Raw genomic sequence first — 108,853 nt, forward strand, 5'->3', positions numbered from 1 at the left:
ATGCATTTCAGTGCAAAATCGGGTGACATCGCATCGCATCGGATGCCATCGTATGGCATCCGATGCGATCGCATACGATTTTTGAGCAAAAATGCTCAAAAATCGGTAAAAATCGTATCGCATCGTATGCCATCGTATGCCAAATTCATGATTTGCATTGGAATCAATGTTATTTTGACAATGTGTGATCCAATGGCGATTTGCTGTGATTTGGTCTCCAAAGTTGAGTTTGCAATATCCATATGATTTGTCCCTTATGCTGCTTTCACACTGCAAAACCTGCTTAGACCAGGTATTTAAAACATTTTTTTAAACAGGTCAGAGCAAGTTTAACCCCATTCACATCTCATGTAAAAACCTGGTCTAAAGCAGGTTTGCGGTGTGAAAGCAGCATCAGTGACACGGCCCGCACCTCCTCCCTCCCCTCTGCCTCCTCCCTCCTCTCCTCTCAGGCAGTGAACCCGGCTCGCTCTCCGGATGGGGATCTGACACTCGCTGGCTGTGGGAGTTAAATGGGGGGAGGGATACTACCCCGCTCATACCCCCTCATCCCCCGGCACCTGAGGTAGGGGCAGGGTACACTGAGCATTAGCTGGTCCCCTCTGAGCCAGCGCCGTGCATATTTAATGAGCCAGCCGCTCACATATGCGCATATGTAATGAGTGGCCGGTTCATTAAATATGCACGGCGCTGGCGACCAATAGTGCTCACTGCTGCCTGGGTACCTTTCAGACCCGTTCAGACAGCAAAAAAAACGGGTAGGACCCTGCTTTTTTACCATTTTAAAATATCAGTTATTTTAAAACGGTAAATTCACTCTGGACCTTTCAGACTGCACATATTACCGTTTTGAAAGGTTAAAAAAATGGCAATATACCGGTTAATATGTGCGGTCTGAAAGGGGCATTAGTAAATCTCCGACTTGTATCCAATTTTTCTTAATGTGTCATAGCAAAAGGGAATCAAAACAGTGTGCAATATAGATCACAAAAAAAGTTTCATTTTTATTTATTTTCAGCTATTTAACCTTCTTCCATTAGGATGGTATGAAAAAATAAGCTTTGATTTTGTTTCTTGAGGGTTGCATGGGAAAGTAGCATTGAAAATCAGACTTTTCCTTCTGTCACTAGGGGGCAATATCTCCAAGAACTGTGAGGAACATAAAGTGATACATACTATACAGATTATTTATTTATTTATTTACAGTTTTGTATATACAGTAGAACAGTAGATTCTGTTGCGCTTCACAATTGTAGAACATGTTATCATTTTATATTTAGATACTATACTCCATAGCACTTTACAATCACATTACTTGACAATTGTAAAGAGCAATGGAATCTGCTGTGCTACTGTATCTTAGAAACTGTAATTTAATTTTACTAGCATTTTGCCATTTTTTTTTTTAAGGGGAAATCATTAACATGGAAAAATCAGCCTAGTTTTTCAAATGATTTGCGCTTTAAACAAAATGGAAAACCTCTCCCAAAATCTCTCACTTTCTGATTCTCACACCCTATTACATTTGGCCCATAATATGCTAAAGAGGTCAAGCTAGATTTTGGTATACTGTTAAGGCCCCCATACACTATAACGATTTTGCATGATTTCATTCGATTACGACTTTTCAGGACGATATATCATTTGTAAAGTGGCAAATGGTATGTGTTTTCCAATCGATCCAATGCACGGTCCCATGAATGTTGGATAGAAGCCCCTAGATCGCTCATACTGCACTTACTGATTTATCGGGATTGCATGGAATTGGATTGAAAATGGAGTACTTTTTGTGCATGCGATATATCGCAGAAAGTTTGACTGGCATTTCCAGTCCCTCTAGAACCCTAATCCAACCCATCAGCTATATCTTATGGTACAATTGTATACCATAAGATGTATCTCATGATATTTATCGGTACTGCCCGCGGATTGCAATCACATTTATGCAAATAGCATGCAATTTGCATATTATTTGCATACTATTTGAATATGGTGCAATTTAGCACACCCCCACTATCCACATCAGCCCGAAGTGTGGCGAGTGCAGCGAGGGGACGCATTACGGGGCTCGCTGTGCTCGCCAGGCTTCGGGCTCGTTTTCCACATCCCCTGGCGGGGCTCGCTGCACGCGCCACGCTTTGGGCTCGGTGGCTCGCTGTGCCACACTTTATAACAACTCCGACGTGGATAGTGGGGGTTTGAACAGGTCGGCGGACACGTACCGCTGCACTCGCCACGCTTCGGGCTAACGTGGATAGTGGTGGTGTGCTAAATGGTATTTATGCAAATCGCATGCAAATTGTATGCAAATTGCATTTGCATACGCTGCATTCTGCAGGCAGTGCACTACACAAGTACTGAATTATCTTGGCTAAATCAATCGCATGAGATATATCTTATGCAGAAATGACACCATAGTACAAAATCGGATGGAATTACTCCGGGGAAGGTCCAGGGGGAGTTCAAGGGAAATCCCATGCGACTTCAGGGTCAGACATATTGATGTGGTGTATGGGGCCCTTTAGTTCACTAATTGAAAAACAAGTTATTTCTTTAAATATATCAACCTTTAAAATTAAAATTTTCATTGTTCTGTTTTATTAGTATTTATAAAATATTAACACTTTATAATTCAGGAAGTTATAATAAAATAAATGAACATACAGTACACTGACACAGAGGTTGTCTGACTATACAAGTGTACAGTTATACAGGTTGAGTATCCCTTATCCAAAATGCTCGGGACCAGGAGAATTTTGGATAACGGATTATTCCGTATTTTGGAATATTTTAATATTTCAATGATGTATCTTGAGGTATCTTGCATTTATGTTGTACTGTTGTACATATACATCAAACACATGAAATAAACACAAATACATTTTATTTGTGCATAAAACAAGGTTTCAAAACATGAAACAAAGTTTGTGTACTATCTCAGGCACTGAATTTAAATGCCGAGCAATCATTGTCTTGCACATATCAGTTACATATCATGTCCTCAGTAGTGCCAGTTACAGATGTCCCCAGTAGTACCAGTTACATATCATTCCCTCAGTGGTGCTGTTACAGATGTCCCCAGTAAGTTTTTAGCCACAAAAAAAAATTTTGTTCACTTTCTGGAATGTATGGTTTTTGGAATAATTTGGATAACGGATATTCGGATACGGGATACTCAACCTTTACCATTGTGTCTGCCTATCTATCTTACAGTATATTTAGGTAGGCACAATATCTTAAATAGCTGATAATATACCCTATCATTTAAAGAAGGCCATTAGAAGTCACTGTTACTTTCTGGTGTCACGGTACTCTACGTAACAATCTAGTACAAATGACACTGAAAAGTAAATAAGTGTGGTATTTATCAAAGCTTGTATAGATATAAAGGGGGAAATTTACTAAAGGAAATTTGTAAAAAAAAATAGGTGTATTTGTATCCAGAAATACACTTATTTTTGACATTTACTATCCCGAAAATACGGCAATTCGTATTCGTATTGATAGCACATCAATACAACTACGAATTGCCGTATTTTCGGGATAGTAAATGTCAAAAATAAGTGTATTTCTGGATACAAATACACCTATTTTTTTACAAATTTCCTTTAGTAAATTCCCCCCAAAGTAACAACCAATCAGCCCCCATTTTTTATCAGTCTGTAAAATGTAAGGCAGAAGCTGATTTGTTGGAACTGTATCTCTCAATTTTATATCTCTTGGAAAATGAAATGTACATTTTTATGCTGGGTACACACCAGGATGATTTTCCCTCAATCCCGTCAATCCTGATACAATACCGACCGATTGTATGTAGATTGTATGTACTTTTGAGCTTTTTTGGCATATCTTTGATCCGATTCCGCCGCTCGTTTGGTCGCGTCGTGGGTCCTACGTGCTGCAGGTAGGATCCGTCAATACCAGCCCGACCGACCATCGCGAGCCGATCGTGAGTGTTTTTTGCTGCCGTCGGTCAGGGCAACCGTTGTGCGACTCAGCCTATTTGAGTGGCATTTCCTAAACACCCCCCCCCCCCCCCCCGGCGCCATGTTTTACCACATTGCAAACCGCGCTGGCGCAGCAGTTGGACTCTCCTTCTTGGCTCATCTCCCAGAACAACAATCTGGTATGTTTGTTCTCCCAATGCTCTCCTATGCATGCCCACTGATGCCACCAATGTATATAGTCTGTTATTAGAGCACTAGTTTGTTCCATCACCCGGGCACCTGACCATGTCAACGTGTGCTAGGGTAGGCCCCATTCACCTGTGTGTGTGTGTGTGTGTGTGTGTATATATATATATATATATATATATATATATATATATATATATATAAAACCATTGCTGCACTGTGTGCTGGTCCATTCACTTGTCTATGTTTGTTCTCCCAATGCTCTCCTATGCATGCCCACTGATGCCACCAATGTATATAGTCTGTTATTAGAGCACTAGTTTGTTCCATCACCCGGGCACCTGACCATGTCAACGTGTGCTAGGGTAGGCCCCATTCACCTGTGTGTGTGTGTGTGTGTGTGTGTGTGTGTATATATATATATATATATATATATATATATATATATATATATATATATATATATATATATAAAACCATTGCTGCACTGTGTGCTGGTCCATTCACTTGTCTATGTATATATATAACCATTGCTGATTTTTATGCGCTGTGTGCTAGGCCCCAATCACCTGTCTGTGTGTATATATATAACCATTACCCACCATTGCTGATTTTTATGCGCTGTGTGCTAGGCCCCAATCACCTGTCTATGTATATATATAACCATTGCCCACCATTGCTGATTTTTATGCGCTGTGTGCTAGGCCCCATTCAGCTGTCTGTGTGAATAGCAAAGTGCGCAATAAAATGTATAGTGTTTTTCATAAAAGTTTATTAACATTTTAAATACTTTAAACATATGAACTAGGTGAATTGATAACTATAATTATAAAACTATAACTATAAAACAAACTATATTAAACATGGATATAAATTTAACAACAAATATTTTTAACTTTTTACAGTCACCATGTCTACTGCGAAAGAGCAGGAATTTGTGGAAGGTTTTATTGAGCAGTATCGTTCCCACGAATGCCTGTGGAGAACAAAGTCCAAGGAGTATTCAAACAAAATTAAAAGAAACCATGCCCTGTAGGATTTGGCTCACTTCAGCCTCCCATTCCACCCGGCGGCCAATGCAGAATGGTATGGAAACGTATTCAAAATCTCAGGACAGTTTTCCTGAAGGAACACAAAAAAATGGAGGCTTCCAAGAAGTCTGGTGCTGGAGTCGACCAGGTGTACCAAACCTCCCTCTGGTACTGTGACATTCACCCTCAGCCAGGAGTCGATGAGGACAGGAGTAGTCCTGATGGTGGAACATGAGAACCCAGAAGTGACGGCGAATGACGATGAGAATTTGCAGTCTGTGTTGGTAAGTACATACACGTCAAGTTTGTTGCCTATCTAATCGATTCCTCCTGCCAATTCACAGCGCCCTCTCCATTAAAGTAGGCTATGTACTGTTTCCTCACCTGTTTGGCTCATGCACTCCCCGTAAAGTGTTGTGTTGGGGTTTGCAAGGAGGATATCCGCACTACCTCCTCTGGCAGATCTGGGTCTTCTTGGAGAGCTGTGTCTGTAGCCCTTTGCTGTGTGGCTTTTCTGCGTAGTAAATTGTGCAGGACACAGCACACTGTGACAACCCAGTCAATTTTGTCCACCCTCAGGTTGATGCCAGCGTGGAATATGCGAAACCGGCTAGCCAGGATTACAAAAGCATTTTCCACAACACACCGTGCCCTGGATAGCCTGTAGTTAAAAATTTTTTTTTGATGGTTAAGGCCCCTTTGTGCATATGGCTTCATTAAGTGCTCGTCAGGCCAAATGCCTCATCCACCACAAACACAAAAGTAAGCCCCTCTTTAGTTTCCTGTACAGATGGCAAGTGAAGGGTGTTGGCCGTGAGTCTTTCATAAAACTTTGTGTCCTTGAAAGTGCCACCATCCAATGCATAGCCATTCCTTCCTACATCCAGGAAGATGAACTTGTAGTTTGCATTAACCACAGCCATTAGTACAATACTAAGGGATGCAGTTACCATCCCGGCGGTCGGGATCCCGGCGTTCAGAATCCCGACGCGGGAATCCCGACACTTTCTCCCTCCGTGGGTGTCCACGACACCCCTGGAGGGAGAATAAATTAGTGTGCCGAGCGTAGCGAGGCACCGGGCCCGCTGCGTGGCGAGCTCAGCGAGCCCGCAAGGGGGGGCGATCCACGTTCCCCCATTGTCGGCATTTCGTCTGTCGGGATTCCGGCGTCGGGATTCTGAACGCCGGGATCCCGACCGCCGGGATTCAATACTGAATCCAATACTGAATCCAATACTAAAATAGCCCTTGTAATTAAAGTAGTAGGAACCACTATTGATAGGCTGGGCTATGCGGACATGTTTCCCATCAATGGCTCCTCCACAATTTGGGAAGTTCCATCGCTGTTCAAACTCCTCTGCGATGACTTTCCATTCATTCACGCTGGTAGGGAACTGAAATTAAAAGTAAATACAATTGATTAGTAACTGTGTTTGTTAATTTTTTACAGCTTGGCGACAACCAACCTCCAACTCCGGACTTGTCTCATCTGTCTGATAATCCATGCCCATCGAGTGAAGCTGCTACTCTGGCACCCACTCCGCCACCCACTCCGGAACCCACTCCACCACTCCACCGTGCTAAAAAAATGCGTGGCAAGGGGAAAAAAGGAGAAGCAGCAGAGGAAGAATTTCTGGTGCGGGCACAGCGGGTCCTACAAAGGAAGCCTGACAAACATGACAACTATTTCACTTACGTAGCAGAGTGTGTACGCCACATGGCTCCTGACCAGCAACTCAAATTTGAGAAATTATACATGGAGCTGGTGTATCAGGGCAGTTTAGGTTGTCTGTGAAGTGACACCAAATTAGTTGGGATTTCTATTTCACAAGAAACACCGGAGCCTACTCCCCTAGCCACCGTACCAGGCTCTTCCAGCACACAATTTCCTCCAACAACCACCCAATCAACCCCCACACAGCTGCCTCAAACAGCCACCTATATTCTTCTGTACTGGCGGATGATCCGGAGTCTCCTGTTTTTGATGATCTGTAAACTATAGTCTATTTTGCCATTTAAAAATAGTATGGTGTACTGTGCGACAGACATGGTCTCAGCAGCAGATATGTGAAGGCCACTGCTCACATGGTGCATGGCGCACATCAATGGGGCCGGGCCCATTGCATCTGCGCCATGTGTGCCACAGCCTTTACATATCTGCGGCAGACAACCTCTGCCAAACAGTAGCCCATACTTATTGGGAAAGTTAAAACTGTGTGATAATGAAATTTTTATATATAGTAGTGTGATTTTTCAAAGATATCTTTTATACGGTATTATAATATATTTGCGTTAACACAATAATTATATATTTTTCTATATATTTACAAATGTTTTATATATTAAAGGCCTAAAAACCTGTTTCTGTCCTAGGCCTAAATTATCAATAAAACAATTTTGTTTGCACAATAAAGTGTTCGGTGTATTTTTCCTCCTTACCTTGCAATACTGGTACTGCTGCACCTTCACAATGGCTTTGCAGGTCTCCGGGATGATGAGGCCCAAAGCTTGCGGGGAGATGAGGGATCCAAACTTCAGGTCAGCAAGAGACCGTCCTGTTGCCAGAAACCTCCAGCCGTTCCTCAGCAAGGATAGCCATGCGATACTTAGTATCCTGCTTCTCGATGTGGGGAGTCACCAGACGCAGCAATTCCTGGAAGGTGGCATCATCCATCCGCAAAAAGTTACGGTAGTCATCCGGGTTTTTTCCCTGATATCCCTGAGCAGTGGCATGTGAGACAGAGTCTGACGCTTCAGTAGCCACTGCTTTGTCCAGCATGATCTTCCTCTTCTGCGCTGGGCCCTCTGACGCCTGAGCTTCAGCACAGCATAATAGAGCAGATAATCTTGCTGGTGACGACCCATCACTGCGTTCTCCATAGTAGACAGTGTCAGAGCAGGGTTAAAAGACACTTTGTAATGGCAGGCAAAACAAAGTAATGTAAAATAGCTATGTGCAGCGTTCAGCAGGTATACACCAAGCCTCACTAGTCACAAAGCAGAAATACACTGGTTTAAAATGGCTGCTGCTATCCCCTCAGCTAGTCCAGCCCCTTTATTTAAATTTCAAAGGCCAATCTGACGACGGTCACATGGGGTTCTTGTAAAAAAACAAAAACCAGTGATCCGACCGTCTTTGTGACCATCACGGTCACATCGGGATCGGATAAAGATGGTTCCGCTAAAAAACACACTTTTTGCAAATCGTTTGCCGGGGACTGCCCAGGAGCTCCCGGGAAGTCCAAGGGAAATCGTTCCATCGGTCGTGGACGATCGTGGTCGTTCTGGTGTGTAACCCACATTAGAACTAAATTTTAGTTGCTGTGAAGAATAATTACTGGGTAGAATAACAGTTCAGCCAGCAGGAACATCTAATTAACAATCAGAACTGTGGGTCAGTGAGGTAGTTTATGTGGGCAGCCATTCACGTCATGCACCTGTTAAATATAACAGCTTGTGTTTTACGTGCATACATCACCTCAGCACTTCCTGTGTGTACGCAGACTCCTTTGGGGGCTTAGTCATCCATGCTGCCCACTCCTCTCAGTGCTCCTTTATTTATTGTCACTAAAAGACAGTATGCATCTTTTATTTTTCAGAGTAATAAATGGCTTGGGATTTGTCATTTAAACTTATACGGTTTTCCCTTAGGACTTCTCGTACACAACTGTTCATTTCCGCATCATTCGGTTTCTGTCTTAAACCTTTATGTCAATGTTTTTCAACCTCGGTCCTCAAGTACTGTGTCTCTTAAGGTGGCCACACACGGTGTGCACCGTCCATTTTGGACTAGATCGTTTTATGTTCAAAATGCATGCAGTGTGCTAAAGCAGCGTTTATTTTTAACTAGGGCCCTCATTCTGGTTGGCTCGCAAAGCAGCTGTAGTTTGCTGCTTTGGGAGCCATGTAACGCTGCCCGACGGCCGTGCAAATGCTACTCGCCCAATTTACCCGCAGCACTGCAAATGGATGTTTGCATAAACATCCATTTGCAGGCTTGCGTGCGGGCACGAAACCATTTGATGGTAGCCGATGATCAAATGATTTTTGTAGTGCTTGCTTATCTAAGTCACTCTCTGCTGACTAAGACTTGCAGCGTCCTGCTCCGAGAACAGGGTGGGCAGCTGACATCCGGTGACGTCAGCCGCCCACCCCCGGAAGGCAGGTGGCTGCCCCTGTTCGCATGGGGATGCCCAGCGTTTTCCTGGGTGCAGCTAGCATTTTTATGGGTACGCCTGCGAACGCCCCCCACCCCCCCTCACCCTGGTGTGAGTGTCTCGTGACTATGCAAGTCTTCGAGGGCGCCAGCAGTGAAGACTCGCATAATGCGCATATTTGCTTATACACATGTGCAGATCTTCACCATCAAACTTCCCGTACGAGCATATGAGGGAGCTCGCAAACCAAAATCAGAGCCTAGATGTAATGTGATCTAGTCCTAAAAAGTACATGCAGCACTTACTTTTTGTGCTATGTAATGGGATGTGCGCGGGAGCACGCATTGAAAGACCAAATCGCTTTGTGTGTGGGCACCTTTACTGTTCAGGTTTTCCAAGTCACGCAGCCGGTTCACTGTGTATCACCAACTGTTACATTTTAAAAATCCTCAAGTGTCCCGGAAAATGGTAACTGTTTGGGGCACTTGATGACCGGAGTTGGGAACCACTGTTTTAGGTTGTTACCCCCTTCATGCAAATCATTGTACACCGTTCCACCAAATGCGTTAATCTCCCTATGGCCGGGATATATCAATATTCGTGGGTGTTACTTATTATCCGTTTTGCGGGACTTTCCGCTTTATGTATTATTTTTATCTGGGCTGCGTATACTGTGCCCTCCTCTGATATTTTTACGTTTTTTTTTTGTGTTTGTCAGTTCTCCCTCGGAGGGAGGAGGAATGCAGGACTGCTGCTGGGTGCCTGAGCGGGTAGTGAGGCGGCATGCTGCGAGAGGTAGGGAGTGTGGGACCTGCGCCGGGTGACAGACAGGGGTCGGAGCAATCTCCTGCCGGCTGGAGGGAGGAGTGCAGGAGATTGCTCTGATCAGTGGCGTAACTATAGCTCCGCAGCCCCCGCGGTGGCGGGGGGCGCAGAGAAATTGGGGGCGCCGCCGGGGGGCTGCGGGGCTGTAGTTACCCGCGGTCTGCGTTTCGCCCGGCTCTCTGCCGGGACCTGCCTGACCGTCACGGTCCCGGCCGGCTGATGCTGCAATGAAAACTGACAATTAGAAAATGGCTGCCCCCATACTGCAGACAGTTTTCTGTCTGCAGTATGGGGGCAGCCATTTTCTAAGAGTCAGTTTTCATTGTAGCAGCAGGAGCCGGCCGGGACCGTGATGGTCAGGCAGGTCCCGGCAGAGAGCCGGGCGAGACGCAGACCGTGGGTGCAGGTACGGGTAAGAAGGGGGGGGCAGGTTAGGTGTGTGGGGGGGTGCCGAAAAAACGTGCGGCGGGGGGGGGGCACAAAATAGTTAGTTACACCCTTGGCTCTGATCCCTGTCTGTCACCCGGCGCCGGTCCCACACTCCCTACCTCTTGCAGCATGCTGCCTCACTACTCGCTCAGGCTCCCGGCAGCAGAGGTCTTGCATCCTGACCTCCTGCTCCTGGTCAGACACCCACATATCAAAGTAGCTGTCCCTTGGCTCAGGCACCCGGGGGATGTGTTTCCCCCCACACACACCCAACTTACACCCAGGTCCCGTCTCCTCTCCAGACCAACACCGCCAGTCAAACTTGGCGAAACAACAAAGGGCATCAGGAATTTTAATACATTTCACAGGACGTCAGCTTACATTCAGACCAAGTATACTTCGCTGCGGGACCACTGCAAGACTTTAAAAATGTGGAAATTAAAAACATGAAACAATATTGATACACCAGGAAGAAGGACAAAAGCGCAGCGGTAAGCGTTGTTACATCCCGGCCTATATGTTTTTATTTATTTATATGATGAAGGTAACTTTGTGGATTGCTATCTCACTCAGGGTTAGATTTATTAAGCTCGGTGAAGTGATAAACTATTATCACCGGCCAATCAGCTCCTACCTGTCATTTTTCAAACCAAGCCTGTAACTTCACAGGTAGGAGCTGATTGGCCGGTGATAAAAACCAGACAGTTTATCACTTCACCAAGCTTAATAAATCTACCCCTGAGTTGCCAGCAGTTTCAGGTGTATGTTTGTCATTTCTGATAGCAATCCATTTGGCAGAACAACCTATATAGGAAGGTACCTGTCAATCAGCAGGCAGGCTAACATGCAGCTGGCTAGTGGAGGACCTATAGTAACGAACCAGCCTTGGGCTATAGCCGACACACCGAGGATACTGATTTATCTGGATTTACCACCAAGTGCTGGTGCTTTGGGCTAAACTGAAGGTCTTTGTGACTTTATTAAGCTTCATTGTTTCTTGATAACCTCATAGATATCCAAAAGCCAGATGTTGAGTTTTATGCCTAATGCATTATGTGCATTATATCTATTATTCCAGTTTTTCTGCAAATGGTGTACCTGGTAGTAGGTTACTGCTATTGTTGTGCACTTGTTTATGTTTTTCTATTATTCTTCTTCTTGTCGCACATGTATGAGGAACTTTGCCGGATAATTAACTGCCATTAACTCTTGTATGGTCTGAAATATTCCTCATGTCCCCAAAGTAACAAGGGAAATAGCAGAATAAGCCAGTTATTTTATATATGTTTGTGTTCCCTGTAACTGTTTGGTAAAAGCATTATACATCACATAAACTGACTTCTACAGCCTTTAGCTTGCACATACACGTTCTAAAATCACTTATTTGTGAACATCTTCCTTGCAACATTTATTAGACTCTAGTGTACGCTTCTAGCAATAATACTACTTGTTTAGGTTCACGGCGGCACTTCCCAGCAGATTGTATGTAAATCATATGCAAATTGCATGCATTATTTGCATATAGTTTGCATATTATTTGCATATGATTCGATTTGCAATGCCATTTAACACACCCCCACTATCCACGTCAGCCCAAAGCGTGGCGAGCGCAGTGTGCCCCGCGAGGGGATGCGGTACGCATACCATACTTGCCTACCCTCCCGCATTTTGCGGGAGGCTCCCGACTTTTGCATCTGCCTCCCGCTGCCCCGCAATCCCCCTCCTTCCTCCCGGTTTTTTATTATCCTCCATTAAATTTTGGACTGCGCATGCGCGCATACTGAATTGGCGGGGGGCGGGGCCTGTACGGGAAGTCACAGTACAGTGGTCTGCGCACAACCCCGCGGTGACCGAGCTGCTGTGTGCGCAGACCGGCACTTTGTGCATTGGGAGAAGCTGAGAAGGAGAGCCAGCTGCCGGGGCTTCACTGAGGCTGGCCCCGCCCACCACACTGAGGCTCCGTGTGTCAGATTCAGCCCTGCTCTCACAGCTCCTCTGCATGTGCTGTGCAGTGTGCTGACTTCCTGCAAATCCTGGCCTGAAATGAAGAACACAGCCAGGTGAGTGCTGCTGTGGGTACTGAGGGAATGGGATCTGTGTAGGGGGCTGTGTATAATTTACTAATTGCTGTGTGTATTGGGTGTGATATGGGGGGGGGGGGGGGGGGCTGTGTGTAACTACTATGTTGTGTGTGTGAATGTACTAAATGCAATATGGGGGGGTTGTATAATTTACTGTTGTGTGCTGTGTATTATAATGTACTATGGTGTTGTGTAATATGTGGGGCAGACTTGCATTCCCTCCTGCTTTTAGCCAAAGTCCCCCCCCCCCCCCCCCCCTTGCAAGTTTAGAACAAACAGGGATGAGGCTTGAAAGAATGGCTGGTAGTCCTGTGGGAAGAACACAGCACGTGGCCTCGCACCAAGCAGTGTGTCACCCCACCCCAAGTAGTGTGTTGATCACCATGCTTACAGACAGCCCTCTCTTGCTCACATCCCCCTCCCCCATCCACAGCATCCCTGACCCCCCTCCCTCACACGTATCCCTCTTCTGCTCACTCTCCTCACATCCCCCCATCCATGGCACCCCTGACCCCCTCCCAACCCCACACATGTGCCCCTCTCCTGCTCACTTTCTCCTAACATCCCCCCATCCATGGCATCCCTGACCACCTCCCCACCCATGTACCCCTCTCCTGCTCACTCTCCTCACATCCCCCCATCCATGGCACCCCTGACCACCTCCCTATCCATGTACCCCTCTCCTGCTCACTCTCCTCACATCCCCCCATCCATGGCACCCCTGACCACCTCCCAACCCCACACATGTACCCCTCTCCTGCTCACTCTCCTCACATCCCCCCATCCATGGCACACCTGACCACCTCCCTACCCATGTACCCCTCTCCTGCTCACTCTCCTCACATCCCCCCATCCATGGCACCCCTGACCCCCTCCCAACCCCACACATGTGCCCCTCTCCTGCTCACTTTCTCCTAACATCCCCCCATCCATGGCACCCCTGACCACCTCCCCACCCATGTACCCCTCTCCTGCTCACTCTCCTCACATCCCCCCATCCATGGCACCCCTGACCACCTCCCTACCCATGTACCCCTCTCCTGCTCACTCTCCTCACATCCCCACATCCATGGCACCCCTGACCCCCTCCCAACCCCACACATGTGCCCCTCTCCTGCTCAATTTCTCCTAACATCCCCCCATCCATGGCACCCCTGACCACCTCCCCACCCATGTACCCCTCTCCTGCTCACTCTCCTCACATCCCCCCATCCATGGCACCCCTGACCACCTCCCAACCCCACACATGTGCCCCTCTCCTGCTCACTCTCCTCACATCCCCCCATCCATGGCACACCTGACCACCTCCCTACCCATGTACCCCTCTCCTGCTCACTCTCCTCACATCCCCCCATCCATGGCACACCTGACCACCTCCCTACCCATGTACCCCTCTCCTGCTCACTCTCCTCACATCCCCCCATCCATGGCACACCTGACCACCTCCCTACCCATGTACCCCTCTCCTGCTCACTTTCTCCTCACATCCCCCCATCCATGGCACACCTGACCACCTCCCTACCCATGTACCCCTCTCCTGCTCACTCTCCACACATCCCCCCATCCATGGCACACCTGACCACCTCCCTACCCATGTACCCCTCTCCTGCTCACTTTCTCCTCACATCCCCCCATCCATGGCACCCCTGACCACCTCCCAACCCCACACATGTACCCCTCTCCTGCTCACTCTCCTCACATCCCCCTTTTCCAAAGGCACTGAGGTTAGAGCCTGTGGTTGGAGTATTGTAGATGTACATTCTTCATTGCTGTCTCCTCTCCCAGGGCATGAATCCAGCATGAGCGAGACCTGGCTGCTGACATCTGACATCGGCCGGACCCCCACAGTCACCTCCATGCTACCTGGTTAGTGCTCTCTTCTGCAGCTGCTTTCCGATACCTCTCTCTCCCTGACACCCTCTCTCCCCCCCCTTCTCTATCTTCCCACTATCACTGACACCTTCTGTCTTTCTCACCCCCTTCTCTCTCCCCCTCTCTCAGTGCTTCTCTCTATTGATGACACCCTCTCTCTATATATATTGTACCCTTTCTCTCTTTCCCCTCTCTATCCCGGACACCATCCCTTTCTTACTGCCTCTCTCTATCCCCAACACCATCTCTCTCACCCCCTTTCTCTTTCCTCTCTCTCTCTCTCTCTCTCTCTCTCTGGGCCAGATGCAATAAGCTTCGAAAGTGATAAAATGGAGAGTAATAATCAGCCAGCCAATCAGCTCCTACCTACCATGTCACAGGCTGTGTTTGAAAAATGTCAGGCAGGAGCTGATTGGTTGGTTGTTTATCACTCTCCATTTTATCACTTTTGAAGCTTAGTGCATCTGGTCCTCTATCCCTAGCATCTTTTTTTATCTTCCCTCTCTCTATCCCTGACACCCTCTCTCAGTCCTTTCTGTCTTTTCTCTCTCGCCTCCTACTCTCATCCCTTTTTCATCCCCTCTCTATCCCTATATCCCTTCTCACTCTCACCCCCCTCTCTCTATCCCTGAGACCCTCTCTCTAGTCCCTTTCTCTCTCTCAATTCCCCCATTTCTCTATCCATGACACCCTCTCTTTCTCACCCCTTCTCTCTTACCCCTCTATATGTTACACCTTCTCTCTCACCCACTCTCTATCTATGACACCTCTCACTCCTCTCTCCATCCCTGACATTATCCCACCCCCTTTCTTTCCTCACAGCCCCTCTCTCTATCCATGACATCATCTGTCACCCTCTTTTTCTCATGCCCTCTCTCTCTGGCACCCTTTATTTCCCCATTTCTCACTACCCTCTCTCTCTCAGACCCTGTCTGTGACACACTCTCTTTCACCCCATCTATCTCTCATCTCCTGCAACTCTCTCTATCCTGGGCACTCTCTCTCACCCTATCCCTATCCTTGACACTTTCTCCCTCTTTCTGTCATTCTCTCACTTTTCCTTACATCAACTTTCTGTCTCTATCTCTCACACACCCTGACACTCTCATTCTCCTCCTGACATTTCCTCAATTTACCTGCCCCCTGCCCCCCCCCCTGACATTCTCTCACACACATAAACTTTCTCTCTTTCACTGCTCTCTCTTTGTCCCTCTCTCTCATTCTAAAGGGGTGGGACCTGCAGAGGAAACCCAGTCACTGACAGATGTGCTAGCACACTGCGGGACAGCTGTATTAAGCTTCAAAGAATTATAAAAAAACAATGAGATAAAGGCCCTTATTCTGGTTCGTGCGGTAACGGCCGCATGCGGCCGTTCCGCCGATGTTTTCGGTCTGCGCATGTGCAGAGGCTACTCTGCGCATGTGCAGCCGAATTCGCCGTACACGTATTTTGTCCGCCGCAAAGGGGGTGGATAGGGGCGTGAGGGGCTACGAAGCCTCATTTGCATATGCATACGCCCCGCGTTTCATGGGCGTTCCCATGCAAACGCGGGGCGTACGCATGCTAATGAGGCTATGACGCGTGGGTACAGGGCGGGCATCTGACATCGCCGGATGTCAGCTGCCCGCCCCCATACAAGATTTCACACGGACAAGTGTCCGTGTGGTCTTGTGTAGCGGGACCTGGTGGAGCGTGCGGCCCTGCATTCGATGTTCGGCGACCATCGAATGCAGGGGCTGCTCCCACCATGGAGGAGGCGTATCCCCGTACACATTCATGCGGATCGCCACATGTCCGCGTACGGACGGCCGTGGCGATCCGTATGGAAGGCGGGGATTCGCCTGGTGCGGTCAGAGCCGCATATGCGGCTCCGGCCGCACCGATCAGAATAAGGGCCAAAGTACCAGCCAATCAGATCACTGTCATTTTTCAACTATAAGCATGTAAGCCTGTAGCAGAGCAGTTAGGAGCTGATTGGCTGGTACTTTATCACTTTTCATTTTATCACTTTTTGAAGGTTAGTACATCTGGCCCTGAATGTCATGGAGAGGCTGTTTGTTGGCAGTGGTGGCCTCAAACCCCCCAAGGTGCCCTATTTAAAAAAGAAAATTAAGAACTTTAAAATATATATACTTTAAAGTTGTAGTTCCCACCAGCGCCGGATTCAAGTATGTGAAATGTATAATATGTCACATATACTCTATGTGTATAATGATGTATGTGTCAGTATTATGCTCTGCTGTGTAATGTCAGTACTGTATGTAGCCCTCCTGTGTTATGTCAATGTGTAGCCCTGCTATGTGATGTCATGCTGTGTAATGTAGCTGTGATGTCAGGGAGTAGCCCTTCTGTGTAATGTAGCTGAGAGATCAGTGTGCAGCCAGCACTGTGCTTTGTACTTTAATTTTTACCTGCCACTGCAGGACACCCCCCCCCCCCCGAGTGACAGTAGACACGCCCATATGTGGAGATAGACACACCCCTTAGGTAGATTGTGATACACCCCCTCAAGAGTGCTCCGCGCGATGCCTTTACGGTGCAATCTATAATCTCCCTGAAACTACTTTTCAAAAGTAGGCAAGTATGACGCATACTCCAGACCTGTTCATACCCCCACTATCCACATCGGCATGGAGTTGATTTTATAAAGTGTAGCCAGCGCAGCGAGCCACCGAGCCCGAAGCGTGGTGAGCTCAGCGAGCCCCACGAGGGTCCGCTTAAAACAAGCCCGAAGCGTGGCGAGGGGCCGCGGAATACACGTCAAGTAATCCATGACTGCTCGCCACGCTTCGGGCTCGTTTTCTGCGTTCGCACTACATGCTACGGGCTCGGTGGCTCGCTGCGCTCGCCACACTTTATAAAATCAACTCTGCGCCGACATGGATAGTGGGGGTATAAACAGATCGGGAGGACACTTACTGCATCCCCTTGCCACGCTTCGGGCTGACGTGGATAGTGGGGGAGTGAATCGTATGCTAATCACATGCAAATCGCGTGCGATATTTGCGTACGATTTGCATGCAATTTGCATACGATGTGATTTGCTGGGAAGTGCCGCCGTGAAACTAAACAAGTACCAATTTTTTTATATCTATATAGCAATGAAGAAATTTAGATGAATGAAAGTGCTGAAGATCCCATCTGTCTTGTATCCTCAATATATATGCTTTCTGTGAAAGGGTTAACGTAACATGCAGACCTTGCTGCCTTTAAGTTTACACAGTTTGGATACGTGACAAGGAAAGAAATACACATTATTTACAAGCCCACACAATGTACTCTAATTGAAGCCTCTCACTCACTGCCCTCCTCCTCCTATTCTTTTCTGACTTGTGGATGTTTGGGGGTCCCACAGGGATGGAAGGCCGTGGGTGGGGAGAGAATTTCAGAATTGGCAGCAAGAGCATCTTTTGGTCCGTGGGAGGAAGGAAGTGCGTCAGGGGAGAGTGTGGGCACAGGGACACGTAGATGCTATAAGATGAAATGCAGCGGTCTGAAAATAGCCTGTGTGTGTGGAGAAGAAAGGGGAGTGATATGGAACCAAGACAAAAATAATGTGGGCGTTGGTAGAGAACTCTCAGGTGCCTTCATATGAGGCGTTCGGTTGTATCACAAAGGAAGCACTTCTGTCTGTGCGGCTGCAGAAGAAACACAGCTTTCCTTCCTTGTTTTTGTAATCATAGGACCTATTTCTATGCAGTTTGTACAAATGTATATATTTGTAACTATGTGTTATATACTTTTATAGGACCTTGAGCAATGGTCCATTATGCCTATTAATTTATGAATATCTAATTCCCACCCCCACCTGATCCTGATTGGTTTTTCAGGAAGATGATTAGGTTTATGCTCAGAATCATAGAAACAGTCAGCTCAGTGCTTTATGCTTTGACTTTTTGAAGTGTTACAATTACTATAAACTGTTACTGGTAAATGTATTAAGCTCTGCGTTGGGTAAGGTTTTAACAGAATTCCCGGGTGAGTTTCCCCATATTTTCCAAACACAGAGGTTTACTAAAGACAAACATGGGTGAAAAATCATAAACCAAAATGAAAAACACACGTGAGAATTTAATCACAAACAGATACACTATCAGCCAAACTTGCAAGTATGTGCTTTCAACTAATGCTGCTTTCCCACTGCCAAGCCGTTTTAAGAACCGGTATTTTTAAACGGTATTTAAAACGGTATTAGCTTTCACATTGCAGTAGATTACCGTTTTAAATACCGTTTAAGTACCATTCACATTGCAGTAATACCGTTAAAACCCCTCGTGTCCCCTGGTACCTGTCCTGTCCCCCCTCCCCCCCCCCGTACCTGCCAGCTGGTACCCTTGCCCCCCCCCTACCCTGGTACCCACTCCCCCCCTGCCCTGGTACCTGGTACCCCCTCCCCCCCTGCCCTGGTAGCTTGCTTCCCCCCCCCCTGGTACCTTGCAGCTGGTACCTTACATCCGGGCAGCATGGTAGGCAGGGTAGGCAGTGGGCATAGTGGGCAGGTCCCAGACTGATTGCTGAAAGCATCATGCAGGAGGAGGCTGGTGCACTGGGGATCCGGGCAGCGCGTCAGTGCTCAGGAGGAGGACGCGGAGGAAGGCCCATTAGGAGATTGTCCTTTAATCGGCATGGGACCCTGCCGCGAATGGGAAATAGCAGAACCGTTCATTAAATATGCGCATATTTAATTAGCGGCTCATTAGATATGTGCATATCTAATGAGCCGCTAATTAAATATGTACATATTTAACGAACAGCTCCGCTATTTCACATTCGCGGCAGGGACCCCCGCCGATGAAATGACAATCTCCGAATGGACCTTCCTCCGCGTCCTCCTCCTGAGCACTGACGCGCTGCCCGGATCCCCAGTGCCCCCGCTGTCTGTGCACCAGCCTCCTCCTGCATGATGCTTTCAGCAATCAGTCTGGGACCTGCCGACTATGCCCGCTGCCTACCCAGCCTACGCGTCCTCCTGACCTTTTCATATCCTCACTATCCACGTCGGCTTGGAGTCAATCTTATATAGTCAAAGTGTGGTGAGTGCAGCGCGGATTACCTTACATACTGGTGCCCAGTGGTGCCAGTAATATATACATTGCTGGCACGTGCCAGCAATCTATATATTACTGGCTTAAGAATCTCATTGGTGCCCAGTGGTGTCAGTAATATATACATTGCTGGCACATGCCAGCAATGTATATATTACTGGTTTAAGAATCTCATTGGTGCCCAGTGGTTCCATTAATATATAAATTGCTGGCACATGCCAGCAATGTATATATTACTGGTTTAAGAATCTCATTGGTGCCCAGTGGTTCCATTAATATATAAATTGCTGGCACATGCCAGCAATGTATATATTACTGGCTTAAATAGGAAAACATTGGTGGACAGTGGTGCTACGTGTGGAGCGAGGGGATGCGGATTACCTTACATACTGGCTTATGAATATCATTAGTGCCCAGTGGTGCCAGCAATATATACATTGCTGGCATGTGCCAGCAATGTATATATTACTGGTTTAAGAATCTCATTGGTGCCCAGTGGTGCCATTAATATATAAATTGCTAATGATGGCACATGCCAGCAATGTATATTTTACTGGCTTAAAAAAGAAAACATTCGTGGACAGTGGTGCTCCGTGTGGAGCAGGACGGAGGGAGGCGGAGGGAGCAGGATGTAGGGGGGTGGGGCATCAGCGTATCAGTGTGGCCAGGCGGCAGAGCTGGGACCCAGGAGGACAAGTGCGGTGGACGGTGGGGGAGCAGGACTCTGCAGCATCCAGCAGCAGCAGTCTGCAGGGTGAGTATGACAGGGGAGGGGGTGGGGGGGCAGCGGGCGGTCCGCCGGGCCGAAAGTGGTTCATCTTTCAGCCCGGCAGGCGTACACACACGGCGATGAAAAACCATCCATCATCACCACATCTGCTGGTAAAACCAGCAGATGAACCATTTTCCTAGCGATGATGCGGGAGCGTGCATCATCAAAAAATGGCAATATACCGTTTTAAAGCTGCAGCGTGAAAGGGGTATAACATGTGCAGAGAGATTTAGATTTGGGTGAATTATTTTGTTTCTGTGCAGGGAAAATACTGACTGCATTATTTTTACACTGCAATATAGATCTCACTTTGAAGTAAAACCCCACCCAAATCTAATTCTCTCTGCACAATTTACATCTGCCCCACCTGCAGTGCACATGGTTTTGTCCATTTGGGAAGGAATTTGCCTTTGGAAGTGAATAGAATAACCCCCTAAACAATTTGAAATAAATGTTATGACTATCATTTTAAAAATGCAAAAAAGAGAAATGAACTTTGAGTGCCCCTGCGCACCCCCTGAGGTTTTTCTTCCTGGTGTTTCCCAAACACCAAATGGTTGAATGCAGGAAGTGAAAAATTGGAAGAAGACCTTTTAGCGCACTGGGTGTCACTTTAGAAAAATATTTTTATTCCATAACATCAAAAAAACATTAAAAAACATTAGACAGGCAAAAAGTTAAAAGGGGAATGATAGCACAATCCTCCTTACCCAGATGGCGAGGTGGAGCCAGGGATGGTATAACAGGGTGTTTCTGTAAAACAGAGGACTCACCCTGTAGGCTCCACAGGCTTCTGGGTTAGGATCAGTCCTCCTTGGTAGGTAGCAATCCTGGGCCAACGCGTTTTGAGTCCTGGATACTCTTTATCAAGGCTGCTGGATTGCTGCCCGATTCCTTTATTTATAGCTAGCAAAAGGCGGGAAAGAGTGGAGGGCGGGGAGCGTGTGTCACTCTCCCGCCCCGGAAGTGAAGGTCCGGCATCTTTCTATGTTCCCCGCAAGTCTTTAGTATCCACTTCCGGTTCCGATACCGGAAGTGAGCGTCATCGACGGCGTCTGATCGGAGTTTGTCGCCGGAAGGGGGAATGGACGGTGCTTCCGGTGCCTAGTGCCAAGTCCATCGTCTGCCGTCATCTTGAAGGAGGAATGGCCGTAGTTCCGGACATCTCCAATATGATTCTAAAGGTATTGAAGTTAAAGTGGCCATCTTAAGTGTGGTATTCGGGAACCTTTTCTATTTGGCTTCTTTAGTAATGTGCCTCAAATAAACGGGAAATAGAAGAGGTTAGGGACATCATGTATTTCAAAACATCGTATACAAACATCATGAAAAAATGGTAAAAAAGGAGGTAAAAGAGAGATGAAGGGCCAGATGTATCAAACTTCAAAAGTGATAAAACATAGAGTGATAAACAGCCAGCCAATCAGCTTCTACCTCCCATGTCACAGACTGTGTTTGAGAAATGTCAGGCAGGAGCTGATTGGCTGGCTGTTTATCACTCTCTTTTTTATCACTTTTGAAGCTTGATACATCTGGCTCATAAAGAGATAAGAAATATCTGAGATAAAAAATATATTTGAGATAAAAAAATATTTGTTTCATAAAAGGACAATCACAGAAACCATTTAAGTTCAAAGTCCTTGTTGAGACCATGTGGGACTAGGGTCTTCAATTTAAAAATCCACTCTACTTCTTTCTTTGCTAACATGGTCTCAACGTCTCTGTGTTTCCAAGTTGTCTTTAGGTTTTCTATTGCCATAAAATCACGAATAAAATTACTGGAACAATTGTGTGTGGTGCTAAAGTGCTCTGCTAGGGAGTGGGTTTGTGCACCATTTTTTATGTTACGCAGATGTTCTATCATTCTTGTTTTTAGGGCTCTGCTGGTCCGTCCAGTGTAGATCATGCCACACGTACACTCGATTAGGTAGATGACATTAGGTGTGTGGCAAGTTATAAACTGTGAGATCTTGTATTTCTTGTTGTTTACTTCAAATGATTCTTGATTCTCTTTTAGATGTTTTGGACTTGACTGCTTTGCACATCCCACAGGTACCGCATCTGTGGAAACCTTGTGTTCGGATACGTGATGTTTCCATACCTGGAAGGGCACTTTTGACCAATTTCTTTTTTAAGTTGTCAATCCTACGATAAATAAACTTGGGTTGGGTAGGAAGAATGTTCACCAAGATAGGATCCTTTCTTAGGAGGGACCAATGTTTTTTAAAAATGGCTTCCATTTTCCTTTGATGAGGACCAAATTGAGTAATAAAAGCAAGATCGGTTGTACCAGTTTTCCCTTTTTTGGGCTTTCCTTCGATTAAGATCTTCCTATCGATGGTGGCAACCTCTTCTGTGGCGGTATCGATTTGATTAGACTCATAACCGCGAGCTCTGAAGTTGGTTGCCATTTCTGTCAATTGATCCTCACATCTTCTTCCATGCAGTTTCTCTTTACACGTAAAAATTGACTTTTTGGTACACTGTTTAACCACCTTGGGAGGTGCTGACTCTCCTTGTGAATATAGGAATTTGTATCTGTATATTTTTTGAAGGTTTTTTGTCTGTATTTCATTGTTTTTGATGTAAATGGTCAAGTCTAAAAAGTGAATTTCTTGTTGACTTCTCATGAAGGTAAATTGGATATTTAGTGAATTTGTATTAAGATAATTACAGAAATCGTCGAGTTCCTCCTCCGGTCCCCTCCAAAAGAAGAGGACATCATCTATGTAACGGTGCAAGGATACCAGGTATGCCCCCCCAGCCATGATTAGCCCAGATGGTATCCTCCTCCCACTTTGCTAGGAAGAGGTTGGCATAGCTGGGGGCAAACCTGGTACCCATGGCCGTCCCCACCAGTTGTAAGTAATAATCTCCATTAAAGTAGAAATAGTTGTTCTTTAAAATAAAGGCCATTCCTTCCATTATAAAGTTTTTCTTCAAATCTGCTATAGAGGACTTGTCAAGAAACCACCTATTCGCTTCTAATCCTTCCTCATGTCGGATAATGGTGTACAGGGAAGTAACATCTGCGGACACCATGTACATGTTTTCACACCATACCACTTCCTTGATTTTTCCCAAAGTGTCTGTAGTGTCCTTTAGGTGAGATTTGGTGTTCTTCACTAAAGGTTGGAGGTGATGGTCGATATATTGTGACAGGTTGCTTGTTAGGCTATTTGTTCCTGCCACTATAGGGCGTCCAGGAGGATTAGTTGAATCCTTGTGCACCTTTGGTATTGCGTATATGGTGGGTACTGTAGGATATGTGGAATGGAGAAAAGCTTTCTCATCCTTAGTTATCACTCCTTTCCCAATGTTTTCATCGAGCCATTTCTCATAGGCATTATTAATTCTTGAGGTAGGATCATTTTTGAGTTTTTTATAGGTTACGCTTTCCAATTGGCTCACTATTTCTTTTTCATACCAGTCTCTGTTCATAATGACGACACTTCCTCCTTTATCAGAAGGTTTAATGACGATGGTTTTGTCGTTTTGTAGTTCTTTTAAAGCCGACCGTTCTTTACGTGTGAGGTTCCACTTGCTTATATACTTACTCCTATTAAGGGTTTCCAAGTCGTCAAGGACCAATCTTGTGAAGCTTTCCACATAGGGTCCCTTAAGATGTGCTGGGAAGAATTTTGATTTTCCTCTAAAGTTAGTAGACTCTTGGGCAGATTGTTCCTCTTTGTCATTGAAGAACTTTTTTAAGGTCAGCTTCCTCACATATTTTTGTACATCGACAAAGGATTGAAAGTGGTCCATCTGGCCTGTGGGCGCAAATTTTAACCCTCTCTGTAGTACTGATACCTCTTCCTTGGTCAGGACTCTTGAGCTGAGATTGAAAACATGACATGGTTGTTCTGGAATGGGGTCATCAGCGCCTTCCTCTCCAGATGGTTTGGGTTTCTTGGATTTCCTCCTTCTTTTTTTAATAGTAAATTTCTTTACACCCGCCCTGGTTCCCCTTTTTGTCTTTTTTGGTTTTGTTATCAGTAGGGTCTCCTCTGGGGGCCTCTCTCCCCTAAAAAAGAGTGGCGTCTTTGATATGGAGCAGAGGTATCTTCTCTTAGCTGTTCATGATGATCCCTTCTGTGTCTCTCTCTCTCTCTCACAGGTTCGTTTCTCTGGAATCTTGGTCTCATGTGTCAAAACCGATTTTTCCCCCAGCATATAATTTCCATAATTAAGATTTTAACCATGCCCATAACATTAATATAGTCTGAGATAAATATTATTTTATTTCATAAGTCAGGAAAATATTGCATATAAATTTACATAGTCTAGCTCATATGCCATGTTTGGTCTTAAACTGATTGGAATCATATTAGCTATCAGATGACAGTTATTAGAACTCCATATCATGTTGCACTCCCATTTTACACAAGTTATAAGTTTACATTAGAGTAATCATTTAAGTCAAGCAGAAGAGGTGTGGCCATTGTTAGAATCTCTGAACCATTCAGAGGATACAGTAAACAAGGGGCGTGTCTGCAGGCTGTTGGTAGAATGTAACTGAATGGTCCTTAGAAAGACAAAAGGATCCACCCCTCCCCCTAGAGAGATTTCTTGGAAAGTAAAGGAAATAGTTAGAGTTAGTTGCTATTGGAATTTTGACCAGATAAGATGCAATGCAGCACTCCTGGAGAGATGGACAAGATGGATACATGGCGTTAAGTATATACATGTAAAGCTGATTGAATTGTGTACTAGGACCCACGGTTATGGAAAATGGATTATGTTAGAAAGTTTAGGAGCAGTTAACTTCCAATCTTTGTTATCTACTGATATTACATGTGCTCAGGCCCAGATTATGGTTACATACAGTTACACAAAGAAAGCTTGTGTCTGTGTTTAAGATTGACCTGTGTGAATAATGTTTAGCTAGGACCATTGAGATAAGGCATTGTAATACTATATCATACATAGATTTGATGGTTAAAATGTGCTGTGTTATAGCCTGTTATTATGAATCGTGAGTGAAGTATATGTTGATCAGCAAGATCTTGGTGTGATGTGCTGACCCTGGATAAATGGAGTTTTACTGTGTTGGAAGTGTGATGTTTTGACCTGTTAAAGAAAGGATGTGTTTTGCTTGTTAGATTGAGATACTATCCTGTATCATACAAGAAGATTAGGCCATAAACTGAGGCCTATATGCCTATTGCCATGTGCTTGGCCAAAGGCTTAATCATGGATGGTAATTGTGGTTCACAGGGGCTGCATGCAGCAGCAGTTGGTAGATATGTTGATCGAAGTGTGTATTTGTAGCTGTTATGATTTGTTAGCGAGGACATGCTTAAATTGGTAGATATAACCTTGTCCGTTTACATGTGGACAAGTTGAGGCCTAGGTATGCTGTTCCCATGTGGCTAGGCTACAGGCCTAGTCCCTAGATCTTTTGTATGCAAGGAGTGTAAATGGATCCCTTTTGTTACTATGTGTCTGGGTATTTAAACTAGCCAATGTGTGTCCTATTTTGGTTGTGGAAAAGCTTTATAGTATATTGTCTGGCTAGAGTATCTAGATAATCTGATGTAAAAGGTCTGTAAGAAACATGTGCTGTGAGTGTAGTTCACTATTGTCTGGATGGATTCTTTGTACCCACATGTGTGTGGGCCTACAAGGGACGCAGGTAGTTGAAAACCTGTGTTAGGCTATGCGTGAGTATGAATGGATTCCAGCATTTGTGTTTAATCAATTGTGTGTTTAGGGCCTAGAATGGATTAGCTTTGAACTGTTTCCACCTAAGTGTGTGAAAGCTTTGTGTAATACCCAGTGAGAATATCTAGATAAACTGGCGGATAAAACCTATATGAATGTAGTAATGTATTTTGCATGTGTTCACTTTTATCGTATATATATGAGCACTGTTTGGATGGCGAGTATACTGCCATGTGATGGGATTTTGGTATAGCAAGGCCTTGGATTGTATAGTGCCATTTAGGTGCTCTATTCAGAGCAAATACATTGTAGCTTAATAATATTCAAATTGTGTATGCTGTAGGTTTAGTGTGTTTGCTGAATGTGCAAGTTATATTCCGGATTGTGAGTATTGCAAGATGCTGTTTAGTGGTAATTTTGGAGTTATGGTGTGGATAGATGAGTGAATGTACAGACATTTTATGTTTGGTTGCCATGCGGCATCTTGAGGCCCAGTGTGTTGTGGTTTTCTTTGTGTAACATGAGGCTGAATACAAAAATGGACTACAACATGTGGTCATTATTGTCTACCCTAAAATGGCCGATCCCATGCGGCTTTCTCTAGTGTGATCTGGCCACAAGATGGCCGACAATCAGGTTCATTCATGCTGCTGTATAGCCACGCCTCCAGCACTGTACACACATACACACATACACACATATAACACTGAGGTTAACTGTATTTAAGGATGCTGGTGTAATAAACGTATTAATTGTAATATCTGTATTATTATATTGTACAATCAGTGATACAGTTTCATCCGCTTGCATTCATAAATAATATTCATTGATTATATTTCTGGACATTCGCTTATTGATCACGTGCGACATGAATAAATTAAGTATACTTTGCATATATAAATAAATGGATTTTCATACATGGATGTTCTGTCATCATGACGTCAGGTTCTGTCTGATACAACCAATCTTGCTTTTATTACTCAATTTGGTCCTCATCAAAGGAAAATTTAAGCCATTTTTAAAAAACATTGGTCCCTCCTAAGAAAGGATCCTATCTTGGTGAACATTCTTCCTACCCAACCCAAGTTTATTTATCGTAGGTCTGGCAACTTAAAAAAGAAATTGGTCAAAAGTGCCCTTCCAGGTATGGAAACATCACGTATCCGAACACAAGGTTTCCACAGATGCGGTACCTGTGGGATGTGCAAAGCAGTCAAGTCCAAAACATCTAAAAGAGAATCATTTGAAGTAAACAACAAGAAATACAAGATCTCACAGTTTATAACTTGCCACACACCTAATGTCATCTATCTAATCGAGTGTACGTGTGGCATGATCTACATTGGACGGACCAGCAGAGCCCTAAAAACAAGAATGATGGAACATCTGCGTAACATAAAAAGTCTCACAGACTGCATCTGACTTCACTTTAGGCAGAGACAGTGGTGGATTTTACCTGGGGCTGCAGCCCTGCTGGTGGCTGGTGAGTGGCATGCAGCGGGGTCTGGCAGCGCAGGGTTGGGTCAGATAGCGCTGGCTGGCAGGGGGTCCCTGCAGCTTATGTGATAAAAGCAGCAGGGTCCATGCAGTGGATGGGAACTGCTAGTTCCCATCCGCCGCAGGGACCCCGACGCTGACTTCACATACGCCACAAGGATCCCCTTCCCACCACCGCTACCTGACCCTGTGCTGCCAGACCCCACTGCATGCCACCTACCAGTGGGCTGCAGGAAGTCCCTGCAGGATATGTGAGATCACCGGTGGGGTTTCCATCTGCCGCAGGGACCCCGCCGCTGACTTCACATATACCGCAGGGATCCCCTGCCTGCTAGCGCTACACGGACCCTGCTGCCCGGATCCCTTCCCTGCGCTGCCCAGGTAGGGGGGGAGAAGGATATCTCCACCGAGGAGGGGGGGGATGCCTCCATTGGGGAGGGGAGGATGCCTCCATTGGGGGGTGGGGGGGGGGAAATGCCTCCATGTGGGGGGGGGGGGGGGGGCTGTGGGAGAGGATGCCTCTGTGGGGGCCCTGGACAGACCTTTTTGTCCAGGGCCCCCACAGACCTTAATCCGGGCCCTAGGGGGAGGGGGGTCTTGAAATGCACATCAAATTTGCACACGTATCATGAGGTGCTATCATGCTGGGTCTGGTAGTTGTACATTAAAAGGACATACACTGCACACTCCACGATATTACGCTCTGCTGTCTAATATTGAGCAATAATGAATGTTCTTGGTATATTTATTGGCCAAGAAATACTAGACTCCCAACCATCCTCTAGGTGACCTGGTGGGTCCAGAATACTAAGTTTGAACCAGGGTGTGGCACCCAAAAAAAGGCCGGCAAAAGCCAGTCATCTTAATTAAATCATGTTAATTAGATACTATTAAATATATTGCTATGTATTAGCAACCTTGATCAACCATGTTGTAATGCTTTTTAGTGTCAATAATCCAAATTATTAGGCATTATTTTACATCTCTAAATAAAACCAATTTTATACTGCTTATTTTTCCAATTACATGTGAGTATACTGTATATAGATAGGCTAAACATATTAAAATATACAAAGAGACAAAGGGTGAAATGTACCCATCTTTGGGGGTAATTTAATAAGATGAGAGATACTGAAAGTGAGAGATTTGGTAAGAAATCCCATTTTTATAAAGCGCCAATCATTTACACTGCAAAATTAGTTTGATTTTGAAGTGTAAATGATTGACACTTTAAAAAAAATGGAGATTTCTTATGAAATCTCTCACTTTCTGAATCTCTCATCTTATTAAATTTCCCCCAAAGATGGGTATTCTATTATCATTTTGTAAAAATAAATTTCATGAACTCACGCAAATGACACCACATGGTGACTTCACAAACGCTGTCTGGATTTGGGCAAAAATAATGCCACACACAAAAGTAGCTTCACTAATACCCCTTTCACACCAGAAATGCAGGGACAAACCCAGGAATTACATTCATGGGACAAGCAGGGACATTCCTGGGTTGGGACCCATTCACACATGCTTTTGAAGCAGGGACAACCCGGGTCGGTACCTTTCATACCAAACCCGGGTTGACCCTGCATTTATCATTGAAAATGGCCTTTTTTAGGCCCACATTACATTATTGATTATTAAAAATTAGACACCAAACATTTGTAATGTTTTAACCTTTGGTTTACTTCAAGAAAACAAATGAAAAGGCATATAAAAGTATAAAACTTTGCATATTTCTAGGCACAAAAGTACAAGATAAATACAACCTTAAATATAAAGGCACATTATTACACAAATCAAACAACCCCCGCACCCCACAAGCATCAAACATCCCCCCCACCCCCACCCCCCCTTACACACATCGAACATCCCCCCACCCCCACCCAGCCCCCTAAACAAGAACATATTGACCTTTTGAAACAGGCCAAAATTTTTGTAAACTTGAAAAGTGCTTGCCAAACATCGGCCGGCCATTGTAAACAACAAACCTGTTAAGTGCACAGGCATATAAAGTGTCCAACTATCAGCTTATAAATAAAATAACACCCTAAAAACCCAACCTCCCCCCGCCCCCCTACCTAAATGAAAAATGTGCCCTTAAAACAGCAAGACAATTTTAAACTGCCTATTGCAATTGCCTGTATACAGGGTATTCAGGTGAGGATGGTGGCAGGTTAGGAGGGTCATAGTATGGACCTCTTGAATACGGCGGGCAGCTATGCTCAGGGGCAGTAGGGCTTTGGTTACCTGGGTGCATGTTGTTACCCACAAAGCGAGGCAGGATGTGTTCCAGGAACTGGAATTGACGGTCTTGGTAGCTGTGCAAGATGCGCTCTTGGTCAGGGGCGAATTTAGGGGTCAGGCCGCCCCTAGGCACACATTTTTGCCCCCCCCCCCCTAAGTTATATATATATATATATATATATATATATATATATATATATATAGCAGGGTTTTCTTATACAAATTCATGTACAGGAAGGAGGCGGCACTCGATTGGATTTGGAAAAGTGCTTTTAAATTTTCAAGTAAGATGCATATGATGACAACGTTTCAAGACATTTACAGTCTTTTCATCAGGTCATTTCATAATTGCAATGAAGGTGCAATGTGCAAAAGCATAAACCAGATGAACAACAATGAATGGATGTACACAATGGAGTCGATCTCACAGCTTTGTCCTGAGGCAAGGATGGGGGTAGAAATTCACCTAACGCGTTTCACTGCGTCCTGCAGCTTTATCAAAGCTGTGAGATCGACTCCATTGTGGACATCCATTCATTGTTGTTCATCTGGACATCAGACTAAAGGCGGACACCGTGCTCCTAGACACCGCTGGTAACAAACATCTATACCAGTGAGGCCACACTCTTGGTCACGGAAGCCACATCTTATCCATTGCTGGAACTCTTCTGGTCACATCGCCACAGTAACATCCCTCCGGTGTTTGAGACAACCACCATCTGTCTCACACCTCACTACAGAGGACTGATTCCATCCAGCGATCCCTGACCCCTCCAGCGGCACAAAAAGTAGCCGCACACATCGTGAGGACTTTCCAGCTTCAAATACTTTTTCTTCTGAAAGATCCAGAACTTCCAATTGGTAAAGTGCACTTACCTGCTTTTCCACAATTAAGTGATCACACTAATATGCTCACAATATATGTCCTCTGAGGCGGGATATCTCCTTTTAACTTTATTTCGTTAATTCCAGTTTACTTTTATTCCCCACCTTCTCAATTTTAATAAGTTGTAATTATTGTTTTATTTCATGTTTGTACAATTGTATATATATGCATTTTTTAAACAGTAAAAAATTTATACCTTTATAAACAATTTGGTTTATTCATTGACATAAGCGCTGCCTAAACACGCCTTGTGCGAGTATCTTTTTCTTTTCTACCAGTGAGGAGTGACTACCCTCACACCCAGGCAGCTGCTTACATTGCAGGATCAGCTCATTATCAAAGCGCCTGAATATTCCTAGTGAATATTTCTCTCTGCACTCACAGTCTCCCTGCAAGCTGTTTGCTGCCTCTGGGCGTGTCTGTGAGCGTCCAGCACAACAGGAAGTTGCCCTGCTAGCAAATCAGCATTAGCTGACATCAGCAGAGGCAACACGGGAAGCAGAGACATGTCCCCGCACCTTTCACACCAGCCAGTAGTCCGGGAAGGACCCGGGAGTAACCCTGCTACCTAGCCGGGTTGGATTGCCGGCAAATTAGCCCGGGATTTTGTCCCGGGAACCTTTCACACCAGCGCTAGTACCGGGTTGTTCCCGGACTCAACCCGGGAATTTAGGCTGGTGTGAATGGGGTATAACTGCAACCAGGGCCGCCGAGAGGGAGGGGGGGAGGGTACATTTTACCTGGGCCCGGGCCTATCAGGGGGCCCGGGCCAGGGGACACAAAGACACACTTTAAAAAAAAAAAAAAAAAACTTTTTTAAAGGCAGCGGTTTAGCGGGGGTGCGGGTCAGCAGCGGCAGCCTGTGTCACACACACTCACTGTGTGCAGATCTGCAGTCTGGCATCCAGCTGCGGAGCGTCTGCAGAGAAACTGTGTCTGCTGCAGAGCACAGCTCTTAAGACGCGAGAGGGGAAGGTCAGAAGGTCAGGTCACGTGACTGCAAGGATGCGCGGCATGTGACAGGGGAAGATGAAGTGCAGGCTGGAGCCAGAGAAGCTCCTGAAACTGGCTGCCTCCTGGTCATGCCCTGTAAGTACATTTTTTTTCTGCCCTGCCTCTTAATACTTAATTATTCTCCATATCTATCTCTCTATCTATCTATCTATCTATCTATCTATCTATCTATCTATCTATCTCTATAGATCTATCTATATCTATCTTTCTATCTATCTCTATAGATCTATCTATCTATATCTATCTTTCTATCTATCTCTATATATCTATCTATCTATAGATCTATCTATCTATGTATCTCTATAGATCTATCTATCTATCTCTATAGATCAGGGGTGGGGAACCACCGGCCCGCGGGCCAGATACGGCCCCCGCACCCAGTATGTCCGGCCGGCCCACCTATATTACTTTTTAAACAGCCACCCGCCCGGCTATATTACCGATTAATCAGCCGCCCGCCCGCCTATATTACTGAAGTATCAGCCGCCCGCCCGCCTATATTACATACCAGCCGCCGGGGATGGCTGCTGCTGCTGCCGCCAGGGAGATGTGCATAAGACGCGCCCGCCAATCACTGCTGGTGCATCACCTCCACAGCCAATGTGATTGGCGGGCGCGTCTTCTGCACATCTCTCCGGTGGCAGCAGCCATCCCACGGCGGCTGGTATGTAATATAGGCGGGCGGGCGGCTGATACATCAGTAATATAGGCGGGCAGGCGGCTGATTAATCGGTAATATAGCCGGGGAGATGTGCAGAAGACGCACCCGCCAATCACAGTGGCTGTGGAGGTGTGTCGCCGGCAGTGATTGGCGGGCGTGATGCGGGCGGTAGGGAGGGGGACTCGCGAGGTTTGGGATGCGCCCGCCATGCATTGCACTGCATGGGCGGGAGCATCGGAGGTCAGAGTACAGCAGCCGCAGCAGCAGCAGCCATCACGCTGTGCTGCCGCAGCTAAATCAGTGTAAACTTGTAAAGGTAAATGCTGCTTCTCTCACCCTCCCTTCCCCAGTGACTGACAGATCCAGGGGTTGTCATTTACCCCTGGATTCACCCCCAAACAGGTTAATGTGATTATATCTGATTCTCATAATCAGACATAATCACATTAACCTGTTTGGGGGTGACACCCCCCCTTCCTCCACTCTGTCACTTTTTATGGTGTGTCTGCCCACATGTATATGCCGCTGCTCTGTGTATAATGCCCACATGTATATGTCGCTGCCCATGTGTATAATGCCCACATGTATATGTCGCTGCCCGTGCGTATAATGCCCACATGTATATGCCGCTGCCCTGTGTATAATGGCCACATGTATATGCCGCTGCCCTGTGTATAATGGCCACATGTATATGCCGCTGCCCTGTGTATAATGCCCACATTTATATGCCGCTGCCCTGTGTATAATGGCCACATGTATATGCCGCTGCCCTGTGCATAATGGCCACATGTATATGCCGCTGCCCTGTGCATAATGCCCACATGTATATGCCGCTGCCCTGTGTATAATGGCCACATGTATATGCCGCTGCCCTGTGTATAATGGCCACATGTATATGCCGCTGCCAGTGTGTATAATGGCCACATGTATATGCCGCTGCCCTGTGTATAATGCCCACGTGTATATGCCGCTGCCCTGTGTATAATGCCCACATGTATATGCCGCTGCCAGTGTGTATAATGCCCACATGTATATCCCGCTGCCCTGTGTATAATGCCCACATGTATATGCCGCTACCCTGTGTATAATGCCCACATGCATATGTCGCTGCCAGTGTGTATAATGCCCACATGTATATGCCGCTGCCCTGTGTATAATGCCCACATGTATATGCCGCTGCCCTGTGTATAATGCTCACATGTATATGCTGCTGCCCGTGTGTATAATGCCCACATGTATATGCCGCTGCCCTGTGTATAATGCCCACATGTATATGCCGCTACCCTGTGTATAATGCCCACATGTATATGCCGCTGCCAGTGTGTATAATGCCCACATGTATATCCCGCTGCCCTGTGTATAATGCCCACATGTATATGCCGCTACCCTGTGTATAATGCCCACATGCATATGTCGCTGCCAGTGTGTATAATGCCCACATGTATATGCTGCTGCCCTGTGTATAATGCCCACATGTATATGCCGCTGCCCTGTGTATAATGCTCACATGTATATGCTGCTGCCCGTGTGTATAATGCCCACATGTATATGCCGCTGCCCTGTGTATAATACCCACATGTATATGCCGCTGCCCTGTGTATAATGCCCCCTGTGTATAATGCCCACATGTATATGCTGCTGCCCGTGTGTATAATGCCCACATGTATATGCCGCTGCTCTTGTGTCATATGCCCACATGTATATGCCGGTGCCCTGTGTATAATGCCCACATGTATATGCCGCTGCTAGTGTGTATAATGCCCACATGTACAGTATATGCCGCTGCCCTGTGTATAATGCCCACATGTATATGCTGCTGCCCGTGTGTATAATGCCCACATGTATATGCCGCTGCCCAGTGTATAATGCCCACATGTATATGCCGCTGCCCTGTGTATAATGCCCACGCGTATATGCTGATAATTGATAATTTTTATATGGCCCCCGAAGGGTTTTCAAATTTTCTAAATGGCCCTCGGTAGAAAAAATGTTCATACTTTTTGTACTGTACTTTTGTACTGTACTATGTGATGCGCGGGAGTGCGCATCACATACTACTAAACGGACGGCAGAAGAACGGAGCGTCTATGGGCTCCTTAACTCTGAAAGGTCTTCTCCAAAGCATAAATATACACTAAAAAAGACATTCACTTTCCCATATAAATACCCCCACTGTAGTCACCGCTGGGCGCCCGGATCCATTATAGAGCTATTGGACAAACGTTTATTATTTGAAAATTAACCCCTCAAGGTGGTAACTGTATTACTTCATTTGTATATCACCTTCAGGTGTATCATTTGTCTCACAAACGCCATTCAGCGCTTAGAGCCATATATTTTTTTCTCTAGCTGGGCGCCCGGATCCATCCTCCCAAAAGTGCTTGGCACCTTACTTCCCACTTATCCTGGAGCAGGATAAGTGGAACGCACGTGAGTGTGCCCTGACTTCCTACCGGAAGCCGGGCGCCCGGCGGGGATGGAGAGATGGGTCTACAGTGGAGGTATTTATATGGGTAAGTGAATGTCTTTTTGTGTGTATATTTATGCTGCCATGCTCCTGGGAGTGGGTTCTTCTCATGTGCTAAACACACCCTTAACATGCCGTGTCACCCCCATGGGGGCCCCTGGAAGTTGATGTACCGGGGCCCAGGATTTCTCTTGGCAGCCCTGACTGCAACCACTGGTGACTGACTTATGGTGTGTTGTACACATGGTAGATATGCCTTGCTATGCGAGTCCCGATACGATCAAATCGTATCGGGACTCACATAGCACGGCATGCATGCAGTGGCACAATTTTGACTATATAGTGCAGATCTGCACTATACATTGCATTCACTGGTTTGGTTTCATTATTTAAAAAGCATAAAGAGGCTTGGCCAATAAAGCTTGTGTCTGTCAATTCTAAGGGCATCAATTAAAAGGATCACTTAAATTCAAATCATAATTTCTACACCAATGTTAAAACTAAAGAAAACAGAACAACATAATCAGGATCAGTGAAGGACTGCATTGCAACAACAAACAACTCTTGGCTGAAAGCTAAAACTTTAAGAGTGAAATGTAATAGGATGAGAGATTCAGAAAGTGAGAGATTTGGTAAGTAATCTCCAGTTTTTTTTAAAGTGGCAATCATTTACACTGCAAAATCAAACTGGTTTGCAGTGTAAATGATTCTGATTCTGGCGTGGAACTGCCTCTTCCACACCCTGTCCCTTTAACTCCCCCCTCCTTTGTGTGCACACTATGCCTGGGTGGTGTTATTGATGATTGATTTTCTGTCCTTGCACTTTGGAAGGCAGTGGATGGCACCTCCCACTGTGCAGCCAATTTCCTGGCTCGGGTCAGATAGGCCTGGTGTCACATGCCGCCGCGGCCGGACACGGCATGCACAGTACTCGTCCATGTCCGCCGACGGCTGGCATGCATCCAGCGGGCTCCTGGGGGTCATAGGCAGCGGCGGGGCTTGACGGCAGTGTCTGCTCACTGCTCTGGAGGGCCGGGGCTGCAGCAAGCCGGAGGTTCTGTCTGACAGCGCCGGGAGGCCGGCGCTGCCATCTTGGAAATGGGCAAAGCAGGGTTTGGCCAGGTTCTGGAGTTTAAAGAGGAAAAAATGGAGTGGTGGAGCGCTATTAATGAAACAATTACAATCCTGACCAATTGAATATCATCATATAAAAACAATTTAATGAACAAATAAAAAGTACACATAAATCACATAAGAGCATATAGTAGCTAAAAACATATAATGATGGTATATTGCACTGTGCATGAAATAACCCCTGTATAATGGGGGATGGATACTTTGGGATAATAAAGTCACACTTGTTCCTATGTGGACTCCCTTTTAGACAGTTTTGCCAAGTTGATGTAGATTAACTGGTTTGGTGGGTCTCCATTAACCTGTTGGATAGCCAGATGTAATGTATCACGTCGTGAGCATAGATGTTGTTTACTCACGGAAAGAACGGCTCCAGAATGAACAGGTGGTGGTGTCCCTTGAATGTCCAGTACGGCAAAAAGATTGGCGTGGGGGGAGCTGGTCCAAGTGGGTATAGAAGAGTTTGTAATCCAATTTGTATCCACCAAAGGTATCCAGGGGTAAGACCAGACGCGTTTCGTCATCCACAGATGACTTTTTGAAAGGTATGGTATATATATATGGGAGTACACCATACTTAGCCAGCCGATGGTTAGCCGGCCCGCTCACCTCACCCCCCCCACCTCCTCCCAGTGTGCGTCCGTGTGCAAACCCCCCTCCTGCCTGTGCTGACACGCCGACGACCCCTCCCCCCTGTCAGTGTGCGTCCATGTGCGCACCGCCCGCCCGCTCACGGCTCCCCCGCTATGTACGAGAGAGAGACGTGCTGTGCTGCTATGTAATATTCATATCTCCCGCTGCTGGACCACTAGCCAATGGGCGCTCGCGGTCCAGCAGCCACCAGTTGATTGGCTGCTGGACCGCAAGCGCCCATTGGCTAGTGGTCCAGCGGGATATATGATTATTGCATAGCAGCACAGCACGTCTCTCGAGTCCCGGACAGTGCACAGCGGGGGAGCCGTGAGCGGGCGGGCGGTGCGCACATAGACGCACACTGACAGGGGGGCGTGCGGGGAAGCATTCCCGGACAGCCACTCAGCACCGCGCGACCACACACAACCCACAACGTCCAGCATGATGCCGAGCCGCCTGCCCGTCCCCCCTGTCAAAGTGAAACTCCGCTGGTGTGTCGCCGTGACCCGTGGCATGGCGGCACTCCTGTCAGCTGGCCGCGGCACACTAGTGTGCCGCGGCACACCGGTTGAAAATGTCTGCCTTAGACACTAAAAAATGTACGTTATTTGCAAACGAGAATTCAAAATTGAGGAAAATGTAGGAAAAACTGTCTTTAAAATGATCAGTATACACTACTTATAATAAAGGAAGGAATCTAATAGATCATACACGATCATTCAACAAAGTTGAACTTGATGGACGCAAGTCTTTATTCAGCCTTAACGACTATGTAACTATTGGGGTTATTCTAGTTCACTCTTTCTGACAAAATCCTTCTTAGATGGACAAAACCATGTGCACTGCAGGGGGGCAGATATTACTTGTGCAGAGAGAATTAGAGTTGGGTGGGGTTTTACTTCAAAGTGAGATCTATATTGCAGTGTAAAAAATAAAGCAGCTAGTATTTACCCTGCACAGAAACAAAATAACTCACCAAAATCGAATTCTCTTTGCACATTTTACATCTGCCCCCCTGCAGTGCACATGGTTTTGTCCATCTAAGAAGAATTTTGTCAGAAAGAGTGAACTAGAATAAGGCCCTATGTAACAGCCAATCAGGTGTTTATTTTCATTTGCTAGATTATATTAGATAAATGATAGCAAGAACCTGCATACAAGGCTCAAAGCCATAGATATTACTTCTTGTAAATTTGTTCAAAAAAATTTAGAAAAATCGATGATTTATGACATCTCTCACATAATTTGTTTTTTTTTTTTAATTCAATTTTAGAGGAAAAACAATCTCAAATAATATAATGCACCATGAAATGTAACAAGCTCAACATTTGTTTTCCAAATGTGATATTTGACTAAAATACTGTATAGTTCAAATATTATTTATCATACAAAAAATGGGTAAATAGATACATCCGTAAGATCCGTAACTTGAAATTATGTATGGATAATAGTAAAACTTTGAAGAATTAAAGAAAAGTTTTTGAAAATTTGAAACCATGTTTGTAGATGGTTATAAATGGCTATAAAATTACATGAGCAGGAAAAAATTAAATATCCATGCATAGATACATATTTAATGGTAAGATCATTTGCATTGGGTCACTTTTGGATATTCTATAGACAAACTTGGTCCATATAAGCTACCCCTCTTTCAACTTCTATTAATCTTAACACCTATTTGATCCTTAGGTCTTTGTAAGGCTATCCCAATCATATTTAAATTACTCTGGATGGCAGCAAGGTGGATGGGCAGTGTGGGTGCCTGGGCCTGGGCCCAGGCACCCACACTGCCCATCCACCTTGCTGCCATCCAGCCATCACCACCTACCACCTAAAAGTTGACAGGAGATCCAGCCTTGCATTGACCATCAGCCAATCGACCGGAGTGAGGTACTAACCATCTGAAGGCAAGCCAGCCTATCTAAACACCCACCCGGGGTCACCCAGCGGACTTTTCATTTCCACTTCTGATATTCCAACTGGGAGGAATGCCACCCCCATCATAAAATTGGAAGAAGTACCATCGAAATACCGCCTTGGCCAGGTCTAGAGGTCAAATTTTTCCAACTATCTTCTAGTCTCACACTGAACTGTGGACTCTCAAAGGTGACAATACAATAAGTGGATGCAGCTTTTATATCCCCCTTCCCTTCCCATACCATTGTGTACCATATTTTATTATTTGTTTACTTATTTTTAGTGTGTTATTGTACAATTAAATCGCTTTTTAATTTACCTTACTCTGTCATCAATTTAAGCACAGTCTCCACCCTTTCCAATACATGGATTGAGGGGGAATAACACTCCTGCAAACTTATGGAAGCAGCCAAAATGCTCGGGACCAGAAGAATTTTGGATAACAGATTATTCCGTATTTTGGAATATTTTTATATTTGAATGATGTATCTTGAGGTCAGTAGTGCACGCAGGGGGGGTTTCTGAGTACCCAGAACCCCCCCCCCCAGGAACCTGAGGGCCCTAGTCTGAAAGCTGAGGGTCCCCTCTTTCCATGGGTACAAGAATTTAAAAAAATCGGCCCTGGGGAACCGGAGATATCTGACTTCAAAGCAGTGGTCCCCATCCAAGCCTGTTAATTGCTCTCCCCAGTCAAATATTTCAGTTTCTGTCTGACTTAGAGTTTTTCTGAGGATATATTCAAAAAGCTGGGACTCTCCCTCTTTGAGGGACACAAGAAGCTTGTCTCTACTGTGCCCAGAACCAGAGATATCAGCCTTCAAGCAGCTGGTTACTGCTCCAGCTCCACACACCTGGTTTGTAGTTTTATATACTCGTTGGCGGATTGCTCTGCCTCCTGAAATCTGATCCCCTAGTCCCCAATACCATTTGGTAGGTGGGATTCTCTAGTTTTTAATTCCATTAAGATCTAATAAATCTATTTCCGGGAACTGGAGATATCTGCAGTCAAGCAAGCTGTCCTCCCACCAGAAAATTATGAATAATAAGCCCAGTCCACTATACACCCCTCCTCTGCGTATTAAACATCCTCTACCACCCTGGAGGTTATGTATTGGGACCCCTTCATTTAGCCCAATGCTCCCTTCTCCCACCTCATCTCCCACCATCTGTGCAGTAAAGGGGTAATTAGTGGAAATTACTGAGCCCTACATGCTGATCGGTTGATATAATACCCCCTACCACCCGTGGGACATAAAAGCTTCCGCTCATAGCACCCCCCACCCCTATCGCTGGAGGATAGGTAGGGGCCCCAATACATTGCTATGCCCAGGGGTCTACTCTGCTGTTATGTATATATATATATATCTACAATAGAAAAAAACGGGCGCTCCATAGTGCGATTATCAGATGTATAAAAAGTATTTATTTCGTTTTTTCTATTGTAGATTTGTTTGACTGTGGGATACAGGACACCCCTCGTGGGTTAAGGACGGAGCAGCCGGTTTTCCAAAAAGAACTGAGTGCAATCTATATGAACGGACAATATTGTTCATGGGTATCTGTTTCCCTCTGATATTCGGAATTTGACCCTGAGTGGAAACCTATGTGATTGAGCTCTTATTGGCAGAGACCTTTTCAATTTATTGACTATTCGTGCACCGTTATTTGTTCTTATCTGATATATATATATATATATATATATATATATATATATATGTAGCGATGTAAAAAGATGTCGGCGACTAATTATTGTAAATAATATAATTTAGATAAATAATAAAATATTTAATGGGATGACAATAAAAAAAGATATGATACTAGTAAAAAGTGCATACAAATGGACATATAATACACAATAAAAATTGGTATGAGAGGTAGACAAGTAAAAAAGAGGGGTTGGATAGGAAAATATATATATATAAAAAAAGTTTCATATATATATATATATAAAAGTTTTAAATATATAAAAAATTAGCTGATAAAAGTAAAGTTCTTAACTTATGTGGTGGCAGGAGGTAGGTGGCTCAACGCGTTTCGTCGATGTGACTTCTTCAAGGGGTAAAGACCACAGCAAAAATCACACATTGTATGGGCACCTTTATTCATAGGTGTCCCAGCTTAAAGGGATTGTACGGTGAGCCCAGCTGCAAGTTGAGGGAGGAGCATGGTGTGAAGGGTGCTATATATACACACATAAATACACTTTGACCTGAAAAGTCAGAGGTAAACTAGAGGATCATCTGGTAACTTAAATGTTCTATACTGAATACAAACGGAACCCAATAAATGTACATTTTTTACAAAGAAAATAAATCTGTATCAGATGTGCAGAATGTTAATATCCCTGATATATCGATGGTCCATCACCATAAGTTATCTGGATTGTAGGGTTCTGTGACTGAAGCATTTTATTTTGCCTGGCATAAAGTCTGCAGAAATACAGCAAATACACGATGTTGTTTGTCATGAAGTGAATCACGTTAGTGTGGAAATGGATATTTGATGGTCAAGCTTGCTCCAGTATTGCATTGCTATGATAGAAGCTTTTGATTTGGCCCTTCCCCCAGCCCTCCTACACAACCCTGACATACAGAGAAAGAGGCTTATTGCAATGTGTATGTGGGTGGAAATCAGCAGCAACAGCTCACAGACCTGAGGCAAGGGAAGCCCACAGAAAATCAGCAAGTGAGCTAGACAGAGAGGAAGAGGGACATGAGAGAGGCGGATAGATTCTAGACACTGGCTGCAGTAATACACAGGGCAGGGAGACCAGGGTGTAGCAGAAGACATAGATTATGGCAAAGGATCGATCTCATTTATAGATCAGATCTGAAGTGATAGAACATAGTACAATAATACAGCAGCTGCATCATTTATACACTTCCCGGGGAAAGTTTTTACTCCACACTTCTGGAAATACTGTGCCAATACAATTTACAGAATAACCCTACCACATGGCGGAGAGGGCTGGCAGATCAGATGACCTGAAGAGGGCATCCAAAGCAAGGCAAGTAAGTTAGCACAAGTGAATAGATGTGCGTGTTATGTATATTGGATATGAGAAGCCCATTGTGTTATCATAGACACTTCTTTAGTGTTTGTTTCATTTAAATGGTTTTTGTTGTTGTTAATTTCCTTTATAGTTATGGCATTTTTACTGTGTATGGTATAGATAGCAGGTGAGTTTAAACATTACTGTGCTTTCTAGGTTTTTTGTGTTTGTTTCCATTATTTAACTTTATTTGCCTTTATACTCTGTGTTATTATATGGTGCGAATGTCTCTCTTGGTTTTTTTATCTTGCATTGTTCTAACTGTTCTTGGAAATGAAGGGCTGCATGTACGGTTACTTCTACTGTATGCATGACTTCTTACCAACTTTGTAGGTCAATATTAAACTAAGGAGCAATGTATTTAATAGGGTAGAACCCTATCTGTAATAGGAAGGCCAAGTACTTCTCCCTGAGGGCGAGATGTATTGAGCCTGAAAAGTGATAAAATGGAGAGTGATAAACCACCAACCAATCAGCACCTGTTATTTTTCAAACACAGCCCATGACATGGCAGCTACCAGCTGATTGGCTGGTGGTTTATCATTATCACTCTCCTTTTTATCACTTTTCAAGCTTAGTACATCTGGCCCTGAGAATGGAAAACCATCACTTGCCACATGTTGCATTGTGCAGTTAGCGAATAAGTATGACAGGCAGGTGCCTATATATTAGTAGGAGTGTGTCATCTGTCAGTGCTGAATATTTGGGGAGATTGATCAAAGCTTGGAGAGAGAGATAAAGTACTAACTAATCAGCTTCTGTCATTTTTAAAATACGGGGAGATGTACTTAGCCATCAACAGTGATAAAGTGGAGCGTAATGAAGTATAAAGTCGTGTGCTGCAGAATGCAGTATGACCCCCACTCTGTCGCTGTCAGCATGACATGCCAATGCTGGCACCCCTGCCAGGTCTTGTCCACCGCGATACCACTGGTACACAAATCGCATAGTATTTGCCCAGTATTAGTATATTTCCCCCTCTTTTTGAGAAAAAGCTGATTGGGGTACTTTATCTCTCTCTGCTGAATCACTCTCCATGGCTTAGTAAATCTGCCCCATAGCCTGTAAATTGACAGTAAGAAGGTACTTATTTCATACTTTATCTTTCTCCAAGCTTTGATGTATCTCGTGCCTTGTCAGTTACATTGAAGCTAGTTTCCCACAGGCTGTAATTCTTGCTATGTAACCGGCCTATTGGAAGTGTATAGAGCTATACAGTGGCGTTACTGTGACACACCGTGAACAAAAAAGCCCACTAAAAGGGGTGTGGCCTTGTGTGAGTGTGCATCTGCAAATACTGATTCCTCCTTTGCTTTTGACAGATAAAACCTCTTATACAGTATGTATGCATAGAATTTTCATAAACCCACAAGTATGCCTTACTATCTACCAGTTCTGCAGTGCTTACTGTAAGTCACACCAGACGTGTATGTTCTAGACATGCCCAAATAACATCTGCTGACTGCAGCCATTTGATTGTATTATTATGTTTCCCCAGGGTAATACTAAAGAATAGCTATAGAACAATTGTAGACTGTGTGTGATTCAGAAATGTGCGTCATACTTGCCAACTCTTCCAGATCGTCTGGGAGGCTCCACAAATTAGATGGCAATCCCAGATGCCCACAAGATTGGGCAAGTCTACTGGAGATGCCATCTACCCGCACACGGTCTGGACAGCCAATAATGCAATTTGCACTGACCTGCGTCATAGTGGCCATACCCACTGCTTTACAATGTCGGTAATCTCAGTATTGTATAATGGGTCCATAATGATGCGACCATTAAACCACCTTAATATGCCACACTACTTCACCACAGTGTCAACCTGACTGCGCCTTCCCAGTGCCAACCTGGCTGCGCCTTCTTGTAGTCAAAAGGCAGGAGTCTCACGAGCTTGCTAATGTGTAGGTGACCCTTTTGTATCCCACCTTCTTCCTAGTGAAATGTGTGTGGCAGGAAACCTTAAGGTACCCAGAGGGCAGGCCAATAGGACATGATTCTAAGAGAGGGAGCGAGCAGCCAGTTTGGTGCAGTGTGGAGGGCATGGTGCAGCATTAGTGGCTGGTGGCACAATTGCATCATTATGGCATGCTTCCCGTTGTGCTTCCTGCATTGGTGGTATTGCTATGTTGATGCAATTTCGATATCGACTGATATATCGATGCGATCTGAACCGATTTTTTACCTGTTCATAACCCCACTATCCACTACTCATGGAGTTGATTTTATATAGTATGGCGAGCCCGAAGAGTGGCGAGCGGACACAGATTACTGCGCTCGCCACACTATATAAAATCATTATGAACAGGTCAAAAAATCTGTTCGGATCGCATCGATATATCGGCCGAAATATCATCCGATATTATTAGTACCTGTATTATTATATATGTGTGTGCAATATATATATATATATATATATATATATAATATACACTTAAGCATAGTAGTACAGGTATGTGGTCTGAATAGAGAGCACTCACAGAGGTCCAAATAAATTTTGCAAAAGGGTTTAATACATCACCAAGCTGTAAGAAATTGATGTTTCGGACTTAAACAAGTCATTTTCAGAGACAAGTACAATGTGCAGCCTGGCAGCAGAGTGAAGAGCAACATAGTGCACTATGCCTGGGGCGCCCCCTTAAATGTTCATGCTAAATACATCACTCAATGCAGCTGTCTGAACCACACTATGGTGGCTAAGAGGTATCAACTATTACCTGTTTAGTATATACCTGTGAATAAGCAAAGCAGCAGCATTAGGGTGGCCAATCCCGGGATCAGTGGGATCCCGGGATTTGGCCCCAAAATCACTGGGATTTCAGTCCCTGGATTGGAGGTTCCAATCCCGGGATTTTGGGATTAGACAACGCATGCGCCGTCTAATGCTGGGCAGCGTCTGAGCTCCTACTCAGATGCTGCCCTGCTTCTTCCGACGCTGGCGCGGCTCTGTGTAGCGGGGCTCTGCGTAGCGTGATGTCAGTAGTCACGCTGCGCAGGCCAGAAATGAATAGAGCTCTTTACCTGATACAATGTGCACAGGAAATGCCTCTGTGTGTTACCTACTCCGCGAACAATAAAGTTTGCAGCTGCTGGCGGGTGGCGCCTTGGACGATGACGCAGCGCGATGCAGGAAGTGACGTAGCGGCTGCTGTGTACGGCCGGATTTACTTCAGCTTGTTCCCCACTGTCATAAATCCTGCCACCCGCCCGTATCCTGGCCGCACCTGCCCAGGTATGTAAATATGTGGGCGGCCGGGGAATTTTTCTGCCATAACCCGAATCCCAGGATTGAAAAAATGGTACTTGTGACTTATCTGGGCGCCCGATGTTGAAAATGTATGCCAGTACCCTAAGCATGCGATTTGATGCGATTTGACGCGATTTCCCTTGAAATTCCCTTGAAGAAAAAATCGCGTTGCATTGTATGCTATTGTATTGCATGCGATGCGATTTGATGCGATTTTAATATGTACAGGCACCCAGATGCCTGTTTCATATGTGAAATGGCCCCCCAGACCCCATTTTTAATTGTATACCCACCCTGATGGCTAAATGACCCCCATTTTTAAAGCCACCCCACTATCAACGCCAACCCGAAGCGTGGCGAGTGCAGCGAGCCCGCGAGGGGCAGCGGTACGCGTCCTCCGACCTTTTCATACCCCCACTATCCACGTCGGCGTGGAGTTGACTTTATATAGTGTGGCGAGCGCAGCGAGCCACCGAGCCCGAAGCGTGGCGAGTGGACGTGGATACCTTCGGGCTCGGTTGCTCGCCACACCTTCGGGCTCGGTTGCTCGCCACACTATATAAAGTCAACTCCACGCCGACGTGGATAGTGGGGGTATGAAAAGGTCGGAGGATGCGTATCGCCGCCCCTCGCGGGCTCGCTGCACTCGCCACGCTTCGGGTTGGCGTTGATAGTGGAGTGGCGTTAACAATGGGGGGGCATTTAGCCATCAGAGTGGTTATACAATTAAAAATGGGGTCTGGGGGGCCATTTCACATATGAAACAGGCATCTGGGTGCCTTCACATATTAAAATCGCGGCAAATCGCATCGCATGCAATCTGATTGTATGCAATGCGATTTGACGCGATTTTTAGGTGCGATGAAGAAAATCAGGCGCCCAGATAAGTCACAAGTACCGAAAAAACGCCCCGGGATTGGCATCCCTAAGCAGCATGTCTCACTTGTAGCCAGGGCCGGACTGGCCATCTGGCACTTCTGGCAAATGCCAGAAGGGCCGATGACCAGCTGGGCCAATTTTGCTTACTTAAAGTGGTAGTGTGTACTGAGCGCTCAGCAGCAGTGTGCACCGCTTCCTGGGCATCACTGTGCTGAGCGGACGTTGCCTTCATTTGCATAATGCGTCATGATGCGACCGTACTGAGCACCCCTTCGGAGGCTTCCAGTTTGAGTAGCTCCGGCTTGAGCAGGGAGGCGCAGAGGCAGGCTGATTGGCGTGGGGGAAAGGAAAGGCAGACCTACTGTCTGACGTCTGACGTCATGGCGCAAGCCCGCATGCCTTCCAAGTACCTTAACTGTGTAGGAAGAGCTGAGTGGCCGGTCGGCGGGTGGGCGCCATCAAGTGCAGCATGGATGCCTTGGAGTGACCCAGTGACTGACTCCCATCTTGACTATTTGGCTATGGCGGCTGCAGCCTGCACTGCAGACTGCTGAGGAGAGAAGGACTCAGGCAGCACATGAGGTACATATACAGTTTTACACCAACTCTGTTTAAAAGTTCCCTAGCACAAGAAGAAGCAGTCTGGTACTGTGGTTTAACCAAATTAACTAATGACAATCATTCCTGGTTGGTTGACAGTGTCACCCAGCCAGGAATGATTGCCATAAGTTAATGTATTTAGTTAAACCACAGTACCAGGCTGCTTCTTCTTGTGCTAGGGATCTGTTCCATTGTTAGGCAGACTCTGGCCCCGCTGAAGGGACTTGTAGTGGTATAATGTGTAATATCACGTTCCCTTTTTGCAATGCCATGCCTCCTTTCCATGAGGCCATGTCCCCCTTTTTGCCGCGCAAGGGTCCCGCCGCCTGGAGTGGTTGGATCTGGGACCACCCATTACCATTTTTAGATTTACCAGTGACTGTACCCACACTGCCCCATCAGCGTGCCACACTATCATGAATGAAGGTCACAATCAGGTGGGCCTGTGTGGCCATAGCAGGTGGGCCTGTGTGCTGAAAATGCCAGGGCCGATTTTTGGTCCCAGTCCGGCCCTGCTTGTAGCACACCATACTGCTTCCGGTTATGGCAGAACATGCTTACCAGGCTGTGCTACAAGTGACACATGATGCTGCTTTGCTTATTCACTCACTTTCTTTATTTTAAATTACATTTATTATTTTTGTTTCACTTTTTGTATATACAGTAGCTCTGACTTCCTATCACTTAACACTGTAAAAAATGATTGTTCAGAGAACTTTGTTTCATCAAATGGATTTAACCAATTTGTCTGAATGATTTTGTTGGATTCTTTAATGCTCCCATACATTCACCAGACAAATTGGACAGATAAATATTTAGGTGTGTACCCCGTATTACCCCTCCCTTTTATGCACCTGAATGATATCACTAAATTAATTGCGCATCTGTTACCATATTATATATGTATATATATCCGTTCGTCTTTCTGCTGAACCGGTTGGTGCGGTACCAACGCAATTGTGTTGGCGGCCCCATAGAATTACATTTGCAAAGGTCTTTCTGCCAAACAGGTCCCATTGAAGGCAATGGGTCAACAAGTGATACACTCAGGGCCAGCGCCACCACTAGGCAGCCTTAGGCAATTGCCTAGGGCGCCGGCCACTAGAGGGCGGCAGCGCACGCTGCAGATTAATTTTAGTTTTATTACTCCCTGGCCCCGATAGCTCAGTTGAGCTTAAAAGCATGCAAGTCAGGCTGGCTGGCCAGTTCATAACTGTGCTGTCCTGTCACAGCACTGCAGATCTGTGGATTAGCGCTGAATACCATCAGCAAGTGTAGCAGCAGTGGTGGCCGCGCCTGTGGGAAGCCCGCCCGCCATCACACTCGCCTGCCCGCCATCACACTTGCCTGCCTGCCCGCCCGCAGACACGCTCACCTGCCCGCCCGCAGACACGCTCGCCCATCCACAGACACGGTCAACCGCAGCCATGCTCTGTAGGTACACTGCTGGCTGCGGGAGACACACAGGCGTGGCCACCACTGCTGCTATGCTTGCTGATGGTATTCAGCACTGATCCACAGATCTGTACCTGCAGCGCTGTGACAGGACAGAGCAGTCCAGCCTCCTTACAGCATTTCAGTGAGGTCCTGGTAGAGTCCAGTGGGCACCGCAGCAAAAAGTAAGACAAACTTTAAATAATGAAATAGACATGCGTATATATCATTGCCAATCTGCTCCCAACTGTCATTTCTCAAACACAGCCTTTAACATGGCACTTAGGGGATGTTTGGTTGGAACTTTATCACTCTTCGTTTTATCACTTTTCAAGCTTAGTTCATCTGCCCCAGGGTCACAAAGTCTAAAGGCCCCCATACATTAGGCCGACTTGTCCTTAGGACAAGTCGGACCCAATACTCCTGTGAGCCGCCCGGCAGCTCCCCGGGAGGCTCAAATACAATTTGGCACTTGATGAGCCAAATTTTACATGTGATAAATCGCTTGCGATTTATCACATGTACGGGGAGCTGCAGCGGGCGGTGAGGGGCATGGGGGCCGGTGGTGATCAGGGGCAGCAGTGGGGCGGGCAGCGGGGGTACTGAGTGCTGACCTGGGGGCGGTGTGGTCAGCAGCAGGGCTCATCAGGGGGACGCCGGAGCGGGGAGCGTGTCCTGACGCTGTAACTAGCCGGCAGCGCCTGTGTGTGATGATCTGGCCGGGCGGCGGGCGCTGTGATCATTCACATATATCATTCATTCAGCAGCGCTGCGGGACGGACGGGGCCGGGCAGTGGCGGGTATTATATTTTTAAAACACCTGTCAAATGACTAGCCGTTCTCTGATTGGCTGAGAGCTCTCAGCCAACGGTCAGTCATTGGCTGAGAGCTCTCAGCCAATCAGAGAACGGCTAGTCATTTGACAGGTGTTTTAAAAATATAATACCCGCCACTGCCCGGCCCCGTCCGTCCCGCAGCGCTGCTGAATGAATGATATATGTGAATGATCACAGCGCCCAGCCAGATCATCACACACAGGCGCTGCCGGCTAGTTACAGCGTCAGGACACGCTCCCCGCTCCGGCGTCCCCCTGATGAGCCCTGCTGCTGACCACACCGTCCCCAGGTCAGCACTCACCGCCAGCTAAAGGTCCCAAGTCGGGTGGTCGGACGTGCAGCAGGTCCGACCACCCGACGCAGATCCGATGCGCACGGGACCGCGCATCGGATCTGAGGGGACATCAAAAGTAGCCGATTTTGGTCCGATTTCGCCCAGATCCGACTGATCTGGCCTAAATCGGACCAAAATCGGCTAGTGTATGGGGGCCTTAACAGTCTGCCTTCTGTAGAGTAACACAGGTAAATAGAGTGAAAATCAAGCAAATATAGTCAAGATTGGATGGTTCTGGGCTCTGAGGAATTCAAGGGAAATCACATAGATAAAATCGTACATACAGTAGCTAATATCTCACTGTGTGTATGCACCTTTAGCTGCAGGGTTATTTATGTGTGCTATTATGGGGAATGCCATATTAACAATTCAAATGCTGTATTTTAAACACAGCAGTTAATCACTCCGGCAGTAATACATGAGATGAATTATGTCTCAGTACTATATTTGATGAATTTAGAAAATTATAGCTGCGGTCCCATTTATTTCTGCATGTCAGTGGTGGGAATGCTTAGGCTGTGTATGAAACATAATGCAGAATTTCTCTTGTCTGAGGAATTTCTAATGCTGATTATACATTAGTGTATTCAAACACATTACATTAGTAATATACATTAGAAATCCCCCTGCAAATACAAATAGAACTGTCTTGATTTAAAACATATAGTGCAAAATGCAAAGCATACAGATGGAGCTGCCAGCCCCTTCAGCCTGCGCCGCCCAGTCAGCCAGAATGGGGTGCGCATGCAGGAGACGCTTGGCAATGGGACGCTTGCACATCCACAACAGTGCCAGTGTGTATGCTCAATATTGTTAAGGTTGCACACTCCTGCGCATTGCTAATGACCCTCCCATTGGCTGTACATGCCAGTCAGTTTGGCTATGTACCTAAACACCTGCATGAGGAACATGGGTGGGTGATGTCACTGAACATTCTCGTTCGGTATGTATGCACTATATTGTTCACCTGCAACAACACATATATAGTTAACAGCATTGGCGAACCTGCAAGATGTCTGGTGTGTTCAAGGCTTTATCTTGTAACCACTACTTTTTGTAACATTCTATAATAAGCATTGTATCCCTTCTCTTGGTAACATAAAAATTCCTTTATTTAATCTGATGAATAAAGGCTCCTAGAACCTAAGTTCTTTGAACAGTGTCACGATCCGGGTATTAAGGCAGGCTATCTTACCGGCTAAGTGCCTCCACAGGCTCAGCTTGCGGTTCAGATGTCATCCCAGCCGGCGTCCTGTCTGCCGTGCGCCATCATCGCTGTCATCCTCCAGTCCTCTCAGTGCTGCTGAGTCTGCGGCTGCGCGGCGCACCGCTCTCCTCACCCGCAGAGACAGTATCCAGTGCTCGGCAATCCGTCTGTCCGCTGCCATTGCTCCCGGCTACAAGCATGGTGGATACAAACACTCTTTCCTGCCATAGCCTGACATGGGGGCTGCCATGTTTTCCCAGTCACATGTCTGCATTATCCAATCCTGAATGATCTGATCTCCCTGTCATACTTCCTCGGCCAATCCTGGCCACCCAGTGGGGATAAGTATGCTGGGAGCTCTCAGAATCATTGCTGGTGCTTCAGTTGTCTCCAGTGTGTGTTCAGCTGTCCTTGTCTCTACAAGTGTTTTCCTGCTGGTGCATGTTATCTCCGTTTCTGCAGTGTACTCCAGGCATTCCATCTCCTGTGAAGTTCCAGGCATTCCATCTCCTGCGATCCTGCAACCACGGCCCAGCACTCTAAGCCTAGCTCCAGGACTCTGGTCCATTCGATGTTCCGCCATCGTCTACCATCGATGTTCCGCCATCGTTAAAGTCCGATATTCCGGATTTACAGTCTCCAGTTTCCGTCCGTCATTCCGGACCCACAGTCTCTTCTCTCGTCCGTTATTCCGGACCCACAGTCCCCATCTCCATATCCGATATTCCGGATCCGATGTTCCACCATCAATTCCATCTCCTCGTCCAGCTGTAAAGTATTGCCATCTACATTGACTGTACATTCCATCTGCATACTTTACTGCTTGTGTATACAACCATCTGCTTAATAAAACTCGGTTGTATTTTACTATTGACTGTTTATTGGCTTTGGGTGCACTGTCACGCATTATATGCGTAAGGGTCCTCTCCAACCTCCACGGTTCAGGTACCGGTCCAGGTCCCCACCAGAGGTCTCAGTCTCGTCGACTCATTTCGAGCTGCAACCCAGTAACTTCCCTACTGAAAGGGTCAAGGTCGCCTACATCATCTCCCTCCTGAGTGGAGCAGCGTTAGAATGGGCGTCACCATTATGGGAAAAATCTGATGCCATCTTGTCTAACTACAAGAACTTTGTGACAGCATTCCGGCGCATCTTTGATGAGCCTGGGCGAGCAGCATCTGCCTCCACTGAACTCCTCCGTTTCAGACAAGGATCCCGTTCCGTCGGGCAATATCTGGTCCAATTCCAGATTCTTGCGTCTCAACTCTCCTGGTGTGATGGGGCCTTATACGCAGCCTTCTGGCATGGTCTATCCGACCGCATCAAGGATGAACTCGCTACCAGAGACTTACCGTCTGGTCTAGATGACCTTATCTCGCTATGTATTAAAGTGGACCTACGCTTCCGTGAAAGGACTGTAGAATGGAACAAGAGTGCTCCAGCTAAAGTGTCGACATCTCCATCTTCTTTACCTGCTACCCCGGTGGTCCATTCCAAAGAAGAACCAATGGAGATAAATCGTTTCCGTCTGTCTCCAGGAGAACGGCGACGTCGCCGATTGGCACAGCTCTGCCTGTATTGTGCCGACCCAGCACATCAGATTTCTGCATGCCCAAAGCGTCAGGAAAACTCCTCCTCCTAGCCCGTCAAGGAGAGGGTAGGCTAGGAGTAATCAAGTCCTCTCCATCAGCAACCGATTGTGTATTGCCAGTTTCCCCACAAGTTGGTCAGCATTTCAAGACTGTCTCTGCACTTCTTGATTCCGGTGCCGCTGGCAACTTCGTAACTGCCGAACTGGTCCGTAAGTGGGGGTTGCCCACTGAATGTCTTCCCAAGACTGTCTTTCTTACTGCTGTGGATGGCAGAAGGATTCCTGATGCGACAGTCTCCCGCAGAACTTTGCCACTTACAGTCAGAGTGGGAGCTCTGCACACCGAACTTTTGTCTTTCCTGGTATTACCCAGAGCCACTCATGCTCTGGTTCTGGGCCTGCCCTGGCTCCGTCTTCATAATCCTCGCCTTGATTGGAAGACATCCGAAATCCTTTCCTGGGATCCTTCCTGCTCCAGTACCTGTCTCCAAAAGGTACTTCCAGCTCGCCATTCCTCAGCAGATGCAGCAGACCTTCCGCCTCTTCCTTACAGAGAATATTCCGATGTATTCAGCAAGTCTGGCACTGATATTCTGCCTCCTCACAGACCGTGGGATTGTCCTATCGATCTTATTCCGGGCAAAGAACCACCGAGAGGTAGAACCTATCCCCTATCTCTTCCAGAGACTCAGGCTATGACCGACTACATCAAAGAAAATCTGGCAATGGGATTCATTCGTCCTTTAACTTCCCCTGCTGGTGCAGGATTCTTCTTCGTGAAGAAAAAGGATGGAGGCCTACGTCCGTGCATTGATTATCGTGGTCTCAATGACATTACTGTGAAAAACAGATATCCGTTACCCCTCATTACCGAGTTGTTTGACCGTGTCAGTGGTGCGACCATCTTCACTAAACTCGACCTGAGGGGCGCATACAATCTCATCCGCATACGAGAGGGCGACGAGTGGAAGACGGCGTTTAACACCAGAGACGGCCACTATGAGTACCTCGTCATGCCCTTTGGGCTCAGCAACGCCCCAGCCGTATTCCAGCACTATGTCAATGAGATCTTTCGGGACATTATATATTGACATGTAGTCGTATATCTCAATGACATCTTGATTTACGCCAATAACATCGAAGAACATCGTTATTGGGTAAAAGAGGTCCTGTTCCGGCTGCGAGCTAATCATCTCTATTGCAAACTGGAGAAGTGTGTCTTCGAGGTGAAGTCTATACCCTTTCTGGGGTACATTGTCTCCGGTTCTGGTCTACAAATGGACCCAGTAAATTGCAGGCTATTCAAGATTGGCCAATTCCCTCTACGCTGAAAGGTGTTCAACGTTTCCTAGGTTTTGCCAATTATTACAGAAAGTTCATCCGTAATTTCTCATCTATTGTGGCACCCATCACTGCCCTGACACAACAAGGGTCCAATCCAGCGAAGTGGCCGGCAGAAGCCATCGAAGCCTTCCATCTGTTAAAGCAGAGGTTCACTTCAGCTCCCGTGTTAAGGAAACCTGACACCACCTTGCCCTTTATCCTCGAAGTCGACGCCTCCTCCGTGGGCGTTGGGGCAGTCCTCTCGCAGAAAGCGCCTGATGGACGTCTTCACCCCTGTGGGTTCTTTTCTCATAAGTTTCTGCCTGCAGAGTGTAACTATGCCACCGGTGATCAAGAACTCCTCGCCATCAAATTGGCATTAGAAGAGTGGAGATATCTTCTAGAGGGTGCTGTTCACGAGATCACAATTATCACAGATCACAAGAACCTTCTGTATCTCAAGTCTGCTCAATGTTTAAATCCCCGTCAAGCCAGATGGACACTCTTCTTTTCCAGATTCCGTTTCAAGCTGTCATTCTGTCCAGGGACACAAAACCGAAAAGCTGATGCCCTTTCCCGGTCATGGGAGCAAGATGGTGAGTCAAAGTCCACGAGTCAACATTTTATTATTGATCCAGTGGCCTTCTCCGCAACAGGAGTAACAAATCTCACGCCCCCTGCAGGGAAAAGATATGTAAAGCCAGCTCTAAGAAAGAAGCTGCTTTGTTGGGTGCATTCTTCAAAATTCGCTGGCCATGCAGGCATTCAGAAAACTTACGAGTTTATCACCAGGTCCTACTGGTGGCCGTCCCTCAAACAGGATGTACAGGACTTTGTTTCCTCTTGTGCTAAGTGTGCCCAGCACAAGATCAGCCGTCAGTCTCCTCCTGGGCAATTGATGCCATTGTCAGTACCACATCGTCCCTGGACACACATATCTATGGACTTTGTAACTGATCTTCCAGAGTCTGACAAATTCACTACCATCTGGGTGATTGTCGACCGGTTCACCAAGATGGCTCACTTCGTTCCCCTCACCGGTCTTCCGTCAGCTTCCAAGCTATCCCAGCTCTTCATAAAGGAGATATTCAAGCTTCATGGACTGCCTCTTGAAATTGTCTCCGATAGAGGGGTTCAATTCGTAGCCAAATTCTGGCGAAGCCTGTACTCCCTGCTTCAAGTCAAGTTGAAATTCTCTACAGCCTATCACCCTCAAACGAATGGCCAAACGGAGAGGGTGAATCAAGATCTCGAAGCGTTCCTGCGCACATATATATTTTCTTCTCAAGACGACTGGGCTCAACTTCTTCCGTGGGCAGAATTCTGCCATAATAACCAATATCACTCTTCATCAAATGTCACTCCATTCCTTGCCAACTATGGGTTTCATCCCCAAGTTCCTGACTTCACTCTGCAACCTGTGTCCTCAGTTCCAGTGGTCGACACGACCATCCGGCAATTCACCAAATCCTGGAAGCTCATTCCTTCTTCACTCCTGAAAGCTTCAAGCAGGTATAAGAAATTTGCCGACAGGAAACGCAGAGCTGTGCCAGCCCTCCATCCAGGAGATCGTGTCTGGCTGTCAACCAAGAACCTTCGATTGAGAGTGCCATCTCTGAAGTTCGCTCCCCATTATATTGGCCCATTTCCAGTTGAGTAAGTCGTCAACCCTGTGGCCTACAAGCTCAAGTTGCCGCCTTATTTGAAAGTACCAGCTACATTCCACATTTCGCTGCTCAAGCCGCTGGTTCTCAATCGCTTTCATTCCAAGCTCCCCAAGGCACCTAAAGTTTGCACCCAGCGTGGAACAGAATATGAGGTCAGTAAAATCTTCGACTCTCGCATTCGATATGGTCGTCTGCAATATTTGATCGATTGGAAGGGCTATGGTCCCGAAGAACGATCATGGACCAATGCCATCGATGTCCATGCTCCCAGACTCATCCGGGCGTTCCACTACAAGTTTCCCCGCAAGCCGAAAAGGTGTCCTGGGGCCACCCTTAAAGGGGGGGGTGCTGTCACGATCCAGGTATTAAGGCAGGCTATCTTACCGGCTAAGTGCCTCCGCAGGCTCAGCTTGCGAATCACATGTCATCCCAGCCAGCGTCCTGTCTGCCGTGCGCCATCATCGCTGTCATCCTCCAGTCCTCTCAGCGCTGCTGAGTCTGCTGCTGCCGACGCACCGCTCTCCTCACCCGCAGAGACAGTATCCAGTGCTCAGCAATCCGTCTGTCCGCCGCCATTGCTCCCGGCCACAAGCATGGTGGATACAAACACTCTTTCCCGCCATAGCCTGACATGGGGGCTGCCATGTTTTCCCAGTCCCATGTCTGCATTATCCAATCCTGAATGATCTGATCTCCCTGTCATACTTCCTTGGCCAATCCTGGCCACCCAGTGGGGGTAAGTATGCTGGGAGCTCTCAGAATCATTGCTGGTGCTTCAGTTGTCTCCAGTGTGAGTTCAGCTGTCCTTGTCTCTACAAGTGTTTTCCTGCTGGTGCATGTTATCTCCGTTTCTGCAGTGTACTCCAGGCATTCCATCTCCTGTGAAGTTCCAGGCATTCCATCTCCTGCGATCCTGCATCCACGGCCCAGCACTCTAAGCCTAGCTCCAGGACTCTGGTCCATTCGATGTTCCACCATCGTCTACCATCGATGTTCCGCCATCGTCTACCATCGATGTTCCGCCATCGTTAAAGTCCGATATTCCGGATTCACAGTCTCCAGTTTCCGTCCGTCATTCCGGACCCACAGTCTCTTCTCTGGTCCGTCATTCCGGACCCACAGTCCCCATCTCCATATCCGATATTCCGGATCCGATGTTCCACCATCAATTCCATCTCCTTGTCCAGCTGTAAAGTATTGCCATCTACATTGACTGTACTTTCCATCTGCATACTTTACTGCTTGTGTATACAACCATCTGCTTAATAAATCTCGGTTGTATTTTACCATTGGCTTCGGGTGCACTGTCACGCATTATATGCATAAGGGTCCTCTCCAACCTCCCCGGTTCAGGTACCGGTCCAGGTCCCCACCAGAGGTCTCAGTCTCGTCGACTCAGACCCCTGGTGTGACAAAGAGTTGTTTAGGTCTAAGCTACCCTATAAACAGCTGCGTAACAATAGTGCCTCAGACCCCGCAACGGGGGAGGAGCTGAGTAATGGTGTGTACACACGTTAGATGTGCCTTAAGATCCTATCCACGATCTGATCAGATAGGATTGTGGATAGGATCTTAAGGCACATCCGATTTGCATTCTATCTTGACTATATAGTGCAGATCTGCACTATATAGACAAGGCAGCCAAGACTTTCTGGCTTCCGATACGTGAACACGGATCGGGATCGCAAGGGTTAAAACCCTTGCGATCTGCATCCGATGTTGATCCGATGCCGATCCGATGTTGACTATATCGTCAACATCGGAAAGGAAATCGGACCGTGTGTACACAGCATAAGTGTGGGCGCTGGGGGTTATTGTTATCCTGCCACATCAATGGCCAGGAGTCGGGACCTGCAGTTCTACTAGTCTGCATCTCGGCAGTCCTCCTGCCTGGCTCCTTATGAAAAATGTCCCTCACAAAATGGGCACCCCCTTACAGCAGACGGCGGCCTCCTCTGGCATCCTAAAAAACACAAACAACATGAAAAACCTGCGCTAGGGACTTTCTTAATGTAATAAGATTTATTATCTAAATACAGATCACTGGCCAGTGAGTATTAAATGAAAAAAAGTTAATAATTGACAGTACATTAGTATACCAAAAAATTGACTAAAAATACATAGAACTTAGCTGTTTGCAGCTGAAATGTTAGATGTTGTAGTAACTTTGCAGAATATGTTAATTAACCATTTATTTGCAGAGAAGCATGCATGTTAATAGCTGCAAACATGTTAGTAAAAAAAGAGTAAAAATAGGTTAAAAGTTATTAGTAATGTTACCATTCCTGGTGTGTCTGGCCAGACAAAAAATAATGATAAGGTCCCTCTCTCTGGTCCTGTGTGTTTCCAAATCCCAGTAGCCATAGGTGTGTGCAGCACATTTTATTAGGTGGTGCACCGTAAAAGGGGTGTGCCTAGCACCACCTATTGGGCATGTATAACACCGCCCATTGGGTGTATCTAACAGCGCCAATCAGGCGTGTCTACCATCATCTATTGGTACTTTCTACAATATAAAACGTCTCTCAGTATAATAATACATGCAAATAGAGTAAAAAACATATATGGATGATGCAGTTATGTAGTGATATGACAATGGTCTAGTACAAGTAACAATGCAAAAGACACATAATTGATTGATGGGTGCTTCTTTTAATGGAATACAGTTCTAAAAAGCAATAGTATTTGGTAAAAGGTATTACTGATGGGGAGGTGTTCATGAGGGTGGGCACAGCATAAGGGGGTGCCTGTGCACCCGTAAGACTCAATGTGCGCACACCTATGCCAGTAGCATATATTCAATTGTGGCTGCACATTTCTGTTTAGCAGACAAGCCGGCGGTGACCCGGGGGAAGCGGGGCGCGCGTCCCCTTCTCGCTATACAGATGGCGGCTGGCGGGGGATGGCGGCTGGCGTCGCCATCGCCATCCCCTGCAAAGATGAGCCATGCCCCATCTGTATACTGACTTGCATTAAATCTCAACCTGTAAAATTGAAACCAGACAATCCCTTGAACGGAGAAAGACATTGAGAATGCAAATAAATTGGTTTAATTGATATGCAATTTGCTCTGCACCAAATAGTCAGTGACCCGTTTAATATTTCTAAAGGATAGAGTTGGGTTGGACGGCATGCACATAAGGGAACACTTAGCTAGAAATTCAAGGCACATTCATTTGCAATTGTCATATCCACTGCATCATTAATTCTAAAAACAGCCCAACTCATAAATCATGCAGAAGAAGTACAGGTTGTGAGAATTACATTGAAGAAATAGAAACTAGTAATACTGCAATTTAAATTAAAGTCAATTAAAGGGCATACTGTAGATTAATTATTTAAAGAAAAAATATTACTAAACATTAGTTTACCAAATAAAACTATGGATTGCCAGACAAGTAAATATAGATAGAGATCATAGGCATGCGCAGCAAATTTTATTAGGTGGTGCACCGTCAAAGGGATACAGTATGTCTAGTACCACCTACCTACTGGGCATGTCTAACACTGCCCATTGGGTGTGTCTACCACCACCAATCAGGGGTGTCTACCATCATCTATTGGCACTCACTACAATATAAAAGGTCTCTCAGCCACACCATAATTTACTGCCTATTTCAGGTATAATCTTCTAATTACTCTGTGTAACAGTATATGCTAATAAAGTCAAAAACTTTATGGATGACGCAGGTATGTAGTGATATGGATGACGCAGGTATGTAGTGATATGGGTGACGCAGGTATGTAGTGATATGGGTGAGGCAGGTATGTAGTGATATGGGTGAGGCAGGTATGTAGTGATATGCGTGACACAGGTATGTAGTGATATGGATGACACAGGTATGTATTGATATGGGTGACGCAGGTATGTAGTGATATGGGTGACGCAGGTATGTAGTGATATGGGTGAGGCAGGTATGTAGTGATATGGATGACGTAGGTATGTAGTGATATGGATGATGCAGGTATGTAGTGATACTGTATAGGTGACGCAGGTATGTAGTGATATGGATGATGCAGGTACAGTATGTAGTGATATGCGTGACACAGGTATGTAGTGATTTGGATGACGCAGGTATGTAGTGATATGGATGACGCAGGTGTGTAGTGATATGGGTGACGCAGGTATGTAGTGATATGGATGATGCAGGTATGTAGTGATATAGATGACGTAGGTATGTAGTGATATGGGTGACGCAGGTATGTAGTGCAGGGGCAAACGCAGGATTTTCAGAAGGGGGTTTCCAGAGGGGTGGAGCAAAGCACGGAGATGGACACTTAGGTGACCCAGTATATGCCGGATCAGTTAAAGTATTATAGATAGACCAAATGTATATAAATAATAATAATAATAATAATAATATATACATACAGGGGCTTTAACAGCAGTGTAGACCCCTGGGCATACCAATGTATTGGGGCCCCTACCGATCCTCCAGCGGTAGGGGTGGGGGAAGCTTTGATGTCCCGTGGGTGGTAGGGGGTATTATATCAACCGCTCAGCATGTAGGGCCTGGATCAGTAATTTAGATACACCATCAAACTGATTTTGCATTGTAAATGATTGCTGCTTTAAAAAATCTGGAGATTTCTTCCCAAATCTCTCACTTTCTGAATCTCTCATCCTATTAAATCTCACCCATTTTATCCATTGGACTTAGGGATAGATTGGTTAATATAATTATCCTATTGAAAAATATATAGGATACTGCTGTTCACATATTCTAGCTATACATTGTGGTATGCATAACTATGCCATGATGTATGATTTACGTGGGATTTCTGTGGCAATGCTAAAATTTACGTGGGTTTTCATTTAAACAACACCCAGTCTATCCACTCGCTGCCTCTGTAATTCCATGAATAAACAAGTGGGTGGATTCCAACGCATACTGTAGCAGTCTGTGCTCCCATTTCTGTGAGTGAACAATGGGTTATTCACTCACTGATCAATTGTAGCTTAAGGCATTCATCATTCTAAGAAAGTAAATCTAATTTGTTTTATATACATTGGAAGGCTGTATTTTATTAAAGGTTGTGTTGCTTTGCACCCCGTAAGCAATGCTGGTGTCCCTTTTAATACAATTTGATGGTATTTCATCAACATTTAGAAAAAAAGAAGGTACTCTTTACCTAGCACGGCGCCCGCGATTACAATCGCGGGCGTCGGGGGTAAAAAATCGCGGGTAAATCAAAAACGGGTGCGACGCGATGCCCGCGATTTTCCCATAGGGATCAATGTTAAAAGTCAGATTGGTCGCGATTTTAGCGTTAATTGGCTCAATGCCCGAGATTTTTACATAGGAAACAATGTTAAATGGGCCACAGAGCCCTAATAGTCCCCCTGAAGTGTGAAATGGCCCCCACAATTTTTAACGCCACCCCACGATCAACGTGAACCCGAAGCGTGGCGAGCGCAGCGAGCCCGCGAGGGGCGGCGGTACGCGTCCTCCGACCTTTTCATACCCCCACTATCCACGTCGGCGTGGAGTTGAGAATAGAATAGTGTGGCGAGCGCAGCGAGCCACCGAGCCCGAAGCGTGGCGAGCGCAGCGAGCCCCGCGAGGGGACGCGGATACCTTCACAGTTATACGCGTCCCCTCACGGGCTTCACAGGTGTCCGTGGCGACGCGGACACCTGTGAAGCCCGCGAGGGGACGCGTTTACCTGTGAAGGTATCCGCGTCCCCTCGCGGGGCTCGCTGCGCTCGCCACGCTTCGGGCTCGGTGGCTCGCTGCGCTCGCCACACTATTCTATTCTCAACTCCACGCCGACGTGGATAGTGGGGGTATGAAAAGGTCGGAGGACGCGTACCGCCGCCCCTCGCGGGCTCGCTGCGCTCGCCACGCTTCGGGTTCACGTTGATCGTGGGGTGGCGTTAAAAATTGTGGGGGCCATTTCACACTTCAGGGGGACTATTAGGGCTCTGTGGCCCATTTAACATTGATTCCTATGTAAAAATCGCGACCAATCTGACTTTTAACACTAAAATCGCGACCAATCTGATTTTTAACATTGGTCCCTATGGGAAATCGCGGCCATCGCGGGCATCGCATCGCACCCGTTTTTTAGTGCATGCGATGGTCGCGATGGTCGCGATGGGCGCCGTGCTAGGTAAAGAGTACCAAAAAGAATAATTGATTGTTAATCTTAATTTGTGCGTACGACCTTCCCCGAGTTTTATATTTTACACCACATCTTTGCAGTACATTGCATTAACGTACAGTATAATGTTGTTACTCTGCCAGGATGGTAATCTGGATACTGTATAACTTGTTCTGTGTGTCCTACACATTCTGCACTTGGCACCTCGTGCTGTATTGGTTTGAGAATTGAACCAATGCATCATAGCAGTTTATGGTTTATTATACAGGTGTCTTCCAAATTTCCGGTAGCTCTCCCTGAAGAGTATGATTTGGTTTAATGGGTCTGCGATATGGTATCTAAGCAGCTTTTTATTATAGGTTGATGTGGGAGTTTGTGAAAAAAGCGCTAATTGCAGTCATCTTGGGTCATCTAAATACACACACAGACACATACACACAGACACGCTGGTACATGGGAAAGATTGCAATATTGGGCATCCCATATTTTCCTTTCCACAGGGTGTATGTGGTTGGTACATGGACAGTATAAACTATAAAGAGTCAACAGATGGGCGACAGTCATACAAATTGTTGGCACAAAAAGGACAATGCAGGGTTGACATTATTTTTAGAATAGGGGTTATGCTACCAGAGGGGACAGTTAATGTTAGGCACTTGTGGTGGGTTAGAGTTTTGCTGCAATTTTTCCCCCAGTGCTAAACCCTAACCATTTCCTGAAAGAAAAAAAATAGTTAGGGTTTAGCAGTGGGGGAACAGTTAAGGTTATATATAGGAGGGTTAGGGTTAAAAACTTAAAATAAAAAAAAAAATGTTTGCAATTTATATGTTGCCCACTTGTATGTTGACCATTTGACCCTGTTGACTATTTAATTGTCAAACTTGATCCTGTTGACTATCAACCATCTAACAACCTATTGAATTTCTTTTTATTTACTATCTTTCAATCCACAAAGATCTTGCAGCAGAGGTAATGTAAACCATTGACAAGATTATAAAAGATAGGAACGATCATACGTGGCAGAGAGAATTAACATTTACGGCATTTTTAGGCGAATTAGTCACAAATAATTTGATCAAACCTTGAAGAGAGAGAAAGTGGAAAAGTTGCCCAAAGCAACTGATTCTGTCACTTTTCTACCCTAGTCTTGCTTAGGGCATATTCAGAACTTTATCTCTCTCCAAGGCTTGATACACTGTCCCCGAAATGTTGGTTGGTGTGATCTGTACATTAGGGCTGTTTAGTAAACCCAGTATGTGTACTACTGTGCATAGCTCTATAAATATTGTCTTCAGCTGGGATGACACTTCTTCTTCTTCTTCTACACTGAGCGCCTTATGCATGTTAGTACGCAGTGCTGATGACAGAGAGATTATCAGCAGACGCGCATGTGCCGTGACTGCACTGTGCACGCACCAAGGTGCAGGTGTGTCATGGACATTTTTGGGGCGTGTATATGCTCTCAGCTGCGACCATTTACATTTAAAAACTAGAAATGTGTGAGTTTGATTTTACTCAGATTTACTCGGTTCTCAAATCGGGATTGTATTGGCTATCAGCTGTCACATGTTTTGGATTGCCAACATAGGCGTGCGCAGCCCATTTTCTTAGGAGGTGCACTATTTGATGGGCGTGTCCATCACCGCCTACTGGGCGTGTCCATCACTGCCTATTGGGCAGCAATGCAAACTAAACTGCACAGATCAATATAAATATAATGTGTGTTCACATATATGTAGTGTGTGTGTGTGTGTATATATATACTGTATATATATATATATATATATATATATATACAGTGCTATTTTTGTAGGAAAATAGGTTCAGGAACTGTGGGCGGGGGCAGAAAGTGGGCGGTGATATGGGAGGAGCTACAAAAGGGGTGGGGCCTTGCATTTAAAAAAGAAAATTCACATTGTCACACAGATTGAGCTAAAATTCACATAATGCCACATGGATTGAGCCACAATTCCCGTAATGCCACACGGATTAAGGAAAAATTCACAATAAACACCAGAAATGCGTAATTGCGCGCCGGAGGCGCGCCAAAAATGTACACCAGAAATGCATAATTGCGCGCCGGAGGCGCGCCAAAAATTTACACCATAATGCTCATTACACATTAAGCCACACACCATAATGTCCATTACGTATTATGCCAAACACCGTAATACATATGACAAATTATGCTACATAAGTGCTGCTTACCTACATGCTGTTGCCAGGGGTTCCATGCTCAATGCCATGTGGGTTTACTTGCTCGTTGCCATGTAAGATTACATGCTCGTGGTTATGTGGGATTACATGCTCATTGCCAGGGAAATTAAATGCTCGTTGCCCAGGGGGAGAACATGCTTGTTGCCAGGGGGTTTAAAGCCTTGTTTCCAGGGGATAACATGCTAGATGCCATGGGATATTAAACATTCATTGCCTTGGGGATAAATGCTGTTTGCCAGGGGAAATTTTTATGCTCGTTGCAAATGGGTAGCCTGGGCATCTCCCCAACTACAGTAGTGGTAGCTGACTGGGGACAGCCTGCCAGAACATACCAAGCTGTCCAGCTTCCCCAGTCCTTCCCCTCACAGTCTCCCCCAGCCTAACAAGAATTTTGACAGCCACGGAGCCGCTGGGACAGAAATTCGCCAGCAGAGAGTACCACTGCAGAAAGGGGGACATGGAGAGGCAGTGAGTGATATCAGGCAGAAGGTGACAGGGAGAGGAAATTTGTCCTAACCAGGACTTTAGACAGGTTTACATACAGAGTGACATTTAACTGGATGAAGGAGGGGGCAATTAAACTGAATAGAAAGGGAGGCAGTAAATATGGCAAATGGAGGTGGGAGACTACAAATACAGCATGAGGGTACACTGTGATTGGACTGGCTGGGGAGTTCTAGCAGGGAAACCATTAGATGGGGCAGTGGACCAGTTAAGGAGGGAAGGGGGGGGGGGGGCTGAGCTGGCTGGGTGGAAGATACATTGATAGGTGGTCAATTAAATATTGGGGGACACCTGGGGTGGATGGGAAAATGGGGCAGTAATATAGGGGCGGGTAGGTTGAACACTAAGGTGGAGAAGGGCTGATTTGAAAGAGGGGTGGCGCTGACTGGGGGGTTCAAAGTGTGGGGCTGAAAGATGGGTGAGTTGCTGGTTGGATGGGAGAAACTAGATGGAGGGGACAGTGGGCTGGAGAAAAGGCAGGCAGTGGTATAGAAGCAATGACCTGGGGATGGTGCTGGTCTTCCATTCCTGGCATACCTGGTCAGTAGCTGGTAGTCTTGCAGGCACTCAGTCTCCGTCAGTCGGAGAGGTGAGGAGACGAGCTTCTCTGCAGCCGGGGCTTCTGACAACAGACTGTTACAGCACTGTACTGTAACGCTGTCTGCAGCTGCAAACCGGCCACCGCTCCTCATGATCCCTACTGCCATTGCTCTCATGCGCCTTCCGGCAGCTGCTGCCAGTGCTCCCCGTGAGACTAACCACTGGCCGCCCGGCGTCCATAACTCACTAGCGGTGCGCGGGTGCACGGTGACGTCACCCGCGCACTAGCCACAATTCATACTTGGGACCGATGCAGGTTTACAGGTGCCCCCCCTCCCCCTAAATCCGCCAGTGGCAGCGTCCCCTCCTCCACTCACACCGCTATCCGACTCGGAGGAAGCGGCGTAAAGAGAGGGAGGAGGCGGGTGCTGCTGTACACAGGCACACACGTACCGCACTGTAATAATGTGCTGCTGCCCGGCAACAGCCTGTGTCAGCGCTAGGCGCTGCTGGCACCGCGGCAGTCAGTTTCACAGTAACACAGTCAGTCACAGATCCGATCTGCGGTGGGGAGATTCATATCTCCCGCTGGACCGCCAGCCAATAGGCGCTCGCGGTCCAGCAGCCACCAGTTGATTGGCTGCTGGATCGCAAGCGCCCATTGGCTAGCGGTCCAGGGTGAGACGTGAATGTTACATATCAGCACGTCTCTCCTGGAGTCCGTAAACAGTGGGCAGGGTAGCGGGGAGCAGGGAGCGGGCAGGCGATGCTGGTGACGGGCGGCCTGGAGCAGGTTCCGGAACGCCGTACCTGATGACGTCATTTTTAATTTGAACTTCAGGAACGGCGTTCCGGACCGTTCCGGCCGAAAAATAGCCCTGTATATATATATATATATATATATATATAATATATATTTATTTATTATTTATTTATTTGCAGTTTCTTATATAGCGCAGCAGATTCCGTTGCGCTTTACAATAGTAGACAGTGATAAAACAAACTGGGTAACAGACAGACTTGGTGGTTAGAGGGCCCTGCTGCAAGCTTACAATCTATTAGGTATATAGGAGGGAAACACAAGGACAGGCATCAGTAATAGCATAGCAGTCCCAACAAGTTACAAGTCCAGAAGTGCCTCAGAGGGTTATGCGTGTAGAACTTAAATATGATAGGCTTGCCTGAAGAGGTGAGTTTTCAGGGAACGCTTGAAAGTTTGGAGGCTAGCGGAGAGTCTAATTGTGCATGGAAGGGCATTCCATAGGATGGGAGCAGCCCGATGAAAGTCCTGTAATAGTGAATGGGAGCTAGTGATCCGCTCAGATGAGAGACGCAAATCTTGTGCAGAGCGGAGTGGTCGAGATGGGAGATATTGTGTGATAAGTGCAGAGATATATGCTGGTGCAGTATGGTTAATAGCTTTATATGCAAGTAGAAGTGTTTTATATATATACTATAGAAAGCAGGTAGAAAGGCGGCACTTGTAGGCTGTGGTAAAAATCTTTTTTATGCAAACTTTTTTATGCAAACATCATAAAATGTGCAAGATATTCCAACGTTTCGGGAAAACTCCCCGTCTTCAAGGTGCAGAGGGTTAACACTCTGCACCTTGAAGACGGGGGGTATCCCCGAAACGTTGGAATATCTTGCACATTTTATGATGTTTGCATAAAAAAGTTTTTTTACCACAGCCTACGAGTGCCGCCTTTCTACCTGCTTTCTATTATTTTGTATGGGAAGGCACCGCAGCAACTACTAGTGTGTGGAACTGAGTGCCGGTCCGCCCCCTGAAGATATATATATATATATATATATATATATATATATACACACACACATTCTACATATATGTGAACACACATTATATTTTTATATATATATATATATATATATATATATAAACGCAGGTGGGTGATGGTAGCTCCTAGGAGGTGAATCACCAACGCGGCACTCCAGGTCTTGTGAGAAAATAACAATTTATTGTGCAACGGTTTCGGGGACAGTGTTCCCCTTCCTCAGGCAGACAGCAATTGCTGTCGACCTTAAGTCATGTCGACCTTGAGCCATGTCGACCTTTAACCCTGTCGACCTTGGGGACAGCCGACCTTCCGGGGTCGACCTAATGACTGTCGACCTAAGTCTGGTCTGACAGATGACCGTTTCCCGTCACTAGGAGGTACTGCAATCGCACGGGGGATGCCGGTCATTAGGAGGTGCCTGTGCACCCCCGGCACCCCCCGTGCGCACGCCTATGATTGCCAATATGATTCGGATTAGAGAACCAAGTAAGCACTATTGCTGTGTTCAATTTGAGTAGCCATAGGGCTACCCTAGCGTTCAATGTTTCTCATTATTGTGTATCGTCTGGATATGTGTATGTGAATGAGTTTGCGATGCTCCAGTGGTGTCTACATTAATATTTTTGGGTGGCAGCTTCACTTCAGACACTAGCAATTCTGTAGCCTTAAAATATACAGCTGCCTAGGCGAGCGCATACAAACATGAATTAGGCCATGAGTCATTTGAAAACTAAACAGCACAATTTACAATTTGAAGACCTAATTTAAAAATCTGTCATTTTCTCACTTTATTTAAGATGAACATTTACATACTGGTAAGGTTAGTTGAATAATCATAAGGATAATCGGTACTTATGTAATATCTGGACTCCCGTTTTTCTTATGAGACCGCGTCCCCTCGCGGGGCTCGCTGCGCTCACCACGCTTCGGGCACGGTGGCTCGCTGCGCTCGCCACACTATATAAAATCAACTCCATGCGTAGTTGGATAGTAGGGGTATGAAAAAATGGGGTGCATTTAACATGGGAGTCCAGATAATACATAAGTACCGGATAATCTTTATAAATTATATAAACTCTTAATAACTTACTAGAGAAAAAGCTATATTTTACTTTGTGAAGAAGTGTTTGTGGAACTTAGCTACTGGTTGGTTGAAGTTAAAAGGGTTAAGTTTAGAAAAATGTGTGTAGGTGTTTGTGTGGTAGATTTAAGCAAGGCAGGATTGTGTAGGTGTATGGTTGCTTTAAGTAATGTGTGTAGGTGTGTGGTGGCTTTAAGTAATGTGTGTAGGTGTCTGCTACATTTAAGCAAGTGTGTTTGGGAAATTTTTGAAGCAAAACTTAAGGGCTAATGCAGAAAAAAATGTGTATTTTCCCATGAGTTGTAGAGCTGGTCTGCACCTTATCTGTGCGCTGAGTTTCATAGCTGTCATCACCTGGTTGCCTTTACTTGATACAAAAGATGTGCTGGGAACATGCATATATACTCTTCCACCAAACTCTACACAGTCCGCTTGGTTCCGGAGCATGTGAAGTGGGAACACGCAAATTTACTCTGCAAACATTCAACTCTGCATCAGCATCTTAAAGTGTTGCTGCCCTTCAAAGAAAAAACAGAATTGTTATGCCATATAAAATATAGTGCATGATATAATATTCCCATGTGGATCGTAGCGTTATCTCATAAAAGTCATATATTGTGCACCTGATCAATTGTTCCAGGGCCATTGTTCAACGAATCATCCCAATGGGACGATTCCATGGCCATCTTCTTTTTGTTACATGCAGCATGTACATGATGCATCACTCCACCATACAGAGGATTGTTTGAAAACCCATGCAGTTCCTCTTCTCTGCCTGGGGTGTCGCTGTCTGCTGTGGTGAAACTGCATGGGTTTTCAAAGATGGCAGGTGCTAGAATGAACACTACTGTATATAATATGTATGCAAAGAGAAGAAGGTAGGGGTGCTTCATAGTGCATTAAAATATATATTTTTTTTATATTGGACCATTCTGAAAATGCTTTTTAAATACTGTGGCACACACCAGTGTATTTGCTGTTCTCTGGGACTCGTGGTCAAGGACCAGATGGCCTAGTTGAGTGTTTGACTGGTAAAATTGTGATTTCACACCATGTGGTAGCCAGCCCACAGAGTACATCCATGCTGCCCTAATATATTTTTATATATGTATATATGTGTGTGTGTGTGTGTGTGTGTGTGTGTGTGTGTGTGTGTGTGTGCATGATGATAAATCCAAGAAGAGCATTCACCCGTAAAACAGCATATCTTTTAATTGTGCTTTTCAAGTAAATGACATCTTACTTTTTGGTTTAAACGATCCTGGTGGTCGACATTTCGGCCACTAGAGGGATGGAACTTGGATTCCTTGAGCTGTCAGGTTGTATTAAGTGAGCTTTCTTGATAAAGGCCCTCTAGTGGCCGAAACATCAATCATCAGGATCACGTAATCCAAAAAGTAAGATGTAATTTACTCAAAAAGTACAATTAAAAGATATGATGTTTTACTGGCGAGTGCTCTTCTTGGGTTAATCATCCTACACCTATACTTTTATTGGGACATGTACAGTGTCACTCTAGGTAATTGATGACAGGGGTTGGCAGTGAGTGCAGATGCTCCACAAATATATATATGCACTGGTGGAGGCTGGAGTAAGGGGGTCTTGACAAGGGTCCTGAGGAAGCTTTTTTGCGAAAGCGTACGCTCGACTAACTACACACCTAGTGTGTCTAATACCCCACTTTCCCCTCCCCACTTACAAACTGTATATATATTTGTTGTTGGCTACATTGGGGTTTCCGTTGGACACGGTCCCCAATCAGTACACTGACACGGTCTCTGGCGCCAGAGCCGTGTGTGTCCCTGCCTGTTCTAGATCCACATGAGCGAGGGAGTGCACACAGGCACACCTCAGACTCAGCTCTGCGGTTGGAACGCAGGTTGTGGAACTACTGGCTCCAGCAAGCCTAACAGCAGCGCTGAAACGGCATCACATCCGTGTTCAAGCGCGTGCTGGTGGCTGCACTAAGTGAGCCTCAGGACTATTGTGATACATTGTATATGATAAAGTTACAAACCTGACTTATCCACATTACATGACTTTGGTAATATAAACAAGTCTTCCGTGCCACACTATATCTATTATAAATAATAACGGTGATAACGGGTAGTGGGGTCCCGCTAGGTGAGGATTCTTATCCTTTTTAAAAATCACTATTTGTTGTCTTACGTGTTGTCCAGTCCTTTTTATATCTTCGCAACTATTTTAAATGAACTCAATAAAAGTGATGTTTTACTAAGTATTATTTCTCTAGGTGCACCAAGAAAAGGCACTCTTTTCTGTCCTCCTTAAAATATCCTGTCTGTGCCTCTGGTAGCACACCCTCACATTTACATATATTCAATTAATCAATTATGCTATGAGGGTCCACCCGTTTGTTACAATAAATCTACCTCTGTGCGACTGACAAACCTTTCTCTAAACGTTCTTGCATTAAAATATATATTTTTTTTATATTGGACCATTCTGAAAATGCTTTTTAAATACTGTGGCACACACCAGTGTATTTGCTGTTCTCTGGGACTCGTGGTCAAGGACCAGATGGCCTAGTTGAGTGTTTGACTGGTAAAATTGTGATTTCACACCATGTGGTAGCCAGCCCACAGAGTACATCCATGCTGCCCTAATATATTTTTATATATGTATATATATATGTGTGTGTGTGTGTGTGTGTGTGTGTGTGTGTGTGTGTGCATGATGATAAATCCAAGAAGAGCATTCACCCGTAAAACAGCATATCTTTTAATTGTGCTTTTCAAGTAAATGACATCTTACTTTTTGGTTTAAACGATCCTGGTGGTCGACATTTCGGCCACTAGAGGGATGGAACTTGGATTCCTTGAGCTGTCAGGTTGTATTAAGTGAGCTTTCTTGATAAAGGCCCTCTAGTGGCCGAAACATCAATCATCAGGATCACGTAATCCAAAAAGTAAGATGTAATTTACTCAAAAAGTACAATTAAAAGATATGATGTTTTACTGGCGAGTGCTCTTCTTGGGTTAATCATCCTACACCTATACTTTTATTGGGACATGTACAGTGTCACTCTAGGTAATTGATGACAGGGGTTGGCAGTGAGTGCAGATGCTCCACAAATATATATATGCACTGGTGGAGGCTGGAGTAAGGGGGTCTTGACAAAGGTCTATGTTTAGACCGAAACGTTGACCATGCATCACCTAAACTTTCGGCTGTGGTATGTAAATAAACACCTGCATTTGGATAAAGACCGGTGAGTGCACCCATTTTTTCTTTGTGGATATATATATATATATATATATATAAAAAAATTCTGACTTAGTGTTCCCTAAATAAAACACGTAGACTTTATTATTTATATATACTGTGTATATATATATATATATATATATATATATATATATATATATATATATTGTAACACATTGCTTTTATTTTCCAGCTTGTAAATATTCCTTATTTATTGTTTTAATCTCTAGGATAATTGCGGACACATCTTCACTTCCACGTACTCTGGGTGAGCTGCAGCTATATCGCGTCTTGCAACGAGCCAATTTACTAGGTTACTATGATACCTTCATACAACAGGGCGGTGATGATGTGCAGCAACTATGTGAAGCAGGAGAGGATGAATTCTTGGAGATTATGTCTTTGGTTGGCATGGCAACAAAGCCTCTGCATGTCCGACGGCTGCAGAAGGCCTTAAGAGATTGGGCTACAAATCCAGGACTATTCAACCAGCCGCCTTTGGGCAGTCCCCCTCTAAGTGGCAGTATACCCTTGTTCAAGATATCTGAGACACTGGGTAGAGTAGGGCGGCAGTCTAATGGCCATCTCTGTAGCCCTGAAACCCTGAGCAAAGGAGTTGGAGGTTTTGGCTTACCAGAGCAGCAAGAACATCATGAGAAGAGATCCCCGCCACAGTTGGACAACAGACCATGGGCGGTTCAAGTTTCTCCAGATCAAAATGAAGAAGATGAGGATGTTGATGAGGATGAGGATGGAAGAGGAATGCAATATGACACAACAGGGGAAAGACTAGACCAGGATATGGTACAGGTGATATCAGACAGTGTTGAGAGGCTGATGAAAGGTTTGCCCCGGGGAGATGTGACCGAGGCGCGATCCATGCTCAAGATAAACAAGAAACTAGGACGATCACTGGGACATATTTTTCACATGGCAGATGGAAGCCAGAGGAAGGAACGGGAAATACGTAGGCACAGCACTATCTATGGAAGAAGTGACTCAAAGAGACGGGAAGGAAAGAGACTCACACTGCACGAGGTCAGCAATATCCCAGGCTTGCAAACACTGTTTTTGAATTTTGGTAACCCAAAAATATTTATGACTAGTAAGTAATCATTGTAAATGAAACTGATAGTACAATGCTTTGTTTTGATTAAAGGACAGGTTCCAAAAACCCAGAGTTTTACAGGTCACATCAAAATACTTCAGGTCCATAGATACCTTTTACAACAGTAATATGTAAACATTATTTCTAAGTGCCGGAACAGTGCGTCCATAGACTCTATGCCAGTCTTGACCCCTGAACCTTTGACGTCATGTCAAGCTTCTGGGGTCTGGCTGCTGTTTTTGGAATGAAAGCACTGAAAGTCCATTCTAAAGACTTGGGTGCTCTGAGCGGCTCTGCAATATTGTTATTGGCTGCAGGCTGGCATTCCACACACCATACAAGCTATGGGTGATGTGTGGTAGCTATTGTGCCTCCCACAAGTCACCTCCATGTAAACTGCAATGGCACTGCTAGCATATCTAGTTATGGGCTTAATATGTCTGGTCATATTTCTATGTCATGATACCCAGCTAGTGATCGTATTTCTGAAACTTAGAAATGTCCCATCTCTGGTGAAAACATGGTAGACCCTGCTGGGGGAAACACGTTTCCCTTTGCAAAGGATGAGGATGCTGATAGCACCAGTAGTTTATAATACAGCGCCAGAGTTTTTTTGCCACCCCCTGCAAACTTTAAATTAGTGTCCTACATCCCATACTTTATAAAGGGATGGTGGTCTCACAAGGAAGGGGTGTGGCCACCCCCTGCAAACTTTAAATTAGTGTCCTACATCCCATACTTTATAAAGGGATGGTGGTCTCACAAGGAAGGGGTGTGGCTACAAGATAGTACCACCAATTCAAATCACATAACAGTGCCCCTTATTCATGTTATGACACACAGTAGTGTCCCTTATTCAAGTTACGCTACACAGTAGTACTCATTATACATTTGTGCCACACAGTAGTGTCACTAATACACAATGACACAATGCCCACAGCAACATTAGCCCTAACACTACATTTTTCACAGTAGTGCCCCTACTATCTGTCTCTGTCAGCATGCACATAGCCTGTTTTACTTAGTGGTTTTTCTTTACTTCAGCTGCAGTGGTGGCATGACATCACATACACTGTGCCTCTGGGACAGGCTTTTCTGTTAGAATTATTGTGCAGGGCTGTGGCGGAGGTGGAACTAATTTACCCTACCATTACAAGTAATGGAACAAAGAGCCACCCTTCCCCCCAAGCACACACGTTAACCCTGAATAAAGCATTGTATTAATATGTGCACAATATTAACCCCTTCCCGACACATGACGTATATATACGTCATGTGTCGGTTGCGGGGGAATCAAGCCAGCTCACGGAGTGAGCTGGCTTGAAAGAGAGCAGGTAATGGCTGTATATTACAGCCAGGTACCTGCTCTCACGGCCACGAGCGGCGAGTTCGCCGATCGTGGCCGTTTAACCCTTTAAGCACCGCGGGCAAAGCGCCCGCAGTGCTTAAATAGCTGATCGGAGGGGGGGCGCCCCCCTCCGGCGCCGATCGGGGCCCCCCGCGGCGAGATCGGAGGGTGCCGATCGGTTGCCATGGCAGCCAGGGGTCTAATGTAGACCCCTGTGCTGGCCATGTCAGCATACCTATTACATCCTGCCTGAGGCAGGATGTAATAGGAAGTGCTGAAAATCACTATGTTCAGCCATAGAGCTCTATGGCTGAACCTAGTACAGGCGATCGCGCCCCCTAGTGGTCAAGTACACTAGGGGGCCTTGTAGTAAAAGTAAAAAAAGTTAAAAAAAAAAGTTAAAAAAAAAAAAAAAATATTAAAAGTTCAAATCACCCCCCTTTCCCCATTTCACAAATAAAAATAAATAAAAAATAAAAAAAATACACATATTTGGTATCGCCGCGTTCCTAAAAGTCCGATCTATTAAAATATAACATTAGTTATCCCGCACGGTTAAAGGCGTAAACGGAAAATAATTCCCCAAAACTACGTTTTTTGGTCGCATCGCCTACCCAAAAAAATGTAACTAAAAGAGATCAGAAAGTCGCACATATCCCATAATGGTATTAATTAAAAAGTACACTTCAGCCCGCAAAAAATGAGCCCTCACCCAGGTCCGTAGGTGGAAAAATAAAAAAGTTATAAGCCGCAGAACATGGCGACGCGACGCAAATTAGAAAAACCGTAAAATTTTCTATTTTTTTTTTAGTGCTAAAACGTAACGAAAACTATATAAGTTTGGTATCACCAGAATCGTAACGACCCATAGAATAAAGATAACCCATCATTTTAAACGAACTATGAACTCCAAAAAAAACGTAACCAGCGCAAAATTGTGAAATGGCGTTTTTTTTTTTTTTTACCCCACATTGAATTATTTCCTGATTCCCCAGAATATTATACGGTATAGTAAATGGTACCATTAAAAAGTACAACTTGTCCCGCAAAAAAAAAGCCCTCATGTGTCTATATAGCCGGAAAATTAAAAAAGTTACGCTTATTTGAACGCAAGGAGGAAAAAAAAAAAAAATTAACAAAAAAGGCCTCGTCGGGAAGGGGTTAAGTATGTATTTGTTTTTTATGTATTATTATTATTATTATTATTATTATTATTATTATTATTTTTAATATAATTTGGTTCTATTAATTTTTTTCCCCAGGCAGGAGAACGTAAAGCACAGTTCTAGATGTGTGAACTGGCTAGCTGGGTCACACATGTACATATGCTTGGGAAACATGTCTAGTAACTTAATAATTACCACTGCTGTACATAATCACCAAGGCAGCTCTAAATGCAGCTCAGCTGCACTGGCAACATTTTGTATTGACAAATTAAGATGATTTATGCTAGAAAACCAGCCTTCATGCCAGTTTTTAACAAATTGGCCCGTAATGTCACAAATCAATAGCTTAACTAGACACTATCAATAGGCTTATTGAATTTTGGTGTTCAATTTAAATGTAAATATACTAATCTTAATATCCAGGGCCAGAATAAATATGGCGCTGGTCATGATGGCAAGATGATGACTAGCCACCAGCTTGCCACACAACTGGCCACAAGTCATAATATTGTGGCTGATAGTGTATAAGGGGAGGAGGTGTACACGCCCACAGGGCTGTGGCCACACCTACATTGCAGTAGTAACAGCCACAAGCCGATGTGGTCCTAAAGCCAGCACTGGCTGGAAGTGCTACTAGTGCCCTTTTGACATCTGTTTTCTTATTTTTAAAAATATACAAAAATCACAATAGTATCCCTTTAAGATTAATTTGAAGACGTGATTGGAATTAAATGTAAATGACTTTTCTAAATAACAAATACACACTAATAAACTAGTAAATGTGGTGTTTAACATATTATTTGGTAATTCAATTTGTGTTACAAATACACGTTAAAGTTAATAATTGTGATCAGTAAAAAAGTATAAAACATGGTAATTTGTATGCCCTTTTTTGTAGTGTATGACCTATCCTAATATATCTGAGCTGACACATCTACTGTATTTCAAACAGTGTTGATAGTTTCTCTTGCATTGACCATATACTGATGACACCACAATTTCAACACCAGTATGCCGACACAGTTCTTATGAGACTTAAAGAAGTTTAAAGGGGTCGGTATTTGAACGGCAAAATTTATAGCAACTTAAGTTTAGTAGCATTACATTTGCGTCAGCACTGGCAGTTTGGTGATAGCGTAGTCAGTGTCGACATAATGACTATTGTTCTTCTGACAGCATACCTCATGAGACTAACTTCCTCCTTCAGACATCCAGTTTAATAACTTGTACATGCGTGCATGCAACTTTTACTGAATGCTTTTTCTTCCTAAGCTCCTTGTGTATTTTTAAAAAAGTAATTATAGTGCCAAAATTAGATTTTTTTCATATACAGTTCTACGACAAGGGGTGGGGCTGATGTAACATGTGCAGAGAGAGAGTTAGATTTGGGTGGGGGGGGGGGGGGGGGGGGGGTGTACTCAGGGCTATTTTTCTGCAGGCTCCAGCAGGAACTGTGGCCCTTATTCTAGTTCACTCTTTCTGACAAAATATTTCGTAGATGGACAAAATCATGTGCACTGCAGGTGAGGCAGGTGTTACTTGTGCAGAGATAATTAGATTTGGGTGGGGTTTTACACCTGCCTCACGTGCAGTGCACATGGTTTGTGTCCATCTAAGAAATATTTTGTTAGAAAGAGTGAACTAGAATAAGGGCCACAGTTCCTGCTGGAGCCTGCAGAAAAATAGCCCTGGGTGTACTACAAACTGATATTTATATTGCAGTGTAAAAATAAAGCAGCCAGTATTTACCCTGCACAGAAACAATAGAACACCCAAATCTAACTCCCTCTGCACATGTTACATCTGCATACCTCCCAACTTTCTGGACGCTGGACCCGGGACACTGCTGATGCGCGTTGAAATTTTCGGGGGGGGGGGCAGCGGGACAGGCCCTAATAATCGGGACTGTCCTGCTAAAATAGGGACTGTTGGGAGGTATGCATCTGCCTCACTGCAGTGCACATGGATTATACTATTGACATTTTTAAATCCCACAGCTAGGACAAGTGGAGGCTTTTCAAAAGACCCAGCTTAGTAAATAGACCCAGGTCAGTGTCCTAACCCAGGATAATAAAAACAATCAGTGCTGTCTAATGACATAATTTACTTGGTAGTAATGTCAAAAGAAGGCAAAAGTATTTATATATTTATTGTTTTTGTGCTTGAATACCCATGAATATTAAGGCATAAGCAAATTTAATTGACTGAAATATTTTCATGTTAAAAATGAATGCAATTTTTTTTTTCCTGTAAAAAAAATCCTGTGGTTTATGTAGAAATGTGTAAATCAGCCCGTACCCTAAAAAAAACCCGGCACATTCATGATCACATTAAAGATATATATTTTGATGACATATACGCCATCTAAAACAGAACACTTTCCACTTGTGTATGTTACATCACATAATAAAAACATTTGTCTTACAGTATAAGTGTCAACCTTCGATTCTTATTCCGATGTGCGGTCCTGTGCAGGTCATAGCGGAGATCACCATGGCTGCCACAAAGATTTGTCAGATCCGTAGGAAGTCAATGGCAGGGCATACGATACATCATACGCAAAAGGTTCACATATGATAAATTGTATACGATCCTGCCGCTGGGTAGCATACCCCGATGGGGTATCGCATGCGAGGAAGTCACGCATTTCCTTACACGAATGTATGGGGCATTAAGAGTATGATTATATTCACACATATTGTCAGCCCAGAATATAGATATCTTTTACTGTCCCATAAAAAATAGTTGGTGCTTTTATATAGCTGATTTTATTTTTGTTAGAACAGTTAAAATATTGATAGGAAGCATGGGTTTTAAATCAAATAAATGCTCTAGTTTTATTTTGGGGCAGATAAGCAGATAATTTGTCCATTTTAAGCCACTTTTAAAATATTTATTTAAACACTTGTAACTCCCACCTGCACCATCCTTACCCAATATACCAGTCCCACATATGTTAACCCATTATTCTGCACTTTACAGAATTTGACCCCTATAATGACATGTAATTATCCTCATTAAAAGTTCTAATTGCTTTATTAGTAATGTTTGAGAAAAGGAGGGTTGTCTGAGGGTGCCTAAACCAAGTCCTGACATTGGGCCTTATTTTGGTTCATTCTTTCTGACAAAATCCTTCTTAGATGGACAAAACCATGTGCACTGCAGGGGGGGCAGATGTAACATGTGCAGAGAGAATTAGATTTGGGTGAGTAATTTTGTTTCTGTGCAGGGAAAATACTGACTGCTTTATTTTTACACTGCAATATAGATCTCACTTTGAAGTAAAACCCCACCCAAATCTAATTCTCTCTGCACAAGTAACACCTGCCCCACCTGCAGTGCACATGGTTTTGCCCATCTAAGAAGGATTTTGTCAGAAAGAATGAACCAAAATAAGGCCCATTGTCACCCAATGGTTTTATTATTATCAGACAATGGATTTGAGGTCATTGTCATTCAAGGTGGTGAGAATGCAGTGTGTACCCTTGGTAACCGCCCCATATAGATATTTGATTTATTAAATGGGATGGAAAGCACTATGTTGAGCGGTATCACTTCCCGCATAGCACTGCCCCTCCTTGAGATGGCGAATATTTCCCCCCTTGAGGAAGCAACCATGTAGCTATTTTCCATGGGGAAATGCTGGCCAACCATTATTGCGCCACTAGGGGCCACGAGGAGCGCTGCTTACCACCAGGCTACGCCCCACCTGTTGGAAGGAAACACTTGAAATTAACATTCCAATAAAATAAAAACTCCCTGCACATCCTATGAATCAGTATATTAAAAATTACTTACAGTATTCGGCTCCTTTTTCACCTGAAATCCTTGCTGTGTTAATGCTGTTTTTTTCTTCTGTCTATTAATTATTGTGTATGTGCAGCCCCAATATTTTTCACTCCAGATGCCATTATGAATGACATCTGGTTTGTCTTCTGGATTCTTTCCTCTACAGCTAACAATAAATGAGGCAGCAGCGCAGTGCTGTATGCGGGATAATACTCTGCTGCTGCGGAGGGTGGAGCTGTTCTCACTTGCAAGGCAGGCTGCTCGGGAGAGCTCTTACTTGGCCTCTCTTAAATGCTCCAGGTAAGTTTCTATCTGGCATGCTGACAATGTATGTATGAATGTTGTATTCTGCATTAAGGGCCTGATTCTGGTTCACTTGCAAAAGCAAATTCTCACTCTAATAGGCAAAACCATGTGCACTGCAGGTGGGGCGGATGTAACGTGCAGAGGGAGTTAGATATTGATGGTATTGTGATTTTGTGCAGAGTAAATACTGGCTGCTTTATTTTTACACGGCAATATAGATAACAGTTTGAAGTACACCCCCACCAAATCATCAGATCATCAGTATAAACTTAGCCAGTAGGAGACGCAGTGGAGTTGGCAGTGGCGTAAGGGGGGGGGGCACCCCGCCGCCGCCCCGCCAAGCACCCCCAATCCCCTGCCGCCCCGCCGCCCATGCAAACCCCCCCCAATCCCCTGCAGCCTTACCTATCGCGCTGGTCCTGGCGGCTCTGTTCTTCTTCTGCTGAGGACCACCACAAAATGGCCGCTCCCATACAGCAGACAGTTTCAGAGAACTGTGTGCTATATGGGGGTGGCCATTTTGTGGTGGTCCTCAGCAGAAGAACGGAGCCGCCGGGACCAGCGAGATAGGTAAGTCTGCGGGGGATTGGGGGGGGGGTGTAACTATAGCACCGCAGCCCCCGGCGCCCCCACATGCACAGCGCCCCCCCGCGGTGGCGGGGGCTGCGGTGCTATAGTTACGCCGCTGGGAGTTGGAAAGGACGTCTTTCTACTCTACTGCAGTTTCTGACAGAAACACCTGCATAAAGCTTTTTGCTATTTTTTTTTTTAAATATCTCAAGCAACCAGTGTATATTTGCTGTTTTTGAACTAAACTGCTGTACATCTTATCTCAAAAATCTTGTTAAGGTGCCCATGGTGCGATGCCTGCTCCCGCACACATCCCATCGTACATTTCAATAATTATGTGCTGCACATACTTTTTGAACTAGCTTCAGATCACATTGCACGGGAATTGCACGCAAATCGCATGCGATGCGATGACGTTCAAAACGCATGCAATGATCGCACCGTGTATGGGCACCTTTATTGCTGCACCAGATATTGATTCATTTGTATACCAGGACTGTGTTGTACTGTAGGTATTGCAGCAATAGAGTTGCCTATATAACTACTAATACTACATTTTTTTTTGTAAAGCACCACAAGTGGTACGCAGCGCCGTACATATAGCACACATTAGAACATTACAGGGTACACAGAAATAAACATAACTGCAACAGAACTAAAACAGAGCACAAGTAAGTAACAATTAGCAGCACAATTCTTAGTACACAATACAGCTGAGATGTAGGGAAGCGAGTAAGAAGAGATGAGGGTATAGATGGTAGGGGAGTAAGAGAGCTGTAATTGAAATGCAAGAAGAGTTCTGTGAGAACAGGAGGGAAGAGGGCCCAAATCCAAGGAGCTTACAGTCTAGAGGTATGACCATCTTCATCTGCATACTCATCTCCATCATTGGCCTCAAGCCTCTAGTTGTATGTTGATTGAGTCCTCACTACTTACATTTAAGCTGTAATGTGTACTGATCTGTGGCGCTCTTTATTTGTACTGTATTTTTGTTATTTATTCAATGTTATGAGAAGCTTTGTCTCCCTGTATTGTTCCTTTGTGCGGCGCTGCGAAACACTTGTGGCGCCTTATAAATAAAATTATAATAATAATAATAATAATAGAGGTAGGGAGAGACAGACAAGTGACATGAGGTGCAGGTAAGGAGGCCTGGAGGCAAGAAGTGAGCATGGCAGGGATGGTCAGGACATGAGGCAGCAGGTAGAAAGAGTGGATGGACAGAGTAGTCCTCTCCCTCCTCCACCTGCACCCTTGACCCCTAACAGCCCTGCACTGTGGCCCATCCCACATCAAACCCTGCCAGGGGCCAGAAAGCATGGAGAGTGAGTAGGTATAGCTAAACAAAATAATATTTTATTTTCAGTTTACCCAGTAGAGACCAATAAGTGTGTGGAAGTTACAGAAGAGAAGACCCTTTCCTGACTTATCTACTGTATTTCACAAAGTGTTCAAAGGAGTGTTCTACGCTGAACCATCCCGTTAATCAGTTGCATGTGTCAGAACTGGCTACGACCCGATGTCTTGCATTCATATGTCAGTATCTTACTTTTTTTTTCTAGGTTAAACCCTGAAGAAACAGGCGTGCCACGAACAAAAATACTGAAGCAAGAGGTATTTGTATTAAAAGACAAAGATGTACAGTACGTACTGTATAGTTTATTGATAACAGGACAGATTTTTATATTCACAGAAGAATCATTATGCGAGTACTATAACACATGTACTGTTGACTATATTTACCCTAAAGGAATAAACAAATGCAAATTAGAAGTTACAGTAGGTGTGTTTTATTAGTAGCTTGACCTTAAAGGGAGGAATAAATGGCCTATTTGTTGTTGAGTATTAAATCGTGCCAAAACATGGATTTTGGTATGACTAATGCAAACATTAATCTTGGGGCTGCCAATATGCGAAAGCAGCAGAAATCTCAAATATCACCTTCTTTAACCAAAGTACTGCAAATGATACAAAAAGCTCCATGTCCGTCCCCCCCCCCCCAACCGCCCGCCCTGCCTCACCCTTGTTACTATAGGGGTAACTCAAACCTGCTCCCTAGGCTGCATATATTCGCTGCCCCCGCTGAATGCTTGCCCCCCCCCCCTGTTGCCTGAATCACCACGCTATGATGCAAGCGGATGTGTATGCTTATACAGTACATCTGAAGGATCCATCCGCAAAGAGGGAAAATCAATCATTCGATGTTTACTCAACATTGAATGATTTTTCCTATCTATGTTCTCGAAAAATGAGCAGAGCAAAAACATTGAGGATGGGGAAGAATTCGGACCTGATGGAACAGGATATATGTTTTCTGTGTATGCAAGCCCATTGTAGGGCCTGCCTGCCCACTCACCCTGGCTCCATTAGCCTGCCCGCCCACTCACCCTGGCTTCATTAGCCTGCCCGCCCACTCACCCTGGCTCCATAGGCCCGCTCACCCAGCTCCATCAGCCCGCTCACCCGGCTCCAATGCTCACCCGCCCGGTTCCCGGCTTCACCACACATGTAAGTAAATATGGGGGGCAGCCGGGGGCAGGTTTTTTTTATTAGGGAGGCCAATCCCGGGATCGGCATTTTTCTATCCCGAATTCCGAGTTTGAAAAAATGCCCCGAGATTGGCATTCCTAATAAGAACCTTGCAGAAAGTGCTAGTAAATAATAGACACTTTAAAAATACAGGCCCAAAATCCTGCGCATCCGCCTACTCAGACCCTATTACACTAACCCTCTGACTTTTACAGTGTTTATTTAAGGAAGTATAATTTTGGAAGTTGACAGCTATCTCTTAATAGATACAGACAGCAATACATTTAATGATGATTTTCCTCAATGAGAAATGACTCAGCTTGTAACTAGTGAATGAAGCACACCAACAGTATTCATTATCATCTACTCATTTGGGAAGTGCAACTGTGCACTGTATTTGGGGCATCAAGAAAGGGGTAGGTATTCACTTCCCCGGGCTCAGGCTTGTTAAAGGGCTCAGCCAAGCTGCAGTGTAGAGAATACGCCCCTTCTAGGTGCAAATAGAATGTTTTGTTTAACTGGTTCTGGGTGATCATCGCAAAACCTCTCGTGATTGGCCGCCACTCCGCCATCACCCACACCTGTCAGGGATCTATATGGGTCTGAATATGATCAGTTAGATATGTTAGATATTCATTTATATCTGATTATGTTAAACATGAGTTTTACATTATCCCATGATAATTTTATCTAGGTCATATTTAATGTAATCTCAGCCAATCTGCTTCATTACAATTACTCTCCTGGATATTTTATTATTAGATATATTAGTGATAAATTCTAATATTGTAAATATTGTAAATACCTAAAGACGGATTATATTTTAATTTCTAATATATTTTCTTCAGCCTGTGGAGGCTTCAATGCAAGGTGAATCCGAGATTATAACCACATCAGTGCGCCACAGCCTAGAAGAGGACAGTGGCAGCATTTCAGGGGAAAGCATGGACGGGCATTTGCAAGGTGAGGTTTTTGGGGGTCGTCTATGCCCCAGTTGTGAACCCTTACAATGTTAGTGAAGTACCCTGGATGTAGTGGGTAAGCCCATAACCCTGGCCAAGATAATGCAAAAAAAAAACCTTCTATTTATCGCAAAATGTAATACAATTCTAGTTAGTGGCTGCCTAACAAGGTAGCTCCTCCCTACTTTATATTTAAAAAAATATCAATATACTGTATGGAGTTTGATAAGGCTTTGGCTTCCATTTTTTGGATGCAAAGCATGGTTGTATGTCCATACATCCCTTATGCATCCTCAACCCTTATTGTATCTCCTCCCTGCTGTTGCCGAGTCCCAGTGAAGAGGCAGTCTGTTTTTTTAGATCCAAGATGGTCAATGTTAAACTGCTTGAAAAGCTCAGTTCCGCATTCATTAGTTTGGAATTGAAAACAAGGCCATCTTCTCCCTACAGTAGGTCAGAAGCGGCACTAGTGGGGAGGAGCCAACAGCAGTGACCGTTGCCTAGGCAAGGTGAGCAATGCTAGTGTATGTCCCAGAGGAGATGTGGTAGTATATGTCCCAGGATAATTCTAGCCTATGTGTCTATGTGTGGATGTTAATTAGTTATCAGAAACTGGAAAAGAAGAAATGTGCAGGTAAATAGGATGAGTTGCAGTTGGTAAATGTTGGCGGAAACACAATCATGCAGTGTCACTGTGCAGTCGCTACTACAGTCACTATAGTAGGGGAGCAGCAATTACTCCCAAATGAACAGCTAAAAGTAAATGGGCCATATGTATATGGACGCCCCATGGTATAAAATCTAATACTCCGTTTATACCGACAAGCCAGGTCGCACCCAGGGATTTTACACCTAGCTCCAAGCCGGGTGCAACCAGGCTGGTGACCCTCTTTGGACTCGCCTCCAGATAATGCTAAGGGGAGGGGGGGTGATGCACTTTTTACCTGTTTTTTACCTGTTTACACTGTCTCACTTTTTTTTTCAGTGCCCCGTTTACACTGACACTGACCTGGGTCCACGAGGCAAACACCCGGGTTTTTGCAGCGGTGTAAAAGGGGGTGGAGAGGTTCAAAATTTTTTATAACTTCCATACCCTCCAACATGACCCATTCCATTAGGTACAAAATGCTCTGTTCCTGGACCTACCTGCCAGTGGCAGTTACAGATGTGAGCCTGCAGCACAGTCCAATATTCAAAAAGGGGAGACACACCTGTTGCCACCCCAAACATCACTAAGAGTTGATGTGACCCCCCCCTCTTTCAATATTGGACTGTGCCGCAGGCTCACATCTGTAGCTGCCACTGGCAGGGAAGTCCAGGAACAGAGCATTTTGTACTTAATGGAATGGGTCATTTTGGAGGGTATGAACTTCCAGATATACAACTGTTTGTGGAAAGAATATATCCTGCTCTATCTGAACTAACCAATAGCTATGCATTATCTTCAATGTCATTCTGCTATATACCATATAATGTAAAAGACTATGTACAATCTTCTTGGTTCTATAGTTGTATAAATGCCTCACATACCCTACCCTGTCTATTAATACTGTAACTTCATGACTTCTTTTTTTTATACATACAGCTGTGACAGTAAGAATACCCACCTCCCCTGGAGCTCCCCCTACAGACCTATCTCTTGCTCTACCACATCCAGCTCCTTGGAGTAGACAACTTTTGCAGCAGACTCTAATGGACGAAGGTTTACGGCTGGCCAGGCTTGTATCACGTGACAGATTGGGCCGCCTCAGCCTGTGTGTGCCTGGTACACCTCACATTTCAGGTGAGGAGATGCAATTCACCTCAGCAATAAGCAGAATCATATATATATATATATATATATATATATATATATACATACATATAAAACAGAAATAAGTGGAGTCACTCACCAGTCTTCAAGTAAATCACAGGGGGTTTAATCAGGCAGCATGGCAATAGCGGTGGGCATTGACGTTTCGGTCCGCCTCTGGGACCTTTTTCAAGATCTTGAAAAAGGTCCCAGAGGCGGACCGAAACGTTGATACCCACCGCTATTGCCATGCTGCCTGATTAAACCCACTGTGATTTACTTGAAGACTGGTGAGTGACTCCACTTATTTCCTTTATACAAAGTAGTAACCTTCTAGCAAGCTCCCTACCTAGGAAAGTCACCCCAGCAAGCTACTGTTATTTGATGTGAGTGCCAGTATCATGGACTATATATATATATATATATATATATATATATATATATATATATAAAGACAGGTTACCCCAACCGCGCTTTGAAGATATGTGGCAGCAATACTGGGGGGCCCTCTGTTAGACAGGACCCGAGATAGAAATAGAAATAGGATGGGTTTCCCAGAATGCGCCTTTCCTAAACTACAGAATAATAATTCAGTATATCCAACACTTACCAGATCTATATTGACAATACAGAAATAATTTTCCTTTTACAATACAAAATCTTAAAAAATCTTTTTTATTGAAAGATGTCTTCTCAGTGACGATTTGAGCCCAACGCGTTTCGTCAATGAATTGACTTCATCAGGGGCATTTTGACAGCAGAACAATACACACTGTAAATTGTAACAGAACTGTGTCAAAAAGACAGTAGATGCAATATATACACATAATTATTAAAATATAGTTAAAAAATGAATAAAATAAATATAAGACATGATGAGGAGGGAGGACAAGATCTGAAGTGAGGGATGATGGAGACGTCACCATACCAAAGAAACATTCTTAATCTTAATTAAGAGAAAAATCTGATAGATGGTGATCAGGGAGGTATATGAAAAACGTGAAAGACCTGGACTTTTTTGTGTGAAATAGCCAATCACCAAATTTAAGACCTGCAAGGTCATCATACCCAGTATATATTCCTTAAATTGGATATAAGTAGCGATGTGTTCTCAAATATTGGAAGTAGTCTTGACAATAAGATCTGAGATAAAAGACAATAATCCATGCTATAAACTGTCTTATCTCCTTATGGAGACCAAAGATAGGAAGGGCTAATGGAGGTTACATACCATTGGATATTACCATTAGAGAAAATCCCAAGTGGAAACTGAGTCCACTGATAAATCTCAAATATCTTCTGAGGGAAGTTGTATGACCTCAGGGGCAGAATTTGAGGAATTGGTACCGATATACAAATTTTTATCTATAAATGCAAATACAAAGGATTCCATGTAAAGATATACAATTATGTGACAGTGATTAGGCACAAAAAGAGGGTGAAAATGGACTACTTACAGAATGGGGGTCAAAACCGGATGTGCTCTCCTGGATTCCAAACACTGAATGAAATCCTAGGACCTATTGAGCTCTTATATAGGGAGTAGCTCATTACATCACTTCCTGTTGAACTATTTGCTATGTACGTTTATTAACGGGTTTTCAAGCCTCTAAATGGACTGAAACTGTTGTTAGAATAATAGCCTAGTGCCAGCTTACCCTAAGGGGTACTTTAGTGTGCACTCCTGGATTGATAATAACGATATAAGATACTTTTACGCCGTGGAACGCATGACTGCAGCGTCCTGCGTTCCAAACGGCGGCCATCTTACTTCCTATATGCGTCCTACAGTCTGAAGCGCCGGGAGGAGTTAGAAGCGAGTGGTGCCGTCCTCTATCGTGTCCCCCTGACGGAGGGAACTGCTGCATCTGATCAGCGTTCCTAAACACGTTCTAACTATGTGGAAACTATTTTTCTGGTGGATTTCCGGGTGTGTGGAGCGCATAATGCGTTCCATACTATCTAACTTCGATTTGCGCTATGTGAAGTGTGTATTTCTCTATTGGGGTAACCATAACTATAATATCCACTTTAACCAGCTCTATTAAACTATAATACTAGTATATGCAGTGTGTATACCTAATTAATAATTGCCTGGCCACAATCGGAGTGATAAATAATACTATTATATAGTGAATATAATAAAGTGAAATGAAGACAAATATATATACATATATATATTGATACATATACATATATAAAATACATATATATAAATATTTATAAACAAACATATATAGCTATATAAATACAATATTAATAATACTATGGGAGTGTACCTTATAATTAATTCTAAGTATTAATCTTATGGTGAGTGCACATTTATATTTTTTTATTTTTTATTTATTTATTTTTTATTGAGGGCTACATCATTATAATGGCCATATCTAAAGTGACTAAGTGATTACGTGTTTACGCTATGATCAGCTTAGATCTGTTATCCTAATGTACATTACATAGGTAAATCCTACCACCCCCTTTATCGTGCTTCACTGTCACATTTACAAATCTGGTTATCCATATTGGATTTTTACAACACATTTTGTCCAATCAGAAAAAATTACTACTTTAAACGCGGTATACATACATCAAAAATTCATATCTTTCCGAATGGGAAATTGCTGCTTAAATACGATGTACTTATATCATAGATTCATGTCATTCAGACAAATTCGTATATACAATCAAGTACAAATCCATTAGTTATAGCATCTGTAATTTCATCTATGGTACATTATACTTTTGCTCAGACACAATTTTTCATTTGCTGGTCTTCTTATTAAAGTATGATGTTAAAACAATTATTAGGCATAACCGGATGGAACGAGTGCCATAGGTAAACTAGTGGTATAGTGGACCTACTCTTTATCAATAAGAGGGAGATATCGACATGGGACTCCCATTAGGGTATACTGTATGTTACACTTTCATAAATAAATGTAAATAGTTTGGGAGACCCCCAACCCTCTTCCCAAGAATGCATAGTTACCCTAGTGGGTAGAGACATATTAGCCCCCTTAATAAAAGATAAGAAAGATGTAAAATGTAGAGAAAAAGGGGGGTTGTTCTTTATCAGGTTTAAAGGAATGCTACTATGTCCACCCCTTCATTCAGTCCTTTCGGAGACAGGGAGTTCATGGTGTATATCCAGTAGCTTTCTTTTTTAATGAGTTCCTTATCTCTATTACCTCCTCTTGAGTTGACAGGTATTCGTTCTAGGATTGTAAATCTGAAATTCTCCTTGGTGATAATTGAATTGTGTTTTTCAGCGTAGTGTCTTGGAACGCTATGAATCTTCACCTTATTCTTTACATTTCTGATATGCTCTTGTATACGCAGCTTGGTTTGTCTTATGGTTTTCCCAATGTAGTTTAAATTACAACTACATGTAATCATGTACACCACGTGGTCTGAGTTGCACGTTACGGCTTCTTTAATAGTGTAGACTCTTCCGTTGTCCAATATGTGATTAAATTGTTTTTTATCAATGAATTGACAGCAAATACATTTGTTACAGGGAGTGATCCCAGGTTTTTTTGTCAAGAAGTGTGTATTTTTGGAGACTGAAGTGGTGATTGGTTTTAGTTTGCTAGGTGCTAAAATAGACTTCAAGTTTTTTGCTCGGCGGAACACAATCTGAGGTTTTGGGGGGAGATGTTGCCCTAATACAGGATCACGTAAGAGGGTGCCCCAGTGATTTTCTAGGACTTTTTTGATTAAACGATTTTCACAATTAAATTGTGTAACAAACGGTCTACATTTATATTCAACTTTGGGTCTCTCACGTCTCTGTAGCAGATTATTTCTTTCTTCATGATTTGCTTTTAGACGTGCTTCATCAATCTGTTCTGCACCATATCCTCTCTCCAAAAACCGGTCTGCTAGAAGTTGGGATTGGGACCAATATTCACTCTCATTGCTACAGTTTCGTTTTATCCTTAGGAACTGAGCAAATGGGACACTGTTCTTCCACGCCGGGTAGTGACAGCTATTTGCCGGAATATAGCTGTTGGCGTCTACCATTTTGAAGTGTGTTCGGGTAATGATTTCTTGGTTTGGTTTTCCCTCTAGTTCGAGATCCAAGAACTCTATTTTATTGGGATCTATTTTGTAAGTGAATTTTAAATTGAGATCATTACCGTGGATATAAGAAATGAACTCTTTGATACTGGTTTCATCTCCCCGCCAGATAAACAGAAGGTCGTCAATGTATCTTTTGTAGATTATAATCTTATCTTCAAAGCGTGATCCATACACAAACTTCTCCTCCCAAGTTCTCATATGGAGGTTGGCATATGCCGGGGCAAATTTGGTCCCCATAGCAGTACCCTGTTGTTGGAGGTAGTAATCATCATTAAACTCAAAGAAATTGTGGTTAAGTATAAATTTAATACTATCCACAAGAAATTTGGTTTCGGATGCAGATTTCTCTGGGTCCCCTTGAAGGATTCTTTCCACTGATTGGAGGCCTTTATTGTGAGGAATTGATGAGTATAATCCTTGGACATCTACTGTCAACCAGCAATATTCCGCCGACCAGATCTTTCCTTTTAGTAGTTTTAACACTGAAGTGCTGTCATTCAAGTGTGAATCATTTTGTAATACGTATGGTTGCAACTTCAGATCTAGATAGTGTGACAAATTTGAGGTCAGGGAGTCTATGCCTGCTATTATCGGTCTCCCTGGCGGTTCGGATTGATTTTTATGTACTTTAGGGATATGATAAAAGATTGGCATGATAGGATGTTTAATATTCATATACTCAAATTCTTCTTTACAGATGACCCCATCTTGTAAGCCCGATGTTAACAGGTTTGTTAGTTCAATTTGGAATTCTGAAGTTGGATTGGATTCCAGTTTTCCATATGTTGTTTCATCGGTAAGAATTTTATTGGCTTCTATCAGATATTTATGCCTGTCCTGTAGGACCACTGCTCCGCCTTTATCCGCAGATTTTATAATGATGTTTTCATCTTTCCCTAAAGTGCGTAGGGCTTTACTCTCTTGGGAATTGATGTTCTTTGCAAACCGTTTCTTTACTTTGATAGTTCTGAAGTCCTCACTGACTGCTTCAGAAAACATATCTAGGTGGCTGCCTCTGGATTCAACCGGATAAAATTTGGATGGTGGGGCCACTAAAGGTTTATCTCTAGTCATATTCAATGAGTTTGATGGATGTCTCAGAAAGTGTCTTTGTACTGTGAGATTCCGAATATATTTGTTTAAATCAATAAATAAGTCAAAGTGGTTTACATGACTGTCCGGGGCGAATTTAAGACCTCTGCTTAATACCGCATTTTCTGTTGCAGATAGTTCTTTCTTTGAGATGTTGATGATTCCAGACCCTGGGATGGTGGAATTTGTACACTCTTTTTCTTCTTTGGAGAGTTGTTTGCTCCTTCCGGAGCCTCGACATCCCCGTTTAGTCTTCTTTTGAGACCGTGGGGCGAGTCGAGTCGAGTGTGGAGTTCTTCCCTTACAGTATGGTGAGGGTGATCTGTGTCTCGTCCTTCGTCTAAAAAATTCTGCTGTTGACGTTTATAAGGGGATGGTGATCGAAACACATCTCTTCGTCCAGGTTGGTAACGTGCATTATATGAGGGTATTCTTCCTCTGTCGGTTCTTCTTTGGTTATAATTGCCTCTATTTTCTCTCTCATAGTTATGAGAAGGAGTTCTTCTTCTATAGGAGTTCCTATAGTCATCTTCATTTCCATTAAATCTGGGGTCTTGTCTTTGTGATCTTATTTGCGGACCATATCTATGCCTATGGTTATTCTGGCCATTTGGATGATTATACTGAGAACGGTATATATTGGTTTCTCTATCGATGGATCGATGTGAGTGTCTTCGGTGTTTATCCCAGATAGGGATGTTACCATAATCTGGTCTATTTCTCCTCATGGGTAAATCTTGATTTCTGGTCTCATTTGGCCAGATGCGGACATTCCCGGTGATGTAATCTTTTTTATCTCTCAGAATTTTTTTTTTGTTTTCTTTGAATTATGTCTCTTTCCAAGGTGTCCAGTTTGGATTGCATGTCGATGATGTCTTTTTTGAACTCCTCGCTTTCATCGAATTTCGATAGAAGCTCTTCTATTCTTCCTATTTCACTTTCGAGTGAGGCTAGTTCATTCTTCCTCTCATTGACCAGAGTTGTCATCAGTTTGGCTGAACACTCATCCAAGGCAGTGTTCCATAGTTTCAAGAAGGCCGGATTGTCACTTCCGTAAGTGGGCATTTTTTGTAACCTCAACCCTCTGGGTATCCTACCGACTTCAATATACTTCTCGAGGGTGAATATATCATACCAGCCTTTCAATTCTTTTATTGCCAGTTTTTCCAATGCGTTTAAGTATCCATAGTAATCATCTCCATCATCCTCCATATCCAGTTCGTGTTCGCCCTCCGCAAACATATTCTTCATATTATAAGATCTTTTAGATCGGTCTTTAAAAAGTGGCATAATTTATTTATGTATTGAACAAATTTTTTGATAAGTAAGAAAAGCAGCAGTATGAGGAGATCTAACAGGGGATAGATACAAAGACAGGTTACCCCAACCGCGCTTTGAAGATATGTGGCAGCAATACTGGGGGGCCCTCTGTTAGACAGGACCCGAGATAGAAATAGAAATAGGATGGGTTTCCCAGAATGCGCCTTTCCTAAACTACAGAATAATAATTCAGTATATCCAACACTGAACAGATCTATATTGACAATACAGAAATAATTTTCCTTTTACAATACAAAATCTTAAAAAATCTTTTTTATTGAAAGATGTCTTCTCAGTGACGATTTGAGCCCAACGCGTTTCGTCAATGAATTCACTTCATCAGGGGCATTTTGACAGCAGAACAATACACACTGTAAATTGTAACAGAACTGTGTCAAAAAGACAGTAGATGCAATATATACACATAATTATTAAAATATAGTTAAAAAATGAATAAAATAAATATAAGACATGATGAGGAGGGAGGACAAGATCTGAAGTGAGGGATGATGGAGACGTCACCATACCAAAGAAACATTCTTAATCTTAATTAAGAGAAAAATCTGATAGATGGTGATCAGGGAGGTATATGAAAAACGTGAAAGACCTGGACTTTTTTGTGTGAAATAGCCAATCACCAAATTTAAGACCTGCAAGGTCATCATACCCAGTATATATTCCTTAAATTGGATATAAGTAGCGATGTGTTCTCAAATATTGGAAGTAGTCTTGACAATAAGATCTGAGATAAAAGACAATAATCCATGCTATAAACTGTCTTATCTCCTTATGGAGACCAAAGATAGGAAGGGCTAATGGAGGTTACATACCATTGGATATTACCATTAGAGAAAATCCCAAGTGGAAACTGAGTCCACTGATAAATCTCAAATATCTTCTGAGGGAAGTTGTATGACCTCAGGGGCAGAATTTGAGGAATTGGTACCGATATACAAATTTTTATCTATAAATGCAAATACAAAGGATTCCATGTAAAGATATACAATTATGTGACAGTGATTAGGCACAAAAAGAGGGTGAAAATGGACTACTTACAGAATGGTGGTCAAAACCGGATGTGCTCTCCTGGATTCCAAACACTGAATGAAATCCTAGGACCTATTGAGCTCTTATATAGGGAGTAGCTCATTACATCACTTCCTGTTGAACTATTTGCTATGTACGTTTATTAACGGGTTTTCAAGCCTCTAAATGGACTGAAACTGTTGTTAGAATAATAGCCTAGTGCCAGCTTACCCTAAGGGGTACTTTAGTGTGCACTCCTGGATTGATAATAACGATATAAGATACTTTTACGCCGTGGAACGCATGACTGCAGCGTCCTGCGTTCCAAACGGCGGCCATCTTACTTCCTATATGCGTCCTACAGTCTGAAGCGCCGGGAGGAGTTAGAAGCGAGTGGTGCCGTCCTCTATCGTGTCTATCGTTTTTAACATAAAACTCATTATCATTGGTGAATGCAAGAATTACAATTGGAGAGGAATGGAGAGATAGAGAAATAAAGGAGAAACATAACTGTAAATGCAAATGAACAAAAAATCTGCCTTTAGACCCTAATGATCTGGACATAAACGTTGTTCTAAAATTTAAGATATCTGTATTTCCAAAGTGGGCTAGGTGGCAGTAGCAACCACCTCCTATTAACAAATGAGCGTTGAACATTAATCAGTATATCATGACACAACATAATTAAATCCAAAATTAACACAAACCAGAGGTGTAAGTACATCCCAGTTGCCTTGAGGAAAGTTGATGTTTGGTGCCCTCCTCCTTAAAAAGTGTATGTACTGTATATGTATAAGCTGTGTGACAATGGTTGGTGGGTGCACCATTGCTTGCTGCAATACACGGTGAGCTGTACCAGGTGGGAGCAGTCCTGTCCTCTATTAGAGGTGTTAGCATGGCTCCTGAGATGGAGCCAATAAACTCTGCAGCAGTAGGTGTGCAGCAGAACTCCATTTCAGGAGCACATACCTCCCAACTTTCAGGGAGATGGAGGAGGGACAGAGTGTTGCGCGCCTCCCGCGAGGCCATGCCCCCGTTTTGACACTATGGGGCATGACCCAGAGGCTCTGTGAGCCTCTAGCCATGCCCCCAGCCCCCTGGCTGCAGAAAGAGATGCTGTGTGCATGCGCACAGCGTTTATTCCACGCTGCTCAGCTGCCGACAGGGGGGACTCCCAACAGCTCCCCCCTCGCCGCGGGACACTGCCGGCCACGGGAGGGACGCAGGAATGTCCCCGAAAACCGGGACATTCCAGCGGTAATCGGGACTGTTGGGAGGTATGGGAGCAGCAGTTACACTTGGATCCTGTTCTGAGCCACACAGGTCAGGTCCTGCTGTACAGGGCTGCCTGCCATCACAAATTGTGGAGCCCAGGACTGACCAAATAGGCAGGGCCCACATAGGCGAAAGGCAGGGTGCTTAAGTAGGAGCTTAAGCTACAGCACTGTAGATCATGTAGGTGGAGCTACAGTGCAAGTGGCACACACACATAAAGTGGCACACACACACACAAAAAAAAAAAAAAAAAAATATATATATATATATATATATATATATATATATATATATATATATATACAGTAACTCCCATAAGGGAAAACAGCACTCACCAGACTTCATACAGTAAGGTCATCAGGGTTTGGGTGTCCCGTGTTTAATCAAGTAAAGAAATGGAGCCTGCCGACGTTTCGGTCCTATTGGACCATTCTCAAGGCAGTAGTTATCCAGAGCCAAAAAAAACAGCATAGGTAGGGTAACAGGGACCGTCCCTGTTACCCTACCTATGCGTTTTTTTTATAGGACCGAAACGTCGGCAGGCTCCATTTCTTTACCTGATTAAACACGGGACACCCAAACCCTGATGACCTTACTGTATGAAGTCTGGTGAGTGCTGTTTTCCCTTATGGGAGTTACTGTATCTACATAGCACTGTTGCCTATCTACACTGCTATCTATACGGCACCCCAGCGGCTACCTAGACACAAGGGTGAGAGTGCAGGTCTTGTTTGTATGTATGTGTATATATATATATATATATATATATGTAAAAACATCATCTGCAGCAGGAGCCATACTGTGTTCTGAGGCATGCCTGGACCATAGTGGAGCAGTTGGCAAAGGGCATGTGGTCAGCACCGGGTGACTGTCTCTCCCGGGCTGCTTGGCTCACCTGGCTAATAGTCATCCAGCTCCTTGGCTCCAGCAGCTCCCTGGCTCCAGCATCCAGCATGTCCCATTGCAGGCTCCCCTCCTTGCCAGGCACCGGCCGCTCATGCTGCCAGCTACCCTGCAGTTCTCCCTCCTTGCCCAAGGGGCAGAGCCAGGTCACTCTCGGCTCCACCATGCACCTTCCTCATTGGACCCTGATCATCTGCCCTACACGAGCCTCTGCTCCTGAATGGCTGGCGATCAGGAATATCCTATTGGCTGGTGGCTAGTGCCACTGCTGAATTTGTAATGTGGCGCCAGTTCTAACCGCGTCTCTGGCAGCTTGGTATTTGCCACCTGGGCCCTATTTCTATCCAGACCCAGGACTTAAGTACAGCTAGACCCCCCTTGATGGCGGCCCTGTTGCTGTACATGCTTGGAGCCCAGAGGCAAGGGTGTGGATCTTTTTGTTGACAGTCAATAGGTCGACCACTATTGGTCACAGGCAAAAGGTCGACATGGAAAAGGACCATATGGGAAAAAGTTGACATGAGTTTTTCATTTTTCTGGCTGTCAATGTTGACATGGACACACTATTATATTCTCCTTCTATGTCCACTGGGATGGTAAAGTGTGAACAAGTCGGTTGAAAAAAAAATCAATCATGAAAAACTCGACCTTTTGTCCATGTTGACCATTTTAATGTATCTACCGATAGTGGCCAACCTTTTGACTGTCGACCTAGACAATGTCAACTAATGAAGGCATACCGTCGCAGGACACTCTGTTGCCTCTGGTAGTTATGCCCCTGAAAGAGTCTATGGTAGGAACAGCGGTTCATCTGATATTCCTATAAATTCTATTCTTACAGATCTTTGCAATGTCAAAACACAATCAGCTCTTTTACCCATATGCCCATATGTATGTTAGCATGAGTGGAGGATCAAGACTACAGTCACATATAATTGTTGCCAGAACTGCAGTGATAGTTTCCATACCTCCCAACTGTCACGATTTTAGAGGGACAGTCCCGATTTTCGGGTCCTGTCCCGCTGTCCCACCCGCGGCAGGCATTGTCCCGCTGCGGGGGGGGGTGGCAGTTGGGAGACCCCCCAATCTAGTAGAATAGACGCTGTGCGCATGCGCACAGCGTCTATTCTCGTATGAAAATGAGGTTGCGGCTAATTAGCATAAGCCGTGCCCTCATTTGCATACGCCCCGCCCCCTTTTCGGGCGCTGTCCCTATTTCTTCAGGTCAAAAGTTGGGAGGTATGAGTTTCTGATGCGTAAACTTTCACCAAACTAACTTTTTTGAAGGCCTAATTTGGGAAACACGATGTTCTGTATTCCAGTTCTTTGAATTCGGAGGCCATCTAGTGGTTTTTGGAGGTTAGGACAAGAAAATGTTTTTTTTTTTTTTTTTTTGAGCTGTGCCTTTTAGAAGATGCTTCTTTTCTTATTGTAATTGTTTCTTAATCATCTTCAAGACAGAACATTTTTATTTTCACATACCTCCCAACTTCTGTGCTGATGAATGCAAATGAGGGCGCGGCTTATGCTAATTAGCCGCAACCTCATTTTTATACGAGAATGTGCATGCGCACAGCGTCTATTCTATTAGATTGGGGGGTCTCCCAACTGCCACCCCCCGCAGTGGGACAATGCCTGCCGCGGGTGGGACAGCGGGACAGGACCCGAAAAAAATCGTGTAATCGTGACAGTTGGGAGGTATGTTTTCAACTGCCTATCTTCTTTTGTATGATGTCATACTGATGTACAGTAACCCCCTCCAATGCTTTAGAGTTCTATTGTAGGTTCACCCCAACTGAAAAATGTTATCTGAATCATGGCAAAAGGAGAATCTTTTGCCAAACAACATTTTCTTTTTGCAGTTTCTTTGAAACACTTCATTTTTTCTTGGAGCCACCACCTCATTCTCCAGTGTGGACTTGACTTCATTGACTAGCTAATAACGCTGACTCTCTCCAAAGCCTGGTTGGCTATTTATGTTCTCCTCAACATGTTTTGTATAACCCAGGTGGTCAGACGTGTTCTCATCAACTCGTTCATGTCTCTGTTTTAGTTTCAGAACCTTCAGCTTCACATATTTGCACTTTTTAATTTCATCATAGCATTATAAGAAAAATTATTTTGTAATTCAGCAAGTCCTATAATGAGCTTCTTTATCACAAATCTCCAGGCTCATGTTCTTTTTGTTCACCAGTTTGGCTATTCCATCTCCTAGCTCTTTTTCTGCACCTAAAAATTCTGTTGACCAATTCTTGTCCTGCTTGCGCCGGCCCGGATTAAGGTCTGTGGGGGCCCTGGATAACAAAATTGCGGTAACCCCAGCGGAAGCAGGTGGTACCTGGGCAGCGGGGATCCCTGTAGCACCGCAGTGGGGTCCGTGCAGTGCTGGGGAGGCAGCGGGGTCCCTGCGGTGGATGGACAGTCAGCGGCGGGGTCCCTGCGACGGATGGGGACTAGTAGCACTACTAGTTCCCATCTGCTGCAGGGACCCCACCGCTGACTTCCCATCCACCGCAGGGACCCCGCTGCTGACTGCAGTGACCAGCTGCCGCAGGGCCCCCCTGCCTGCCCCAAGCTGCGCGACCCCGCTGCCTGCCACCCTCCACCATCGCAGCCGTGCTGATGTGGGGGCTCCCTGCTTAATCTGGCCATGTGCTTGCACCATTTCTTTTAATATATTCATCTCCACGTTTCTATTTTTTGCCTACTCAATATGAGTCTGCAATAAGTGAGTCTGCAATATTTCATTGGAGTTGTGTAGGGTTCCCTCCTGCTTTAAATGTTCCATATTGTCCTGGTTCCTAGGACTTGAATGACTGCAGGCCAATTGCTTTGATCTCCGTGGTCATGAAAGTGTTTGAGCGATTTGGTGTTTGAATGCACACTCTAGAATACTGCACGATCCTAGAGTGTGCATTAACACACAGTCAAGTCTAAAACAAGACATCGGAGATTTGAAATATTTCTTAAATAAATGGATAAATGTTTGTACAGTGTACTGGTATTCCGCCACCAATGATTATATATAACACACTATACTTTTTATATTTCTTCTCACATTCTCTTGATTTTAATATTTCGTAATCTTAACATTATCTTAACCGTTTGCGTGCCAACATCTCTGTGAGATAAATGAAAAAGGGTCTGCTAAAAATGCCACCTCCTGTGAGATTTGCGCAATATGAGTGCCAACAGCTCTGTGAGAGATATGCAAAATATCGGCTAAAAACGCCAGTGACGCTCACATTTGTTATATGAATTTATTCATTATATTTCCTATAAAAAGGTAAACATTACAGGTCATTATGATGAATAAAAATGTTTGCCTGTCAATTTCCCCAAATTCACTTGGCACTCAGGGTTAATAAAAGTTTTAACATTTTGAGGTGCACCACGAAAATGACATTTCTTTTCTCCTTGAGTTTCTATACCTGTCATGTCAGCTAGATGCATAAAAAGTGTTTTTCCCCTCAAGCAGTCCACCTGTTAAACAAATACTATTATGTCCGAACCAATTCTCTGTAAACTAAAACTACAGTACACTGTGCTTCTTGCGTATGTTGTGTATTATTCTCCCCTCATGCTGATGCAATGTAAACTGAAAACAAATACCTAGAATACTGTGCCTGGCCAATAAAGCTGATTCTGATTCATATCTGCTGCAACTATTAAACAAGCTTTGGTCGCTTCCTCCCTTCTGGTTTATCAGTGACATGGATGTGGTTTTCTGCTTTACATTCTAGGTCACAATATATAAGCTTGCAGCTGCTGTAATCAATATTAATTGCGTAGACTTCTGCATGCAAGAAATTTATCGACCATGTTGTGATATTAGTCAAACATGGATATCCTTCAAACTCAGACTTTTAGGGTGCCTATATGTGTGTATGTGGCTTCGGGAAAATTGCCTCAACCCCCTGCCACATCAAACAATGTTCTTTCTGCCACAAGCATTAAGCTCACCATTTGTCTCCCAAGCGCTATCCTTGAAAGTTCTGCCCAGCCTCAACACCCCCTCCACCCTTTGTTTCTCTAGCCTCATGCTACATATATCTATTATCTTCATGCCTTCCACCTATGTCTCTCCAGCTGCAGACTCCTGTGTGTCTCTCCAATCTCATATTCCCCGTTTCTTTACAGTCTCATGTAACTCTGTGTCTCTCCAGCCCTATGCCCAGTCTCTCTATTCTCTGTGTCTCTCCAGCCTCATGGCCCCTCTGTGTCTCTCCAGCCTCATGGCCCCTCTGTGTCTCTCCAGCCTCATGGCCCCTCTGTGTCTCTCCAGCCTCATCGTCCCTCTGTGTCTCTCCAGCCTCACGTCCTCTCTGTGTCTCTCCAGCCTCATGGCCCCTCTGTGTCTCTCCAGCCTCATGTCCTCTCTGTGTCTCTCCAGCCTCATGTCCCCTCTGTGTCTCTCTAGCCTCATGGCCCCTCTGTGTATGTTTGACTTTAAACTAAATCGAATCTGCATGAGGGAAGTCCTGGACAAAAACGTCCAGCATAGAATACCGATGACTGATATGTCCGCATGTCGGAAATATCTCCCAACATTGAATACCCCCCTAAATTATAGAAGGTGATTGGGTAAAGATTAAGAAAGGTATTATCTTATTGCAAATACACCTAAAGCTTCTGCTATACATAAAAGTGTTGGGGTATAAAATATTAAGTACAAGATTGATTTTCAGTGTCGGAACTAGCAATGGTGCAGCTGGTGCATTACAACTAGGCTTCCTGCTGTTATGGGCCCTACAGTCAGCAGCTTTACATGGAGTCAAAGAAACTCATCCATGGGCCGTGAGTTACAGGTTCCTGGGTTACGCATTCTAGATGGAGTTCAGGAGGCGGGGTGGGGTCTCCCCTCTCATCTTTTTATCTCTGCCTCCTGAGTGACTACCAGGGACTGGTTGGCTGGTGCTAAGAGAGGAGGCGGTGCTGATGGGGATGTCAATTGTGCCCTGATGGCTATGAGGAACAGCTGAGCCCTGCCTGTGCAGAGCGTGATGATCTGAAGTGGGTACAGGCCCTGGACCCGACCTCAGAAGTACTGTTTGTAAACTTGTGAATGTGACTAAATTCAGCCACCTCATTGTTTTCATCCATTGCATTCCCAGTCACCAATGGTTTTTTCATCACTCACTGTATTTCTGTAACCTACTATCTCCCTGTCACTCACTATCTACTTATCAGCCATTATTATGTCTTCAGTCTCCCTAGTCACCCGCTATTTCGCTGTCACTCACTCTCTTCCCTGTCACCCACTATCTACGAATACCCACTCCCTGTCACCCCTGCCTCTTTAGTCACCCACTATCTCCCTGTTATCCTCTCCCTCCCTATGACCCACTATTTCCCTGTCACTATTGACTGGTCACCCGCTATCTCTGTTATCACTGCCTCTCCAGTCACCCACTATTTTCTGTCACTGTCTCCATCACCCCTGCCTCTCTATCTCAACGACACCCACTGCTTCTCCCCAGTCATCCACTGCATCTCCTGTAGGCCTCCACAGGGGAGCATATTTTTGCTGGGCCTACCACTTGCAAGTTCTGCCACTGTTGATTTCAATGGACTAGATTTAAACTCCATTATATACCACATGTAACCTGAAAAAAACTGTATAAATTCATTTTTGTACACTATTCTAACTACTTTATTTCCCCATGCAGAATGTGATGACGGTGGTTCAGAAAGTTGCTCAAGTCTACCAGTGTCACCCCAGATTGCAGAGCTGCGTTCTGGAAGCTGTAAGGAGCAGGACTGAGGAAAGGAGAAGGCAAACCAAGGTCATTTGAAGGATACAGAGTAACATAATAGAGCTGCTGAAGTTCTACTGTATATTCCCTAACCCAAAGCCATTTAGGACATTGAGCCATCTTTCAGTAATAATATCCTGCTACCTTAAATAGTCTCCTTATTAAGTATAGCTGTTTACCAAGAATATATATATTTGGACATCAGGCAACAGAATGGTTTTAATAATAAATAGTGTTGGAAATTAACTGAATTTAAATATACTATAATGCAAATGGTTATGGATCTATTGGTTTTAACGGTTTTTGTAATGGGTATTGTATTATGACTCACTAAAAACTGCAGTGCAAACGCACCTTGTACTGTACTGTAATGCATGGATCTTACATTGGCAGCATCAAGTGTATCCCATGATCATTCTGGATTAGGTGCAGCATTGTAGGGATGGCCATCGTTGCCATTGCCATCGATGGTTGCCATCGATGGCAATTCTGCAACAGGCCATCGATAGTGCTAAACTATGCAATGGATGACCATCGATATTTTTACATATCGATGGTCATCCATTGTGTTTGATTGATTAGCCTGTGGGCCAATCAAAACATGGTGGCGGGGCTTCGCGGGTGTCGAGGGCGGAGCTATGCTCCGTGTCCCGGCACTTTAAAAAAAAAAAAAAGCAAAACAACGTTTTGCTGTTCCATCGATGGAGGGAAACCATCTGGTTCTCCCCCATCGATGGCAAAAGTATTCGACATCGGCCATGAACCATCGATGATTCCGAATCGTCGATGGTCGATGGCCATCCCTACAGCATTGTGGCTGTTATGGGATTTCATTATGCAATATGGATTTATGTAAAGGACTGGTGAATGTGAAATTACAGGAATGTTCCTTGCTTTGCCAGTCTTTTGCCTTCTCTCAGAAGGCCGTGGATTCTTCACAGCCCATGAGGTCCAGGAGATCATGTCTTGTTCCTATATAATGGAGTGCATTGTGAATCATTATCTATTTGCACTGCTGCAAGATAGTCCAATTCTATCTGTACTTCCAAATCTGTAATAGAACTGGTTGCAAAATGCTTTTTGTTTAACCTACGAGTGTTTACAAAAATTAGAATTTGTGTGTACACCTTGAAATGCTGTAGACACGTACAGTAAATCAGAAGTATTGAAGGTTTTATGGTCCATATTTATACTCCCCAGTTTTGCTAGGACTCTTCTTTAGTTGAGTTCTGCTGCATGTAACAGAGACAGTTGCCACTACTTGAGGATAATGGTCACAACTCATACCATGTGGCCACACCCACAGTGTATCATAGCCACGCCCCTGTGTCTGTTTCAGATCGGCAGTTGTTGGAAGGTAAAATCCTTCGCATTGCTATTGACCCCCGTACACTATGCGACTTCTCCTCTCGGAGGAGTCACAAACGAATCCCCCTTGACCTTCCTGGGCAGCATGTGATCCCCGTTCCCTGCGGCCGGAGGGGGGTCTAACCCGTAGATCTTAAGTACAGCGTGTATGATCTCCGGCTCCGATCCGATGCTCTCCATCCGATCGGATGTTACACATATGCTATTTGGGTCAATTTCACTCGATTTCTCTGCACGATACGCCGGAATCAGGTGAAATTGGGCCCAAATCGCATAGTGTATGGGGGTCTTAACTAAAAGTGTGTACACATGGTGCGATGTGGTGGCCATCCATATCGGTTCAGGACTCGTCAGGGAGGGCTGAATGGAACACACGAGGAGGGGGGATGGTGGGGGCCATGCTGCAATGATCAGCATAGCACTCCTTCCGATCTTGCAGATTGAAGCACAAATAGAATCGCCTGCACAGCATTTCCGCGTTCGATCCTGATGCCGCAGGGCCACGCATCGGGATCGAATCTGAATCTTATGTGGCTGTACATGTGCTATGTAGTCCAAAGCTGCCCAAAGGGAAAATAACAGCACACATAGGATGCATGTTATGAGAATAGCAACACATACTAAGGGTTCCAGCAGCTGGTGTAGAAATGTGTGTATCTTTGCTCTTCTAGCATATCCTATTCACTGCCTCTACAGTACTATGTACTATACAGTACTATATTATACTGTATATATTTACTTATTTATTTAGGACAAACTGTGACACTAAACTTTACAGTATCACAACTACATAAATAACCGTCGCCAGTGATGATAAACCACATGCAAACTGAGCTGGAGTGAACAACTCGGGGAAAAGCTGTCATTTTCTGCAGGTCTTTATATGAAATTTATTAGAAGCTATTGGACCTTAGTAACCTTTAGAAACAAAGTCATTGCGCCACCTATTGCTGCAGCAGTGCTGTTGCAGAATATACCTGCAGTTGGCAGTTAGGAGATTTTTCATTTTTCTTGAATCTCTAAATAGTGCCGATGGGTCCTCTGAGGACTGTAATCATGCTATGAATGTATGCTTTGTCCAGGGCCGGTGCAAGGCACCAGAGCGCCCCAGGCAAGTCGGGGTGGGGGCGCCCCGGTGTCTGCCGCCCGGGTACCTGTCCTGCGGCGCTGTAAAGCTGGTGGCGGCGGCGGCAGCTGGGGGTCCCTATGCGGAAGCGCTTCTGTTTTGGAAACACTGGCCGCACGGTGCACGCTGATTGGCTGAATCTCAGCCAATCAGCGTGCGGCCAGTGTTTCCAAAACAAGCGCTTCCGCATAGCCTGGCGGATAGCGCTCGTTATTTCTTATTGACTGCAGGGACCCCCCGCTGCCGCCGCCGCCAGCTTTTACGCACATATACACCGCAGGACAGGTACCCGGGCGGCAAGGGCGTGCAAAATACCGCCCTCCAGTGGCCCTGGCTTTCTCAGTATATATATATATATATATATATATATATAATCTAAATTTCAGCTGGAAGCTGTGCCGTCAAGGAGTGTAATTAAAACAGGCCGCATGTAAACAGCTGTCCTTAGCATTCTGTACGGCTACATAACATAGCAACACAGAATGATGTACCTCTACAGTTAAACCAGCTATACTCCTTTTCTCACCCCCCATGCAATCTGTAGTGAAATTGCCTATCTGTGCAAAGCCATGAAATAGCTGTCACCAGTAGTTAGATCTCCATCGGGAAGTAACATGAGTTTCTTGGAATGGTTGTAGCTGTGCATGTCTAGTAGTCATTTTTCGAGTAGACCACTGTAATCTGGCACCCTCGGTTCCAGCGCTGTGCCGGATTATTAATTTTGAAAGATTGTCGGTGGTACATTCAGTACAGCATGCCAACAGCTTTACCTTCCACCACTCATTATATATACCCTAATCTCGCATAGCCTGACTCCCGCTGACAGACTAACCAAGCCCTCCTGCTACCTACCTGAGCCCTCCTGCAGCCTTACTCCACCCCAGCAGCACCTAAACGTCTCACAGCCTGACTGTAACCCACAGATGAATTGTGCCCTCCTGCAGCCTATCTGAGCTCTCCCAGAACATAAGATAAATCGGAATCAGTCCCATAAGCGGCACAGATTCGCGGGTGATTTTTTTGGCATTTGCGAAGTAATGCGTCCGATTCTGTCCGTAGGTGTGCCTGGATTAACAAAGGTGCCAGACCGTCAGGTTCCAAATAATTGGTGGTGTACCTTTGCCTTTAATCATCACTGCACAAGCATGAATCAGTTCGGCTGTCCATGCACTATAAACATTGTCTCTGTGTTAAGCACTTTGCATGAGAGAGATGGAGTCACGCCGGTGCAGTACACGTGCATCTATGTAGAATGGCGGAGGCACTGGCCAGCATAAAGAGTGCCATCTAAGGACAACTTTCTCTCAAGCTGTGCACCATTCAGATTCCTTTTAATTACATTTTTATTTTGTCCCCATGACAGGCTATGGGGACATTGCAAACACAGGAAATTAAGAGGAAGCTTAAGAAATTATTTATTTCTCTTCAGTAACTCTTATTAAAAATAGATCCCTTAGGGAACTATTCATCATTCGGTCCATAACACATGCAGAAACGCTAGTCTCCTTATGCTTTAAGTAATTGGCCAATTGAGTATTGGGGCTACCTAGTGTTCAGAGAAAGAAAAGAGGTCTGAGGTTGCAAAGAGCGATCTGATTGGATCTCTCCTCCACTGTTCAGATCTCTCTCTCTATGCCAGGATAGTTGTGCACGTGTAAACCACGTTACGCACTAATGGGCCCCATACATCAGCAATTAATTGTGACAATCCTGAGATCTGGACATGATTGCCACAATAATTTTAGATGTGTGGGGTCCCCCTTTTGGCAATCCCAATCAAAAATTAATAGGGATTGCCAATCGATTGCTTAAACAGATTTTTAAACATGCTTAATAATTTGGTATTATCTGCGGATCTATTTTATATGTGTGGGCATTCCCAATTCGTCTTCTTCATCTATTTACATTATGAACAGCTGAAATGACAATCGATTGGGCAATTTCCAGATATGAAGATGCAATCTTTAGATGGAAAAATCTGCCGATCACTGAAATAAATCTGTAGTGTGTGGGATAGATTGTAGAATCCATTTATCTGCCCAAAAAATCCCTCGATCTGGAAATCCATTAATTGTGATTGCTGATGTGTGGGGCCCATAACAGAAGTAGTAGTGATCGAGATTATGATGACAACTGATATTTAGATCAGCGTTCCGGTTGCCCCGCGTGTTTTAGTATACACTGTCGCAACTTGCAGCGTGTTGGATACTTAATTAACAGCGGTCACATGCAGAACCGGTGCTAAGGTGTCCGGCACCTTCCTGCAAACCATACATTTTGCGCCCTTTCATATTGCCATTGCAACAAGCTGCAGCCCGATTGTGGGAGTATATGCAGCATGCGATCCTATGGAGGATCTTGGGTGCATGTACATGTATGCATACACCATCTCAGTGCTGTGTCTGCAAAATGTTGCAGGTACTAAAGGTGCCCATACACACTGCGAAAATCGCATACGTTATGGGCTAGATCGCATTGCACGGCATGCATGTAATGTGTGTGCGATGCGATCCGAAAGCAGTACAAAAAAGTATGTGCAGCACATTACACCCCTCTCGTGACTGAGGGGGAGAGGAGGGGAGAGAAGGAGGAGATGGGAGAAGAGGGGAGGAGATAGAGGGGGTGGAGTGTTGAGGACTGGCAGTGGCACTGGCACAGCACACTGAGAAGATGGAAGGAAGGGGAGGTGGCGCTGCTGCCTGTTCGTCATTTGATTGACAGCTGACAGGCGCAAGGAGCAATGGGTAGTGGGAGGATCCGGACATGACATGTCATCCAGGTATTCACTTACAGCACTACATGCCTCAGCGCAAGTTTCTGTGAGGAAGAGGGGGTAGGTCGCAGGAGGAGGAAAGTGTGTGCGCGGTGCAGGGAACTGTCACCCGCTGTCAGACAGGCACTGCGGGCGGCGTGCAGGAGGCAGTGACAGTGAAGGCTGAGGCAGCTTAAGCTGAGCAGGGAGGGAGACAGCGCCTTTTCAGCATGGCGCCTCCCTGCTTTGCAGGAGCTGCTGAGTGGGTAGCGCCGGCCCTGGTCACATGGCCCCCGGTAATACTTAGGCCTCTAAATATTACAATTGTATGCATTACATGATCTTTACTCATACATTAACTATGGAACAATCTCTATGAATACTGAACTAGTTGCTACTGCTGATAGTACAAAGGTTGTACTTTTCAGAATGTAACATTTTCGTGTACATTTAATATATGCCTCAATCTGCTTTTCTGATGATATGTGCTTATTTTACTACTTGGGAGTCCAATGCTCTACTCAGTGCACCCGCTGATGCTCAGGGTATAAAGTCAAGTGGGTGGCACAGCTGCCTATTAATGCTCCCTTCTGCACTGTACACTCGCATATAGTAGATGGAGGGGGTAATATTAGTAGGGTGAGAGAGCAGGGGATGATGGGGCTGTAAAATGCATGGATATAACTGAGGGTGTGGCTACTTATTCCTTCCCTTTCATTAATAGAAAAAAGGAATACAGTCATCTGGGAGTATAATTTGTGCAGTTCAGTCTGATTCCACCTATTGTGAACCTCTAGCCTGATATCCATTTATTACAAAGCAATAAACAGACTTTATATTCTGTCTGCAATAAATGATTTGTATCCTTATCAACACTGGTGTCACTTCTCCACGGAAGAACAAAACAGAGAAACATTTTCCTGGTTCGGAAAAACAACAGCCTGTAAAAATATTATGTTTTCAATAGTGAGTGGAAGTGTTTTCGGCTTACTTACGCTTTAACTTGGAAATCGCAGGATAAGCTTTTGTTCCACTTGTATACAGGAAACTCTATATGAGTAGTTCAGTGTATAAGAAGAATACATGACTATACAATAACATTCCAGCAGGAACGTTGAACTTCAATATATAGAATAGATTCTTATTTATTGTCATTAGTTATAAAGTGTTCCTCAGTTGCCTTTATTATACTGTATATTGTTGTATGTTATTTCACAGTGACACTGCCTAGAACTTTAATGAATATTGTAATCAATGTTGTAGTCTTACATTCACTTTAGTAGGGTGTATTGTCATATTAATGTATGTATATACTGTAGATACTACGGGTGAAATTTACTAAGATGTGAAATACACTTCACAGGTCGTGTTGCTATGGGTAACCAATCCCATCCTGTCTACTATCTTCTAGAGGGTGGTAAATAAATAAGAAGTAACTTCTGATTGGTTGCACATAGCAACATGACCTGTGAAGTGTATTTCACATCTTAAGGTGCCCACAGACGCATTAATTATCGAATGCGTTTTGTACTTTTTAAGCACAAATTGCATCTTATGTACAATTATTGGATGGTGTTTATGGGCTTGTGCGATGCGATGCGCGTTCCCGGGAGCCCGATATTGTATGTCTAAAAAAAGTACGTGCTGCACGTACTTTTTAGACTACATCTGAAATTTAACATTACAAACATGGGTTCATCACATCGCATCGCATGCATCCAAGTGCACATTGCATCGCAAGCTGGAAGAAAAATTGTATAGAACCATTGTACAGACAAAAACGCATAGCACAGTACAATTGTAGCGTCTGTGGGCACCTTTAGTAAATTTCACCCTATATGTAAATTCTTGTTTATGGATTTGCTATCTGTCTGTATTATGGTGTCTTCCCGTTCTTTGGATGTCAGAACAGCTACTACTACTGTATGTTAACTCCTAGTACCAGAAGATTACTCACTGCATGTTGTTGTATTTCTGTGAAAGCCTGCCCCTTACCGCAAGTCACTGTAACAATAAGATTTATTGTTCCTGTTTTACCTTAAAATATCAAACCTAAAAAATATAGACAATTCCAGTAATTCAGTCCATTTGCTATAAATTTAGCTTTGCTGACATTAGATGTAATGCAGGAAAAAACACTCATTCATTTTAAATGTCTCCTGAAATAAAGCAGATGGAGGATTTTCATAGGGGACAGTCGAGGCATTTGGACCTGGGCATCAGATCTGACAGATAACACACTGTGTACAGTAGCTGTGCAGCCGCTAACTTTCAGCATGTGTGTTACTGCCCTCATGTCCACTTCCCCTCCTCCTTCAGCTGTGGTGGAGCCTGTTAACTGTACACTGCACAGCTTGGGCAGAAAGCAATGGGCCTGATTCTGAGTTGGGTACAGAAATATAGAACAAATGACTGTGCACAGTACCTGGACAAACCATGTTGCGATACAAGGATTGCAAATACATACATGAATGTAGGGGTAAATACTGGATGATTTTTCATGTAGCGCAGTCTGGGTAGATTTATTTTTACCCTGCAATTTAGATGCAGTGTTACTTGCTATTACTTTATTCCCAACTCAGAATCAGACCCAATGTGAGTACATAAATCACTCCCACTGATGCAAAACTCTGCACCATTCACTTTGTGTCTGTCTTCCCCCTTTTACAGAATTTACAGTTTTCATTGTATACTTGTCCCCCCATGTGTGCCTCCACCCATTCCCTCTATGTTTGCCTCTGCAGCTTCCCCATATTCCCCACCCTCTTGAGGTCCAGCAGGGGAGCCAACCTGTATCTTTCTGGGTGACAGGATGGACATTACACCTTTTAACTTCCTTCATATACACAATCAAATATATCTATGCACACGTTGGTGCACACAAACAATACAAAACACTTGGTTACATTGGATACACTAAGTAGTTCTGGAGTAGTCTCAGACCTGGATGATTATCATTGGTTATAAACTTTACTGGTGTATCGGAAACAAAGCTATTTGAATAAAACCAACCAATGCTTTGTGTTTCCTTGGTGTGAAGAACGGAATCGGCCTAACTGGGAAGGTACAGCAGCTGTCATATTACTTCTGCCTGTGTTCTTCCAACATGGCCATTCAATAAAATGCAATGATCCTCAAATTGATCCATTTACCATTACAATGATTTGCAATATCGTTTAATGAAATCAGCTCAGGTAAATGCAATGGTACAATAAATAGCCCAGCAGTCTGTATTTAACATTAGCGATTGACATGGAGCATTGGTAAACTGAATTTCTTTTTTAGAGAAAGGTTAAATATAATGGGCAGTAACAGTTGGGCCACATCTGGGATGACACTACATCACTACCAGACCTTGGGCCAGGTTCTCTAAGCTTCAAAAGTGATAAAATGGAGAGTGATAAACAGCCAGCCAATCAGCTCCTACCTGCCATGTCACAGACTGTGTTTGAAAAATGTCAGGCAGGAGCTGATTGGCTGGCTCTTTATCACTCTCCATTTTATCACTTTTGAAGCATAGAGAATCTGGCCCCTTACGAGGGGAAATATGTGACTGAATCCTGCTGGCTTACTATCCGGCACCCCACTTATACTGGGACTATCACATGGGGCTATGCTGGACAATATCAGAGTGTGTGCTCTGCTTAATCTCCAGGATGAAAGAGGGCCGGTAAGCCATTTATTTAGATAATGGAGTTTAGTTGCATTTTTTTAGTTTGTTGAAAACCATCATCTCTATAATAGTAATCAGTGAAACAAAAGGAATGAGATGATGATTGTTTAGAGATACTTATAATTTAAAATGGGCAATTGACCAGCAGCATAATTAGGCATTAACAAGTAATGTAGGTAACATAAGACTCATTGATACTGTATAGTTACAGTATATGTCCCAAACATGTCTCACACACACGACTGGAAAGTGATAGGTTTTCATTTTTCCTTCAAGGAACTCATCATTCCATTGTGACAGAAGGCAATAATAGTTCTGCAAGAGTCACTTTTTCTTTATTTACTTGGCTTAGAAACAAGTTTCTATGGAAGTGACACTGGCATGACTACATAATGTTTTTCCATGTAAAATGGTATTATTGTTAATATTATTACATTTAATTATAAGGCGCCACAAGTGGTACGCAGTGGTACGCATATACTGTAGCACAGATTAGAACAATACAGGGTACACAGAACTATACATAACAGTAAGTGAAGGACTAAAACAGAGCACAGGTAACACTTAGCAGTACAATGCTTAGTAGGGATGCCCATCGACCATCGATGATTAGAAATCATCGATGGTTTATGGCAGATGTTGAATAGTTGGTACTTGTTTCCTATCTGGGCGCCCAGGTTTTCTACGTACGGCACCGTAATGAAATCGGATCGCATCGCATCGGATTCGGTACTCGATGATGTACGATGGCATACGATGCTATCCGATCCGATTTCATTTGAAATCGGATCGTATCGCA

At 44.6% G+C, this 108,853-nt stretch overlaps 1 protein-coding gene across 2 annotated transcripts; it reads left to right on the plus strand.

Annotated features, from left to right (window-relative positions):
- The first annotated feature begins 41,065 nt into the window (after window positions 1-41,065).
- NAB2 (NGFI-A binding protein 2) lies at window positions 41,066-101,688 on the plus strand. Of its 2 annotated transcripts, none has more exons than XM_083169344.1 (7): window positions 41,066-41,474; window positions 70,341-71,148; window positions 77,688-77,821; window positions 79,960-80,011; window positions 81,775-81,889; window positions 83,474-83,671; window positions 99,049-101,688. In XM_083169344.1, the coding sequence occupies exons 2-7, from the start codon at window positions 70,507-70,509 to the stop codon at window positions 99,141-99,143; spliced, it is 1,236 nt and encodes a 411-aa protein (XP_083025470.1). In that variant the 5' UTR covers window positions 41,066-41,474; window positions 70,341-70,506; the 3' UTR covers window positions 99,144-101,688. The 2 variants fall into 2 exon arrangements, with proteins under 2 accessions (XP_083025470.1, XP_083025469.1); XM_083169343.1 differs by having other exon boundaries at window positions 41,066-41,470.
- The last annotated feature ends 7,165 nt before the right edge of the window (window positions 101,689-108,853 follow it).

Source organism: Crinia signifera, chromosome 2 (genome assembly GCF_055691185.1).
Source record: "Crinia signifera chromosome 2, ASM5569118v1, whole genome shotgun sequence".
Classification (NCBI taxonomy): domain Eukaryota; kingdom Metazoa; phylum Chordata; class Amphibia; order Anura; family Myobatrachidae; genus Crinia; species Crinia signifera.

Excerpts from the sequence above, each read along its gene's own strand:
- NAB2 (XM_083169343.1), top strand. The coding sequence starts at position 41,418 with ATGGCGGAGAGGGCTGGCAGATCAGATGACCTGAAGAGGGCATCCAAA. Across the intron at positions 71,149-77,687 it reads AGAGACTCACACTGCACGAG|CTAACAATAAATGAGGCAGC; the intron begins GTCAGCAATATC and ends TTTCCTCTACAG. Across the intron at positions 77,822-79,959 it reads GCCTCTCTTAAATGCTCCAG|GTTAAACCCTGAAGAAACAG; the intron begins GTAAGTTTCTAT and ends TTTTTTTTCTAG.